Source organism: Pseudorca crassidens, chromosome 4 (assembly GCF_039906515.1).
Source record: "Pseudorca crassidens isolate mPseCra1 chromosome 4, mPseCra1.hap1, whole genome shotgun sequence".
Taxonomy (NCBI): Eukaryota; Metazoa; Chordata; class Mammalia; order Artiodactyla; family Delphinidae; genus Pseudorca; species Pseudorca crassidens.
This window is the reverse complement of record NC_090299.1, coordinates 106,477,087-106,621,265: the sequence shown is the minus strand read 5'-3', so window position 1 is coordinate 106,621,265 and position 144,179 is coordinate 106,477,087. Positions and strand designations below refer to the sequence as shown.

At 38.7% G+C, this 144,179-nt stretch overlaps 2 protein-coding genes and 1 pseudogene across 4 annotated transcripts; 1 reads left to right on the top strand and 2 right to left on the bottom strand.

The window, feature by feature from the left end:
* Positions 1 to 8,803: 8,803 nt before the first annotated feature.
* LOC137223199 (heterogeneous nuclear ribonucleoprotein K pseudogene) lies at positions 8,804 to 10,921 on the bottom strand (annotated as a pseudogene).
* A 23,705-nt stretch (positions 10,922 to 34,626) lies between these two features.
* On the top strand, positions 34,627 to 98,619 carry RASSF6 (Ras association domain family member 6). 3 transcript variants are annotated; one of them, XM_067736254.1, is made up of 11 exons: positions 34,627 to 34,839; positions 46,561 to 46,659; positions 65,888 to 65,966; positions 71,290 to 71,429; positions 78,033 to 78,130; positions 79,680 to 79,864; positions 83,042 to 83,143; positions 83,477 to 83,528; positions 94,009 to 94,127; positions 94,223 to 94,320; positions 94,418 to 94,556. In XM_067736254.1, the coding sequence occupies exons 2-11, from the start codon at positions 46,595 to 46,597 to the stop codon at positions 94,491 to 94,493; spliced, it is 1,014 nt and encodes a 337-aa protein (XP_067592355.1). In that variant the 5' UTR covers positions 34,627 to 34,839; positions 46,561 to 46,594; the 3' UTR covers positions 94,494 to 94,556. The 3 variants fall into 3 exon arrangements, with proteins under 3 accessions (XP_067592355.1, XP_067592354.1, XP_067592353.1); XM_067736253.1 differs by lacking the exons at positions 34,627 to 34,839; positions 65,888 to 65,966 and adding an exon at positions 97,656 to 98,619 and having other exon boundaries at positions 46,559 to 46,659; positions 94,418 to 94,466; XM_067736252.1 differs by lacking the exons at positions 34,627 to 34,839; positions 65,888 to 65,966 and having other exon boundaries at positions 46,559 to 46,659; positions 94,418 to 98,619.
* A 1,267-nt stretch (positions 98,620 to 99,886) lies between these two features.
* Positions 99,887 to 138,703, bottom strand: LOC137223796 (alpha-fetoprotein-like). The gene is made up of 14 exons (XM_067736256.1): positions 138,607 to 138,703; positions 137,441 to 137,492; positions 137,152 to 137,293; positions 135,610 to 135,821; positions 132,694 to 132,826; positions 129,573 to 129,670; positions 128,405 to 128,534; positions 122,685 to 122,896; positions 121,083 to 121,215; positions 119,360 to 119,457; positions 116,974 to 117,112; positions 114,316 to 114,542; positions 107,572 to 107,704; positions 99,887 to 100,706 (listed from the first exon to the last, which is right to left on the bottom strand). The coding sequence occupies exons 1-14, from the start codon at positions 138,689 to 138,691 to the stop codon at positions 100,662 to 100,664; spliced, it is 1,839 nt and encodes a 612-aa protein (XP_067592357.1). The 5' UTR covers positions 138,692 to 138,703; the 3' UTR covers positions 99,887 to 100,661.
* Between the last annotated feature and the right edge of the window lie 5,476 nt (positions 138,704 to 144,179).

The following is a 144,179-nucleotide window of genomic DNA, read 5'->3' as shown; positions in this document are numbered from 1 at the left end:
AGTACTGCAGAAACTTTGCCTCAGGCAAGTCACTTCTTCCTTCCAAGAACCCTCTGTCATCTTATGACAGTTTTCTCAATAGGTCCTTGGCCAATTAAAGAAAGCAATGTGTGAAGGTGGCTTCATTAGGTGGAAACCATATAGGAATGTGTCAGGCAGCTAGTCTCAACCTGACTCAGGTTCTGACAGGAACAGGGTGGGTAGCCATTTACAGGACCTTCTGGTCTCACCAGTAATCAGATCATTTACTGAAACACAAATTAGAGTTCCCTGAATATGCAGGTCTCAGTGCTAATCAGGAAGAGCTTTCTTCTCACCATTATGTTATTTACCAATGCAGCATCAAGTTAGAAATTGTCTTCAAATAATAGTAAAAAATAATGGCTGAAATGTAGTGAATTCTTACTATACAGTCTGTGGGCTAAGCACTTTATTACACATTCTCAAATTTTATGCTTACAGTAATGAAGTAGTACTATTTTTATGCCAGTTTTCTAGAAAAGAAAAGAGATCTTTAGAGAGGTGAAGGAATCAGCCTGAGGTCACACACCAGTTAGTGCATCTGTGCTTTGATCTGATCACAGGGAGTTCCGTTCCAGAGCCAGTACTTTTAATAACTCTTCTGCACTGTCTAAGTCAAACCCACTACCTTGATGAAATAACTCATTTTGAGTCACCTACAAGAAGTTGTGTACATGTGATACAGATGCAGCTTTTCGATGACCAGAGAAACAACCAAAATGTTATCTTTTGGACCAGGACACACTGCTATGTTTCACCAACACTTTGCCCACATTGCATGGTTTCCAATGATTGGAAACTCTTGTGTTACTTGAGCAATGCCAACTGGATATTTCATTGGTCAAAACATATTCTAACTGCATAGGACCTGTTCATGAGCCTTCTAATCTCTAAATAGGGATTATTCCTCAATACTACAACCTCTGTCATCAGCTAAACCATTAGAAATCCTAGTATCTCCTTAAGATGAAAGGCAATGATGAGGTCCAGGCATCCTAAAGTCATGTGGATGTTAGGTGGGAAGATTATGTGATAAGGCAGTCAGATTATTACACTGAAAATAATGGAATTGACCCTAGAATTTAACAGTCCTAAAACTAGGAGCCTTGTGACTGAATTGGTTGGTTGTTTTGTCATTGTGAAGGGCTTGCCTCTCAACTGATTTTTTTCATTTTTATTTATTTATTTATTTATTTTTGCGGTACGCAGGCCTCTCACTGCTGTGGCCTCTCCCACTGTGGAGCACAGGCTCCGGACGCGCAGACCCAGCGGCCATGGCTCACGGGCCCAGCCGCTCCGCGGCACGTGGGATCCTCCCGGACCGGGGCACGAACCCGCGTCCCCTGCATTGGCAGGCGGACTCTCAACCGCTGCGCCACCAGGGAAGCCTCATTTTTTTTTTTTAATTTTGAAAACAGTACATTTTATATTTGACACATATGTAGCACTTCTGCATTGGGTATATGAAGAAATTCATTAAAAAATTCCCAGCCCTTGAAAATTTTATATTTTACCCTGAAAAATAAAGAAATTATAGGAAAGATATTTAAGAAAATTTAAAACAAAATATTGGTGCAAAATGGTGATCACAACCATTGCTATATAGTTTACTTAGTCACCTATCTTGCATAGCCGGGAAATTTCTAAGTTGATGCCACTGGTGTACAGGCTCTATGTAGGATTGCTAAAGTTGTTATACATCTGAATTGGGATGGACACAAATGATGATAATCTTACTAACTTACACAGTGTTTTCTCTGTGGCAGACAATGCTTTCATTTAATCTTCCTTACAGCCCTACGCCGTAGGGGAGGAAAGTGAGGCAGTGAGGCAAAAAGAGGTGCAGCATCTGAGGTCATAGAACTTGCAAGTGGCAGAGTTGGGATTTGAACCTGGAAAATATGACTCCAGAATCTTAAATCATCACTACCATACTCTGACTCTACTCGTAAAAGCTCAGCTTTAAGCCCAAGGCAACGGCTACTCATAAGGAACCCTAGGGAGGAAGTTCGTGCTCTGGGAAGACTGCAAGAGCTACCCAAACTGAGAATGATGGAGGAAGCACAAACTAAGTGACCAGAATGACCAGCCCTCCTAGAATGGCCACTTACCAAGAGAGAGTGAGGGCAGGATGACCACCTAGGGGTGCTTCTATGTGCAAATGCCCCTCTGACCCTCAGTGTTCATGATTCGGGAGAAAAGAAGGGTATCTGGCACATGTGAACTTTCCTGAGCATTACACAGTATAAAGTGTTGCAGCAAGTCACCAATGGGGACTGAGGACAGAGAAGTCACAGGTCTCTGCTTTCCAGAAAATTACATTCTAAAGTTAAAGCTTACTGGAAGCTATTCTTGATTCTCACTTCCCTCAGGCTCTCCTCGTATTTCTGTAAGTATTTCATTTTCAAGAAATTTCTAGTATTACACAGTGGTTCCATCTTTTTCACACTGAGAAATGAGCTGACTCTCCACATTAATTAGTTAACTCCTGAAAACCAGCCAAACAAGTTATAAGAAATCCTGCGCCCTCAAGCCTTGCTCTGATTCAGACATAGCCATCAGTGAAGCTTAGGATGTGATGTGAGCTGGTTCCCAGAACTGTTGATATCCCTCAGCTGTGGACTCCGAGACCAATGTGCGGTAACGAGCTCGGGACAACTGGAGGGCTTCGTGCTGCAAAAAACAGTCTAAGCGCCACATCTACTCTGTGTGTGCCAAGTAACGCCAATTCACGAGTTGACACTGTCAACACCACTTGATACATTCACCATAAGCTGGAGGATCATTGACAAGCTGCCTCAAGTATGGTCATAGGAAAATTAGGAGGTATTCATTAACGCCAAGGCAAGGACTTTGTCTTATAACTTTGCCAAGTTAACATCGCATGAAATCGTGTATTTTGAGATTATTTTCAATGCAACATTTATCATAAATCTCCTATGAACCAAGAAATGAGTCAACTTCTTGGAATACAAAGATTAATAAGACAGTCACTTCCAGTGAAGAACTCGTAATACAGTATTAGTGGAAGCAACAAATGTCCATGATATATTAATACAACAGGAGCAAAATTTGTCCTCTTTCCTCTCTGATTTCAAATTTAAATTTGATGTTAACCTAGTCCTTGTTTATAAATAAAAATGTAATTTTGCCTTCTTGGTCTTAGATTTTGAAGAGAGCAACAAAGATCATACTGTTTTCAACTTCTAGGTGAAAACTTTCAAAAAGCTTATGGCAATGCGATAAGAACTCTTTTACTGGAAACAAAATTTCCAAGATGCAAACTGAAGCCATTCTCAAGTAAAGAAATGAATCAGTTTGGGGGAACCAAACCTGCTGATGATTCCCTGTGGGCCAGTGTAATTGCCTAATTCAGAGATAGTCTCAACAATGAAGAAGGACAACTGTTAATGGTGTTTTAAAGACCTACGTTGTCAATACACTAGCATATCCCACTTTTCCCTGCTAAGAGGATCCTGATTTGACGTTGTGCTCTCTACAATGTGACAATGTGAATTCTGCCCAGGGATGAATTATGAGAAATCTAAATCCATAATGATAATCCCATTCTTATTTGTCAGTGATTGGTTCAGGGTTTGACCTGTGATCTATTCCTGCTCAGTTAGATGACAGGGCAGTCAGCTAGGGAGTCTTCTAGATAGGACTTTTTTCCCTGATTAAATAGAGGTATATGATATACGCTGTCTTTCTATTAAGGGCATTGTCCTGTGTAGGTATGATACCTGTGCAGATATGATACTTGGAGTTTCCACAGTCATCATGGTGAAACACATTGTCAATGTGATAGGATCAGGAGAAACTTGATAACATGGTCAAGCAGCTGAGCCATTCCTAAAATCATTATTTCATGACTTCCTGTTACGTGAGATTATAATAAACAATTATTTATGCAAACAAGCAAAGTACTTTGTCCCAAACTCAAAGACAGCAAATAGGAAGGGCTGAGATTTCAAACCTAGATACAACTGACTCAAACGCCATTGGCTTGGTCGACTATGCCAGACTAAAGAAGTAAAAAAAAAAAAAAAAGCAAGAAAGTAAAAAATGGACATTAAGTATCCTGGCTCTCTCCTTTAAAGGCATACCACTAACGTGGATATTCCTGTGCCATAGCCTGGACAAGTCCCAGATCTATTCAGGAGTTGCTGCTTTCTTTGTCAAAAGTCAAGGTCAGCTATGGGGCAGCTGGTAGCAGTCTGACCAGTGGAGTTTAGCCAAATGATCCTGGACAAGACAGTTCAGTTTAAAGCTGCTTTGTGGATTCAAATCTAAATCTCAGCAGTATCAACAATTCTTAAGTTTCCAGTGTAAACAAACGCTGCCTGAATAAGCAATTCTTCTTGATTTTTAGTCGTGCATAAATTATCTTCTTTAAAAACTTTTCAGAGCAGTCAAATTCCTGAAGGTGTTCATGTGATGTCAATACTTTAACAATTTTTTTCCTGATAAAATTGTGAGTCATCTTGTACTGAAGACAGAGGTATGTATTTTTCATAAGTCAAAGTTACTGATATTTTAAGAAGGGTAGATCAGTTTGAAACACTCTTGGAGAAAGAATAACATTCTCCTATCATGGATAAAAATGACAGTGGACTCAGAAGTAAAAGCAATTCCTAGGAGAAATGCAAATCAGATCCACAATGAGGTATCGCCTCACTCCTGTTAGAAAGACCATCATCAAAAAGACAAGAGATAGGTGCTGGTGTGGATGTGGAGAAAAGGGAACCCACGTACACCGTTGGTGGGAATGTACATTGACACAGACACTATGGAAAAGAGTATGGTGATTCCTCCAAAACTTAAAAATGGAACTACCATATCGTCCAGCACTTCCACTTCTGGGTATTTACCCAAAGAAACCAAAAACACTAATTTGAAAAGATATAGGCACACAAATGTTCATTGCAGCATTATTTACAATAGCCAAGACATGGAAACAACCTAAGTGTACATCAGCAGATGAATGGATAAAGAAAATATAGTATACACACATACACACACACACACACACACACACACACACACACACACAGAGGAATGCTATTCAGCCATAAAAAAAGAAGGAAATCCTGCCATTTGTGACACCATGAATGGAGTTTGAGGGCATTATGCTGAGTGAGAAAGACAAATACTATCTGGTATCACTCACACATAGAATCTTAAAAAAAAAATTCATAGAAAAAGAGAACAAATTTGTGATTACCAGATGCAGGGCGTAAGGGGTGGTGGAATTAGATGAAGGTTATCCAAATGTACAAACTTCCAGTTAAAAGACAAATATGCCCTAAGAATGTAATGTACAACACGATGACTACAGTTTACACTGCTGTATTGTACATTTGAAAGTTGTCATGAGTGTGGTTCCTAAAAGTTCTCATCAGAAGGAAAAAAATTGTTTGTACTTATATGAGGTGACAGATGTTAACTAAACATATTGTGGTAATTATTTCAAAATATAGGTATGTCAAGTCATTATGCTGTATACCAATAAAACTGAAGGGGAAATAAAGCTATTCCTAGGAAAGAGAAAGTATTTTTATAAAAGGCTTTTTTTTTCCCCAGACCTGGGTGGTGGCGGAAAGAGAAAGGAAAATAAGCATCTGAGTGTCTGGCTGCTCAAAGTGTGGTCCAGGAACAAGCAGCAATGGCATCGCCTAAAAGAGTACTGGAAGTGCACAGGCTCAGGCCCCACCCCAGAGCTATAGGATCAGAACTTGCAAGTTAACTAGACCTCAGGTGACTCACACGCACATTACAGTTTGAGAAGCAACAGCTTAGAGCAATGATTCTCTAGCTTGGCTGCACTTTGAATTTTCTGCAGAACTTTAAAAAAACGCATGGCTGGATCCAACTCCCGGAACTTCTGATTTAATTGTTCTGGGTTACGGTTGGGGCATTGAGGTTTTTCGAAGTTCCCAAGTAATTATAATGTGCTGCCAAGCACTGATTCAGTGGGCTGACAGCGGCATTCCAGTTTGTTTGTTCTCCTCCGTGACGCTAGGAAGTGTGTAAGTCTCTCAGTTTTAAACCTGAAGTGATGAGATCCTGTGACAAAAGAATGCTTTAGGATCAGATGTAGGACATTCAATAAGAAGTCATAGAATTCTGAGTGTAGATGTGCTTTACTTTATATAATAGATCTTTCCTTATAACTTACACGTTCAATGAATCTTTATAAATAAGAATAATTTTTGTGCTCTTTACATCTATCATTCATTGTGCTAGACAATTCTTTTTTAATCATGCCATAAACTCTTACAAAGAAGGTATTATTGTCCCTCTTTCACAGATTTGGAAACTGAGGGCTCAGAGATGTTATCTTCCAAAGTCACATAAGTTATTTTCCAAAGTCACACACCTGACAAACAGTGATGTCAGGATTTAAGGAGTGGTCTTTTTGTCTCCAAAGCTGATGTTCTTTCCCTTGATCTAATTGCTTCCATATACTTAAGCACAAGTCATATTCCAAATTCATCAAGTTTGTCATTTCTGTAAATACATAAGATAAATCATTTTGAAAAGCAAAGAGCTATTTGAAGGAATCACCCTAGTTCATCTACTTTATACATTACGAGGTTTATATAGATTTTCCCAAAGGAATGTAGTCCAAGCTCCATCTTTAGCCCTCATTGGATGGGTTTTAAAACAAGTAACCAGGATTACTTCACCTCCTTTCTTCTTGCTCTCCACTGTCCCACCTCACCACTAGCTTCAATTAAAATGAAATTAAAAAGTTGCAAGCCAAAAGAAAATTACTTTGCTATTGCCATATGCATATATTCAGCTATCTAATTACTTGAGCTGATGGAAGTAAGCAAGGAATAATCAAAACTTTATTGCCCTGTATGGGTTTAGCAGGCTTTCTGTGGTGATTTTCCTAACAAGAAACTATGGAGACCCAGTAAGATGCTGCTGGAACCCTGTATTCAAACCATTTAAGAATGAAATTTACACTGCAAAGGAAATTCCTTATCACGAACACTTGGTGGGACTTTTTTTTGGAGAATTTATAGCACAATATGCCACAACACATCACTTCTTTAGTGCCAGACTGCTGGTCTCTGGGTCAAAGAACTGAGTTTACTTAAAATAAATTAGTTAACTGATAAAAATGCCCTAAGAATGGGAAGAAAAACCTCCAAAACATTCTGGACAGCCTGTACATGCCCCAACGGATAAAACAATGCCTTAGAGAGTCCATCAAATGGCTACTTCACCTGAAAATATATTGTTCCCAATACTTAGAAATTGGCGAGCACTGTGCTAAGTGCTGTATATATGCATCATTTCACTGAAAACACATAGCAGCTCTACAAAGAAGATTCTACTAATTTCATCTTACAAATGAAGGTGCGGAGACAAGGAGAGGTTAAGCGACGTGCATAAAACCATACTGCTTGTAACTGTCGACCTAAGAATTGAATGACCACAAGCTGTCTAGATCCCATGTCTTTAGCCCAATACTGCCACTTAGAGGTAAAATGGGATATCACTTCAAAGATTTAAAATGGAAAGTCCTGGACAGGCCTGACCAGCATCTATTCCCTCTGTTCCTCCTACCCAATAGATCTCTGATTTTCCTTTAAGGAAATATCTGTAGTAACCATGGAGTAATCACGCAGTAACCGTGATGTGAAAGTGGACTTATCCATTTCCACAGTTCCAGGTGACGGTCAATCAGCCTATTCTCAAACCCCTTGCAACTATGGTCAATGTACCTTAGTTCAATCTGCCTGAAGAACAGGAAATAGCATTTGATATGTAAGAAGTGCCACTTTCTACCCTGGAAATGGACAAGGAAGCCTGTCGCCCCTTCGTGACCATGCATCTCTGTGACTGTGGGGTGACGTCTGGCTGGGGATAAAGCCAGAATGAAGAAACAGAACCAAGCTCTTAACCAAAACGTGTCTGATGTGGGATCGTCCTTTGGTTTTCAGTTACAAGAGCCAATAAATCCACATTATTGTTTAAATCCCGTTGACTCAGGTTTTCTGCAACTGAAAGCTCTTCATTGATAAATAGACACCAACACTGTATATTCTGGTGTTTGAAATGACTTGAAATGAGGGATTTACTTTCTACATGCTATAGTTTTAATAAGGGCTTACTTGTGGACATCTTCCTGGGATAAAAGATATAGAATTATAACCAGACCCAAGCAGTAATCGGGGGCAGTTTGGGGGGAATTCAGCCGACCGTCTCACAGATGAATGGATAAAGAAGATGTGGTAATATATACAATGGACTACTACTCAGCCATAAAAAGAAACGAAATTAAGTTATTTGTAGTGCGGTGGATGGACCTAGAGTCTGTCATACAGAGTGAAGTAAGTCAGAAAGAGAAAAACAAATACCGTATGCTAACATATATATATGGCATCTAAAAAAAATGGTTCTGAAGAACCTAGGGGCAGGACAGGAATAAAGACGCAGATGTAGAAAATGGGCTTGAAGACAAGGGGAGGGGGAAGGGTAAGCTGGGACGAGGTGAGAGAGTGGCATGGACATATATACACTACCAAATGTAAAATAGGTAGCTAGTGGGAAGCAGCCACATAGCACAGGGAGATCAGCTCAGTGCTTTGTGACCACCTAGAGGGGTGGGATAGGGAGGGTGGGAGGGAGGGAGACGCAAGAGGGAGGGGATATGGGGATATATGTATATGTATAACTGACTCACTTTGTTATAAAGCAGAAACTAACACACCATTATAAAGCAATTATACTCCAATAAAGATGTTAAAAAAAAAGTCTTAAAAGAAATGACCACCAAAAACAGGTTCACTAAATTTATTTTAAAAATCATAAAACGTTTCTTACAAAAGAGCATTACATTCTGCACACTGCTCTGAATAGATGCCAGGGACATATGGACTATTGTTACTTTTCCTCCCTGTCCCACTCCCCCAAATGTTACAGTGGCCACAAAGCAAAGTGTTCACAATAATTACATGGGGGGATTTTTTTTTAAAACCACCAACAATGAACAGAAATTAAAATTCACTCACTCTGCTGCTGTTTCAAAATTTCATTGTTCGTTTTTGCACACCCTCCCCCAACCCCCAACCCTATTTGTAAGGAACTCAAACAGTTCACCTGGTGAACTGCAAAGATTTCGCTACACCTCAAACGCAGAGCACCTATGAAGCAGAGGAATGTTGGCTTTTTAAATAGAAGCAGATTTAAAAAAAAAAAAAAAAAAGATGCAGGACTCCTTCAGTTCTTCACTAGTCTTAGAGAAACTTTCCAGAATACTGCTTCACACTATAAAAAAGAAAAAAATATCTTGCATTAGAATCCTTCAACATCTGCATACCTCTTCACACTGTTCTGCAGCAGATACTGTGCATTCTGTATCTGGTCCTGTGTTCCTGTAATGGTAATGATCCGATCTTCGGACCCTTCTAAAGGCTCATCAATTTTGATCGAAGCTCCTGACTCATGACGGGTTTGTTTAATCCACTGACCACATTTGCCAATAATCGATCCAGCCAAATATTTGGGAATAGTTACTTTTGTAGTAATAATAGGTCCACCAAGATCACCATATGAGCCACGACCCCCTGCATAGGGATAATCATGTCCAGAGCCACCCTGTGGTTCATAAGCCATCTGTCACTCTGATGAGCTCCATGTATCTACTGCAGTGTCCCAGGTTTCATCAGCACTGAAACCAACCATGCCATCATAATGGTCTCCAGGTCTCCCTCTTCTGTCATAGGCCATTAGCTCTCCTCCTCTAAGGGGTGGTGGTGGAGGAAGAAGAAGATTCCGAGCTCTGCCACCACCCCAGCCCCCTCGTCCAGGAGGAGGTCCTCGACGAGGGCTCATATCATCATAATCTTTTCTGGATGGAGGCATGGGACGCCCACCCCAACCTGGAGGCATTCTGTCAAAACTACCTCTTGCCCACATGGGAAATCCCAAGGGACGTCCACGGCAGTCATCAAACATTGTAAAACCACCATAATCATAGGTTTCATCGTAAAAATTGGGATCATATGGCTGAGCACGTCCTTTGATGGGAGACTCTGATATAAGATCAAGGATGACCTTTATGCACTCTACAACCTTAAAAGGTTTTCCTCCGGTAAGAGCTACTCTGTCAGTGGATTGAGGACAACGTTCCTGGAAAAGCTTGATTGTTGTCTGAGTGGTCTCTTGAAGTTCTTTGATTTTAGCACCTTTGACCCCAATAATTCCTCCAGCCAGACTCTGATGAATCAACAGTCTCAACTCGGCAGTCAAAGTTGCGTCCTTTATAGTGTTGGTAATTTAAGCATTCCACAGCATCAGATTCGAGCGGGAGCTGGCTGATTGCCGTGGCTGATGGCCACTGCAGGCCCTCTTCCAAGGTAGGGATGATTTTCTTCAGAATTTCTCTAAGTGTTTCAATATCAGCACTGATACTCAGTATGTGCTCGGGGCCACTGCTGTCTGGGACTGAAACACGGGCATTGCAGTCTGTATGGAGAGCCTTAATATTCTTGCCTCCTCTTCCAACCACTGCCCCAGCATTCCTGCTCTGAAACAGAATGCGTAATTCAACCACCTCATCAGTGTTTCTAGATCTTTTAAAAGCTTGTTCCTCTTCCATATCTTCAGCAGGGTGTTTACCAAGTTCGCCACTGGTTTCGGTGTTGGGAAAGGCTTCCTCTGGCCGTTCAGTTTCCATTTTCTTGTATTAAAGGGACACACCAATCAGTTATTAAATATATCCTTGCAGGGCAGAACTGAAGTGTTCTGGGCGGGACCAACTGACACCTTAGTGCTGCAGTAGCTTGTAGGCCGCAGATAAGCGGGAAGTAGGCAAGACGTCGAGGTTAATGCAGCAGAGAAACAGAGGATAATGACACCTGCCGAGGAAAACAAGCTTTATTTTCTGAGAATTTGGAGCAAATGTTATCCGTCATAGGTACCTTTTAGTCTAAGAACAGGAAATGATGTTGAGAAATAAAACATGACTGAAAAGATTGTTTCTCATTTTGTTCAAAACCATTTCCTCTATGAACTTTTCCTCTAGGAATTCAAAGAATTACATAGATGGAGCATTACTCAGTCTCTCCACTGACCTCACTTATTGACAGTTGGGAAGTTTGGCTTCCCCATGTCAGTACCCTGACACAGGCCTTTCTACTTATTCACCTGCAGGGAGTTGACTCAGAGGAAACCTCAGAGTTTCAAAATGCCTTACAAGCAAATGGCAACACATGCACCAGCCAAACAGAAACTGGATTGTCATCTTTCCATAAGCATTTCTATGTTTCTATGATAAGTAAATAAATAAATATCACATTTATTAAAATACTTGGAAAGGAGGAAGATTGCCAAGCATTTAACAAAATTATTGTTGACCTATTACATGTCTAAAGAAAAGAATACTGAAAAATTGAGGAAATCTGGAGAGATAATACTGTGTAAATTAGAGATGTGAACCTGGAAAGCTAGATTAGGATACATCGAGTTTACCTGCAATGTTCTAGCCAAGTTAAGTTGAAATTACTAATAGGTGAAGTAAAGGAGGTGTCACACCCTCCACTGGGACACCACCGTGTTTGAACAAGCAGTGTGTGCTGCTCGTTGTGTGAGGGAGAAATCACATCTTGGGGAGGGTGTATCTCATGAAAATGGCATTCATTCAGAAGAACTTCTTTTTAAATTTGGACTTGCATTAGGTGATTTGGGGGGAGGGTTAGGAAACAGGGCTTCGCTCTGGACTGAATGTTGTCAGAAAGTGGGGCAATTCTATGGTTGGGTCTCTTATTAAATCTTACCTAGACAAAGGGATATCAAGACCGAGGCTAAAACTGTAACGAGTAAAGAAGCAGCAGGCGTGCTGATCAGCCTGCACAGCCAGATGTTTGATCATTTTTGTGGCTTAGCCCGCATTCATGATTTACTCTGTGTTCAGCTGTGGTTATGAAGTGGCCTTGTTCGTGTCTTGATCCATCAGGGTCACAGAGCAGCTTGTCTGATGTCAGTGTTCTGTGAAATTGTTTATTTCAAAAAAAGAACATGAAGATCTTGCTGGGAGTACCAGCCCAGTCCCTGGAGGTTGGGGACAGCTTTTCTCTTTCTCAAAACCATACGAGATTTTCAGCATCAAATTATATAAAGCAATTCTTCCTAATCAACAAAGAAACAGGTCCAAAAAGACTGAGAAAGAGATTTGTAAAGTTATAGTGTGAGTGAGGAGAAAATTGTTTTATCAAGTTGACAGCCACTTTCATTAGACAAGCTGATAAAATTTCTCATCTTCATCATTCAAATTCAGATAAATTTTTTAAACTTTGTCAATGCGAAGTTTCAAAATTAGCTAAATAAATTTTCTTTATGTCAAGAAGAACTGGGCAGAATTTTTAAGAGTCCACAAATACTGAGCTGGAAATATTTACAAAGCACGGGCTATACAGAAACATATTTTGATGTATGTCACAACAAACCTGCCCGACCCTTTTGAAAAGTGATTAGGCCACAGACGTCAGGAGGTATAAAAATATACATGTGTTTGGAGTTAGTAACACTGATCATAAGGCTTTATTCTTTGTAAATACTCTTTAAAAATAGAAAAATTACATGCTTAAGATGTTACCATCAAATTACTAGTGGTAATTACAGTTGTTTTTCTTTTTAAAAAAAGGTGCTGTCAAAGGCAGTACTCTTTTTTTTTAATTTTATTTATTTATTTATTTATTTTTGGCTGCGTTGGGTCTTTGTTGCTGCGCACGGGCTTTCTCTAGCTGCTGCGAGCGGGGGCTACTCTTCGTTGCAGTGCGCGGGCTTCTCATTGTGGTGGCTTCTCTCTTTGCAGAGCACGGGCTCTGGGCGCGCGGGCTTCAGTAGCTGCAGCACGCAGGCTCAGTCGTTGTGCCTCTCGGGCTGTAGAAGCGCACGGGCTTAGTTACTCCGTGGCATGTGGGATCTCCCAGACCAGGGCTCGAACCCATGTCCCCCGCATTGACAGGCGGATTCTTAACCACTGCGCCACGAGGGAAGTCCCTAATTACAATTTAATAGCATCCTAATTTCAAACAATAGGAGAAACAATAATTTTGCATCGAAGTCTCCTAGATTATCTACTAAGGCATAATTTAACTGATCATTACTGGAGGTGCTACGGCCCGTCAAAGTTGTCCTGCTTTTGAGTCCAATGGGTCTTTTATCTCCACCTTATCAGTCATCGGATATGGGTATAGGGCCCAGAAGGCTATGACCTTAGGTGAGGTCAGCTCACCTCGGCAGTTCACCTCAGCAACTGAGGCAATTTCCGAAGGGTCTGAGCTGAAGGTCATCTGCTCACAGTATTCCAGTAGTGTTACTGAGTTCAAGCTCATTCTGCTCTCCCCACGACAGGCCGATAAATCGGGAGGTGAGGTGTTGGGGCAAGGTATAGCGACTTTATTCGGAAAACCAGGAGTCCGAGAAGATGGCAGACTAGAGTCCTAGAGAACCACCTTCCCAGGGTCTGGATGCTAGTTTCTTTTATAGAACAGAGAGCGGGTTGGTGAGGAGGTAAAGTAAAAAAAGGCCATAAGTTTTGCAAATGTCTCCTGGTTTCGCCAGACTCAGGGAGGGGATGTATTAATTTCTTCTTTCCTGCAGCCATTCACAGGTGAGCTGGGTCAGGATGTTCCTTGTGAGCTGAACAAAGGTATTTTAGTTTAACATTCAGGCAGAGGGGCAGGGTTCCCTGAGACAGGCCATTATGTATGTTTATAGCTATAGTCAACATCCTTTTAGTGAGTAACTTGTAACAAAAGCGACAGAAAGCAAAGAAACAGATCTAATAGGGAATCAGATTTGTTCTTCTCTATTCCAGTAGCTAAGGTGATGAAGGAGAACCTAGGGCACAGCGCACATCCACTGCAGTCCACCCCTAGCACTGCCTGGATCTACTTCCTCACATACATACAGGGAGCAGCTTTTCTAGGATTCTGGGGATCTCTCTTCCTAAGGGAAGCTTGGGTGAGGAAATGAAATGGGAAGAACTGTGGTCCCAACCACTGCAACTGATATGGTCCCCCTCCTCCATTATCCATTGTAGATTTCCTTTCTCTTTAGCTGGCTCCTCTGCTTGTCTCAGAGGCTTCCTGGTGACATGATTTGGAAATTCGTCCTCAAAGAGCCTAAAGCCCTGATCACCATGATCTTCTCAAGGCAGGATTACTATACTGGTCTATTTGCCATCAAAACTGGGCAAGAGAGTGCCAAGTGGCACCTAAGTGGATCACCTGAGTTTGATCCACTGGTATGGGAGGCTACATAACATCATATTCAGTCAGAGTCCCATGTTCCACAGAGGAGATGAAGGAGTCAGCCCATGACCATGAGATCCGCTGGTACTTAACAGAGTGCCTGGCACTAAGGAAGCTCTTGTCATCCTCAGCAAATGTGTGAGGGAGGAAAAGGAGCCTACTATGCAGATGAAATTGCTTAGGGGTATGTGTGTGTGTGTTTTGTTTGAGCTGAAGCATAGTAGGTGCTCAGTAAATATGAATTTAAGGAACTATAAATACACAGTTTTTACATTTTGCAAAAGACATTTTGCAAAATAAGGTATTTTTAACCATTAACATTCTCCTTGCTATCCCCAAACAGCATAAGAGCAGCTAACCTCCAACCATGAAGGAAGATGACTCCATATTAAAGGATACAGATTTTTTTCTATTTCTATGATATTCCATTGTATATTTTTTTTCTATATTTCTATTGTGTTTTTCCTTTATAGGGTTTCTAACCATCCTATATTGCCACTCCAGGCTCCTATCTTCAGGCTGGAGAAAAGGCTGATTACTATTCCTCCTTTATGTGTCACAAGTGAAAAAAAATACTGTGAAAACAATAGTAGTATGGATAGGATAATTAGTTACTTTATTACTAGCTCAGGTGACAGCTCAGATAAGTCTCTTAATCTGTGACCTCTGTTATATAAAAAGCAGGCAGCTGGAGCTCAGCTCCTTTCCATTCTAACAGATGTTTGTTGACAGTTTTTTCATTTAATGGGAAGTGCATCTGTAGCCTCCACAAAAAAAAAAAAAAAAAGCATCTCAGTCTCTGCCACTAGAGGACGCCACAGCCTAAGACCTGAGATGAGGTTGCCGCTAAGGCCACTGCACTGCAGCTGCAGTGAGATATTGCATTGCATTGCAATGCATTTTTTGCTGTATTGTAGCGTAATGTATTGCATTGAATTGCATTAGATTAAGTTGTGTCATATGATATGGATTTATATGGTATTTAATTGAATTGCCTTAGAGAAACTGTTCTCTATTTGCTACTACATTTTTAAATTGATGCCTATAATTCGTGTCCATAATTGTCATTTTCTTAAATCACAGTGGCTAAATTGAAGTACAATAAAGCATAATTCATCTCAAGAAATCTTCACCAGACTCAGAAAGAGGCAGAATGTTCTAGTTGGAAGGGCGTGGGTGATCCAATCTATCTTGGAACCATTGCCTCTTCACAGCCTAGAACACTGCTTGCACACAGTAGGTTCTTAAGAACATATTTCAATGAATTAGACACAGTTCTATTCCATGTATGCTATTATTGGGGTGAACTTGGGCAAAGTAATTAATCCAGTATTTTTTAGAGTGGGTCCACTGATCAGCCATAGTTGGATCATCTGGGTGTTTATTTAAATTGTTATTTCTTAAACTACCTTAGACCTAATACTTTAGCACTCCTCTGAGTTGCTGGTGGTGGTCATGGGAAATCTGCCTTTTTAATAAGCATCCCATGTGTAATTGAAGTTTCAGGACCACTGGCTTAATCTACTTCTGGTCTCAATTCTGCTCCCCCCCCCATATTCATCTGAGGAATTAATCAATTAACTAACTCATTTCTTTGATGCAAATATGTCTATGGAGTCATCACCACTTGTAAGGGATGGAAAATGTCAGGCCTCACAGCTGCAGAAGCAGAGCACAGTCAGGGAAGAGTGAGACTTGGGCTTTCTCCTGCCCATTGCTTCTAGTACCTCCCTTGCTCAGCCACAAGCAGGAGCCCTGGATGCGAAGCAGAGGGAGCACAGGGTCCAGCAGGGATGGTGGAGGAGGGGTTTGTACACAGCCTTGAAAAAGAGAAGCAGGAAACAGTTCAATGCTCTACTGTATTCCAAAGGCTGATCCCTGACCAGCAGCAGAGCATCACTTGGGAACTTGTTAAAAAATGCAAGTTCTTGGATTTCACCAAGGACTGACTGAATCAGAAACTCTGGGACGGGCACCCAGGAGTGTAAGTTCTAATAAGTCCTCAGGTGATTCTGATGCATACTAAGTTATGCGAACCAGTGCTCTGTCTGTATGCATTGCCCCCAGGGCCAGCCGAACCTGGGGCACCTGAGTCCCTACCTGATTCCCCAGCTGAACCCTGGGCCCCTGTTGACCCACATATGCAGTGGCCTCCATGCGCAGTGGCCGGAAGGTCACACTTTTCCTTCACGGATCAAGCAGTGTTTAGCAAGACGACCCTCTTGGAAAATCTCACAGACCCTTAAATAAGTATTAATATTGGCATATTAATTCATCTGTTAATTTTATCAATCAACAAATAATTTTTAGTGTCTACTGTATTCCAGGCACCATTGTACCACTCAGATTATAGTAGGGAACTGAAGAGACGAAAAGCTCTGTCCTCCTGGAGTTTATAGTCAAGTGAAAGGAGATGAACAGTACACAATGGCAAAAGTGGAGAGCAGTAAACGCTGTGGAGTCCTCACTGCTCATCACAGCACTATTCACAGTCGCCAAGACATGGAAGCAACCTAAGTGTCCATCAGCAGATGAATGGATAAAGAAGATGTGGCACATATATACAACGGAATATTACAGTCATAAAAAGCATGAAATAATGCCATGTGCAGCAACGTGGATGGACCTAGTGATTATCACACTAAGTAAGTCATACAGAGAAAGACAATTATCATATGATATCTCTTATATGTGGAATCTAAAATATGATACAAATGGATTTATTTACAAAACAGAAACAGACTCACAGACACAGAAAACAAACCTACGGTTACCAAAGGGGAAAGTGGGGAGAGGGATAAGTGAGGAGTTTGGAATTAACAGATACATACTACTATATATAAAATAAACAACAAGGACCTACTGTACAGCACAGAGAACTATATTCAATATCTTGTAATAACCCATGGAAAAGGATCTGAAAATATACATATACATATCTATATACATATATATTTGAATCACTTTGCTGTACACCTAAAACTAACATATAGTAAATCAACTATACCTCAATAAATAAATAAATAAACTAACTTAAAAAATAAGTTCTATGGAGGAACTCAAGCAGGGAAGGGGGATGGGTGGTGCCAGGGTGGGGGTAGGCATGCAGTTTTAAGTGGGGGATCTCTATGGAGGTGACAATTCAGCATAAACTCAAGATGAGCCATGTGCATGTCTTCTCTGGGAGGGATGCATGTCAGGTAGAGGACACAGCAATTGCAAGCACCCTGAGGATGATCCAGAGGCCAGCATGGCTAGAAAAAAGAGGGTTGGGTTGCATTGGTATATCCATTTGTCAAAGGTCATCGAATGGAACATTTAAGATTTGTGCATTTCATTATACCTAAAAAGAAGGAACAATTTTGGTTTATACAGCTATATTGAACTCTAGCTAATAACGTTAATGATATGCACACAAAGGTGTCTGGGGGTAAACAAACTGATTTCTATAATTTATTTAAAATGGATCAAAACATAAGACGATGACGTAAAATGGATAGATGGAAGGATGGATACATATATAATTTCAAAAAACAAGTATAGGAAAGTGTTCATTGTTGAATCCATAGAGCGAGTATATAGTATTCACTGTAAAAGTCTTTCTACTTTTCTGTATATTTGAAATTTTTTATAATAAACTGATCAGTCCAGGTTTTCCTACCCCAGCACCGGTTCCCGTGGAGATTTCTGCTTGTGGGTTTCTGTTCCAGCAAGTTGTGATTCTCTGTACATGCCTGTTGGTCTAATCAATTTGGGGGAAGTGGTTTGATCATGACCTCACTTCTCTCACAGATCTAAGAAGAGATGCTGCATTTTCAGTCTGTTCAGCATTTTATTTGTTAGGACAGAGTGGTGACTTCCAAGCTCCTTACATGCTAGATCAGAAGCCAGAAATCTCTATTTTATTCCTTAGATTTGTGACTGAGGCCATGAAGAATAAGCCTGCTGGTGGCAGCTGAAGGACCGCCTTCATAGGCGGACTCTATGAGGCTTTGGACATGAACAGTACAATTGGGGTCTGGTGCCAGTGTGGCCGAGAGCAGGAACGTCTCTTGTGTATCTGCTGACATATGCACCACTTTGACCCTTCCCCAGTGACAGTGTTGGAAACCTCAGGATAAAATACTCAGGCTTGGGCATCCGACGCTTCACAAAGAAACCCAGCAGCAGTGGAAGTGGAGTGGCCTCAAATGGTTGTAAATAGGGGTCAAGTTGAAGAAAATGGAGAACTGAGTTGTGATCCCTAGAGAAAGCTAGAAGTCCTGAGGAGGGATATTGCCAGGACCGAGTCCTCGTGCTGTGTCGGTAGAGAACAAATGGTAGTGAAATATGAGGTTATACTTACCCCAGGTTGAGCCACATTTCACCCTCACGAGTGTTCACCTCTCCTTACAGAGGTTTCTGGGTTAAGACAAATGATTAGAGCAAAGAGAGTTAGGAACACAGCAACTCTCAGTGGCAGCAAAGAAAATGTGTTGAAGTCTGCAGTGTAACAATGCACACATAGGTCAGATAGCAACATGTGTAGAAAGGAAAACTGGTAATGTGTGTCCTGCAAGTGCAGCTTCAGTATCACTGAGCACCGGTGTCTGCAGCCTCAAGCTCTCCAGCTTTATAAAGAATGGCAAAGAAACCAGACTCAAAGTAAGAGATTGGCAGGAACAAGGGCACCCTCTGGCTATAACACTGCAATGGAAATGTGAGCCTCTGAGGTTCAGGTTCCAGGAAGCTGTACCAATAGGAGCCTGAAGTTAGGAAAGCCAACCTACTGCTTCTGATGACAGCTGATGTGGAGTTAGAGAGGTGCTGATGGGTTAGCTAATCCCTTTTTGTTCACTCAAAGCCTGGGGATACATCTTGAGTCCCAGCCTACAAGAGCTCAGCCTTCTGCAAGCAAAGGTGGCCATGGGACCTTGGTCTGGATGCAGGAAGCTAAACTGTGTGCAAAATGATGCAACGGGTTCTCAACTCCCATTCCTGCTATCTAGCTCTTTATCTTTTCCCCAGGCTTTAATTATGCTGGGGTGGGTGTCAGGGGATGGGGCCTCCGGGAAGATTGATGTGGATTGATGGTCACACGTGAAATTTGGAGGAGGAGGATGAGCTGCTCCCCAAATAACTCTCCCACTCTTCTTTCTCCCTCATGCACTGACTATTAAGAAACAACACTACGGGGCTTCCCTGGTGGCGCAGTGGTTGAGAGTCCGCCTGCCGATTTAGGGAACACGTGTTCGTGCCCCGGTCCAGGAAGATCCCACATGCCGCAGAGCGGCTGGGCCCGTGACCCATGGCCGCTGAGCCTGCGCGTCTGGAGCCTGTGCTCCGCAACGGGAGAGGCCACAACAGTGAGAGGCCCGCGTACCGTAAAAAAAAAAAAACAAAAACAAAAAACAACACTAGTCCCTAGAAAGATGCTGTCGAAATTAAAACATTCTTCCGGGGGACTTCCCTGGCGGTCCAGTGGTTAAGCCTCCGCCCTTCCAATACAGGAGGTGCGGGTTTGATCCCTGGTTGGGGAACTAAGATCCTACATGCTGCGTGACGCCGCCAAAAAAAATCCAACTTCTTCCCATTGTCTATTGCCCTTAATAGCTGCAGCATTTGAAAACTCATTAAATTCAAAGCTTTTTCAATTATATACAACACCCTAAGACATTTATACACATCTTGATACCAAGATCAGGAAAACCTTATGTGGGTGTGTTTATTCATATTTATATACGTACATAGGTGTGCATGTGTATATGCTGGAAGGGGGGAGGGGCAAAACTGGCAACTTCTTCAGGCATTAAAATAATAGCTAACACTTACACATATGCTTACTCTGTGCCAGGAACTGTTCTAAAGCCTTTGCACATTCACTCTGCTTACTCATTTAATCCTCACAACACCCATATGAAGTAGATATTACTGTTTTCATCATTATCCCTATCCTACAGATAGGGAAAAAAGGACACACAGAAGTCAAGAGTGAAGACGGGATTTGGATCCATGTTATTCGTGCTACAGGCTCTGGGCTATAGGGGCTCTCATCCTGGGGTCCATTTAAAAGGCTGGATGGGTGAGTCTTCCTAATTCTACAGTTCAATTCCACTCTTACTGCTAAAAGAGATTTTCTACAGTTGTTTCCTTGTTCAGAACTTTGCTTGCAGGAACATGTTGGGAGATTGGAACCTTTGCCTGTAGGATAGAAAATGACAGATTAGGGGAACGGAATGTCACATTTCCAGACATGTCTGGGGAAAAAAGATTTAGAACATCGAGCTTCTTTGACCTCTTCCCTCCTTCCTTTCAACCATGCCTTTTAGACATTCCTCTTCTCACTGACAGGCATCTTACATAGTCCAAGACCAAAAGAAAACACCCCACTTTCTCCCTAAACTACAGGTCTGCTGGGCAATGCAGGGACTGAGACACATTTGTCTGCCAGTAGCCCATCACAAAGGTCAAGCACAAATAAATGTTAAAGACAAGGTTGATTTGACTTACGTGATTCAAGAAATGTCTTCATCTCTGCAGCAATTATGTTATAATAATTGTAGCCATCATCTAACTAGTAGCCACTATTGGTTGGGCATTATCTTAGGCTCTCACTAATCCATAAGATAGCCCTCTATGGTTTATAGACAAGGAAACTGAGGCTTCTGCATTCTCCTTGACTGTCTTCACTCCATCTACCTTTGATTTTTCTGTCTTTTAGTTTTCCCTGCTCCAGATCTTTTGCACATGCTGTTCCGTCTAAATATAATACTCTTCCCCCAACCTCCTTTAAATTATGATACAGTTTAGAACTTATCTAAGAGTGTAATTATACATTCATTAGTGTCATTTTAAAATAATGTCTGTCTCCCACTTGATACTCTCAAGTCCATGAGAGCAGGTATTAACAGGCGCCTTTGTTCACCATCATATCATCAGAAATTAGTGCAATACCAGGGACATGATAGAGACTCAATAATAGAGGTTGCACTAATTAGTTTGCTCAAGTTGGCAGAGCTAAGAGTCAAACCTACTTCTGCCTGTGTGTGTTGCCTCCAACATATTCATGACATTTCACAAAAAGAAATCAACCTTAAATTAATAACCTAAAAAGAGGTGCCAAGTAAAAGGAGCTGGGCAAACAGTGGCACAAACACAGTTGCAAAACATAGGTCTTGGGCTGAATGACATTGCAAGGTCTTCAGCGTTTGAGTTCATGGAGACCCCCTGTCCTTTCTACCTGACTTCTCTCATAGTTACCGCTCCATCTGTCTATCTAGCAACCTGTGGCTTAGGTTCTCACCACTCTTCCTACTCTTTCCTTGTCCCAGATTAATTTCTGTTACCTTCAGCCTAAGTTTGTCACTAGATATAGATATAGATATAGATATATACATACATATACATATAGACATATATGTCTATGCTTTCGGAAAGTATTAAAATGGATACTTGAGTCACATTAGAAAACAAAAAACTTCAAATTAAAGTTTTTTTCATTGGTCACAGTCTACTTTCATTTTTCATGTAGCTCCATCCTTCCGTTATAACTCAGAACTTCAGTCTTGGAAGCATCACTTTTGAGATCTTTGCCCTCTCCTGTTTACACCTCCGTAAATAGCAATAACAGCTCCTATTAATTGAGCAACTATTATGTGAAAGACAAATGGTGCTTCACTTACCTCTCCTTATATAATATGACTGCATCTGAGGTCTCTATCAAGGTTCTCATGTCACAGATGAGGAAACTAGGGCTCCAAGAGTTTAGCTGCCCAAGGCACAAACCCAGTATGAAGCAGGACCAGAATTAAAGTCACATCTGATCACAGTGCCTCTGTTCTTTCTGCCAAACTGGGAAATGGCCAGAACATTTAACTCAATTTAAAAGAAGTAATAAGGTGGAAGCATGCACGCGGATCCCTAGGCACCACTTTCCCCTTCGCGAGTAGAGAATGGGTACAGAAACTCACCATCCTTTGCCTGATTTCATCAAACAAGCCTTCTGACAGGTCTCCAATCCTCTAGCTTTCTCCTGGCTTCAGTCTATCTTCTCCAGGATGACCCAGCCATGGAGCTGACAGGATCTTGGTGTTAGGGCCAGGTGTCAGGCCAGAGCCGCTAAGGTGGGAGAGCTGAGTTCAGGACACTGGTACACCAGAGACCTTCTGACCCCTCATAATACCAATCAGCAAAAGCTCTCCCAGAGATCACCATCTCAAAGCTAAGACCCAGCTCCACTCAACGACCAGCAGGCTCCAGTGCTGAACACCCCATGCCAAACAACTAGCAAGACAGGAACACAACCCCACCCCTTAGCAGAGAGGCTGCCTAAAATCATAATAAGTTCACAGACACACAACCAGACACGGTCCTGCCCACCAGACAGACAAGATACAGACTCATCCATTAGAACACAGGTATCAGTCCCCTCCACCAGGAAGCCTACACAACTCACTGAACAAACCTCAGCCCCTGGGGGCAGAAACAAAAAACAATGAGAACCACGAACTTGCAACCTGTGAAAAGGAGACCCCAAACACAGTAAGTTACGCAAAATGAGAAGACACAGAAATACACAGCAGATGAAGGAGCAAGGTAAAAACCCACCAGACCAAACAAATGAATTGGAAATAGGCAGTCTACCTGAAAAAGAATTCACAGTAATGATAGTAAAGATGATCCAAAATCTTGGAAATACAGTGGAGAAAATGCAAGGAATGTTTAACAAGGACCTAGAAGAACTAAAGAGCAAACAAACAATGACGAACAACACAATAAATGAAATTTAAAATTCTCTAGAAGGAATCAATAGAAGAATAACTGAGGCAGAAGCACAGGTAAGTGACCTAGAAGATAAAATAGTGGAAATAACTACTGCAGAGCAGAATAAAGAAGAAAAGAATGAAAAGAATTGAGGACGGTCTAAGAGACTTCTGGGACAACATTAAAAACACCAACATTTGAATTATAGGGGTCCCAGAGAAGAAGAGAAAAAGAAAGGGACTGAGAAAATATTTGAAGAGATGATAGTTGTAAACTTCCTAAATATGAGAAAGGAAATAGTCAATCAAGTCCAGGAAGAGCAGAGAGTCCCATACAGGATAAATCCAAGGAGAAACACACCAAGACACACATTAATCAAACTATCAAAAATTAAATACAAAGAAGAAATATTAAAAGCAGCAAGGGAAAAGCAACAAATATCATACAAGGGAATCCCATAAGGTTAACAGCTAATCTTTCAGCAGAAACTCTGCAAGCCAGAAGGGAGTGGCAGACATATTTAAAGAGATGAAAGGGAAATAGCTACAACCAAGATTACTCTACCCAGCAAGGATCTCATTAAGATTTGACGGAGAAATTAAAACCTTTACAGGCAAGCAAAAGCTAAGAGCATTCAGCACCATCAAACGAGCTTTACAACAAATGCTAAAGGAACTTTTCTAGGCAGGAAACACAACAGAAGGAAAAGACCTACAATAATAAACCCAAAACAATTGAGAAAATGGTAATAGGAACTTACATATTGATAACTACCTTAAAGGTAAATGGATTAAATACTCCAAACAAAAGATATAGACTGGCTGAATGGATCCAAAAACAAGACTCGTATATATGCTGTCTGCAAGAGACCCACTTCAGACCTAGGGTCACATACAGACTGAAAGTGAGGGAATGGAATAAGATATTCCATGCAAATGGAAATCAAAAGAAAGTTGGAGTAGCAACTCTCATTCTCATCAGACAAACTCTCATCAGAAAAAACAGACTTTAAAATAAAGACTACTACAAGAGACAAAGAAGGAGACTACATAATGATCAAGGGATTAATCCAAGAAGATATAACAATTGTAAATATTTATGCACCCAACATAGGAGTGCCTCAATTCATAAGGCAAATGCTAACAGCCATAAAAGGGGAAATCGACAGTACACAAAATAGTAGGGGACTATAACACCCCATGTTTACCAATGGAAAGATCATCCAAAATGAAAATAAATAAGGAAACACAAGCTTTAAATGACACATTAAACAAGATGGACTTAATTGATATTTATAATTGATATTTATATTCCATCCAAAAACAACAGAATACACTTTCTTCTCAAGTGCTCATGGAACATATTCCAGGATAGATCATATCTTGGGTCACAAATCAAGCCTTGGTAAATTTAAGAAAATTCAGAATTGTATCAAGTATCTTTTACAACCACAACACTCTGAGACTAGATATCAATTACAGGGGGGAAAAAAACTGTAAAAAATACAAACACATGGAGGCTAAACAATACAGTACTAAATAACCAAGAGATCACTGAAGAAATCAAAGAGGAAATCAAAAAATACTAGAGACAAATGACAATGAAAACACAGTGACCCAAAACCAAATGGAAGCAGCAAAAGCAGTTCTAAGAGGGAAGTTTATAGCAATAGAGTCCTACATCAAGAAACAAGAAAAATCTCAACTAAACAACCTAATCTTACACCTAAAGCAATTAGAGAAAGAAGAAAAGAAAAACTCTCAAAGTTAGCAGAAGGAAAGAAGTCATAAAGGTCAGATCAGAGATAAATGAAAAAGAAATGAAGGAAACAATAGCAAAGATCAATAAAACTAAAAGCTGACCTGGAAGAAATGGACAAATTCTTAGAAATGCACCACCTTCCAAGACTTAACCAGGAAGAAATGGAAAATATAAACAGACCAATCACAAGCACTGAAGTTGAAACTGTGATTAAAAATCTTCCAACAAACAAAAGCCTAGACCAGATAGCTTCACAGGCAAATTCTATCAAACATTTAGAGAAGAGCTAACACCTATCCTTCTCAAATTCTTCCAAAATATAGCAGAGGGAGGAACACTCTCAAACTCATTCTACGAGGCCACCATTTAACCAGTGGTTAAATATGAGTTGCAATGTGGAATCTGAAACCATGTCAATGAAGTTTTTATACTCTGATATAATAAAATCATCTGGTCTGTTTTAAACTTTGGATGAATCTTTTACCCGTGCAAGATTCTGTGACATTATGTATTGGTCATTTGGAAAATATTGGCTTAATGACTTATGCAGATCTTCCAAATGTTAAGACATTTCACTATATAATATCAAAAAATCACATTGTCTATATCATCATTGGCCTTATCAGAAAAGTGCTGAAGAATTGGGAAAACTCTTCCCAAGAATCACAAAAAATATACCCCAGAAAATCACAAAACATATTCAATATCATTAATCATTAGGGTAATACAAATTAAAACCACAATGAGATACCACTATATACCTAATAGAATGGCTAAAATTAAACAGACTAACCATACCCAGTGTTGATGAATATGTGAAACAATTAGGATTCACATGTGGACAGAATGGAGAGCAGGATTACAAAGGAACGTAAGGATACTTCTGAGGGTGATAGACATGGTCATTATCTTGAATGTGATGATGATTCCATGGTGGTATACATATGTCAAAACTTACTAAATTGTATGTTTTAACTATGTGCAGATTATTATGTATCAACTATACTCAGTAAAACTCAATACATGACAAAAAATCCAATTGTCCAAACTCAAAGTTAAAGAAATGTACTCAGAATATTCCCTCCTCTTAACTTTCACATTGCATATTGACAAGTAATATAAATTTCACCTATGAAATCTAGTTATGATATTATCTCCATTTTTATTGTCATCAATGAAAGAGGATTGGTGGGAAATGTCTGATGCCTGGTAGAAGCTCAATAAACCTTTGTTAAATAAGAAGATAAATCTTCGTTGGAACCTGCAACCATTCCAAGTAAATGTACGGGCTAAGTAAGATCACTGTGGTGACTATACAGATGCAGTTTGAAAACAAGCGAATTGTCTACAGGCAGTAAGGAACACATCAGTACCTGCCCGTGAGTAGGGGTGAGGGACTACAACGGGGAGGAAGGAAATGTGGGGGTGATGGAAATATTCTCCGTCTTGATTGCAGTGGTGGTTGCAGGGTGTGTACATTCGTCAAAACTCAAAACTGTACACTTAAGATGAGTGCATTGTATTAGGCATAAATTACACCTTAATAAAATTTATTTAAACAGAAAAACTAAATTATAATGCAGGAGAAACTTGGGAACTATTCCTCTACATTTCTGGGATTTTTGGCCCAACAAAAAATAAAGCAGCAAAACTATAGAATATAGATGTCAAAGCAAAGACTATGTAGCTGTGGAAATTAGTAAAAAAAAATACATAGCCTAAATGAAAAATGTTCAGATATGCTAATATTAATTCCAGATCAACACTTTATTCTAACTAATAAGCAGACACTACCCAATAATTACAGTTACTTAAGTGTTTAACCCAGTTCTGCCAAAATGCTGTGATCTATATGACGTCACAAGAATTTACCCTAAGAAGAATCCCTTAGCACAAAGAGGATATGTTCCAGGAGCTGCATATTGTGACTGTAACCAACACCAACTCAACTATATCTTGTTTTCTGAAATTATGCAAGCATCTATGCTTAGAACGTATGATGGAGTAGCCAGGGTTATTAAGGGTGGGACAGAAAGCAATTGTGCATCCTTCTAAGAAAAACAATAGTTAATAGTTTAGAACATTGTTTTTAAGTCTGTCATTATGTATGATACCTTTGAGCACCTCATATAGAGTCAGCATTAATGAAAATTGTGTTATTTGTTTGATAATCATATGTCCATGATTTCCTTGAAAATTCTTAATTTCATGTATTCTATCCAGGAATCCAATCAAATATTCCAATTTTTTGTTTAGAAATATTGTCATCGTTACAATACTGCCTTAAAAAACATCCAGGTTACAACCTGACTTTCAGCAGCATTCAACTATTGGGTTGGCCCAAAAGTTCATTTGGGATTTTTCTGTTATGTAAAGCCCGAACGAACTTTTTGGCCAACACAGTACTATACTGACGTTTCAGTACACTGATCTTAATTGCTTATAAGCTGTTATTGCATGGAATTGAAGTTTTCATACATTATTATTACTATTACTTTATTAGTTCTTTTCCAAAACTTGAAGAGAGGTCTTACATGGTATCAAAAATTCTGTGTGTTGGGGGAGAAGGAATGGAGAAACAGAATGGAATACAGATCAAATTAGCTAAATGCCATATTTATAAAAACAGCAATCACTGTCACATTCCATTGAATTTCTTTATGTTTTGTACACAATTATCAGTTTTCAAAAGCAGTACCATTTAGGGTGGGTTAATGACTACTGCTCATTTCATTTATTTAAAAATGATTCTGTATTCATTTACTGAGTACATTTGTTTATATATATTGAATATTAATCCCTTATCAGTCATATCATTTGCAAATATTTTCTCCCATTCTGTAAGTTGTCTTTTTGTTTTGTTGACAGTTTCTTTTGCTGTGCAAAAGCTTTTAAGTTTAATTAGATCTCATTTGTTTATTTTTGCTCTTATTTCCTTTAGGAGGTGGATCAAAAATATATTGCTACAATTTATGTCAGAGAGTGTTCTGCCTATGTTTTCCTCTAGGAGTTTTATAGTATCTGGTCTTACATTTAGGTTTTTATTCCATTTTGAGTTTATTTTTGTATATGGTGTTAGAGAACGTTCTAATTTCATTCTTTTACATGTATCTGTCCAGTTTTCCTTGCACAACTTATTGAAGAGACTCTCTTTTCTCCATTGTATATCCTTGCCTCCTTTGTTGTAGATTCATTGACCATAAGTGTGTTGGTTTATTTCTGGGCCCTCTATTCTCTTCCACTGATCTATGTGTCTGTTTTTGTGTTAGTACCATACTGTTTTGATTACTGTAGCTTTGGAGTATAGTCTGAAGTCAGGGAGTGTGATTCCTCCAGTTCTGTTCTTCTTTCTCAAGGTCGCTTTGGTTATTTGGGGTCTTTGTGTTTCCATACAAATTTTAAAATTAATTGTCCTGGTTATGTGGAAAATACCATTTTGATAGGGATTTTGATAGGGATTGTATTGAATCTGTAGACTGCCTCAGGTAGTATGGTCATTTTAACAATATTAATTCTTCCACTCCATGTTGGTGAGGATGTGGAGAAAAGGAAACACTTGTATATTGTTGGTGGGAAAATAAATTGGTGCAGCCACTGCATAATATAGTATAGAGGTTTCTCAAAAAACTAAAAATAGAGCTACCATATGATCCAGCAATCCTGCTGCTGGGTATATATCCAAAAACAAACCAAACCCCAAAACACTGATTCAAAAAGATACATGCACCCCAATGTTCATAGAAACATTATTTAAATTGCCAAGATACGGAAGCAACCTAAGTGTCCGTCAACAGATGAATGGAATATACAATGGAATACTACTCAGCCATAAAAAGGAATGAAGTTTTGCCATTTGCAGTAACATGGATGGACTTGAAGGGCATTATGCTAAGTGAAAGAAGTTAGACAGAGAAAGATAAGCACTGTATGATATCACATATATGGAATCTAAAAAATACAACAAACTAGTGAATATAACAAAACAGGAGCAGACTCACAGATATAGAGAAAAAATTAGTGGTTTCCATTGGGGGGAGGGGCAACATAGAGGTGGGGCAATGGGAGGTACAAACTATGGGGGTAAATTAGACTCAAGGATGTAGTGTACAACACAGGGAACATAGTCAATATTTTGTAATAACTGTAACTGGAAAATAATCTTTAAAAATGTTATTAAAATGTTATAAAGAAGTTTTTAATTTAAATAAAGAGTACATTTGTTAAAAACACATTGTGCCTTCTACTTCTTTAAATCTATCTAAACACCACTATGCCCTGTGTTTCTTTCTGTCACTGAATTTTGAAAGTACGTGTGCTTTGAAATCTCTTTTCTCCTATGGCAGAGAAGACTGAATGAAGTCCATCTAGATGTTGAAGATTTTTAGTTCCTTGAGGGCAGAGATTGTCTTATTCATCTTTGTATGACCATCTCTGCACCTGCTTGGCACAAAGTAATTTTTCTTTTTCCTTTTCTGTTTTTTGAAAAGAAAGGCAGACTGCTACATGTGTGCCTCATTCAGATGTGTCTGGAGTCTTGAAAGCATGACTGCCCTATGTTCTCCTATAAATTCACCTCGAGAGCTTGTTGGGTAATTTCAGCAGGGGAGCACAGCTACTCATATACCCTTGACCAAAGAACGGTCTGCCTGTGTAGGGGAAGGTCATCTTCCTTGACCTAGGGGAGCATGCAGCTGCAGAAAGGACATTCATGGAGGGGTGAGGGAGAAAGGGGACATCACCTAGCCAGCCAGATCAGCTCTATCAACTCTTGTGATCAGTGGGGTGACTGATGTCCCAGTCAGATCAACCTTACATTCCAGTAATTTTTCAATGTCTTACTAAGCTGAATGCTTTCCACTGGCCATTACACTATTGAAAAACAGTCCATACTGAAGATAAGAGAGAAGAAAGAAAATGCATTAGAAATGGAGATTACTTTATCACTTCTCAATTAATATAATGTTTTTCATTGTTCAAATTGTAAAAGCAGTTGTGTGGCATTTATGCCCATGATTAGGACAAACTAGAGCCTGATTCAAAAGTCAATATAAGTACAAAATATACAATAACTACAGAAGAGTGAGGCTTTTTAAAAATTCATCAACCATATAAAGGTTTTTAAATGACCTGTACATTAATAACAGCATTACTTTAATTAAATTTTTAGGGGAATTTTAGAAGGGAATTTCCCCTCCCTCATCTTATTTTTCTCAACAATTTTTTAAAAAGTCAAAGTTCTAAAGTCTTTGTTTTTATTAAAAAAGCAATTAAATGTTTCTTAATTTAAACAGGAAATGGTGGATTATTCTTCAAATTCAAGAAAAATGTTGGGATTTTTCAAAGAGAATTAATGTTGTTATTATAATTTATTAAGATCTCTATGGCAAAATTCCCAAATGTAAAATGTATTTATTTTAAGCTTTACATATTGGAAAAGTAATTTATCATGTTGCCTTATCAATGCCTGGCTTCCTTATTAAGGCAATTTCTAGTTAGGTTTTTATTGGGAGTCCCCTCATTGTTTGGAGTTCCTCTGCTTCCTTTTTTTACTTCATTCAGTCTGTAGCCTTGGTTTCCAGTGCAGCCTCAGATACCTAACAAGGTGTAGGCTATGAAACAAACTGGTATGAGTGACCCACAGCAATTGGGTCATAGTGTTACAATCAGGCAATTTGTTGTTCTCTTTGTATTTTCTTCCAGTTGCAATCAGCTCTAAATATTTTTCAGGAGTGATTTAGTGAGATGTAGAAATGACCCATTCTAATTATACACATCTCTTTTTTTCTCGTTTTCTGTGCCATTTCTATGGGTGATTGTATCCCTGCAGCAGAATTATATTAAGAACACATTGTGATGGACATATATACACTACCAAATGTAAAATAGATAGTGGGAAGCAGCCGCATAGCACAGGGAGATCAGCTCGGTGCTTTGTGACCACCTAGAGGGGTGGGATAGGGAGGGTGGGAGGGAGGGAGACGCAAGAGGGAAGAGATATGGGGATATATGTATATGTATAGCTGACTCACTTTGTTATAAAGCAGAAACTAACACACCATTGTAAAGCAATTATACTCCAATAAAGATGTTACAAATAAATAAAAATTAAAAATAGACTGGTCATGGGAGGCCTCTCCAAGGAGTAACATTTGAGGGGAAAAAAAAGAAAAAAATGGAAAGAAAGAAGCCGTGACAAGAGCAGAGCTTTCTTGGCAGAGACAATACCAAATGCAAAGGCAGTGAGGCAATAACCAGCTTGGTCTGTCCCAGGAACAAAAATCAAACCAGGACAGCAAGAGAGAGTCAGTATCAGGAGAGCAGAGAATCAGTAAGGTCAAAGATGTAGGGAGTTCAGATCTAGATTTTACCCCTGATACAGGGGACAACCGGCAGAAAGGTTTTCAGCAAAAGAGATGAAAGGTGGCATTGTGATCTGGTTTTTGTTTATAGGAGATTACACTGGCTACAGGTGGAGAATGGACTATTGTGGGACAAGAGTACAGGCAGAAAGACCAATTAGGAGGCCATTTGTAGTATCTGAGCAAGAAGTGATACTGCCTAATCTAGCAGGTAGTGGAGATGCAGAGACTAAGATACAACTTCAAGACTTGCTGGGAGTGGAAGGTTGCAAAGAAAAGAATCGAGTGACTATTAAACATTTGGCCTGAAGAAACAGATTGACATATTGAGAACAAACTAGTGGTTACTGGTAGGGAGAGGAGAAAGATAGGGGTAGGGGATTAAGAGGTACAAACTACTCTGTATAGAATAAATGAGCTACAGGCTATGTTACACAGCACAGGGAATATAGCCAATATTTTATAATAACTTTAGATGGAGTATAACCTATAAAAATTTTTAATCACTATGTTGTATACCTGAAACTAATATAATATTGTAAATCAACTATATCTCAAATATATAAATAAGTAAATAAGTGAATAAACAAATAGAACTCTGGTCTGAGTTAACAATGAACCTGCTTGTCATGTGCTAGGCTTTGGAGATAAAATAGAGCAGAAGACATAGTCCTTACCTTGTGGAATTTATAATCTATAATTATTCAATAAATCCTACTTTTTAATAACTAATAATTTTTTAAAATTAATTTAGATTTAAATATCACAGTTGTTAGCATCATAAAGTCCAGATGGCTTGAAATGTTAAATTTAATAGATAAATAATCTCTAAATAAATAAACTAGAAGAAAAATATATATATATACTTTAAGGATGGGAAAGCTTTTTAACACTGAGTTATAAGCAATAAAGAAAAATAGTAATAAATTTAATAACTAAAGTTTTAAACTTTTGTAGGTCAAAAATTACCATAAACAAAATTAAAAGGCAAATAATACTGGGAAATATAGTTACAGCATATATGACTATATGTTGAAGTGATTAATATATAAAGAGATCTTAGAAATCAATACCAAAAAAATGAACAAACAGTACAATAAACAGAAAGCAAAAATGCAGGGTCAGTCTAAATGTGGGTTCAGTCTTACAGGTAATCAATAATATACATATTTAAAATAGGATATGATTTTTTTACCTTTCAAATAGGGAAATGTTTAAAAGAAGAAAAATAATCCAAGAGTTACTCCAGGAGTATAAAATTGACACTTGAGAGAAATTCTATAAAAATGTGTATTACCTTTCATCTGGCAACTTCATTGTTTGAAATGTCTAAAAGGCATAATCGTGGTTGTGTGCAATTGCATACAAACATTTACTACAGCGTTATTTATAGTAATATAAATTTCTCAATAGGGAACTGATTAAATAAATAATAGTATATCCATGTGGTGTAATACAGTGCAGCTAGTTAAAAACATATTGCAGAAAAAAAACTGACTGACATGTGGTAAATTGTTCATAATATGTTTAATGTGATAAAAGCAGATTATAAAACAATAAGCAAATATAATAACATTTTGGTAAATATCCATAGAGAAAGTATGTCAATAAAGACATTCACCAAATTGTTCTTGGTAACTATATTTGAGAGATGGAATTGTAGGTGATTTTTTTCCTCTACATATCTGTGCTTTTTATATTTTCCACATGTGCAATTATGTATTTTTTATATTACAAAATAAAAATTACATATTTATAAAAGGTTAAGTACTCCAGAACAAATGAATCACTGAAACTAGTGAAAGGAAACCAGCTGAAAACGAGTAATCAGAATAAAGCCTTCAAGGATGCTTACAGATAAAAAAGGCAAAACAAGGTTTCTCTGATACTGATAATAAGGAAATGCAGACAATGGGAGTGGGGCATGGATTTGAACAAAGACATTCTGGAGCCTAGGAGCTGTAGACACTGCAGCTGCTGTTAGTCATCATTCAAAGGTCAGTCCATACCAGCAGTTACAAATGGGGGGTTGTAAGGTCAACATGGCCATCAAATGAATCCCCACAGGTAATACCAGGTCACACTGTCCTCATATATGAGGTTGTAGAAGGTTTGATTGTGATCCAATAAGCCAATTTGCCTGTTCAATTTATTAAAATAGCCCAAGGAATGATCAGTCTGATCATCCCTGGCCTCCACACACCACAAGTCAACTAGATAAACTGTCTGACCTTTTGAACATAGAGAATCCTTAAAGTTCTATATCAAACACGTAACCTGCAAATCTAGAGTGATGGTCAGTCTGTTAATTTGACATTTGAATACACAGGACACCAGAAATCAACTCTGCCTACTCAACTCATTGTAGGAATTATATTTAATTCCTTTTGAGGGCTCTGAGGTTTATTCTTGTAAAATAACCTTCTTTTTTTTTTTTTCATGATCAAAGTGCTTTACATAGGAAACAGGTAAAGTACTAATGATACCAAAAAGTGCACTTGTGTGAGTGTAAATAAAAGCACTATTTCCAGAACATCTGTCATCTGAGTGTCTCTGAGTTTTTGGTGCCCTTTTTTGGGGTCTGATTTTACTAATTTTAAGTAAATTTGGTAGTTTTCAAAGAGGGAGCTCTTTTTTTTTTTTTAACTGTCAGTTCCTTTATCCATTCCTTTCTTTTTAATTGAGTTATAATTGACATATAATATTATACTAGTTGCAGGTATACAACATAATGATTCAATATTTACATATATTATGAAATCATCACCATAATAAGTCTAGTTAACTAGACTTTAGTGCCTTTTTTAAAATTAAAGGTATTAAGGAAAAGCTGTCTCCAAACACAATTCACTAGGTAGTGACTAAATTACTATTCATTTCCTCTTGTATACTTTTATTACAATAGTTTTGAAATTTTGATGTCTACCAGATTCTTCTGTGAAGTTTATTTAAAACATACCTGCCATCTACCCTAGACCTACTAGATCGGAGTCTCATAGGAGCTGAGGCCCATGGGTTATGAGGGTTTCGCAAGATACTGGGTGGCTCTGGTTTGCTCTGAGTGGGAGAACCACCGCTCTGGGTGAAAAGGGTGCCAGTAAGGAAAGGAGGTGGCAAAAGAACAAGGGGGGGAAATTAAGAAATTTCTGATTAAAAGAGAAAATTTTCAAAAGAAAGACATGTGAATAATGACATTCAGTCCTAGTCGGTGTCATTTCTTAAAGACTATTTCTCTACAGACTAGAGAGGAGAGATTAGAATCCGGCCAGTTCAGAGGTTAAAGCGTTAACCAGCATGTCAATTCACTTGTCCTCAAGATGTGTGACAGGGAGCAAAGGAGAGTTCCTATCAGTGGCTCCGAAGAAAGAAAGTAAACACTCCCAACATGCACTGAGGCACAGGGAGTGGCTCAGGTTTCTAACACTTCCCTGCTGTGGCGAAAAGGAGTAATAATTAACAGTTTCTTGGGCTTGCTGTTCGTGGGAGGGGCACTGCCAGGCTCAGAGGGAGCCCCCCCCCGCCCCGGGCAGGAGTGTGTGCGCTCCTCCTCCCGCGCTTGTCTCCGACCCCAGCTCCACCTCCGGGACAGGTGAGCAAGCCCTGACTCTCCAACGACGATCAGAGTTTGGAACTGAGCAGGGAAACACACTCTCCGGAGCAGGTTCAGCTCAACAACGAAGGTAAAAATCTCCCATTCACAGTGTAGCAGGTGAAACATGGGGGTAGGGGAAAACAAAAACCCTCTAATCTACTCCCTGAGGTCAAGTTGAGGACAAGTTGTTAGAAAGCAAAATCCATAGGGAGCCAAGTTTGAAGGTGTGCATGTGTCAGAGCAGCCCGAAACCCGGACGTATTTTCCTTTTGATTTTTTCAGAACACACTTTCCTGACCAAGGTAAGCATATGGGGAGGGTGAGGGGAAGAGGGGAGGGCTTGAAGGTAAGTGTGGCCACCAAACCCTCCTCCCTTTTCTGACAAGTGTCATGAACTCAAGTTCTTCACCCGGAATTGTGGTTTGCCTGGAAAAGATACTAGACTCCTGCATTACTTCCCCCTTTCCCTCAGTACTCTTATGGTTACAAGGTTACATTCAACCAGCAGACCTGAAAGGTCTTTTTAATTGCGGTTCAGCTAAACTTTTATTATTTTCCACAAATCAACAGAGACTTCTCTCTCTCTCTCTCTCTCTCTCACACACACACACACACACACAAAATTGAAAAGGATTTCTGATATAATTTAAGACTGCCCCAAACAATGAAAGGATAATCATAATTAAATGAGAGTCCATGAGTTAAGGGTCCAATTCTGAAGCAAGAGAGCTATAGGTTCAAATCTTGGCTTTGCCACTTACTGGTTTGTCCCATAGCAAGTTACTTAACCTAGCCAAGCTTCTGTTTGCCATCTATAAAGTAAGCGTCATAACAGTATCTGCCAATAGGGCTTTGATGGGAATTAAACGCTTAGCAAGCCTTCTATAAATAGCTATACATAGTGCCTTCAATTAGCATTAAGAAATGTGCAGCTCTGCCAAAGGGTCCATGTCAAGGAGGGTGAGTGAACTAGTGAGACCAGACAGTATGGGGGTACCGCGTTGAACTGGTTTCCAGTGAGTGGGTCCAGGACACGTAAGCAGATGGCAAGTGGGCAAAGCTACTCATTCCTCTGAGTAGCAATGAAATTATCTGGCTTCTTGCCACTTTTCCAATAGAGTATGTGGTGGCAAATTCAAACTTTTTGCTACTCAATCATTTTTACTTTGGGGAAGTCTCACTTATATGAATATGTTATTTCTAACAAGAAACAATAATTTCATAATAGGAGAGAAACACTCAACCCCCTGTTGTAGAACTCATCAATTTTGAGTTTTATTTATGAGACTGCCCCTGAATAACTTTGATAAAATTAGACCATATAGTCCATGTTCTTACATTGTAGCACATATTGTATTGTTTGTATTAAAGTGATATGGACTTTTATTTGTGTTTACGGACAAGAAACATAAACGAATGATACCTGTGTTCTGCTGGTCTTTACCACTTAAATTATAGGGAAGTGAACTTATTTTATGATTCTTTAAAGGGCATTTTGGTTAATGTTGCTGATGGTTTTATTAATGTGGATGACTTTGAGGAAGGAATAAACTTAGTAGGTGTGACTAGCAAAGTATTTCCAATTATGACATTTTATCTTTTTATTTTATTAATATAAAACAGTTAAATGCTTTGCAATTGATCCTAGCTTAATATTATCATTGTTTTAATGTATTCAAATTGCAGAGTTGAAAATCTGCAATGTATGTACTGTGTTTTCATTTTGTTTGTTCGAGTTTTTTTTTTTGTTTTGCGGTGGCTTTTTGTTTTTAGAGATAGAAGGAACTTTTTTTCTTCCAGTTTTATTGAGATATAATTGACATACAGCACCGTATGAGTTTAAGGTGTACAGTGCAATGATCTGACTTACATGCATCATAAAATGATTACTACAATAAGGTTAGGGAACATTCATCATCTCACACAGATACAAAATTAAAGAAATAGAAAAACAAATTTTTACTTGTGATGAAAATTCTTAGGATTTACTTTTTAACAACTTTCATATACAACATACAGCAGTGTTAATTATATATATCATTTTGTACATTAAATCCCTGGTACTTATTTATCTTATAATTGGAAGTTTTACCTTTTGACTACCTTCATCCAATTCCCCCTCCTGCCCACCCTTATAATGGGATAGTGACTGGAGGATTGGAGATAGAATTCTAAAGCCAAGTAAACTGAACTGTACTATTATATTGTACTCTGGGGCTTGAATCAGTTTAGTGTAGTTTAACTAAAAACTTGTAAAATAATCCAATCTATTTAGAATAAATTATAGTACCAGTGTTTACTAAACAGTTTTCAAAGAGGAAATATGTCTTTATGCTGCATAAATATTGTTAGAATTTAAACAAGTTATCAATATTTGATTTTTGTATTCCTTAATAGGCATATATCTAAATAGCAAACAGTAGCCCCAACTGAGATAAATCCATTAACCATATTTGAGAATAATTTGAGATTTATTTATTTAACCACATAACCAGTTATAAATCTTCCTAAAGTCTATTTTAGTATACAAATGTTTTTCTACTATTTCTAATGCTTATAAGATTTTGTGATAAACTATTAAATGTTTTGGTCAATCAGAAGAGATAGAAGTAACCAGCAGTGATTAAGAAAATATTAAGTTTTCTGGTTACATTTAAAATAGTATAACATATATGTAATATGTCTTTTTAACATGTAATTCAAGGTTTCATAATTGATACTTGTTTTAACTTCCTAAAGTAAGATGCATCCTATACCTTTCATCAAAATAGAAATCTAGTGCTAATAGTCAATTTACTTGTACAGATTCTTCGGTTACAATGCAGACAGGGAATTTAGGGTTGTTAGAGATACATGGGCTTCATATAAAAGTTTAGATTTTTAAAAATAGTCAAGTAAAGGTCAATTGAAAATACAACCTCTGAGAAAGAACTTCTTTTGAATGTTCTCTCTTTTCACTAAAGTCTAGGGTTAGAGAGGATTGGATCTGTTGGAAAAAAATCAGTCTTTTAAAGCTATCAAGTAGAGTGATTTCATCATTTCATAACATCGTCTCAAGTACCGAACAAACCAATACTACTGCTTTCAGTAGTTGAACATGAAGGTGTCTCTCTCTTAAGGGATGAGGGTGTTATCTTAGTAGCTGAGATGGTTGAAGGACATCGCCATCATTATCCCAGAGTCTAGGAAATGGAGCTCAAGAGGAGGGCTGATTCTTTTGCAGCCAACAGATGAACAGGAAAAATTGAGCCATGGCCCCTGTGAAGTCAACCTTAGAATTTCCTCTTGGAAACCCAGATGAAGCAGAGACTCTTGAGCTGTGCCATAGAAGCAATTCCAGAAGAAGCCATCGGCAGATGGAGTAGCTCCTTCCCAGACTGAGTGGTGGCAAGATGCCTTGAGTCCTGAATGGCTTCCAACTAGCTCGCTTCTCCTACTGCTCCTGCTTTTCTCACCTCCCTGAGGGCACTCTGGGGAGAATGGAGTACAGGGCATTAGCGCCATGTAAATATACAATAGCATACTAAATGTTTGGCATTTCAAATTAGATTCCACTGGACTGACTGTGATGGTATACTCACATAGAAGCCTGGTTGTTTGATATTCATCCTGTTTATCCTGTCTTAAATTCAAGCACTGTAATACATTTTTGTTTGTATCTCAAACATTCCCTAACTGCAATCAATATCACTTAATAAAGTGATAGTGATTATAGTCCAACGCTCAACTTTTACCATCTCTGCAAATGACACACATTCCTTAGAAAAAATATGGAGCCAATTATTTCCCAGAAACCATACTTTTCTTGACTCTTTTCTTGTTTTCTAAGAATTGGATAACAATTAGAATTATAGATGTTTTGTCTTGTTTCCTTGAAGTGATGTAATTGTATACGGGTCTACTCTTCTGTACTACAAGGTTCCACGTCAGAGCTTAGAGAAAACAGATTATTTTAGAGGTAAATACATATTTGTAACTTTCCATTGCTTCTTCAGGCCAAAATAATAATTAAAACAAAACCCACCATGCATACAGCCATTAATCTTAATTCATAATTGAAATACACACTCGCTATTCTAATGTTATACTCTCTGCTCTTTTTTCTTTTTTTGGAATTTTTATGGTGTGTGTTATTAAGATATGTTCCTTGTATATGACTTAGAAAGTACATATGAAATCAAAAAGAAAATAATTATCACTCAATTTCATAGATCTCAATTTTACTGTTAATATTTTTGTACATCTCTCCACATCTTGAATATACAGATATTCATAATTTTATATATGTCTTCTCTACATACTTGCATATATACATTCACTCTAGGAGATACAAAAATGAAATGAGCAATCATCCTGTTCTAGAGGAAATCAGGTAAAATAAAATATGATTAGGGAGAGAAAGTAGTAAGTAATTAGAAAGCTGCAGATATTTTGCTACCAAAGTTCAAAGGCAGGAGAAATTCTCTTTGGCTGGAGGACCCAAGGAAATTAGCACATGTATTTTTTTTTTGGTTCATTGTAAAATCATGACCACTTTGACACTTCCTGCACGCAGGGGCCTCAGGAATCAGGAGCTGCAGATACAGATGCAGGCTACACTTCCTGGCTAGCACAGCAACAGCACAGAGAGGGAGCTCATGAAATATTTGTTGATATACAAAAGAGTGAGCCAAGTTTCCCACTTTTAAACAAGCAACCATTTAATTAATCCATGCTTGGACCAAGGAAGGTACTTTAAATGACCGGCCCTTTTGAGTTAACTGGGCTTCACCTCCCATCATCTGGCCTCATTCTGGCCAGTCCAGCAAGCCCACATCTAGGCAGGATGCCGAGCAGGAAGAGGTGAACCACTGATGCTCTCAGATGCTCTCTGTTCTCAGCGTTGCCCAGATACTGGTGCTGACTTATTCTGCTTTCTCAGGTTCCTGAACCCTGCTGCCTGCTCAGACTGATTCTATCTTCCTGGTCTTCTCTCTTCCCTGTTGAGCCTCCAAGGTCTGTTTGAGCTTAGACCTGCCTAGCACTTCTAGAACTGTTTATTTCTCCAGGATTTAATTACTTGCCTATTTAATTCCATATCTCTTGAGCTCTACTCTGTCTGGACATAATTAAAAAATAAATAGCCAAACATTAAATAAGTGATCTTATTTCATACACAATCTAAGTAATAAGCTCTGGCCCCAGGATGGGAGAGCCCTGTATGATTATCCCTCCCAGTAAAGTATATAGATTTTTAACAACTACCTTCCTCCTCAAGTCATAGTTTGTTCTGTTCTACCAAAATAATTGTGAACATTCAAAGTAAGACCCTTAGGCTTCTAGACCTGTAATTTTTCTTTTGTTAATAAATCTTTCTGCTAATCACAACCTCTGGTTATCCTCCTCTTAAGCCTTTTGAGGTAACTAGCTCAGACTCATAAATTTACCAAGTCTTTATAACTTAGAGGATATTCACAAAGTCATTACCAGATTTTAATTTGCAGTGAATCATGGTTAATGGGAATGGAAAAGGGAAACTATTGGAATTCATAGATCTATTTCTCACTTCAGCAATTAATAATAAAATGGGACTTTTACTAAATCACATTTTTACCTTTCAGGTATTTCAATTGTTTGAATATTTTGCTTAGCCAAATTTTGGATTCAGACACGGTCAATATTATCTCCTATTCAATTAGCATATACTGCTTATGAAGAAAAATTTTATCCTATTTTCATTTTTCTTTCATAATTTCCATTCAACTCTCCTTATTTCTAGGGTCAGAGAATAATGTAAGGGCTTTTGAAATTGTTTTCTTTTTAATTAATTAATTAATTTTTGGCTGCACTGGGTATTCCTTGCTGTGCACAGGCTTTCTCTAGTTGTGGTGAACAGGGGCTACTCTTTGCTGCGGTGCGCAGGCCTCTCATTACGGTGGCATCTCTTTTTTCAGAGCACGGGCTCTAGGCGCTCAGACTTCAGTAGTTGTGGCACGTGGGCTCAGTAGTTGTGGCTCACGGGCTCTAGAGCACAGGCGCAGTAGTTGTGGTGCATGGGCTTAGTTACTCCATGGCATGTGGGATCTTCCCGGACCAGGACTCGAACCCATGTCCCCTGCATTGGCGGGCGGATTCTTAGCCACCAGGGAAGTCCCAGGGCTTTTGAAATTGTTTAATCACATCTTCTGAAGCTAGCTATGATTTGCTTCAGCATAGGTCATGAGTTTGACAATATAATTACATAGCGATTTTTGCTATCTTTAATGATACATTAGCTAATTGTTTTTATGAGCACAAATAGAATGGAGCCAATCAGAAAGCCACTGCCATGATTCTTCAGCCCATCACTGTCAATTTGCACTTTGTGCTTCTTCAGTTCAAAATATCCCTGACTTCTAGTCCCAGCTAAAATAGCATATTAACTATGAGGTCAAGAAAAAGTTTTATTAATAGTAATTAGTCCTTTGGGTCACAGCTACAATTTGACATTTAGTCAGTCACTCAACAAATATTAATTAAATCCCTTCCATGTTCTAGCCAAAATTCTAAGAACTGGATGTACCCAGGTAAACAAACAAACAAACAAAAAAGCCCACAACCTAAACAGTTCATGTTGTAGTTGGGGAATACAGGCAATGTAAATAAATAAGATCCTTTCAGATACTGATGTGTACCTAGATGAAAATAATGCGATAATGACTGGCTGAGACTTGCTTAGGGAAAGCCTCTGAGAGGAGAGACCCAGGGACTGAGATCCGCATGATGGGAAACAGGCAGCCACGTGAAGGTCTGAGGTAAGGTGCTCCAAGTAGGAGGAGCAGCAAGTTCAAATCCCTGAGGCAGGAATGAGCTTAGGGAGTGACTGAAAACCAGAAAGAAGGCCAATGTATTGATAGATGAAATGTAATCAATGAGGGAAATAATGAAGGGAATGAATACTGAACAGATTGACAGGATCTTGGGGTCATCATAAGGAGGTTATATTTTATTCTAGTTCATTCTTGGAAGTCTTTGCAATGTTTTAATCATGAAATGACAAGATCTAATTTGCTCTTTGAAATTATCATCCTGGATACCATGTGGAGAATGGAATATGGGTCACGATGTGGGTGCAGGGAAACCAGTCAGGAGGCTGATGCAATAATCCAAGAGAAAGATGGTGGTGGGTTGGCTCAGAGTGGTAGCAGTGGAAACAGAAGCTTTGGAGTTACCTATTGGAGGTACCAATAGGACTTACTTTCAGATTGGAATCTAGTTATGATGAAAGAGGAGAAAATAAGACTGAGTTTCAGTTTTGGTGCCCAGTTGGGTAGATTGGAAAGAATTGTGGAGGAGGAAATTCTGGAGCATGGGAGAAAGTCAGTGATTCTGGTTTGGCCATGTTGACACTGAGATGCCTGATAGACATCCAAGTAGAGATAAAGTAGGTAGTGACATGAGTCTGGAGCTCAGCAGAGAGGCTGGGATGGAACTGGATTAGATTAACTGGAAGAAAGTATAGTTAGAGAAAAGAGGATGGCTGAGGACAGACTATTAGAACTAGCCAGCATTTTATATAAAGGAAGAAGCAGTAGAGAAGACTAAAAAGTTGAGACCTGTGAGAGCAAGGAAATAAAGTAAGGTTGTGTGATTGCTGTTTTGTCTCAAAAGTCTCCAAAAAAAGTGTATCAGAAGGAGGGGATAACCAACTCTGTCAATTGCTGCTAAGAGGCAGAGAAAATGAGGAGAGAAAATGAACCACTTGGCAAGATATAGGGTGCTGGAATGTGGAAGGAGAGGTACAGGAGAAATAAAAGTATAGAAATGAAGAATAGATGGTAAATAATTTGGATCCAGGAGGGAGAAGGTTATGTTTGGGTAGCAAGGTGACCACCTGGGGGGGGGGGTGGACCTCACTAGGGAGCATCAGTAACTCTTTTTGAGGATGATTAGAATGACAAAGTCTAGGGGCAAAACTCAGGTTTTAGAAGCAAGAGCAAAGGCTACATAACCAAACAGCCCAGACCAAATCTTGTGACTGAGTAATTGGGATTTGTTGGGCTCTTGGAGTTTGCTGTGTCTCTGTCCCAAGGGAGCCTAAAATGCCCTTGTAGCTTCTGACCTATACAGTTAATTTGCCTGGTTGGCTAAGCTTCTGTCTCTTCTGTCATGAGTCCTCCACAAAACCCCCTTCCAATGATGTGCTGTCAAAGAGGATGACATTCCCAACTAGAGGAGCACTACTCTTTGAGCAAGAGGATATGAGTAGAAAATTAGATAAGGTATAAATCAATCATGACAATACCAATGGACAGCAGAAAGCGGCATCACAGCAGTGTAGAACAGGTCATGGGGAGATTGATACGATCCCACTTGAGCAGATACTAGAACCTGCAATGATGAGGGAAAAGGAAATAGTGAGAAGAGACTTGATGACACGTAATTCCACTAGACTAGAAGGCCTGGTATTAAAGAAAGCTTCAATTTTGAGTTGGGAAATGTAGGTTTGGGTGAAACTGCAGAAAGCCTGAACGTCAGGTTAAGACACTTGGGCTATATTTGCTAAGAACGAGATCCCAAGGTTTGTGAACAAGATGATGTGATGATCAAAATGGTAAAAGCATAAAGGGAAACTAGTCAAGCATTCAGCTTGACTATTACAACTTGAATATTACATTATGCCTGTTGAGATGTGCTCATAGCTCAGTATAAGGAAAAACTATGCATCAGGATTTCGTGAGGATAGCTTTTATCTTTTTTCTTTCTTTCTTTTTTTTTTTGCTGGTATTCTCCTGAAGAAAGAAAACATAGAATGTCTTTCACACAGCTTACCCCAACCAAAATCAAAATGACCTGCTTCAGAAGGAAAAGGAGGAAATTCCTCCCCTTTTTTTAAAAAATAAAAAAAAATTGAGTTATTTGTAGTGAGGTGGATGGACCTAGAGTCTGTCGTACAGAGTGAAGTAAGTCAGAAAGAGAAAAACAAATACTGTATGCTAACACATATATATGGAATCTAAGAAAAAAAAAGGTCATGAAGAACTTAGGGGCAAGACGGGAATAAAGACACAGACCTACTAGAGAATGGACTTGAGGATATGGGGAGGGGGAAGGGTAAGCTGTGACAAAGTGAGAGGGTGGCATGGACATATGTACACTACCAAACGTAAGGTAGATAGCTAGTGGGAAGCAGCCGCATAACACAGGGAGATCAGCTCGGTGCTTTGTGACCACCTAGAGGGGTGGGATAGGGAGGGTGGGAGGGAGGGAGATTCAAGAGGGAAGAGATATGGGGACATATGTATATGTATAACTGATTCATTTTGTTATAAAGCAGAAACTAACACACCATTGTAAGGCAATTATACTCCAATAAAGGTGTTAAAAAAAATGGAACTTTTCTCTCTAGCCTACTTTTTATCCTGGCTATAGCTCCTATGATTCTATAGGCTTGAAGCAATGATAATTAAATATTCTATTTCTGCAAAATGGAATGACTAGAAAATATTATATAAAATCTCTGGTCACACCCTAATGCCATTTATATGGAGACATAAAGGAGGTTATTACTCATGTCTGACCACAGTTTCCAGAGCCTGAAGGAGACTGGAAGGATGTTACATCACACTTAATCAACCCTGCAAGTCAGAGCTTGATTTTGGCTGCCTGGTAACTTCAGGCTGTGTTTGTGAGATGGGACAGGGTTCAGTCAGTTTGAATTCAATTGCTGGAATAGAAGGAATATGTTCCCTTGCACAGAATCATACAGGAGAGAATTTCTTCTAGAAATACTCCAAAAACAGACTTACTAAACTGCCTAATCCTTCCTTGCCTTGGGCCACAGTTTCTCTAGTTTTTCAGTTTACACAGTCCATGTTCCTTTTTTCTGTACAGCACCATGGCCCTAGGATTTCTTCTCTACTTTAGCTAGCTTGTATTATCATGTTGCCCCCCAAAATTTCAATGATTGCAACATGCCTCTTTTTGGATCACATAAGCCTTTGGGAATTTAATATCTTTTTAAAGAAAATAACACCGAGCTGCTATATAAACAGAAGTTTAAAACTAAATGAATTTTTTTAACAAGTCAATTTTATTTTACAAATAAAATTTGGAAATTTTATTTACAGGTATAACAGGAAGACATGTAATTTTTTCTCAAAAATATCTAGAAATTTTACTATAAAATATAAAATCAGGAAGGCTTCAGAAACATTATTTCAACTAGACAGAATTCCTCATGGGCCTTCTCTTTTTTCCTTTTTACACTTCTCAATAAAGCGTAAGCTCTGTACCAGGAAGCAGCAGCTTCAAACACCCTAAGCCCATCTGTGCATTTATAGATGGAACAGGAGGATAACTTTTTTTGTGTGTGTGTGGTACGCGGGCCTCTCACTGTTGTGGCCTCCCCCATTGCGGAGCACAGGCTCCGGACATGCAGGCTCAGCGGCCATGGCTCACGGGCCCACTCCGCGGCCTGTAGGATCCTCCCAGACTGGGGCACAAACCCGTGTCCCCTGCATCGGCAGGCAGACTCTCAACCACTGCGCCACCAGGGAAGCCCGAGGATAACTTTTAAATCACTAAAACCTGGTAGTATCGGAACTGTGGATAAATGCAAAAATGAAGAAAATTCTTAGCATGTATTCCAAATCAAATACTAAAAACTCAGAAATAGGACTCCTTATAAAGGGAGTTATGCCAAATTCAGACATACTGGATCCCTGCATCACTGGGAGCGTGGCTAGTACAGCCGTGAACTGGGAAGTGATTATCAGCACATCTCTGGTCCAGGATTTCACTTATAAATTTGCAAATCAGTAGCATTTATCATGGGCCAACATTGCAGTTTGTTTTGTCCTTTGTTAGAAATCTTGCTCCATCCCTGTCTGCCTTTCTCTCTCCCCTTCTCTATCACACAGTTGTCAGTCTCTTGAATTGATTACCAAGGGGAAAACCATATGTCAAGCTATGTATTTCTGGCTCATCTAGTACTTCTTCATATGCCCTCTTTATCCTCTTTCTTTAGATGGTCAAAATTAAATTATATGTTCCTCTTCCTTTACTACTATTTTCCATAAATTATATGAAGAATATAATTTTCAGTTTAAAATGGGAAACTGATATCAAAAGAGAATAAAATAGATTTTTCTCAAAAGCATGTATTGAGTAATAAGAATGGAGTAAAACATCTAAACATCTTAAAGCTATATGGAGGTGGGGGAGGGGGTGGGAGGGGACGGGAAAAACAACACAGTATTACTTGTTCCCAAAACAAATTATCCTGTGAATAAACATGAAAAGCAGGTTTAGAGGATGCCATTTAGAAACCCACTCAAAGTGAGTTGTAGTTAGAACTCTGAACTTATCCTCAAAATTAATTCCCTTTGGCATAGGAAAAAAATCTTTTAAAAGAATCTTAGAACAGACAAATTTATAGAAACTCAAACCCTTTTCAAGCTGCAAAAACAATGCTGGAAAGAAAAATAAGAGGAAACCCTAAAGACATTCAGACCTTGCTTCAAATTATTTGTTCCACTACTTACTAAGTGAAATGGAAATAACACCCCTACTTTGCTGGCATGGTCTGAGGAGTAAATGAGATAACATCCATCAAATGGCCGACATTCAGAGTGTAGGATCCAGAGCAGGCACATGGTAAAAAAAAAACTCTCTTTCCTCCCGGCCCCTCCAACCCAACCCTCATGCCCATACAAAAAACACTACTTAAAAATTCTCCCCAAAATATTTTTATACAATAGGGACACAACAAATAATTTCAGTTTAAGGCAGAAACTGATTTATGAATGCATCACAGGAACATATCATTAATATTATTCTAATGTTTTAGGGTAGCCTCAGATGATCTCAGAAAGGGGGAGAAAATGACTATGATGGCTCACCAGTCCTCTTCTTGGATCTTCATCAATGAGAGGACATTCATTACCAGGTAACTGTACACCTGTATTATATGTTATTCTAGTTATCAGTTGTTTGTGGATTACACCTTTTGTGTATTACACATTTTGTCATTCTAAGCTTCAATTTTTTTTTTTTTTTTTTTTGCGGTACGGGGGCCTCTCACTGTTGTGGCCTCTCCCGTTGCGGAGCACAGGCTCCGGACACGCAGGCTCAGCAGCCATGGCTCACGGGCCCAGCCGCTCTGCGGCATGTGGGATCTTCCCGGACTGGGGCACGAACCCGTGTCCCCTGCATCGGCAGGTGGACTCTCAACCACTGCGCCACCAGGGAAGCCCCCTAAGCTTCATTTTGAAAGCTTTAACTGTATTGGAAAAACTTGGAAAATGGCATCATTACATTTTCTAATTTTTCTCATCTGCTATGAAGAGACCCCAGTGAATTAAATGTTATAAAAAATTATGAGGGCTTTGTAAAATATTTCAGAAAATATGATATAAAGAGTGCCTAAATTTGGGTCTTCCATAGGTGTTATAATAAAGTCTAAATGTGTATCAATAAAAAAAGCATGATGTATGACCCATAAGATCAATGATATGAATCATCAGTTGAGACACTGAATTAGAAATTGAATAAATACATTCCTGAAGACTGAAAAGCCATAGCCTATCGTGGAACGATCACTCATATTTCATAAATAGTGGTCTAATTTCACCAAAAGCTAGATTTCTATTTTAATAGTTGTCACAGTTCTCAGGAACAGCATTAAGTAAAGGATCCGAGGCTCCTCATAAATAATATATCCAAAGAATTAGCCTATGGGCCTAAACCAGGCTCTCCTGACCTCTCCTTCCCTCCATTGCTCCTCAGGACATACTTCATTTTTACCGTTTCCCTCTTGATGTTAGATTATGCAATAGATGGTCAGCAGCTATGGCTATTTTCTTATACGCAGCAGATAGCATCTTATGCTAGTTTAGGAATAATAGAGCAGGGATTTGAAAACTGTAAGAGTAAAGATAAGAGACGAACCTGGCTGAGCTAGAGCAGAAGCTGAAAAGGGAAAAGACACAACGGTAAGAAAAAAAACAAGTCGCCCTGGAATGTGATCCATGTCTTACAGGGAAGAGAAACAAAGCCAGATAAATGACAGAGGAAAGTCGTATAAATGATGCAGGATTGCACAATAGGAAAGCAAAAGGAATAAATATGGTCAAAAATGGAATGAAAGCCACAGCTGGAGGATAAGCATGAAATATAAGAGGCGGGAAGAAGGCAGGAAGTAAAAGATAAAGGAGTTACTTATTCATTCCTCAGATACTTACAAACTGCTTCCTAAAAGCAGTTTATACTCCTGTGGACCCTGAGTGTTCAGTAATGAATGAAACAAAACCCTTACCCTCATGGGGTTGCCTCCTAAAAGAGGGATACAGTCAAAATGTAGGATAAATGTAAAACAAGATGCACTATTAGGTGCTGAAAGATATGAAGAATAAAAATAAAGCTGGAAGGGGAGTAATGATTGCGGGGGGTAGAGAGCAGTGAGTTATGATTTCATATAAGATGGCCAAGGAAGGCCTCAGGAAGGAGGTAGCAGTAGGGAAAAGCCTGAAGGAGGGAAGCGAGTGAGCTGTGTGGGTATCTGGCTGGGAGCCTCCCAGGTCCCCTTCCAGGAAAGGGGACACCAAGTTCACAGCCCTGAGGCAGGCACACGCCTGTAAGGGTGCAGGAACCTGGTATGGGAAAGTGAAATAGGGAGGACAGTAGGAGAAGGTGAGGTCAGAGACAGAATGGGACCAGAATATGTAAGGCCTCATAGGCCACTGAGACTTCGTCTTTCCCACTTACAAGATGAGAAATCATTGAAGATTATTGAGTACACGAGTGACTGAATCTGTCTGGCTGCTGCTTTAAGAACAGACTGAAGAGGACACAAGGATAGAAGCAGAGAAACTATCGAGGAGCAGATAGTCCAGAGTAGAGATGATGGTGGCTTGGACCAAGGTGGCAGGGGTGGAGGTGGGGAAAAATGCTCAGATTCTGGGTATATTTTGAAGGAAGAAACAATAGGATTTCCTGAAGGATTAGATGTGGGTATGAGAGAAAGAGAAAGATTAAGGATGATTCCAAGGCTTTGGGTCAGGAAGAATGGAGTGAATATTTTTCTGACATTATAAAGACTACAGGAGGAGCAGGTTTGGGGTAGAAGATCGGGAGTTCAGTCCTAGACAAGTTACATTTGAGACTGACTAATGTCACCAAGGGAATAAGTGTGATAGAGAAGATTCAAGATCCAGGGTTAGAAAAGAGTGAAAGGAAAAGTAGGAAACAACAAGGCGAGCAGTAGTACATTGGATGGAAAGTGGGCAGAAGGAATGTGGACACTGAACAGAGAGGAGGGGCAGTGATAGAGTGGGTAAGTATAGAAAACACCGCTTGGGGATGTCAAGGTAGCTAAAGTGTTGCTGGGGATACAAGGAGAAGAGGGAAGTTGAGAAAATGGGAAATTGAAATGAAAGGCAGAAATTAATTTTTTAAATAAGTGCAGATGACTGATAATGAAAGTCAGAGAAAGTAACATCCATATGAAACCAGGGAAGAGAGATAGAAAGATCCTAGAGAGAAGTAAGAGATGGACATGGTAACAGGATGGACATTGTTGAGAGGACCTGAAAGATGACGGTTTGGGAAGAGAAAATGATGAAAAAAGCATGTGAGTCATCTGTAGGGGAAGCAGGAGGCAAATGAGATTCAGGATAGAGGGATGATGGAGAAGATGGGAGAGACTGTGAAGAAAAGGGAAGACGCTCACGAGAGAGTGACAGAAAGGGCAGAACAGGGTTAAGAGCCCAGCACAGCCCCAGAAGGTCCCCCTACCACAGTGCCTCCCCCCAGAGAAAATTACAGAAACATTGAACAAAGGTGTCTCCAAAGACAGTAGCCCTGGGTCTACACCAGTGTTCCTTTTTGCGTAAATGCCTTCTGTGCAGTGTAAGTTTAACCAGCCAGGAATACAAATTTACCACACTGGGAGGGAAGTTTCGAGAAGAAACCGTACACGGCATAGGAGAAGAATGTACGAACCCTTGTACGTATTTTCCTGTTATTCAACTCTGCTTGACGCAGGTCAGCCCATGGAATCCTGATTCTCACCTCCCCCCAGCCCCGCCCTCAGTGCATTGCTAAACTAATCCTGGGGCCACCTCTCAGTTGGAGGTTGCAATCTTTTCTTTTTCATCTACTTCAGCTACACAGCTGCTCTTCACCTCTTGGATTCCTGAGAAAGCAAGGTCCTTTCTCACCAAAACCTTTAGATTTACCCTTATGATCAGATTAAAAGGCACCCTAAGCAGGCACCGCATGATCCAAGTAGCAATTCACAGTCCCCTTCTGCACTCATGGGCATCTCCATGACCTCTCTTCCCCTATAAAACCTCAAGACAAAGGTCAGAGAGAAGTCCCAGTGCCCTCCCTAACTCATGTCTGCTCCAAGGGGTGGTCCTGTCCTTCCCAATCCTGCTATTGGTTCACATGTGTTTCTCTTTATTCTCAGGCCTTGAACCCTCTGTTTCTCTAGAACAGCTTTCTTCCACCTTCATGAAGCTCTTTGTTCTGTTCTTAATTGATTTATGTCGATCTCATTTGTAGCCATGAGCAGCTGATGGTAACTTCTCGTCCTGGACACCACATTCCTTTTATTCATCTGTGTAATCACAGTATGAAAATCAAGAATTTTCACTGAAATAAACACCTATTCCATACACCAGTGATTACCAGGTCAACTTTCATTTCCTTTGTAATATTTTATAGTTTCCCAATCTCAGTTTCTCACTTTTCCCATGAAATCCTCCCTGAACTGCAGTAAGATTTTAATTAGCCTGTTAATTACTTGTGTATTTGTTCTTTTAAAATATTTACTTCCTAATTACGAAAGTATCATTATTTTATAAATTATTGTATTTTATATATTTATATTATAAAAGCTGAGAAAATATAGAAACATATAGATTGAAAGAATAAAGTTATCCATAATCTTACTACTCAGAAAATGTACTATTTAATTTTGTCATATTACCCATATTCTAAGGATTTTATTTTATATAGTTGAGATCATTCTATATCTTGTTTTACACACCTGGCATTATATTACAAATATTTCCCCATACTATTAAAATAATCTTCCTAAAGATGATTTTAATGATACTATATCACTCAACAATATAGAAATGTCATAATATAATTTCTTTAATTTTGACCTTCAAGATGGCTCCAACATTTTGAATATACAAGGACTAGTTCACAGAAGTGTAATTACTGAATCAAAGTATACAAGTAAATCTAATGTTATTGTTACAAATTAGCTTTCTAAAATAGTTTGATGAGCTGTCTCTCCCACCAACAGCTTAAGGCTTCTTGCCTTGTCTTTACTGCCTCATAACAGATGCCTGGTTTCCCAAGGTAGAATGTAAGCCCCTTGAAGGTAAGACCTAAGTATCTTTTGCATCCTCTTTCCCAAGGTGAGGTACCTGGATGGCCTTGATACATGAGATGATTTTAGGTTAAACATAAATAATTGGTTTTTATTTGAACACTCTTGGAAAGCATTAGAAAAATATAACTAGCACATGAAATCTTTGATTTCACGAACATTATTTCTCAGGACAGATAAAAGCTTGCTTAGTAACCAAGTTACCAACTTGGTTGGGTTTCTGTCACTCACAACCATGGGTCCTATAACTAATGAAAACACCCATCCTGAACTACATGCTATCAGAACACTCTCACTTTCTAACGTATTATATTTATTTATTTTATTCCCCAAATAAGACTGAAAATTTAAGGGGAGAGGGTAATGTTTCATATATAATTCTGCAAATATTAATGCAATAAGTAATACATAATTGTTGAATAAATATATAAAAAGAGGAACATCAACTAGAAAAATATTAAGTGATAACAGATTATACTTGGAGTTAGCCAAACTCATAAAAGCAGTACATGAATAATTAGTTTTGAACAGCATATCCATAGCCCTCAGCCAGACTGTATCAATCACTTTCCCACAAAATAGCCTTGAAGCCAGCATTTTGTAATTTTTTAATCGCTGAAAATATTTTTATACATACATTCTAATCATTTAGAATATAAGAAGAGAAAGAAAATGAACAAAATTTGAGAACCTATGTGCATTCCCATTTTATAACTAGCCTACAATGAAATATGTTAAAATGAAACCACATATTCTGGGGGAGGCTATTTCCAAAGTGTCTGCATTTCTAGTGACCCTTATTTTGTGTCATATTTTGAACTGACTGAATTGGGCACTTGCAGTTTATCTTCTATACCACAGATACACTTTCAGACCCTAGTATCCATGTATTATTGGTATTCCAGGTGGTAAAGTAAAATAATATAGCATTTACGCAAACACTGGACTTGAAGATAGCATTCCTCAAAATGTGGTCCAGGGGCCACCTGCCTTCCGATCAAGATGCTTATTAACAGTGCAGATGCTGCGCTCCCCCTCAGAGCTAATCAGGTGATTCTGAAGTATTACTGGAGTCTAGAAACTACTGCTCAGAGGAGGAAAGGCTTAAAGTTTGAGAACTTCTGCCCACCTGAAATAAACAAAATTTCTGGAACTCAGGGAAATCTTTACAAAATAGTCACCAAAAATTATAATGATACCATTGACTACCTATGATATCCAGCTTGTCATTAACCCCTCCATTCTTTTTTTTTTTTTTTTTTTTTTTTTTTTTTGCGGTACGTGGGCCTCTCACTGCTGTGGCCTCTCCTGTTGCGGAGCACAGGCTCCGGACGCACAGGCTCAGTGGCCATGGCTCACGGGCCCAGCCGCTCCGCGGCATGTGGGATCTTCCCAGACCGGGGCACGAACCCGTGTCCCCTGCATCGGCAGGCGGACTCTCAACCACTGCGCCACCAGGGAAGCCCTCTATTCTTCATTTATTCACTTAAGTAGTTATTCAGCTCCCATTCTGTGACAAGCGTTGTTCTGGCAAGACAGAAATCACCAACTTATTTGCGATATTTATTTTCATGCACAGAAATACATGAAAATGCTGCAAATTAATAGGAAAATAGACCTTCCTTAATGAAAATTTTGCTTTCAGCAAACATATGATCCATGAAATAAGAGATATTGATTTAATATCACAGTAAGCAATATAACATTTATGTCTTACTCCTGGATAAGAATTTTCTGAGTTTAGAAACTTCCCTGACTGAAGGGTGTTGGCATAAGTTAACTCCATGCTCAAATGATTAAGATTCCAGTTGCTCTTTCCTTGCCTGGGGTTGTCACTGCTCTGTTGCTTCACGTGGTAAATATTCTAAGTGAGCTGAGTATTAAAAAAAAAAAAAAAGTGGTTCCCTATGGTTGCTTTCAAAGTGCTTTCACTTCAGGTCTTAGGCTAAAATCAGGGCATTTTAGGGGTGAGTAAATGCCAATCCTGAATTTGAAAAAAGAGTTCAAATCCAGTTCTAGAATGTAGATCAGATTTCACTCTCGGAACTTGTTAGATTTTTTTATTCTCCTAATTAGGAACCTAATACAAACCCTTGCAGGCTGCAGCTCTTCCAACAGTGGCCACAAGGCCCATGTGCATTCCTGTCCTTACTAACTCACTCTAATTAGCATGATGTAATAAATTTGAGCAAAAAGTGCATCACTCCAAACAGTTCCTTTTGCCAAGCATGTTGGCCAGTACCCTTTGCTGAAACAAAGAAAGCAGCCACCTGCACCTCTGAGCACAAACTCAGCACAAAGAGCCAGTGTTCCAGGGGCTGCGTCCTACCTGGCGGGCAGAACCAGAGGGCAGTGTTTGCCCAGGTCCCATGGCCTCGGTCTTCTCTGGATCAAAGGAACTGGCGCAAACACTGCAAGCCTCAGCATGCCCTGCAGGTAGGTGTATAAAGACAGGGCCACACTCTTCTGAAGACCTTTGGACTGTTGTCTTTAATAAAGGATAAGGGAGTCCTCCCTGACATATTTTGATAGGAGTCAGGATTTTAAAATAAGCCAGGGCAAAAAGTTTGAGACATGTGTAGGACCATCTCCTTTAAAAATGAGGAACCTTGGGCTTCCCTGGTGGCGCAGTGGTTGAGAGTCCGCCTGCCGATGCAGGGGACGCGGGTTCGTGCCCCGGTCCGGGAAGATCCCACATGCCGCGGAGCGGCTGGGCCCGTGAGCCATGGCCGCTGAGCCTGCGCGTCCGGAGCCTGTGCTCCGCAACGGGAGAGGCCACAAGAGTGAGAGGCCCGCGTATCGCTAAAAAAACAAACAAACAAACAAAAAAACCAATGAGGAATCTTTTTCTATGTGGGAGTTTTCCTTTTAAATTTATGTAAACATTCCCATTATTCATGTCTGGTGACCTAGTAAAAATTCATTTTTATTGTGAGAAATTGGATATCACAATTTTACATAAAGGTCAGTAATATCACCCCCAGACTAGTGAAAAGGGTCATTAAGCTTTATGTCAGATATTTTTCAATGAATATATATTGTTAACAGTCATTGAGCATACCAATATGACTGCTATTCACAATAAAATGTATCTACTCCACATTTACCTATTTTATCACTTTAGTCCATTAAAAAACAACAAGATCATCTGTCTGCCCAATACACACTGAAAATGTTTCAATAGAAAGTCTGATGAGGTCAAAATTCAAAGACTCCAGAAATAGATGACACAGAGTTTACTTGAATTTCTGGTCCTGTTAGCTATGCTGGTAAAAGATCTTTCCCCTCTAAATGTTGCTCAGCATTCAGTTTCCTATATTTTACTCCCTAAACAAACAATTGCTGAGAGCACACCATTAGTCAGACGCTGACTAGAAGCTGGGGTAGCAATTTTGAGCCAAAACAGACAAGAGCCCTACTCTCATGGAGGCTGGAGTCTGAAGCCACTAATCTCCAACTTGAGCCTTTATCAGAATCTCTGGAGAGCTTGGTAAAATAAAGATTGCTGGGCCCCATTCCCAGAGTTTCTGATTCAGCAGGTCTGGAGTAGAGTGAGCACTTGCACATGTAAGTTCCCAGGTGGTACAGATGCTACTGCTCTGGAAATCACAGTGAGACCACAGCTCTAAAAGCCTGGTAACAAAATGAGGTCAGTGTTCAGAAGGAAAAGAACCAAGTTCTACGAGAAAATAAGGATCTAGCCTAAGCAGGGAAGTCTAGAGATCTGAAGGTGACGCAAGCTAACAAGGTTAAGAGAGTCAGCAGGAGAGCACTCCTGACACAGGGAGCCAGCCTGACATCTTCACGGCCAGAGGGAGCACAGAGTTCCAGCCAGTGAAAGTTCCCAGAATTGTTGAGGTGCAGGACACAGGAAAAAGCATCTCTGGGGCTTCTCTGGTGGTGCAGTGGTTGAGAATCTGTCTGCTAATCCAGGGGACACGGGTTTGAGCCCTGGTCTGGGAGGATCCCACGTGCCGCAGAGCAACTAGGCCCGTGAGCCATGGCCGCTGAGCCTGCGCGTCCGGAGCCTGTGCTCCGCAACAAGAGAGGCCGCGATAGTGAGAGGCCCGCGCACCGCGATGAAGAGTGGCTCCCACTTGCCACAACTAGACAAAGCCCTCGCACAGAAACGAAGACCCAACACAGCAAAAATAAATAAATAAATTACTAAACTCCTACCCCCAACATCTTCTTAAAAAAAAAGCACCTCTGTAAAAGAGGCTAAAGAGGAAGAGAGACCAAGCAGGACTTCACCTGCTGTGATAAGGATTTGGGGGTTTTATACCAAGAGCAGTAGAGAGACATTTAAGGATGTTAACCAAAGCAGATGATATGCTTATGTATGTTCTACATACTCTGGATAGAGTGTGAAGAGTAGATGGAGGATGCCCAGAATAGAAACAAGGAGGCCGCTTAACATATTTTTTCCAATGTAAAGAGAATCAGTGGTCAAAGTCATGGCGACATTACAGAAGAGCACCATAAAAGCCCTGTAAGGAAAGCCCTGTCTGTAGTTCACGCTCACATAGATGACTCCGAGGATCACTGACCACCTGCTGTGTTTCAGACACTCTAGTAACAATCCGGATGGTCCAAGTGGCTGAAAGCCATATCAGTCTGAAAGGCTTAACAGAATAGTTTCTCCATCTCAAGGGAACAAGGGGCATCAGACGGTGATGTCAAGGTAATCATCCTCAACCAGCACAAAATTTCCCAGCTGTTCATACACAAAGCGTGTTCTTTTACCATCAGCCTGCATCTGCTCCAATCATGATGCGTGTTGTGTGACACATCTGTGTTTACTTTTTAACTGGCTTTAAAAAAAATATCTATAGGGCACGTATTAGAGAGACCTAAAAGTTTAAATCATGGAAAAATGAGAAGCAAGATCCTAAGGGAAGCTAGAAACCAACGTAATTGTTTCATTTCCTCATTTCTACACCCAGCCCCACAGCAAGTCCCATCAACTCCACCTCCAATATACAACCACTTCTCACCATCTAGTCCAAGCCACCACTATCTCTTGCCTGGACAACTATTACTGCCTCCTAATTGGGCTGCCAGCTTCCATTCCCTGTCCCCGTAATCCATCCTCCCCGAGCAGCCAGAACGTCTCTTTACAATGTCGTCACGGCGTCCTGCTTAAACCCTCCAAAGCTTCCTATTGCAGACTCCTTACCATAAGAAGTCTCTCTAAGGTCCAATGCGATCTGGCCTGGAGAACTTTTAGAACCTCATCTTGAGCCATTCTTCCCTTGTTTTTCTCCTTTAAACATGTCAAGCTTAGTGCCGCACACAAGACGTGGCACCGGCATCTCTTGCTCAGGACACTTTCTTCGACTCTGCACAGGGCTATAGCTCCTTCCCATTATTCAGGTGTCGGTTTAATATTTCAGGCCTCCTGATCACGTTCTCTAAAATGCCCTCTTTCATCTGCTGCATCACAGGATGATGTTTCATTGTTATTATGGCACTTACCCCTATGTAAAATCAACATATTTCTTTATTTGCTCTTTTGTTTTGTTTTTTTTTCTATCTTCTTCCTCCAGAAAGCAACTCCCATCACTGCACGGGCCCCATTGGTTTTAAATATTGCAGTCTCCCCAGCATCTATTACATTGTCTATTACACAGTAATCCCTCAATAAACTTTTGTTGATGATGAGTGAGTATGGGAGTATTAGCATCAAGGAACTAAATCAGGACTTTAGTATTTTGGCTTGACATATGTTACCCTTAAATACTGTTTCATACCTAGTGGCAAGGTGATTATATCAGGGCTTCTCTCCATTTTAACATACATGCAAATTTCCTGGGGATCTCGGTTAAAATACAGATTCTGATTTCTAACAAGATGCCTCCCAAGTACTCAGACAATATTTGGATTGGAGTCACCCTTGAATCCCGTGATAGAACAATGACCTCCTAAAGATGTCTACTTCCTAATCCCCTGAACCTGTAAATATTTTACATTACGTCACAAAAGGGAATTAAGGTTGCAGATGGAATTAAGGATGCTAATCCATTAGCATCCCTTAAATTTGGGAGATTATCCAGATGGGCCCAATGTTATCATAAGGGTCCTTATGTGGGAGGGTAGGAGAACTATGTGAAAAGATTCCATGTCAGAGTGATGGAGTGGGAAGGATTGTATAGCCAATGCTGGCTTTGAAGATGGAAAAGGGAGCCGGAGGCCAAAGAATGTGGGTAGACTGTGGAAAGTGGAGAAAGCAAGGAAATGTATTCTCCCCTAGAGCCTTCAGAAGAAGTACAGCCTTGCTGATACCTTGGTTATAGCCAGTGAGACCTGTAGAACTGTAAGATAATGTTTATGTTGTTTAAAGCCACTAGGTTTGTAGTAATTTGTTACAGCAGCAATAGGAAACTAGAACAAACCTCCTCCCAAAGAATGTCTGCAAGGACAGTGTTCTCTGGCCTCTTACTTCAGTAACAGAGGAGGAAAGGGCAGAAGTGTTAGCAGGCTGGTTATATGTAACTATTTTAGTTTCAGTTGGAATGTCCGCCTGTTTCAACCTGCAACCTGCCAGTTGATAGACTTCCCTTCCCCTAAAAGAAGAATATCACCATGATTCTCAGCATCCTGAGATCTAAAAGATCTCAAAAGTGTGGTCTCTGGGACTTCCCTGGTGGCGCAGTGGTTGAGAGTCCGCCTGCCAGTGCGGGGGACGCGGGTTCGTGCCCCGGTCCGGGAAGATCCCACATGCCGCGGAGCGGCTGGGCCCATGAGCCATGGCCGCTGAGCCTGCGCGTCCGGAGCCTGTGCTCTGCAACGGGAGAGGCCACGGCAGTGAGAGGCCCGCGTACCGCAGAGAATAAAAAAAAAAAAAAGTGTGGTCTCTGGACTAGCAGCACCAGAATCACCTGGGAACACGTTAAAAATGCAAATTCTCAGGACCCACACCGGACATAACTCAATAAGAAACTTTGGAGGTGCCCCTCATGATCTGTTTCAACAAGCCCTTCAGGTCGGGTTTTAGAACCATTTATCTAACATAGCACATCTACCACTGTGTTTCATATTGTCCACACATTCAGGGCACATAATTTTTCTGTAGTTTTCAAACAGCTTTTTCTTGGTCACTAAATATTTCTTTGTTCTCTCCAAAACCATCAGCTACAACAAGAAACAGACTATTCCATCAAAGTGGAGGTAGTTTCAAGTCCCTACTCTGGATTAGAATAGAATATAAAAATCAGTACTAATTTGCAAATAGTGTCAGGGCTGCGAGCCAGAGACCATACTTCTCTGTGTTTCAGGCCAGAAAAGGAGATTGTAGAGCATAGACTTCCCTCATTCTTTCTTCCCTGTCCACAAACTCCTTGGGCTGCCCTTAGGAAGTCAGCTGCATGTGATAACAGAAACCAAGGTCTGATGCGGAAGCTGCTCATTGCAGCCGCCAACTGGAATAATAGACTGTGAATTTTTAAAAAATCTTTTTCATAAAAATCTTCAGAAGCCAAACCATAGAGGGAAAGAGAGTAGATAAGTGTCTTCCTTTATCTGAGGTTGTTAGAAAACAAGCTAGTGTGTTAAAATATAAAATCTGATAGTTACGCTTATAAAGGAATTCTCTTCAAAATCAGATACCAGTTCTAAAACACATTCCTGTCTTCTTCAGAAGCACGAGCATTTTAATAAACGATACAATCCTTCTTTGCCTCTCCCTTTTTAGACCCTCTTCCATGTCTTACCAACATCTAGTGACATTGTTCTGAGTAGCTACAGCTCCTCTCTTAAACAGTGGAGTTTTCATAATCAAGAAAACATTTGGGGGGTTTTTGTTTTCTATCAAGCAACTAGCCAACAGTCACTTCAAATTTCTTTTTAATATTGCGAAAGTATACCTTAATTTTTAATCCTTTTGCTTTTATCTGAGTTCTAGGTGTTAAGGACCTGAGAGAAGTGGATAGATGTATTCATTAATAGCTCCAGGGCCATTGTTTACAGGGGTAATCTTAAAAAGATGTATACCTCGGAAAATACAAAAGTCACAAAATGGCCAAAAGCAGCCAGAGGGTGGGAGGTGAGACAAGTCTAGTTATATTACCTTACTGATTAATTACTAATGGATTTCAGGAAACTCCCAGGGCCTTTTTATTATCAATTGTCAGCACGGACAGAGACTTAGGGTCTAGAATAGAACTGCTTGGAAGAAAAAGATAAACAAATCACAGGCACCATCCTCCTAACCACCAGCAACAATTAATGATACTTGAGCAGAGTTGCTAAAGCTGTTGAAAACCCTTCCTTTTCAAAAACGGCAGCCCTTTGAAGGAAGTCGGGAGAGTTCAACAAATTCAGGGCTCCCTGATCATTTTAGGTTTTGCATTTTTGCTTCCATCGAGATAGCCCTTCCCTTCCCAGCTTCTCAGTATTCAAACTGTGGAACCCAATCCCTTCATTTGCAATGGAAATGAATAACCTACTTTGCTAACTGAAGAAAGTCTCTAAGCAAAGGTTGAAAAGCAGTCTTCTTTCCTCATCGTTTGAGCCAGGAGATGAGGCCAAAGACAAAAAGAAATGGAGCCGTAGCCACTTATGAAAGAGGGGCGGCAGGAGTTTGCAATTGTATTCCAGGATTCAAGTTGACAGTAACGAAGGATAACGTGGGTTAAGAGAATTCTGCTGCTGCTTGCAGACATCAGTAATATGGAATGATGGTTTGTCTTGGCAAAGAGCTTAATGATAAGGCTTTACTCGTTCTTTTGTCCGCATATTTCCTGGTTCCCCTTTCCAAAAACATACAGAAGTTCATATTACATGTTTATGGAAGAAAAATTATGAAAACATTATGACTGTATTATGCACTTACTATATAGAGTTTGAAAAGTATACAGAACTACAACACATAAAATAAAACATCACAACCGTAATTCCCAGAAAATGATCAATTTGCTATCTTTACATGTTAATATATTTTTTGTAAAAATAACTCTGAGTTAAGTTTTAAATTCAGTTTTTTGAACCTGACATTAAATAGTTAATCTCATTGCTAAAATGTAACATTATGAACAAAATTGGGAGGGGTGACTGTATAAAAGAGCAAGCTAGCATTTTTATTCTGCCTCAATTTCTCATCTCTTTGAAAAGACTCTTTGGAATGTTTTAGGCTCCTGCTCTTAAACATGGTAATACAAACAGCAGGATGCTGTCTCTAGTGCTGCTGTCACTATCTGGTTCCGTGGCGGCCTGGCTGGGAGCCTGAACATTTTTCAGCAAGTCTCCAAGAGGCAGAAATAACACAAACTCAGGAAGCACAGCCATGGCCAAATTTGCCTTTGGTGACTACACTGGGCTGTATTTTCCACTGAAGTTTATTTTGTGTCATGTGGCAATCTCTGAAGCTTGCGTTGGGCTACAGCATACAACGGTATTTCCGGTTTGCCTTTGTCCAAATTTTAAGAATCACTTAGTAAAGAATGAGACGGGGTTTTCTGGTTTCCAGGAAAAGGATTAGATAGCCACTGAATTATGCTGTAAATCATTACTAAAATGAGGGAGAACTCTTATTACAACTAAAATTTGACACTCATTCTGTCTGTGGATGCAGGGCATAACTCATTTCCACTCATCATGCTGTCCAATATGTCAATGCATAATACAGTTTATAAAATTAAATACAAAGTGTTTCTTCCGGCCAAATAGCGTGATAAGATTGAGGAACTCCTCTCTTGCTCAGCCCATTATTCATGACAAACGTCAGAATGTGGGTAATTCCCATCTGCTGAGCAGATGCAATTCAGACCACAAAGTGCAAAGTACAGCTAAGCATTTTACAGTCAACTCTGGATCCACTTTTACTCATTAAAACTGAGCTGGGAGCCTTACAGGAACAGGGAACCTTGAAAGGAGCAGGAACCCTGGCATCATTCCCCTACACCTGTTGCCCCCCCCCATGTTAAGTCTTTCCCTGGTTAGCACTCACCCAGGAGCTGTAATGACTAATTCTGGGTGTCCATCTGCATCTATCAGGGTCCCCTCTCTGTACTGTCAGTGCACAGTGCCAGCTTCTGTCCCGGCGAAGCTTAAGATTCTATGTGTTCGTTTAGTTAGAAGTCCAGTTTACATGGAAGCTTGCTATTCCTTCGTTTTATAAAAACACTATTCATGTTATATATTATGTGATAATGTTTTTTAAAAATCCTTAGGATATATTATGATACAGTATTTCATGTTCGAGAAAACCAAGCTCTTCTTAAAAAATCAATTTATGTATCACACGTAAAGTATTGATATACAGGCTGTTTGTACCATGCCGACTTCTTGGGTGTCCCTGTGGCTTCTAGAAAAATTTGTAAACTGAGAAGACTGGATATGGAATTCATTCCTTATCACCCACTTTATAGCTTTGTTAGGGCAGCTGAACAGCTGTCTGGTCTAGGCTGGCGGGGGACTCTTTGGAGCTGAGAGGGAAAAGTACACAGATGATTTTTTTCCTTTTTATGAGATAGGGAGGTCCATAGGTAACATTTAAGTTAAATCCTAAAAAATACATTATAATTAGCACTGACAAGTCACCATGTATATTAAATCAGTCTTCCCTTTCCTGACTAGGGACTGCCTAAATAACACTTTAGTGGTGGCCTTTGGATCTCCTAAACCAAATAATCCCTATACTTATTTTAGGTCTCTTCTAGACTTTAGATTCTTCTGTACATGAGGGACATTTGATCACCTTTCCACAGAACATAGCCTTGGCTCTCTACCCCAATACCATTGCAATTGTTCCACTCATCTTGCTGCCTCCGTGTTGCTTTGTCCTGAAATCTGTCTTCCATAAGCTCCCTAGTGGCCCTTAGAAGCATCATACCTTACACTTGCCTGCAACCTCCAGTAAGTGCCCATTGCCTGCAGGGTGAATTTTAAGCTTCTTAAAATGGTTCACAAGGTTTCTGCCTTCTTCTTCATCACTCACCATTCCCCATTTTACATGTTCTACTCTTAGAGTCCCAACTCTTTGAGCTTTTGCCACAAAAACTACAGAAATATCTAGAATGTCCTTGTTAATATTTTCTTTGCCTGGTAAGCTTCTCACACCCTTCTTGCTTAATCCTTCCCCTCCAGAGTGCACAATAGGCAGCATCTATCTCCTCAAGCTCTCACCCACCTCAGTGTACGGATGAGGCCTCTTTATTGTGATCACACAGCAAACCATTAGGACAGGTCTTCTGTTAGAGGACAAAATTTGAATCAGTCAGCGGATAAGAGATAATCAACTTGACAATAACTTCTTCAGCTCTTTGTGCCCTTAATGCCAACAAGTCGAGTTAGAATGTTGCAGGCTACACTTTATCCTCCTGTTGTATTAACCCATTGCTTCAACAGGTGCATAGACTAATCATCTCCAAAATTTCCTCTGGTAAAGTGCATACGATTAAATTGTGATGAAGTTTTAATATTTGGAATGCATACACCATTACTGCAGTTGTTCACCTGACTTCCGGATTTTCTTTTCTAGTTCCTCACTTTATTACACCGTTAACTTACCTAATTTTATCCCAACACTATTTTACTGAACTATTTTCTTCTTCCACATGCCAAAATCCTTCAAAGTTTCACTGATAGTCAGAAAGATCCTGCCTGTGGTGAGAAAAATATGGAAGATTTCTGTGGTATTTAGTTACCCTGTGTTACACATGGTTTATAGGTTGGCCAACTACCTCTGTAAAGGGTCAGATAATAAATATTTTAGGCTTTGTAGGCCATTTGGTTTGTATCACAACTACTCAACTCTGCAGTTATAGAAATAAAGCAGCTATAGACAACAGGCAAACAAAGTAGTGTGGCTGTATTCCAATAAAACTTTATCTGCAAAAGCGGGTGGCCTGGGACCACAGTTTGCTGACTCCCTGGGTCATTTGGAGACTTATTTCTGTGCAGAAAGACTTAGTCAGGTTTTTTCAGATACAGAAACATTTTCCAAGTAGCTTGTTCCCAGAGAATAATCTTTCTAATCAAACATGGTACTGAGGTAAATACTTTGAAGGATACTTGTACCGTACCTTAACATGAAGTTTTATCAGAAACAGAAGCTGAGGGAATAAGGTTATGTAAAGATTCATTTACTTTAATAACAACTCTCACAGCTCAGCATATCAGGAGTTGCATCCCAAGTGAACCGGAAATGTCCGTATGCTGCCCTGGCTCCCAATAATGAGAGCTATAAAAGTGTTCATGCTCTTTACCAGTATGTTAATTTTAAGGAACTATTCCACAGCAATGACTCCAATGAAACAAAATCCCTTGTGTGCCCAGTGATGTTTAGAACAGAAATAGTCATCAACACTAAAATTCTAAAGTAAGCCAGCTGGGAAACGGAAGAATAGCATGGAGGAATTCTGTAGAATTTTTTTATGTGGTGTTCGTGTGGAGTGTACTGATCCTTGGAAATGTGCGCATTAAAAATTACAAGTGAGAAAAGTCAAGTGGAAAGTATGTTTACCTGATCTCAAACATAAAAATCAATACACATGGAACTCTGTCATTCATGACTCATTAAATGCTTATTGAATAAGTACCCACTATGAGCACAGCTCTGCTCTAAGCACTGGGAAGACAGCAATGAATAAAATAGACCAAAATTCCTGCCCTCACGGAGCCAAGTATTCCTATGGGAGGGAGACAGGTATTGAAGATCAAAGGGATTTTAGCAATTACTATATCTGGAAGTTTAATATCATGAGATGCCTCCCCCATAAAGCAACTTATATAAGAAAGCTTTCCACCTGTTGATATGTTTGGTTTTATTTTAGGAATAAGACTTCTTCTGATCATTTCATTCAACCAGTGTTTGTTGAGTTCTTACTATGTGCCGTGCTCTCTTCCAGGCACATGAAACATAGTGTGAACGAAACATGGAAGCAAGCCTAGTCTCTTGGAGCTACAGTCTAGTGAAGGAGACAGAATATAAGATAAATAAATAAAATATATTCAAGGTTAGATGGTGACCAAGGGGCAGAGGTAAGGAGGAAAGCAGGATACGAATGTTGGGAGAAGGCAAACTTTCAGATGTCAGATGACAACTTTCAGTTGTCAAGAAGGACTCCTTGAGCAGGTGACTTTGGAGTAAATACCTAAAAAAAATGAATGCACTAACAGTGTGATGGCGTGGGAGAGGTCATTCTGGGCAGAGGGAACAACATGTATAAGGGCCCTGGGGTGAGAATGTGCCTGGAGTACTCAAGGAACATCAAGGAGGCCAGCGGCTAGAGTTCAGTGAGTGAAGGAAAGAGAAGTAGAAATGAGATGGAAGGTGTAAAAGGGATCAGATCACAACTGGCCTTTGAAGTCATTGGAAGGATATTGGCTTTTATTCTAATGATGAGAAGATATTGAAGAGCTTTGAGCAAAGGAGAGAGGTGATCAGGTTTGTTTTAAAATAACTCCTGCTGTTGAGAATAGACAACAAACACAGGGAGGCTTTTAGGAGACTGTTGCCATAACGCAGGTGAGAGAAGATAGCTTGGACCAGCAGGGTGAGTGACAGCAGCATCTTGAGCTGTGGTAGCACAAGGGGAGGATGGAGGTGTGGCAGGAACCAGCATTCCCATTGCCAGAGCCCACCTGCCACAGAGGGTGAGATGCCTAGGAGCAACAACTATTCCTGAACTGTTGCTGTATCTCCAGTGGAAAGCATAAAGTCAGGCACATACTAGGTGCTTAAATTAGGTTGATTAAATGTTGTAAAACAAAAGAGGAATGTGAAACGAAATCTGTTTTACAGCTGTCTCCTGCTACAGAACACTCTCCTCACCACTTTGTCTGCAGTCATTTTCCATTCTTTGGTTATTTATTTATTCTCTTATGAAAATATTTTAATTGTTAACAGTCAAAATAAAACTAACTCAAAATTTTATAAAACAACAACCCCGGGAAGAACTTGACAACAGAGAGGACAGTAGAAAAAAATTTAAAATCATCTCAAATCCTACCACCCACTAGAAATATTTTGATGTATATACTCCAGAATTTTTTTTTTTTTTTTGGCTGCACTACAGAGCTTGTGGGTCTTAGTTCCCTGAACAGCGATCAAACCTGGGGCCTTGGCCATGAAAGCCTGGAGTCCTAACCACTGGACAGCCAGGGAGTTTCCTTTTACTCCAGAATTTTAAACAAAGAATATTTTTAAATGTCAGTTTGTTACTGTCAGATAAAAAGAACCTATACTTACACCATGTGGAAAATAACTCCTTCCTTGTTTATCAGGAAAGTCTTTCAAAATAGCACATAAATTAGCTATTACACATTGTATATGCAAAACTATGTGTTTATATATAGGATTAACCCACTCCACCCCCCGCAGGGAAGGCAAAGCTTTCATCAGGGTTTCAAAAGATACTGTGACTTAAATGGGTTGAGAACCACTGCTTTAGATTATAAATTCAATTCAAACAGCTCTTTGCAGCCAGTCATTTCTTCATTATGGAAGATTTTGAAGGACTTTTTAAAAATCAAATTCAACTTTGAAATTATTAACACACATCTTCACTAAGGGAAAGTAACCACCTAAGACCAGATTTTATTTGTTTTACTTTGATGATTTATTTATGAATTAACACCTTCAACATTTGTTGATGTCCTAAGAAGGCTTCAGTTTTCAATGACCTATATTAAAATGACAGAATAGTAAAGATTCCATTGAACCATTTTTTCCTATCTCATATCTTTTTGAACTGAAGGCACCATTATTGCCTTCTACCATTAAAAAGCCTAAGACTGATTGTAACTGAATGTAATATTGTTTTTTTAGGGAACAACTTAATTCTTTATTGAAGACCTATAACATCTTTTATAGGAACCAGAAAAATCTGCATATTTTATATGGACAGGTAAGCCCGTCAAAGAAATGCAGTACAGTTTAATTCACAGGAGAAAAAAATCCATAAAAGTACAGAGAAGTCAGGATAAGTTGGAGTCCGTAAGGCAAAACATCTGGGAGAAGCAGGTGAATCTTTAACTTGATCAGGATTTTTCGGTTTTAGACTATATTGCAAAATCCTAGTCCTGAAACATGTGACTTTCCAAGTATTTTTTTAGAATGGGAAAACGTTTAAAACAACTTTAATGACATATTTGCTTTCTACTTTAAAAACAGAGTATGAACATCTTTTGAACAGCAATTCCATTAAAAATCTATCCTAGAAACAATTCAGCAAGCCTTTTTAAGGTTGCAACTGGCAGGCTACTGTACAAAGTGGCCTTAGATTGGTTTTTTAATGCCTCATCCTCCACAGGTCTTCCTACTCAGTCTTGTATTCTAATGAGACTCACTTCACATCTTTACAATATCTTCCTGGTCCTAGGGAACATTAGAACTTTCTACCTACGTTTCAGATCTTCAAATGTGTACAGCATTGACTTTAGGCCACCACTGTTCCAATCTGTAATTGGAACAGAAGGAAATTTATAAACCTCTCTGGCCTTTATTAGTGAGCTTAAATGATTTAGTTTGATTGGACATTTCAGTTACCTTCCCAAATGTAATTTCCTACAGAATTAGGAAATAACTAATCCCTTTATAAAGAAATGGGCCTAAATTTTTTAAATGGCCTAATTTTAAATTATTTCAATATTATCCTGTATCTTAGATCTCTCATATAGGTAACTGTAAAAATGTAAAATTTAAGAAAAGATCAAAACTTTAAGAAAATGATTTCATATTTTAATTCGGTTGTTTCCATAGAATTCATGATGTTAAGAAGTTCATTTCCTTTAGGAAAATGTTTGAATTTTGATGTGACAAGCATATAAGTTGAGGCGTGTCATTTCCTATTCTGTGAATCAGTGCTCAATCTGCAAGTCATTTGATTTTTTAGAATAAAGTGCCCTGTCTTACATAATTTTTAAAAACTGTATGAAGTAAAGTATACAGTGAGAATATCAGATTGCTTAATCTTTCCATCTTTACTCACCGTCAATAAAGTTAGAATCCCGGGCTTCCCTGGTGGCGCAGTGGTTGGGAGTCCGCCTGCCAATGCAGGGGACACGGGTTCAAGCCCTGGTCTGGGAGGATCCCACATGCTGCGGAGCAGCTAAGCCCATGCGCCACAACTACTGAGCCTGTGCTCTAGAGCCCGTGTGCCACAGCTGCTGAAGCCCATGTGCCTAGAGCCCGTGCTCTGCAACAAGAGAAGCCATCGCAATGAGAGGAACGTGCACTGCAACGAAGAGTGGCCCCTGCTCACCGCAACTAGAGAAAGCCCGTGCACAGCAACAAAAGACCCAACACAGCCTAAATAAATAAATAAATAATAAAATAAATAAATAAATAAAGTTAGAATCCGGAATTTTGCAAGTCTCTGACTTAGTTACAATGATGGGCACTGTTAAAAGGGGCAGTCCATGGAGAATAGCATGTAGCTTTCTAAATCTCTGATTAATTAACTTAATGAATATTTATTGTATACAACACAGCAGACATTGTTCTAAAAGCTAGAGACATAGCAATGAAGAAACTAGACAATGTCCTGCCTTCATGCTTGCTTACATTTTAGTAGTCAGAAAAGAAACAAAAAAGTAAACTGTGTATCCAATGGCGATAAAGACTGGAGAGGGACTTCGCTTGTGGCACAGTGGTTAAGAATCCACCTGTCAATGCAGGGGACACAGGCTCGAGCCCTGGTCTGGGAAGATCCCACATGCTGCAGAGCAACTAAGCCTGTGCGACACAACTACTGAGTTGCCTACTGCAGCTACGTGCTGCAGCTACTGAAGCCTGTGCACCTAGAGCCCGTGCTCTGCAACAAGAGAAGCCACCGCAATGAGAAGCCTGCACACCGCAACAAAGAGTAGCCCCTGCTCGCCACAACTAGAGAAAGCCCACGTGAAGCAGTGAAGACCCAATGCAGCCAAAAAAAGAAAGGCTGTGGAGAATAATAAAGCAGGGAAGAGGGCTCAGGAATCTAAGTGGATGAGGAAAGAGGAACATTTGACCAAAGACTGAAAGATGTCAGAGAGCAAACCTTGTAGAAGTCTGTGGGACACACATTCCAGGCACAGACATATCCAGCAGCCCAATAAAGGTCCTGAGCCTGGCTGGTGTAACTGAGGTACGGTGGGGAAGCCAGTGCAGCAGGAACCTTGTGGGAATGGGATAGTAGAGAACAAGGAAGCTATAGAGAGAACTGAGAAGGGGAGGGCACCAGAGCATGTAGGGTCTTATAGATCATTGTGAAGACTTCAGTTTGTACTTGGAATGAGATGGAAAGCCACTGAGGAGTTGTGATATTATCTAAAGATTCATTTTAAAAGGATCTCTCTAACGAACTTATGGTTACCGGGGGGAAGGTGGGGGAGGGATAGTTAGGGAGTTTGGGATTGACATGTACACACTGCTGTATTTTAAGTGGATAACCAACAAGGACCTACTGTACAGCACAGGGAACCTGCTCAATATTATGTAACAATCTAAATGGGAAAAGAATTTGAAAAAGAATAGATATATATATATATATGTATAGCTGAATCACTTTGCTGTACACCCGAAACTAACACAACATTGTTAACCAACTATACTCCAATATAAAATAAAAAGTTAAAAAAGTAAAAAATAAAACGATCTCTCTAGCTACTAAGAATACATAGAGGGGCAAGAGAAGAATGAGGTAGACCCCAAAGAAACTATTGTGATAACCAGGTAAACAATGACAGTGGCATAAACTAGAATTGTGGTAGTACCCATGGTGAGTATAGCCATATTGGGGATATATTTTTAAGGTAAAGCTAATGGGATTTGCTAACGTATTGGATTTTGAGAGGTTAAGTATGAAAGAAAGTTTAATGGTGACTTTAAAAATGTTGACCTGAACAACTGGAAGGATGGGGGTTCTATTTACCAAGATGGGGAAGACTGGGAAAGGAAAATAGTTACAGGAAGAAAGATCAAAAGTTAATTAGGAACGTATTAAATTCGATGTCAAGTTTGACAACTGAAGTTTAGGGGAAGGTTTGGGCTGTATATCTAAAGTTGGGAGCTATTAGTTTAGAGATGGCATATAAGGATCATTGAGATCACCAAGGGTATTGGTGTAGATCTAGAAGAGAAAAGGCCTGAAGATTGAGACAATGAGATTAGATAAGTATAAACAAGGCTTCAGGGATAATTTATTTAGTAAATTTCAAAAGGGATGATTTCTTTTTTTAAATTAAATTTATTTATTTATTTATGGCTGCACTGGGTCTTCGTTGCTGCACACGGGCTTTCTCTAGTTGCAGCGAATGGGGGCTACTCTTTGTTGCAGTGTGCAGGCTTCTCACTGTAGTGGCTTCTCTTGTGGAGCACGGGCTCTAAGTGCACAGGCTTCAGTAGTTGTGGTGCACAGGCTCAGTAGTTGTGGCTTACGGGCTCTAGAGCACAGGCTCAGTAATTGCGGCACACAGGCCTCGTTGCTCCATGGCATGTGGAGTCCTCCCGGACCAGGGCTTGAACCCGTGTCCCCTGCATTGGCAGGCGGATTCTCAACCTCTGCGCCACCAGGGAAGTCCTAGAGATGGTTTCTGAAATTAAAAAATATTCTGATATTCCTTACATGAGAAAACCTCATTTTCTGATAATAGTTGGAGTATTTCTTCTTGAAAGCAAAAGTTAGATAACCTCAGAAGAGCAGTTATTCTATGAGTTTTTTGTGTTGTTTTGTTTTGTTTTTTGCGGTACGCGGGCCTCTCACTGTTGTGGCCTCTCCCGTTGCGGAGCACAGGCTCCGGACGCGCAGGCTCAGCGGCCATGGCTCACGGGCCTAGCCGCTCCGCGGCATGTGGGATCTTCCCAGACCGGGGCACGAACCCGTGTCCCCTGCATTTGTAGGCAGACTCTCAACCACTGCGCCACCAGGGAAGCCCCCCTATGAGTTTTTGATATAAGGGATTCATTGTAGTATAATTAAGCCACGGAAAGATGTTATACATCAATAACTAAAATGTAGGCTCTGCATCATGTACTGCCCTTTCAGAGGGCAAATTATGTTTGGCTGTTAAGGACAACTGATTGGTACCTGACCTCACAGTGATCTGAAATATGAACTCAAAAGGAGGAGAAAGAGCAAAACTTTGTTTCAGGAGTGACTCCAAAGTAGGCTTGTCAGCCAAAGAAATAATAAGCAATATCATTTATTGAGCACTTTAAATACGAGGTCCTATGAATCAAGGATTGTTATGATTTCATTCTTCAGAAGAAGCAGCCCAGTTTTATAGGTGTTTGACATCTTGTCCAAGAGAACACAGCTAGAAAATGGCAGAGTCAGAGTTCAAACACAGGTCTGTCTGATTCCAGAGTCTAGAGTTTTCATTACACTCTCAAATAAGAATTGAGTCATTTATGTTTATATCTATTATGTTTTCTAATTATTGATTTTTCATAATAACAAGTAGTTATTGCATGTTAGAGTAGTTATTGGATAGTTGGAATGTTCTTTCTATATTTCCCAAATTTACTATAATAATAACACTACTTTAATAACAGACTTTTACATATATAAGAGAGCAATAGATTAGAAAATACATTCTATGGGAATGTGCTTTGGTATTAATATGTACATCCACAGGATAAGTAAGTGTTCAATCCTGTTTACTAATTTTTCTTTGCATAGAATTCCCTTCTTTTGTTATAATAGTTCCAACTTGAAAGAGATTACTCAAGTGCTATTGATTTTTTTCAAAAATATAATTTGTTGTGTATTTTACACTGTGTTTTTACATACATTATTTCACTTGTTCTGCATAAGTTTGTGAGCTAAATTTTTCCTGTTCAGAAATGAGAAAATAGCCACTAAACTGAACAATAACTGTTCTTCTGAATTCTACTTTAGCACAGTTTTTAATTCTGCTTTAATTTTACGCTAAATAGAATTAGAGAATTAAAATTCCACTTAATTGAAGAAGCAGAGTTCAGAAAATATTTTAGCATACTGTGCCCTCTGGTGGGCATGTCATTACCATTATGACTTTGCTGGTTATAGCTGTTTTCAAAAATAAAAGAATGTTTCAAAAGTAGAAATGTTTTGTAGATAAATTTAAAAGCCAAACAGTCCCACCTGGGAATTTATTTTTTATCTATTAAGATGTCTTACAGACCTCATTTCTAAATCTTCAGTTAAAACATTTGCCTTCTATAAATAATACAAAAACAGTGTTTGTGATGATTGGTTTCTCCCCTAGACTGACGATGGTAAACTAATTGTTGAAGGAATGCTGGACATTTTCTGGGGAGTAAAGCAGCCTATACAACTGAAAATACAAGATGAGAAGCAAATCCCTTCTTTCACTGTGCTGAAGTCACTAGATGTCTTTTCCAAAAGGTGAGCTACCTTTTATGATTTTAATTCCTTAGAAAATGATCTTCATATTTACCTTTTTTGTGTGCCTCAAGGATGAAAGCTCTAAAGTTTATACACAACCTCATTTAATCCCCCATCAACTCTAGGACGTTTGTGTCCAGGGCTCTGAGAGGTTAGGTAGTTTGTGCAAGATCCCCAATTACCATGTAGCAGAACTGGACTGGACCTCAGGTCTATGAGCGCCAGAGTCTGGCTCTTGACCTCTCTGCTGTATTCCTTCTCTTCTGCGAGACTGCATTCTTTCACTAGAAAAAACAAAATGTAAAGGCAAGATTTCATTAGCCCCGGTCTTATCACCAAAAAGAGGGGGATAAAATTTAAATTTCTCCTCTTCTTAGAACAAAGAGCTTTTCCTGCTTTCTGGAAAGGAGACTTAATTATGTTCCATCTGATTGCTGTGTCCTGTTAGGATCAGGACAAAGTGCATGTGAAGTACAGTAAATGCACAAAACAGTACTCTGTGTGGGTTTATGCAACTGTACCTTGAATACGTAAGTTGGGCTGAGATATATCTTTTCATTATCCTTTACAATTTTTAGAAAAATTAATAAATATTCCCAAAGAAATCACAGATATAAATATTGTTTTCTTCCTCCCTCCCTTCTCCCCTTCCTTTTTAATCCTTGACTTTCTAACACATCTCCTTTTTGCGTGTACATGGAGGTATCAAGCGTTCTCTTCATCCATCCTTCTATCCATAACTAGATGAGCTGGAGTTCTAGCAGGAGAGAGGATAGAGAGAGAGCAGCCAGGACCTTTTCCTCAATCTGACCTTTGGTCATAACCAAGGAAAATTGGGTATCACCTTGAGGGAAGCCCCACTTTTCCTTTGGGGAAAACACTGAAGTCCCACTATGATTTGCACCTTGCCAATCTTTCTCAAATGTGAGGTTCCAGCAATTCCAGCAATTTTATAATTCCCTACACATGTCATGCAGTTTCTTACTTTCCTGACTCTCTGCCTGGAAGCCTATCTGCTTCTCGACATCCATTTGCTAGACTCTTCCACCAATCCTTTAAGATTCAGGTCGGTAACACATTCTCCAGAGAGCCTTTTCTGACCCTGTAGTAGGTACCCTGACAACTTTTCTATATCCCTTTCAGAGCACGCCGTTAACTGTATTTTTATACCCCTGCCCCCACCCCCCCAGCCTGTGAGCTCCTCGAGGGTAAGGAGCATGCTTTATTCATTTTTATCCTGGTGCTCAGCAGTGTGTCGGCACAAAGAGAGGACTCAGAATTTAGTATCAAATGAACCCCACGGAATCCTGGTGGTTAAATTACCTCTGCTCTGTTGGGTAAACTGTCTCTCCATCTACCATTTCTGATTAGTCTCCCATCCAAGCTAATGAAGGGCAAAGGGTCCCGTACTTATGAATAGCAGAAGAGAAACCACAGACAGGCAGCCTGATGAAGCCCTGCATCCCTCACCTTCAGGTACTAGAAGATTGATGGGGCTGATGATTCTAAATGACAAGGAGCATCATTTAAAAGTAAAAACTACCCCTGGGCCCTGCTTTTAGGAAACTGTACAAGATATGAATTTGGCAAAATTAGCTATCATTCTTCATATTGCCTAAGAACTCATTGCAAAGTTCTCTGAGCAGCCAGCTCTTTTTGATGCATTTAAATTATTTGAATCATGAATGCTTGATTAATATGGAACACTATGGGAAGATGTCAAAGAGTTGCAGTAAGCTACCTGTATTAGCACATTAAGCTATCACGATTTTGAATGGATATCCCAAGATATTTTCTTTAATTTCTCAAATTAAAATTCAAACCCTTGGGCTTCCCTGGTGGCGCAGTGGTTGAGAGTCCGCCTGCCGATGCAGGGGACACGGGTTCATGCCCCGGTCCGGGAAGATCCCACATGCCGCGGAGCGGCTAGGCCCGTGAGCCATGGCCGCTGAGCCTGCGCGTCCGGAGCCTGTGCTCCGCAACGGGAGAGGCCACAACAGTGAGAGGCCCGCGTACCGCAAAAAAAAAAAAAATTCAAACCCTTGTTCCTAGAAACACTGAATTTGAGGATGAGTTTCAGAAGCCCAGGTAGACAAGGTATATTGATGCCTTTCCATATTCTGTGGCAGATTATAAATTAATCTCCTTATGATGTGACTTCCATAGAATCCATTTGCCTTTTCTTATTGTTTATCAGAACAGTGCTGTGAAACAAACATAAGTTATCTCCTTTAGTTTAAAGCTGAGAAAAAAAAATAATAAAGTTGAGAAAGACTACCCTAGAAAACTTAGCTTGCCCTTTACCACAGTAATGAGACTTACTGGGAGAATATTTGAAGTGCAGTGTATCCGATTTTTCTGGTGGGTAAGAATTGTCAGAAAAAGATCCTTGGTCTCTGATTCCCTAGTGGGGTGCAGAGCCACTTTGTTTCAATCCAGTCCTAGACACCCTCACTCTGGTTGCTACCGTCACTGTGTTACTCGTTTAAACTCTGAGCCTTGAATGAAATTGTGTAAGGAAATGGACTATTCCCTCACTCCCTAACAATTCTTATTGTTCTCTTTCCCACACTGGGTTTCTGTGGGCAGAACTTATACCTCTACTCTCTCAGGATCACAGATTTAATATCTCCAGTGGATGGATATGGAATGTGGAATGAAAGACGTGGAAGTTGTGTACTCAGCTGCAGGAAGGGCTGCAATCTTTTCTTTCAATTCACCGTTGGGGAGAATCATCAGTTTGTCAAGCTAGTTTGTTTTAATTATCTTTGAAATGAGTCCCACTGAATCACCTTAATGGGAGTGGTATAAGTTTAAAAGTAAATCAGTTTGAGCTGTGACCACTTGTGATCTTTTATGGAAACAATTCTACGGACAGTACTTTGATCTCTCATATCTGGTCCAAGTATTTTGTCTTGGAAATTTTTCGTAAAAACAGCTTTATTGAGGTTATGTTTGCTTGCACCAGTTTTCATTTCTGCTTTTAATTTCTTTCCAAAGTCTGCTTTGACATGCGTTGGACAAGTCATGGCAGAATGGCATAAAGAGCAAAAACTGGACAGGTGTACATTTGAATGGCATCAATAGTGTTTTTTCTTTTACAAGGTGGGTAGAGAAGTGGCCACCTTCTATGTGTCTATCAAATTTCTACCTCCTTTTTATTTTGCAGCTCATTAGAAAACCTCCCTACAGTTTAAATTTGCTAATGGTATATATCCTGAAGCTTGATCAGGGCAACGCTAACAGTCCTGTGCTTGGGCAAGTTAAACTATTTGATAGTACATGAAGTCCCAACGAGGTTTCTTTGGAAAACTTTGGGTAACTGCCTTCAAGTTTAGTCACTTGCACAGCTGTATGTGGAGACGCTTCAAATTACACAATCCAGAGCTGAAAACGGGGTGATGGGGGCGTTGTTTATTTTTGCTAAGATGGTAGGAAGGAAAATGGGCCAAACACTGACCATATTGAGGCATGTTTGTTTCTCTGTATTTGTGTGACACCACTAAGCTGAGAGAAGGTGAGGACAGGGGTGAAGTTGGGCAGGATTACCAAGAATTTATAGCACATCACTGGTCTGGTATGCTTGGGCTCTCTCATCTTCCACCATGGGAGATACCATTGGGGTGCTTTGCCTTTTTAGTTTGCATTTTTCGTTGGTATTCTGTCTTTTCCATTGCCAACACTCTTTCTATGATAATCACATCTGCCTTTTTCAATTAATCTTCTATAGATTGGGGAAAATTGATAATTTTATCTCTCATAAGAATAACTAGAAAAGGGAGCCCTCCTACACTCTTGGTGGCAATGTAAATTGGTACAGCCACCATGGAGAACATTATGGAGTTTCCTTAAAAAAATAAAAATAGAGTTACCATATTATACTGCAATCCCACTCCTGGGCATATATCCATAAAAGATTAAAACTCTAATTTGAAAAGATACATGAACCCCAATGTTCATAGCAGCACTATTTACAGTCGCCAAGACTTGGAAGCAACCTAAATGTCCATTGAAAGATGAATGGATAAAGATGATGTTGTGTATATATATATATATATATATATATATATATAATGGAATATTACTCAGCCATAAAAAAGAATTAAATAATTCCATTTGCAGCAAGATGGATGGACCTGGAGAACATCATACTGAGTGAAGTAAGTCAGACAAAGGCAAATACCACAAATATCACTTATATGCGGAATCTAAAATAAATGATACAAATGAACTTATTTACAAAACAGAAATAGACTCACAGACACAGAAAACAAACTTATGGTTACCAAAGGAGAAAAGTGGGGGAGGGATAAATTAGGAGTTTGGGATTAACAGATACACACTACTATATATAAAATAGGTAAACAACAAGGGCCTACTGTATAGCACAAGAACTATGTTCAATATCTTGTAATAACCTATAATGGAAAAGAATCTGAAAAAGGAAATATATACACATATATATATATATATATCTTAATCACTTTGCTATACACCTAAAACATTGTAAATTAACTATACTTCAATTGAAAATAAAAAAGGAAGAATAACTAGAGTCTGAGTCAGGACCAAAACAGTTCTCCTTTGAGTTAAAGTTATTGCCTAAAGTTCTTGGACTTTTAAGACATTTATTTTGACTGGCTATATTCTGTATAGTACAGCTTACTAGAAAATTAATAAACAAATATATTAGGATTATCTTATCTATGTCATAAGGCTTTTATTATGAGGCTCAAATGATATCGAAGTTGTAAAAAGACATCAAAGGAATTCAGAGATCAAGGAAGAAAAGGACCACGTTTATTCATATTTGCCACCACTAGTATGAATAAGCATTTTTTGTTGCTATTGCCACCAGTGACATTTGGGAAGAATTAATGCCACAGATTCCCTATGGGTGAATATTTTTTGTTCACAAGGAAAACAGACATTATGAAAGAGACTCTTAGTAGGACTAAGACTGGTCCCAGCTACGAGAGTGTCTATTAACCTAGAGACATCTAGGAATACCTTGGATCCCTAATGGCTCCTGACCCATCATGAAATGGATGGGGATTATGATGAGGATAACAATGAAGATGAGGATGATCACGATAGTTTTTAACACATATTGAGTGCTTACTATGTGTTGGGCACTTTTTCAAGGATTTTACACAAATTAACTCATTTAATCTTCTCAATAACCTTATCCTACCTCATACTATAATCATCCCCATTTCATAGGTGAGAACACTAATGCACAGAGAAGATAAGTAGCTTATCTAAAGCCAGAAAGAAAATAACAATAAGTGTTGGCCCAACTGGTAAAAATAAGCAGTTGCCCAGTTTTATGTATTCTGGGCATTAGAATGCATTGAAAATTGTTAGTACCCTATATAAATCATGATTGTCGGAAAAGAAGTTTCTTATACATTTTCCTCCTTTATAAATCACATTCTTTATAGTGCTCAAGGGTCTTAAAGATAGGCTTTATATCATTATATTGGAGTCACTTTACCTAAAAATGCTTTGAATACAACAGGAACTTAATGCAAGTTGGCAGAATAAACACTTTGTATCTAAACTCTCCTAAAAGCATTGTGAGATATCTGTATAAGAATGGATTCTGTATGGTGTTAGGGAGTGTGCTAATTTCTTTCTTTTACATGTAGCTGTCCAGTTTTCCCAGCACCACTTATTGCAAAGGCTGTCTTTTCTCCATTGTATATTCTTGCCTCTCTTATCAAAAATAAGGTGAACATATGTGTCCATCGACAGATGAATGGATAAAGATGTGACACATATATACAATGGAATATTACTCAGCCATAAAAAGAAACGAAATTGAGTTATTTGTAGAGAGGTGGATGGACCTAGAGTTTGTCATACAGAGTGAGGTAAGTCAGAAAGAGAAAAACAAATACTGTATGCTAACACATATATATGGAATCTTAAAAAAGGGTGGGGAGGGGTTCTGAAGAACCTAGGGGCAGGACAGGAATAAAGACACAGATGTAGAGAATGGACTTGAGGACAAGGGGAGGGGGAAGGGTAAGCTGGGACGAAGTGAGAGTGGCATGGACATATATACATTACCAAATGTAAAATAAATAGCTAGTGGGGAGCAGCTGCATAGCACAGGGAGGTCAGCTCAGTGCTTTGTGACCACCTAGAGGGGTGGGATAGGGAGAGTGAGAGGGAGTTGCAAGAGGGAGGAGATATTGTATATGTATAGCTGATTCACTTTGTTATAAAGTAGAAACTAACACACCATTGTAAAGCAATTATACCCCAATAAAGATGTTAAAAAAAAATGGATTATATTGGTTTCTACTAATTCCATTGGCACATATGTTTTACAGAATCTATATAATCTTGTGGTTCAGTGTGTAACTGAATTATCGTGTCAAAACATGCTCAAAATCAGGACAAGAATTATTTAAAATGCAAGCTGACTACTCTGGTATAAATATAATTTTAATAATATAAAAAATTGTTATAACTTAGGATGATGTGTCTACCTACAGAGGCCCACAGCATTATATTAATACTGTAAATCTGAAAACCATCCTACGCCTTTTTATGAATAGAATAATATCACTTACAAGATTTATTACTTTTCAGGGGAATGACACGCTGGGGAGAATTTGATGATCTTTACCGTATTAGTGATTTGGACAGGACTCAGATTCCAGTGTCTGGAGCAACAGATACCCAGGAAGGTCAGTATCAAAATCTTATTAATGAGGAGACTTTTTTAAACTAATACAAAGCATGAATCCTAAATGTTTTTCTGAAATTCAACATTTTATATACCGTTGCTTTTTTTTTTTTTTTTTTTTGCGGTATGCGGGCCTCTCACCATTGTGGCCTCTCCCATTGTGGAGCATAGGCTCTGGACGCGCAGGCTCAGCGGCCATGGCTCACGGGCCCAGCCGCTCCGCAGCATGTGGGATCTTCCCGGACCAGGGCACGAACCCGTGTCCCCTGCATCGGCAGGCGGACTCCCAACCACTGCGCCACCAGGGAAGCCCTACCGTTACTTATTAAACCCTTATTTTGTATTAAAAAAATATATCTTAGGAACATACTAACTTAAGTCACTACAGTGCTCATATGATGTTTAAGAACCTTACTTTGCTATATAAAAACATTATTTTTTTAATTACATGAGGTCCCTTAGATTTACTAGATTAGGGAGAACTGATGGTTTGAATAAAGTTTGTGTACATAAAATTGTTTTATATTTTCCCCAAGGATTAGGATCATTTATTATACTCAGAAGATTTCTATGCTAGACCAAGCCCTTCAGATTGAATTTTACATCTTTTGAGAAGCTGAACATTTCGGTTAATAGATATTTATATAACATTGCTTCTCAGAGGCAGATATACTGCATTCACTATATCTGATAGGGTTGTTTCAAGCATTTATTTAAAAAAGAGAAATCTACTTGAACATCAAGTGAGTTCATATCAAATTTGACAAACGAATGGAAAATGCCAGCCCCTATGACATGTGACAACAGTAATCATAATAATGATGATGTGTTAGTAATAATATTAGTATCTGTCATTTACTGAGACTCGGGCATGTTATCTTACATTTTACATGGATTTCATTTGCATGTAATATGTAGAGACCCAAGGAGAAGATGATGACTGAGGCTGGGGTGGGGTTCACATTCCCGGGATGGTGATATTACCAAACTGACTTCAGACTGAACAAGGGTATGGTGCTGGCATTATCTTCATGAATCTACCAACAACTTCCAATGTTTAGCTTAATTTTTTTCAAAGCATTCTCAGTTCAGTCCTCTCTGCTGTCTCTATAACAACTCAGATTCTGTAACAAACATGATGCTCCTTCCCGGATTCCCTTATTTTTGTCTTATGGCCTTTTGGCATCTTTTATATAAGGGTCCTTATAATTAGCCCTTTGACAACACTCATCTAAACACAAGGGAATCCCAATCTCTTGGCACCAAAGATACAATAAAAATCTATTTTTATTTAAGCACCAGTGCTAGAGAAAGATGAAGTATCACATGCTTATACTCTAATTACAATATAATTAAAATTCCAAGGTAAAATGGAAAACAAGTGTCACCAGATGGCCCTATTCTTAAAGAAGATCATTGCTATTTTCTGTTTAAAAGCATTATAGTCCATTGCATAGCTATATAATTACTAAGTATGTAATCAAATCCACCCATGATGCAAAGAGGTGAGCAGCTAAATTATATGGGCTTATAACCTTTATTCTCCCCAGATTATTTATCTTATCACAGTAGCACTCTGAAGCTTCATGCAGATGAAGAACCTGAATCCCCATTGCTCTATAGAACCATGAGTGAAGCAGCCCTGGTGAGAAAAAGGATGAAGCCTCCGACGATGGACAGAAAGGACAGACAGAAGCATAGGGCCTCTATTAACGGACACTTTTATAACCATGAAGTGAGTTCCAGTTTCATTAATGTCATTTAAAAGAATGTTGTCTATTGTGCTAACAATATCACTCAATTCAATTTTTGTGTGTGTGTGTGTGGTACGCGGGCCTCTCACTGTTGTGGCCTCTCCCATTGCGGAGCACAGGCTCCGGACGCACAGGCTCAGCGGCCATGGCTCACGGGCCCAGCCACTCCGCGGCATGTGGGATCTTCCCGGACCGGGGCACGAACCTGTGTCCCCTGCATCGGCAGGCGGACCCTCAACCACTGCGCCACCAGGGAAGCCCTCAATTCAATTTATAATTAAAAATAATAATAATGCCTTTAGATATACTACTACTATTATTATTGGGTACTCTCTATGTGTTAAGCATTAAACTGTTTTGATGGATTATCTCATTAATCACTAAAACAATCCTATGAAGCAGATACCATTATGTTCCCTACTTTACGTATGAGTTAACTGAGGTTCACAGAGGTTACACAATCCATCACCGGTCACACTGCTTTTAAGTAGCAGCTCTGAGCCCGAACCCAGCTTCTGTCTGATGCCAGAACCCAAGTTCTTAACCAACATGATCAGTGAACCCTAAGTGGCAGGCCCTGTGATACACACTGGAAATATAAAGATAACACAATTGATGCCTTTGCCAGCATGGAGCTCAGGGCTTGGGCAAAGAAACCAATACATCCACAAATGGTATTAAAATATGTAAGTGCTACAAAAGAGATTGGTTCAAAGTACATTCAAACATTAATATTTAAATAAAAGGAAAAAATCAGCTATAGGCTTGTTTATTCTGATCAATTAAATTTTCCAGGTCTTATACATAAACTCATATACATAAACCCATATCACCCACAAGTGCAATTGTAGTTTATACTATTTGCATTTTGATTTTTTTCACTTAATATGTGTTAAATATATATGTGCCTTTCTATAGTATTTATAAGACATTTAACTTGGTCGAAGGTAGGAAATACATCATGTTTTTGTAGAACTCAAATTTTTCATGTCATATACTAGGGATCATTCATCCATTCATTCAATAAATACTTAAAAAGCACTCACTCTGTGCAAGGCACCACTCTAAGCCCTTTCATACAAAATATTGACTCATTCATCATAAGCTTTTTTTCTTTAGGGCTTTCTACCTTTTATCCTTCTTTTTCATCCCTTGGGAGAGTATTCATATGTTCCTTTGGAGACTGGTATGGAGAAATCTCCCTTGTGAATTCTCTGTTCAAATTAGACATTTTTCTGGCTCAAGAACTTCCTCCTGGCCAAAAAGTAACATTGACAGTCCCCCACAGATACGCAACTACCTGGTTTCTTCTTCTCCTCAGAATTATGCTGTATGTCATCAGCACTTGTGAGGTGATTTCTGTTAAAGTAGGCTATGAAAGCCACATTATTCCAAATGAGCAGCTTCCAGATGGGATATGCGGAGCTAAGAATGAAATGGGCACTAAAGTTGGCAGCACAGCATCATAGCTGAATGCTTGGGCATTGCAGCCTGATGACCTGATTGCAAATTCTTGCTGAGCAAATAAAAAAGTACTCAACCTCTTAGCCTTCATTCCTTCATCCTTCCTTCTTTACAAGGCTGTTGATGGGATTAAGTGGAATGAGGTGAGTTCAGTACTTAGCATAAGTATCTGCACGAAGGAAGAACTCCGTTTACAGTTAGCTTTATTGATATTGATTGAAAGAGATCAAGTGGAACTAAAGATATTTCACACAAATATCATACACTGCAGTATAACAACTAGCAGAAAACAACACCCTGAAACCCAAAGCACTCTATCAATGTGTATGCAATGATGGGCATCTAGGAATTTAAGTTGATATAGTCATAAGATATGTTTTTATATCATGAAACCTCTTGATAATGCCTCCAGTACTAGAGGCTTAGATTGTGATGCAGTAGTCCCAAGGGAATGCATTCCAAGACTCCCAGTGGATACCTGAAACTAAGGATAGTACTGAATTCTATATATACTATGTTTTTTCCTATACATACATACCTATGATAAAGTTTAATGTATAAATTAGGCAAAATAAGATGTTAACAACAATATCTAATAATAAGGTAGAATATTTATAAAAATATACTGTAAAAAATGTTTTGTGAATGTGGTCTCTCTCTCCCTCCATCTCTCTCAAAATATCTTATTGCACTGTATTCACCTTTGTAAGGGTGTGAGATGATAAAACACCTGTGGTGTGATGAGATGAAGTGAGGTGAATAAGGAGGCATGGTGATGCAGCATTAGGCTACTCTTGACCTTCTGACAGTATGTCAGAAGGGGGATCATCTGCTTCAGATGATCCTGGACCATCAAGCCATGATGACGTCGATAGTTGGCTGTCAGGAGCAAACATTGTCAGTGGTTGGGGATCTTGGGCCAGATGGAGTAGGATGGTGCAAGATTTTATCATGCTACTCAGAATGGCACACAATTTAAAATGTATGAATTGTTTATTTCTGGAATTTTCCATTTAATTTTTTTCATCTCTCTCAGAATTCTATTTATTTTAAAATAGGAATAATGATCAAACAATGAGAAAAAATTTTATGGTTATATGTTTCTGATGATTTTTTTATGGTGCATTACTAATCCCCAAGAGAGATGTGTCAGACTTATCTGACCATAGAAATCTTTTACCAGGTATTATCTAAAAGGCAGACTCTTGATTAGAGAAACTTGCAGGAAATATTGTTCTAGATATTCAATTAGCAGCACTTTCACCTCAATCCTCAGTTGAGATATAGGCTGAACCATATGAAATTGCCAACACTGGACCATTTCTGACCAACCAAAAAGGAGTGATTTTATACAGTTCAAATTAAAACAATTTAGAACAATTATTCCCAACCAGGAGGGAATTTTGAAATCTTAAACTACACTGAAGAATGGTGTGACTATCTAGTGAAACTGTTTTGAACATTCTCAAATGATGTTTTACCTAACTTACTCTAGAAAAAATATAAAGCTGCTTAAAGGCATACATAGTACAGTATTCAACAAAAGCAAAGAAAGTAAAAATAAGAAAGCAAATTTTTAAACTGATGATCTTGGATTTTTTGTCCAAAGGAAGGCCAGGTTCAAAATATTGACTCTCGTTAGTTTGTCACATTAAGTCCTTAAAATTATATCAATCTTTTTTTTTCTCTTCTAGACATCAATTTTCACTCCAGCCTTTGGATCAGAAACTAAGGTCAGAATAAACAGTAATATGAGAACTGAAGAAGTAATAAAGCAAATTCTCCAAAAATTTAAGGTAATCTTTATCAGTGAACTGAGCTATAAATATCTTGTATATAATTTAACTGTAGGCACATAAATGGATTTTTCTGAAATTAAATGTTCAGTTCCAAAGAATTCTTTCCTATGTATGGTTGACCCTTGAACAAAATGGGTTTGAACTGCATGGGTCCATTTATAATATAAATGGACTGTGCCTGCGAAATTACATTATCCCCAGGGAGCGGAAAAGGTTTTATATCTGAAAGTGAAAAATGAAAGTGAAGAAACATATATAATTTGGGTCTGGTTGGCTTAGAAAACATTGACAACAAAGAATTCACATCTGTTCTTTCTTTTCCATTGACAGATTGAAAATAGTGCCCAGGATTTTGCACTTTACATTATTTTTGCAACAGGAGGTAAGAAAGCTTGGTGGTTGTTCTAACATGACTCCAGTGTGTTATCGTTTTCTGCCCATAAGAAAGGCAGAAAAGCAGTTTACCTCCTTCTGTGGAAGAACGGGAGGGAGGGAAGGAAGAAGGAAGAGAGGGGGAGTGTTTTACATTATTCGTATTTCACAATTTCAGAGGAAGACACCCTAAGAATAAGGTATCCTAGAAGAGTTTATAATACAAAAGACTTTGCTTGTTGGCCAGTCATTAAATTATCTGAATGGTGATCAAAGAGCACTGGAGAATAGGTGGAAGGTTCCCAGGAATTGTTAGGCATTTAAGTTGACCTCTGTACTTCTTTCTTTTTCACTTTCCCTTATCATTCTAGCTCTTACTAGAGTCATCATTACATATCATTTCTTCCTCATCTTTCTTAGCACAGTGTCTGACACATTGTGGGAGTGTTCTCTCTTCCTCAGTAGAGAAAAATGTGCAGAACTTTGTGGTGGAGGTAAAAGTTTAGCAGCAGGACATTGGAAAGAGTCTATATGTAGGGTGCTAGGAGCAGGGAGTGAAAGATTAGAGAAACCCTAAAGCAATACTAAAATGAAATTTTTGAAAGCCTTAAAACTGAAAAATTTTAAATGTTAAATTATAAAAATAGCTCAGGTTATAATTTAAGTATCAGAATGTTTGAGCCAGAAATTGAATAGAATAAAATAATACATTTTGATCTGGAACAATTACAAGAAAATGAAAGCTGGATTTCCAAACACATACAAAATTAAAGTCGTTATAAGTCAAAAGCTTAAATATAAGAAATATATTAAATGTTTGAAAATTCTAAGAGTGTGTGTGTGTGTGTGTGTGTGTAATCATTCTAGTTATTTTAGAAAAGAACTAAAATGTAGAAACATTGAACTGTATAAAAATGTATTGATAGAAGATACAAACATTATGAAGAAGGGTCACAATGAAAGCAACTGTAGACACATAAACAAAGTTTTAAAATTGCTTCAACTATCAACTGCTATGGAAGAAAATCACAGAGATAGGCACCACTGAAGAGGACTTGGAGCAGAAGCAGAAGGCCTAGAAGCAGACCCTGTGGTGTCTTTCTACACTGCTGCCTCTGAAAAAAGCCCAGCAAATAGTTAAAGACCCAGAGTGAGGGCAGAGAGCAGAAGCAAGAAGAACTACAATCCTGCAGCCTGTGGAACAAAAACTACATTCACAGAAAGATAGACAAGATGAAAAGGCAGAGGGTTACATACCAGATGAAGGAACAAGATAAAACCCCAGAAAAACAACTAAATGAAGTGGAGATAGGCAACCTTCCAGAAAAAGAATTCAGAATAATGGTAGTGAAGATAATCCAGGACCTCAGAAAAAGAATGGAGGCAAAGATTGAGAAGGTGCAAGAAATGTTTAACGAAGATCTAGAAGAATTAAAGAACAAACAAACAGAGATGAACAATACAATAACTGAAATGAAAACTACACTAGAAGGAATCAATAGCAGAATAACTGAGGCAGAAAAACAGATAAGTGATCTGGAAGACACAATGGTGGAATTCACTGCTGTTGAACAGAATAAAGAAAAAAGAATGAAAAGAAATGAAGAAGGCCTAAGAGACCCCTGGGACAACATTAAACCCAACAACATTCACATTATAGGGGTCCCAGAAGGAGAAGAAAGAGAGACAGGACCCGAGAAAATATTTGAAGAGATTATAGTCAAAAACTTCACTAACATGGGAAAGGAAATAGCCACCCAAGTCCAGGAAATGCAGAGAGTCCCATACAGGACAAACCCAAGGAGAAACACGTTCAGACACAGTAATCAAATTGGCAAAAAGACAAAGAAAAATTACTGAAAGCTGCAAGGGAAAAACAACAAATAACATGCAAGGGAACTCCCATAAGGTTAACAGCTGATTTCTCGGCAGAAACTCTACAAGCCAGAAGGGAGTGGTATGATATACTTAAAGTGATGAAAGGGAAGAACCTACAACCAAGATTACTCTACCCAGCAAGGATCTCATTCAGGTTTGATGAAGAAATCAAAAGCTTTACAGACAAGCAAAACCTAAGAGAATTCAGCACCACCAAACCAGCTCTAACAAATGCTAAAGGAACTTCTCTAAGTGGGAAACACAAGAGAAGAAAAGAACCTACAAAAACAAACCCAAAACAATTAAGAAAACAGTAATAAGAACATACATATTGATAATTACCTTAAATGTGAAAGGATTAAATGCTCCAACCAAAAGACACAGGCTTGCTGAATGGATACAAAAACAAGACCCATATATATACTGTCTACAAGAGACTCACTTCAGACCTAGGGACACATACTGGCTGAAAGTGAGGGGATGGAAAAAAATATCCCATGCAAATGGAAATCAAAAGAAAGCTGGAGTAGCAATACTCATATCAGATGAAATAGACTTTAAAATAAAGAATGTTGCAAGAGACAAGGAAGGACACTACATAATGATCAAGGGATCAATCCAAGAAGAAGATATAACAATTATAAATATATATGCACCCAACATAGGCGCACCTCAATACATAAGGCAACTGATAACAGCTCTAAAAGAGGAAATCGACAGTAACACAGTAATACTGGGGGACTTTAACACCTCACACCAATGGACAGATCATCCAAACAGAAAATTAATAAGGAAACACAAGCTTTAAATGACACAATAGACCACATAGATTTAATTGATATTTATAGGACATTCCACCCAAAAACAGCAGATTACACTTTCTTTTCCAGTGTGCATGGAACATTCTCCAGGATACATCACATCTTGGGTCACAAATCAAGCCTCTGTAAATTTAAGAAAACTGAAATCATACCAAGCATCTTTTCTGACCACAATACTATGAAATTAGAAATCAATTACAGGGGAAAAAATGTAAAAAACACAAACACATGGAGGGTAAACAATATGTTACTGAATAACCAAGAGATCACTAAAGAAATCAAACAGGAAATCAAAAAATACCTAGAGACAAATGACAATGAAAACACGACAATCCAAAACCTATGGGATGCAGCAAAAGCAGTTCTAATAGGGAAGTTTATAGCTATACAAGCCTACCTCAAGAAACAAGAAAAATCTCAAATAAACAATCTAACGTTACACCTAAAGGAACTAGGGAAAGAAGAACAAACAAAACCCAAAGTTAGCAGAAGGAAAGAAATAAAGATCAGAGCAGAAATAAATGAAATAGAAACAAAGAAAACAGTAGCAAAGATCAATAAAACTAAAAGCTAGTTCTTTGAGAAGATAAAAAAAATTGATAAACCATTAGCCAGACTCATCAAGAAAAGGAGGGAGAGGACTCAAATCAATAAAATTAGAAATGGAAACGGAGAAGTTGCAACTGACACTGCAGAAATACAAAGCATCCTAAGAGACTACTACAAGCAACTCTATGCCAATAAAATGGACAACCTGGAAGAAATAGAAAAATTCTTAGAAAGGTATAACCTTCCAAGACTGAACCAGGAAGAAATAGAAAATATGAACAGACCAATCACAAGTAATGAAATTGAAACTGTGATTAAAAATCTTCCAACAAACAAAAGTCTAGGACCAGATGGTTTCACAGGCGAATTCTATCAAACATTTAGAGAAGAGCTAACACCCATCCTTCTCAAACTCTTCCAAACAATTGCAGAAGAAGGAAAACCCCTAAACTCATTCTATGAGGCCACCATCACCCTGATACCAAAACCAGACAAAGATACTATAAGAAAAGAAAATTACAGACCAATATCACTGATGAATATAGACGCAAAAATCCTCAACAAAATACTAGCAAACAGTATCTAACAACACATTAAAAGGATCATACACCGTGATCAAGTGGGATTTATCCCAGAGATGCGAGGATTCTTCAATATATGCAAATCAATCAATGTGATACACCATATTAACAAATTGAAGAATAAAAACCATATGATCATCTCAATAGATGCAGAAAAGCTTTTGACAAAATTCAACACCTATTTATGATAAAATCTCTCCAGAAAGTGGGCATAGAGGGAACCTACTTCAGCATAATAAAGGCCATATATGACAAACCCACAGCAAACATCATTCTCAATGGTGAAAAACTGAAAGCATTTCCTCTAGGATCAGGAACAAGACAAGGATGTCCACTCTCACTGTTATGCAACATAGTTTTGGAAGTCCTAGCCACGGCAATCAGAGGAGAAAAAGAAATAAAAGGAATCCAAATTGGAAAACAAGAAGTAAAACTGTCACTGTTTGCAAATGACATGATATTATACATAGATAATCCTAAAGATGCCACCAGAAAACTACTAGAGCTCATCAATGAATTTGGTAAAGTAGCAGGATACAAAATTAATGCACAGAAATCTCTTGCATTCCAATACACTAATGATGAAAAATCTGAAAGAGAAATTAAGGAAACACTCCCATTTACCATTGCAACAAAAAGAATAAAATACCTATGAATAAACTTACTTAGGGAGACAAAAGACCTGTATGCAGGAAACTATAATACACTGATGAAAGAAATTAAAGATGACACCAACAGGTGGAGAGACATACCATGCTCTTGGATTGGAAGAATCAACATTGTGAAAATGACTATACTACCCAAGGCAATCTACAGATTCATTGCAATCTCTAACAAACTACCAATGGCATTTTTTACAGACCTAGAACAAAAGAATCTTAAAATTTGTATGGAGACACAAAAGACCCCGAAAAGCCAAAGCAGTCTTGAGGGAAAAAACTGGAGCTGGAGGAATCAGACTCCCTGACTTCAGACTATACTACAAAGCTACAGTAATCAAGACAATATGGTACTGGCACAAAAACAGAAATATAGATCAATGGAACAGGATAGAAATCCGAGAGATAAACCCACACACCTATGGTCAACTAATCTATGACAAAGGTGGCAAGGATATACAAAGGAGAAAAGACAGCCTCTTCAATAAGTGATGCTGGGAAAACTGGACAGCTACATGTAAAAGAATGAAAATAGAGCACTCCCTAACACCATACACAAAAATAAACCCAAAATGCATTAAAGACCTAAATGTAAGACCAGGCACTATAAAACGCTTTGAGGAAAATACATGCAGAACACTCTTTGACATAAATCACACCAAGATTTCTTTTTTTTTTTTTTTCAGTACGTGGGCCTCTCACTGTTCTGGCCTCTCCCGTTGTGGAGCACAGGCTCCAGACACGCAGGCTCAGCGGCCATGGCTCACAGGCCCAGCCGCTCTGCGGCATGTGGGATCTTCCCGGACCGGGCCACGAACCCGTGTTCCCTGCATCGGCAGGCGGACTCTCAACCACTGCGCCACCAGGGAAGCCCCCAAGATATTTTTTGATCCACCTCCTAGAGTAATGGAAATAAAAACAAAAATAAAAGTGGGACCTAATGAAACTTCAAAGGTTTTGCACAGCAAAGGAAACCATAAACAAGACGAAAAGACAACAATCAGAATGGGAGAAAATATTTGCAAATGAATCATTGGACAAAGGATTAATCTGCAAAATATATAAACAACTCATGCAGCTCAATAGTAAAAAAACAAACAACCCAATCCAAAAATGGGCAGAAGACCTAAATAGACATTTCTCCATAGAAGACATACAGGTGGCCAAGAAGCACATGAAATGCTGCTCAACATCACTAATTATTAGAGAAATGCAAATCAAAACTACAATGAGGTATCACCTCACACCAGTTAGAATGAGTATCCTCAGAAAATCTACAAACAACAAATGCTGGAGGGGGTATGGAGAAAAGGGAACATTTTTGCACTGTTGGTGGGAATGTAAATTGATATGGCCACTATGGAGAACAGTATGGAGGTTCCTTAAAGAACTAAGAATAGAATTACCATATGACCCAGCAATCCCACTACTGGGCATATACCCAGAGAAAACCACAATTCAGAAAGACACATGCAGGGCTTCCCTGGTGGCACAGTGGTTGAGAGTCCGCATGCCGATGCAGGGGACAGGGGTTCGTGCCCCGGTCCGGGAAGATCCCACATGCCGCAGAGCAGCTGGGCCCGTGAGCCATGGCCGCTGAGCCTGCGTGTCCAGATCTGTGATCCACAATGGGAGAGGCCACAGCAGTGAGAGGCCTGCATACCAAAAAAAAAAAGACACATGCACCCCAATGTTCATTGCAGCACTATTTACAATAGCCAGGTCATGGAAGCAACCTAAATGCCCATCGACAGACGAATGGATAAAGAAGGTGTGGTAAATATATACAATGGAATATTACTCAGCCATAAAAAGGAACGAAATTGGGTCATTTATAGAGACGTGGATGCATCTAGAGACTGTCATACAGAGTGAAGTAAGTCAGAAAGAGAAAAACAAATATCATATATTAACACATATATGTGGAACCTAGGAAATGGTACAGATGAACGGGTTTGCAGGGCAGAAATTGAGACACAGATGTAGAGAATAAATGTATGGACACCAAGGGGGGAAAGCAGCAGGGGGTGGGGGGTGTGATGAATTGGGAGATTGGGATTGACACATATACACTGATGTGGATAAAATGGACGACTAATAAGAAAATAAATATTTTTTTAAAAAAAAGAAAGAAAAGATACAAGCATTATGAAGAATATCAGAAAAAGATTAATACCTACAATATCAAAAAGTTCTTGCAGGGCTTCCCTGGTGGCGCAGTGGTTGAGAGTCCGCCTGCCGATGCAGGGGACACAGGTTCATGCCCCGGTCCGGGAAGATTCCACATGCCGCAGAGCGGCTGGGCCCGTGAGCCATGGCCGCTGAGCCTGCGCGTCCGGAGCCTGTGCTCCGCAACGGGAGAGGCCACAACAGTGAGAGGCCAGCGTACGGTACAAAAAATAATAATAATAATTTTTTAAAAAGTTGTTGCAAAATGATAGTGAAAAGACAATCCAATAAAAATAAAGTATGATAAAGCAATTCAAAGAATAACAAAGTAACCAGTAAATATTTTTAGGAAAGTCTTAAACTCAAGGAAATACAAATATTAAAGGAAATGCAGAAGTTAAGGAAACGTAAATTCAATCCTTAAATTCAATGTAATATTATCACCTATGTCTGGTGTGGATAAGGGTAAAAGCATATGTTCTTGCAATTCTGGTGAAGAGCTGTCTGTCTACTTTCTTAAAATTCATTCTAGCAACATTTGTTAAAATCCACAGTATACATATCCTTTAGCCCAGCAATTCCACTGGTGAGAATGTGTTTCACAAAAATAAAAGGACTACTGCCTACAGATTTATGTGGAAGGCTATTTATAATGACAAAAAGCTAAAGGCAAAGTTACCCATCATAGAGGAATGATTTAATAAGTGATTATTATGCAACCATTAAATGAAATGAGTTAGATCTATACCAGTTGAATGGAAGGAATTCTATAATATACATTTAATTACAAATGCAAGATGCCTATAAATGTATATAGTATGATCCCTTTTTTTTTTTTTTTTTTTTTTTTTTGCAGTACGCGGGCCCCTCACTGTTGTGGCCTCTCCCGTTGCGGAGCACAGGCTCCGGACGTGCAGGCTCGGTGGCCATGGCTCACGGGCCCAGCCGCTCCGCGGCACGTGGGATCTTCCCGGACCGGGGCACGAACCCGCGTCCCCTGCATCGGCAGGCGGATGCTCAACCACTGCGCCACCAGGGAAGCCCAGTATGATCCCATTTTTAAAAAAGAATTATAAATCCCTATTTATATATGTGGTTTATATGATCACATGATCAGGGAGAAAGGTATGGAAAGATAAATACCAAGCCATTAACATTGATTACTTGGTTAGGGGGTTGGGGAGATACAGAAAAGACAATGGGAAGGAGAAAAAGCACAAAAGGAAAAAACAAATTATGATTTTTAAAAATATATGTGTACAATAAAAATATCAAGTGTGATACGACCACCTTTATGTATTTTTTGTGTGTGTGCATAAAGAGATATGTGAAGGGATGGCCACAAAAAGTGAAAAGCTGCTTATCCTAGAGTTCTGGGATTCCAGGTGATTTTTACTTTCTGCCTTATTCTTCTCCTCATAATTACAGTAGTATGTATGTTGTTGAGGAATAATTCAGAATAACTGACAAATATAATTGTATATATTTAAAGTGTACAATGTGATGATTGGACATACATGTACACTGTGCAGCGATTACCAAGATCAAGATAATCAACACATCCATCAGCTTACATAGTTAACTCTTTTTCTTCTTGGGCTAAGAATGCTTAAGATCTACTCTCAGCAACTTTCAAGTGTACATTAGATCCTCAGAAATTATTCTTCTAATAACTGAAAAGTTGTACTCTTTGACCTATATAACCTCCTTTCCCCTCCCCAATACGTATGTTATTTTTAAAATCAGGGGGAAATGCTTATTTTTACTGTAAAATGTAGTTATTTCAATTTTACCTGTGAAAATTATGTTTTCTTTTAAATTGTGTCAAAATTTCTTATACATGAAATCCAGAAGTGAAGATAATCATAACTAGGACCTTTTTAGGGACCAGGAATAGAGAAAAGAATGGAGCATATAGCACTGTTTGGGTAGTAATGTGGAAAACAGATAGCTGTGTTTTTTAATACCTTTTATCTACTAAGCACATGATCTATAACAGTGTTTCTCGAATTGTAGCACCCTTCAGAATCACCTGGAGAGTTCATTTAAAACACAAATTCTCAAGCCCCTCCAGATCTGAGGACAGTCTGGGAATGCATATTTCTAATAATTATCCCAGGTGACCATGAAGCAAGGAACATTGCCCTGTGATATCAAGAATGAAGCAAATCGAGGATGCAAAACCAAGTTAATACAAGATGTAAAGGTCAGAAGAGGATTCTGGTGGGTTAATGACAGGAGCTAAATTATGGGGTTCCCCACTGCTTCAGAAAAAGAAGAGGAATTAAAGCAACGAACACTGACTCTGTGGACATAGGAATGGATGTCACTTTAATTGTGGGGAAGCTGGACTTCTGTGTTCTAGATCCTCTCTTGCCCTTTTTCCTGGGGTAGGTCCAGTCCAGAGGATGAGAACAGTTCTGACACTTGGAACTTTTAAAAGCCCAAGGAAACACATGATACTGTAGAAAGGACTCACTGGTCCACCTTTTTCCCTTCAGTCTACTTCAACAGAGCAGACAGATTATTCTTTAACCATGGAAGTCAGACCATGTCACATCTATTCTTAGATCCTCCAATGGTCTCTCTTCTGACAGTAAAGTCACAGTCTTTGTGCTGGTCCCATTACCTCTTCTCTTCATCATTTAACAACCCTCCCCTCATCTCCGTGCCAGCCACCCTGTTCCCTTGCTGCTCTTTGACGGCATTAGGCATGCACTGACCTCAGAGGTGCTCTATTTATTTACTTACCCTTTCGGCACACACTTCCCCTAAATAGCTTCATGGTTCCTCTCTCATCTCCTTCAGGTCTTTGCTTAAATGTTACATCTTCAGTGAGGCCTTCCTCCACCACTAAAATAATTGCAAACTTCTCCCCTGCACACATGTATTTACACATATGCATGCTTTCTACCCCCTCCCTTGCTTTATTTTTTCCCCTTAATACTTCTCACTATATGTGACATGTCTTATTGATGTATCTTCCTTATCATCTTCTTCTCCACTAGAGTGTAAGGTTCATGAGGGCAGTGATTTTTGTCTGCTTTTTCCGTAGTGTACCCAGTACAGAGAACAAGGCCTGGTACATAGTTGTAACTCAAAAAATATTTGAGGAAGGAAGGAGGAAAGAAAATGAATGTAAAGGCACTGTGTCCTAAAATGAAATCACAGATGTGAAACTACTTCAGCAGAAAGCTAGAAGTATTTTGTGGTGGGAGTATTTGTGACTTTTGGAAATTTGAAGTTCTGGGACTATACCAAATAGGAAGTTATTTTTTTTCTCATCTCATTATTATGGTTGAATGGATGAAGTCCATAGTTTAATGAAATAATAAAAAATACCCCTGATGTGAATAACAATTCTGAATATATTTTTAAGAAAAGCCAAGGATTGGATGTGGGGTGAGAAAGAAATGAAGAACTGAAGATAATTACAAAGTTTTGGATCTGAACTACTAGAAAGATAGAATTACATTAATGGAACTAGGAAAGATCAATAAATATTTGTTGAATGAATGAAAAATTGTAAAAAAAATTTTTAGGAGTGTTGCATAATACAAGGCATAAATGGGACTGAAGATTTGTCTGAACATCCAAACCAAAGGCAAAGTTGGCATTCTGAGATAGAAAGTCAAACCCTGAAGGATAGCAAGAGAAAGAAGTCCATTTTTAGTTCATTTAAAGGTTTTAATTTCAATTTACTTTTTTGAGTGAGTTCCTCCTGTTGTATGTTCTTTTTAGGTCTTTCAAAGTGAGCTGAAGAAGCAAAATGAATGGACAAATTATGTTTCTTTTTTTCTCTGACTGTAGTTGATTCTTATTTTCATTTGCAGAGCAGAGACGGCTAAAGAAAACAGACATTCCGCTACTGCATAGACTCCTACAGGGACCATCCGAAAAGAATGCTCGCATTTTCCTCATGGATAAAGATGCAGAAGAAATTAACAGTGATGTATGGATGCCATTGCCCTGAATCTGTCTTTGCCCTCTCCTCACTCAGCATCTCTCACACAAATGCTCTGCTTTTGTTGTTTGTTTTTCTTTCAGGTGGCTCAGTATATTAACTTTCATTTTTCTCTCCTGGAATCCATCCTTCAAAGATTAAATGAAGAAGAGAAAAGAGAGATTCAAAGAACAATAACAAAGTAAGTTAAGAGCTTGCACACTGGGTGCTTCGTTCTTTAATAGGTTCAAGGCACAAAATGTGTCCAGTTGTTAATACTCTTTTTCTCCTTATTTCAGATTCAGTACAGAAAAGGCTATCATACTGAAATGTCTCCGAAGTAAACAGGTAATAAAAACAGAGACAACAGTTTAGCAATACAGGTCACTATTGCTAAAACACTTCAACAAACTTAGAAGGGTGTTACAACTATTTGAGTGCATAAATTCTATACTTGCATTTATACAAATATATGTGAACTTGAATCTGTAGGAAATTGAATGTGGTAAAAGCTTGTCTCTCTTTAAACTGAAGAGGTTAAGTAAGGTTCACAGTTGGACTGAAGGAACTTGAATTTAGTTTCAGTAACTGGAATAAGCTCGGATACTATGTATTTCAAATAGTTTTTATAGTAAAACGCTCAATGAACTTGAATTTAAATGGCATCTTCAGATGCCATGCAGCTTAAACTTATTTTAGCTTCAACTGTCAAGAGAACTCTCATCAACTGACTCTCAGAAATGATTCAGAAGTAAAAGCTGCCAGCTCTTAAAATAAAAAATCAGCACATTGCTACCCCACCAAGGAATCTGATGGTGATGGTGTTTCACAGCTCCTTAAACTCTAGCCTTTTCATAAAATTTAGGACAATCCTTCTATGGATACGTGACTTTGGGCTATCTATAACATCAGAGCTATCTGTCCTTTGGGATGGAAAAGATTATGGACTCTGTTAAGAAATCCAAATTGTAATTTTCTCAACCTGAGCCCTTCTTTTTCCCCCCTCCCTTCTGTTCTACAGATGACTTTCAAAAGTGTTCTTAAGCTTTTCTTTTGTCAATTGAACTAGTTTTCTTTATTTTTCCAAACAAACATATCACAGAGATTTAGTGTATTTTGTTGGCTAGGCTAAGACTTGACCCATGATAACCATTTGTTGCTGAATAAATATAGAAGATAATGCAAAGCTGTGGTAGGTCGAAGTTGGGCAGGAAATCTGGAGCTCTGCCCTTTTTCTCCAAGACAACTCATTCTACAAAACAACACTCAGGGTCCATCAAGTACACTTAACCAATCTGAAAAAGCACTGAGAATGCCACAAGTATCATCTATGATTTTATTTATGAACTCTATATTAAAAGGGAGTTTTATGCAGCTCTTTTCCATTCCACTACTACTTCTATCTGCATTCCTCATAAGCATTGGATTAAACTGATTATATTACACACACTATGGGATAAGGTTGAATGTAATAAACCCAGTTGGAAGATCAATTATCAAAATATGAAACATGTTTAAGACAAAGATATTACTTCTCAGTGTAACCAAATCCTAAACCAGACGAAAGTAAAAGTGTGCTGTGAGCTTTTCAGTCCTAGGAAATCTCCTTTATTGAATAAGACATGGGCTTGCATCTTCATCCTATTATCTATCAGTTATTAAGAAAATCTCATCTCACAAAAGTAAAGCGAATGTAATGGTTAAAATTCAGTATACTTATTTAAAGTAGTGTCAAGTATCTGCCATAAACATGACAAAAGATTCATTTTAATATATTGAAAGTCTACAAAATGCATTAAAAAATACCATGCCTGGATAGAATAAATAAGACATATGGCTTGAAAAGTAAAATTGCAGAAGAGGAAATGCAAATGGCTAATAAGTATGTGAAAAAAGTTGTATCTTAATAGTGATCAGTTGTATTATTAGTCTGTGTCTAATCAGGAGACAGAAACCACACAGTCATTTAAACAGGGGAAATTTAATATAAAGAACTTAGCTGTGATGATAGAGTAACTATAAAAATGTGAAGAGAACTCCAAAGTGTACCCTAAGGCTGAGGAAGAATACCCCACAAAGGAAAAGCTTGGAGAGAGGAGCTGAGAATTCATTGGAGAAGGTGTGGTTGCAGCCCAGTGGATAGGGGAGACATCCTCTGGTTGCACAGGACACAGCAGGGCCACAGTCATAGGCCAATCAGGAACAACTCTCTGGAGTGTGGATCAGGTAGACAGGTGAGCAGAGGGACTTGGGGCTTCTCTGCAGGCACAAAGCCAGATCACAGAGTGTTGGTGTCTGGAGGTCTGCAGGAAACAAAGTCTGGGGGTAAGCTGAGGCTGAAGGGTAGGCACACAAAAAAATCAGGGGCGCTGCTGCCAGTGCTGCTAGGACTGCGGGGGCTGCAGGGCCCATCTCTGCAGGAACCTAGTACAACTCTGTGTATGCCTTGGACTGTGGCATCTTTGAGGCTGCATGGGACAAAGGTGGGGCAAGTGGCTTACCAGATGATCAGCCCCACAAGGCACTCTCTGGGAGCATGCACCAAGTTGAGAAGGTATGGAGAGTAATGATCTGAGCTAGGACACAGGCCTCTACTGGGCCTCCAGACTGTGCCACCACAAACCAAATCAAAAGCTACAAAAGGGGTTGGAGGAACACAAGATAAAGAAAGCTGCACCCTACAGGCCACTAGCACTGAAGAAACCACTCTGGGTAGAGCAGTGAAGGAAGAAAGTCAGCTTCCCAGAATCCGGAAAGACCAACTTCCTCCTACAGTGTTTCTCCAGTGCCCCCTACTGACAAAGCATGACATCATGTAAGCTGCAAAGGAAGCATATAGAAAGGCTCCCATGTACATTTTCACAGACAACAGCAAAGAGTGAATTTGGAGCAGAGACGCAATAAAATAACTGGCGTGTCAACAAAATGCAAAGCAAAGAAAAGTGAAATCCATCTATTAAAGAAGATTAAGAAATGATAATATTAAATACTCAACAAATTACAATGAGATGGGCACTTAAACTACTGGTAGAATTACAAATGAATATAACTTTCCTTGAAAGCAATTTAGTAATGAGTTCATCCTATAATTCTACTTGTAGGATCTTATATGAAAATAATCATATATACAAAGATACTATGTAAAGATGATTATTATTTATTGTGATAAAAGGAAGTAAATAGCCTAATGTTCAAAAATAGGAAAAACGATTAAGGAAGGAAAGAAACATTTACCTACAGAATGTTATGCAGCTCTTAAATTGTTTTCTAATAAATTTTAATTATAAGAGTAAATTCTCCTTATGTATCTGGACAAGAATATAGATACAATATCCAAAAGTTTATTATCCATAAGATATATAGATATATGTTTATATATGTATGTATATTATTTGTACATAAACACTACAAACCAAAAACATGTTAAATGTGGTTATGTCTGGTTTGTAGAATTATGTATGGGTGATTCATGTTTTTCATATTTTTCTACACTTGTTAAATAATCTGTAATGAACATATATTGCTTTTTCTATTTAGGAAATAGAAAATTTATGATTAAAAAGTTGCCAACAAAAGAGTAGCAAGTACATGCAAGCACAGAGTTCTACTAGATGCAAAAAAATTCAAATAAATTATGCAAGTGAGATGTTAACATCACTACCGTGGTAGTTTTAAAATATATGTATGAAGTCTTTGATACTCCTCCTCTCAAGATATGGAGCCTAATCTTCCTCACCTTGCCAATGGGCTGGACTTAGTAACTCACTTCTAAGGAACAGAGGAAAGCAGAAGTGCCAGGGTGTGGCTTTGGAGACTAGGTCATAAAAGGCACTGTGGTGTCCTCCTTGCTTGTTCTCTTGGATTGCTGACTCTGGGGGGAGCCAACTGCCACATCCAGAGTAGCCCTAGGGAAAGGCCTATATAACAGGAACTGAGACCTTCTTCCAAAAGCCCAAAAGCCAACAAGGAACTGAGGCACCCTGTCCACAGCCCACAGCCGTGGGAGTGCGCCATCGGCCAGCCCCAGTTAAGCCTTCAACGACTGCAGCCCTGGCAAACAGCTTGACTACAACCTCATGAGAGACCTGAGCCAAAAATCCCAGCTAAACCACTCCTGGATTCCTGATCCTCAGAAAATGTGTGAGGTACGAAATGTTTGTTGTAGTATGCTGCTATGATTTAGGATAATTTGTTACATCACAATAGATAACATATAATTTCTGAGACAAAAATCTGTTCACTTCAGAGTCATCTTGACATAATACAAGAATATAAACTTTTGTCACAAAACCGTTCATCCTTGTTTTAGGTGGTCCAAATATTTCACTACCAGTTACATATTAGTTCAAATTCAGTTCTAGATAATGTTATACTTATTAATGGTAGAGGACCTGTCACATTCATCTTTGTATACTTTGTTGTACTTAATATGGTGTCCTGTGTATTGGATGTGCTCAATAAAAATCAGTTGAATAAAGGACTGAATGAATTAATGAATGAATAAAAGAATGAGTGAATAAATTGTCTAAAATATTTTTTAAGTCCCCTGTATATATGCCTCCTTTTTCACAAATCTGATCTAGTAGCTAAAAACATATCGAAACTTTTCTATATAGTTTTCCCTAATATCGTGGTGTATTTTATCATCTCTTGGCAGTATGAAATATACAGTTAGGCAGTGTTACTATGGAATTTTGTTTAGGGTTGTTCAGCTTGGCTTCAAGAACTGAAGAAATCCATTTGCAAGGCAGTGGATGAGGTGGAAAAGATGGCAGATGTATTTATTATATTGAGATATCTACATGTGAAAGGAAAGGAATAGGATGCAATTCAAGAGGGCAAAACCCTCAACAGCATCCAATTTTCTTCTAAATAACAGCTGAACTATTAGACTGAGACATTTGAAATTGTCCATATTTGGCCTACAAAAGCAGCAATTTTATATTGTTGAAACTAACCACACTTAGCATTTGCCTTACATAGATCAACTCATTTAACATCCATTACACTCCTGTGAGGAAATTAATCTTTCAACCTGATTTTAAAGATGAAGAAAGTAAGCCATGGAGAGGTTGGGAGATTTGCTAAGCTCTTTAGTAGAAGACTGAGGTAGGATTTGAACTTATGGCTCCAGGACCCACACTCTTAACCACTGGAATATATGGCCTCACCCTAATTACACACCCTCAAGTGGCATCTCTCTGTCTTCATTTGTGATATAGAAATAATAGTACCTACTTCATTATACAGTTGTAGGAGTTATAGGAATAATATATTTAAAGGCTGACACGTTGCACATAAGAAGTGTGTGATAAATATTAGCTATTGTTATAGCTAAACTATAATATGTCCTCACCCAACACTGTAGCCTAGGCTTTCACTAAGTCTTACTGCCCACAACTACTTTATTCTTGTCTCAAAACCCACCCATCTGAATCACTCACCATTCGCGCTCACACTCTCCACATCTATCTGTTAAAACATGCCTGTTTTCTAGTCGTTGGCCAGGGTCACTCCTTCCATGAACTTTCCTGGTCTCTGTGGCTCTGTGTGATCTCAAACTCCTGGGTTCCACATTAGTTAGCTCTGCTCTTGTGACACTGGAAACATGAAATCTGCCCATTATTATAATTCCTTATGTGTTTATATCTTGTTTAAATTCTTTAGTGATCTGGCCATATCATATTCATATTATTCCCTGCAACACCTAGCACAGTGTATTGCATACAATAGATACTTAAATGTTTATTGAATTTAATTTGCTAGTATATATGAACATGCTGAAATTACTGGGGTAAGGAAAAACTGAAATCAAGAGCACTATAATGAGAATTAAACATTTTCTCTAACCAAAATCACTTATTTAGTAAGCACTAAAATATCACTGCTTATTTTTACTTCATTACACACGCAAAACTAAGTCGAAATGATAAGTTCTTTATGTCTTTTATGCCGGGATTTCCAGGGAAAAGACTACTATTACAAATCATCACTGAAAGCTCAAGTGAATATAAATATGTTAGGACCCCTTGGTGACAATGTCAACATCACATATCTCGGGTAAAGATGAAAGGGAATACAGTCATGTAAGTACCTTTATTGTAAAACACATTTCATTCAGTTCATCAATAATCATTTTCAGTAGTGGTACAGATAGAAACCGCAAATGGCACTTGGGGTCTTTTTCACTCCAGAAACCCAGCAGCCAGGTCCCAGTTCAATGTGGAAGCTCATTACATCCACCTGAGGTTTTGAAAGGCCCCTTGGTTTCATATTTCTGTTGCTGCTTCTGAGAAATAGAAAGCTTATGGGGAGAGAGAAGGGATGGAAGTGGGTTGTAGGAGAGTTACAATAAGTAGATTTCTCTGCTGAGTAGGAAAGGAGAGATGTAGTGTAGACTAGTTAATGTTCCTGAGTAACATTGCTAGTAGCTGAAAAATGATGTTGATTCTTCTTTTGAATATTAGACATGCATTTCATTATTCATGAAAAACAAAAAGCAGTTCTCAGCAAAGATTGTACATTGACATATGCTGGAATCATTTAGCCTCCCAAAAGAGACTGGCACTTTTTGATCAGTTTGGACCCCTAAAAAAAAGCAAATAAGCACATCTGTGAGAAAGAGAAAACAGCTAAGCAGCTCTGATCCCCAGACAGAAAATCTTTAAGACTTCCCTTTTGCATGCCTGAGATGGGTTCTAATAAGCCTGCCTCTCAAGGTCTCAGAATTTCTCACAGGCCTAGTCCCTTAGCTTAAGGACCTAATTAACTGCAATGCCTCATCCACTTTCAGGACCCCAGATTTAGAATAAATAAAAATTTGCTTCCTCCTCACAAAAATATGGCACTCTTTTGCAGGGTAAGAATGAACAATCAACGTCAGCTTCTCGCTGCATTTTAAAACAGCTCTAGGGTAATCCCATGCTAAATCACTGCATATCCAGGTATAGAAATTCAAGAGGAACAAAACCACTAAAATTGATCAGATTATCTCTACTCCCTTCATCTGTACTGGTGTAGACCTTGATATTAAGTCCAAAAGTTTTCCCCAATTTGTACCTGTATAGTCCTTATTCAAATAAAAATCATTTGTGGAAGCCCAAGTAGATAAAAGTGAAATCTTTAGCTTAGTGGAAATGGGACCCCTAGAACTCCACTGCTAAGGTATGAACACACACACATCTGATGACTCACACTCCGAAGAGTCTCTAGGACCCTGTAGAAAATGGTTAGAAGTCTAGTAATTCAGTTCTTCTTCCCACCTTCAAACAGTACCACACCTAAATTGTCTAGAAAGATTAAAATCTATTTAGGCTTGTTTATAAAAATACCTCTGGAATTTATGTATCCTTACTGCCACAGTGACCCATGACTATTTTTGTTTTGTTTTGTTTGAATGTTAATTTATTTCCTTTTTTTAATTCATGTTTTAAAATTGAATAGTTAATTTACAATGTTGTATTAGATTCAGGTGTACAGCAAAGTGATTCGAGTATATACATCTATTCTTTTTCAGATTCTTTTCCATTATAGGTTATTACAAGGCATTGAATATAGTTCCCTGTGCTATATGGTAGATCCTCGTTGTTTATTTCATACACAGTAGTGTGTATATGTTAATCTCAAACTCCTAATTTATCGCCCCCCCACCCACGCCATCCCCTCTGGTAACCATTAAGTTTGTTTTCTATGTCTGTGAGTCTATTTCTGTTTTGGAAATAAGTTCATTTATATCATTTTTTAGATTCCACATAGAAGTTGTATCATATGGTATTTGTCTTTCTGTCTGACTTACTTCACTTAGTATGATTATCTCTAGGTCCATCCATGTTGCTGCAAATGGCATTACTTCACTCTTTTTTATGGCTGAGTAATATTCCATTGTGTATGTATATCACATCATCTTTATCCATTCATCTGCCGATGGACATTTAGGTTGCTTCCATGTCTTGACTATTGTAAATAGTGCTGCTATGAACATTGGAGTGCATGTATCTTTTTGAATTAGAGTTTTCGTCTTTTCTGGATATATGCTCAGAAGCAGGATTGCTGGATCATATTAGTAGCTCTATTTTTAGTTTTTTAAGGAACCTCCATACAGTTCTCCATGGTGGCTGCACCAATTTACATTCCCACCAACAGTGTAGGAGGGTTCCCTTTTCTCCATACCCTCTCCAGCATTTATTATTTGTAGACCTTTTAATGACGGCCATTCTGACTGGTATGAGGTGATACCTCATTGTAGTTTTGATTTGCATTTCTCTAATGATTAGTGATATTGAGCATCTTTTCATGTGCCTGTTGGCCATCTGTATGTCCTCTTTGGAGAAATGTCTATTTAGGTCTTCTGCCCATTTTTTGATTGGATTGTTTGGTTTCTTGGTATTAAGCTGTATGAGCTGTTTGTATGTTTTGGAAATTAATCCCTTGTCAGTAGCATTGTTTGCAAATATCTTCTTCCAGCCTGTACGTTGTCTGTATGGGAGACTGCTAACCTGTCATCCATCTGAAGACTTTGGAATAATCATCACTAGTCTATTTCTCCAAATCCTGTGACATGCTTTTCAAACCTTTTTACATTCTAGATACTGCTGGACATAACAACTGAAGACTTTGGAATAAAATACTAGTCTATTTCTCCAAATCCTGTGACATGCTTTTCAAACCTTTTTACATTCTAGATACTGCTGGACATAACAGCTTGCCAAGATCCTTTTAAAATGGGTCACCTCTCATCTCTTTTGAAATCCCAATTCAATAAGAGTAACAATATACCGGAAAGAATAAAGCCTACTGATGCTAAAAAGAAACAAAAAAAACACCATCAATGTAAGAGCTATAATGAACTTCTGAAAAATAGTCATTGGTGTGATATTAATCAACATATAAAAATGCAGAGATAGAAGCTCAGAATAGTAACATTAAAGAAGTACCAGCAGTAAAAGACCAGAAAGTCATTGATTTCTGAGCTGCTTTGGTTCTTATCTCCTGCTCAGCCCATTTTTTTAAACTTCCTAAAGATTCCTGAAGTCACTACTATCCTTTCAATATACTAATTTTTACTTAGGTTAGCCAGAATTTGATCCTATTATTTACAACTAAAGAACCCCAACTAACATACCAGCTTAAAATATAACTGTGTAAATATATGGGTGAAATAATATTTAAATATGCAAGGGTCCCTAAAGTTTATCACCCGGGTGCCCATTCTGAAAAAATACATACATACATACCTAACTTAAGAATGTAGCCCAAAAAAACTTAAAAGAATCCAAGAAAAAAACACAAAATGGGATGTTAGAAATAGTCAATTTTACCCAGAGTTACACTTAAAAAGAAACTCTTAGTGGACAGCCATAAATCAGTCCCAGAAATAACTAAATCCAAACTGAAAGATTAAGTCAGAGGACTTTTCAAATGTTATCAAACTTTAAGTTTCAAATCTTATCAAACTTTAAGATGACAGAATATTCTATTACAAAAACTGTATGATTAAGAACCTGATATAATTTAGCAGTGTGACATATTTTAGTGGTGTGATGAAAGTAGATGCTTTATTTGTCAACATGGAAAAAGAATGGTAATTAGAAACTCTCAAAAAAGAAGGATGTACTAGGAAATCATAGTCCAGATATGTAAAGCTAAATAAATGTGGCATATTTTCTGCAGTTGATAGTAAGAAAAAAGACTTCATTTAATCTTGACACTTTTTAAGTGATCCACGATAAGTCATTGAACTATTGGTCAATCCATTCATTGTACGGCTGTAAATAATATTACAGTTAAACACACTATTGAACACTATTTAATGGCTTCCAGTTTTGGGATCAACCTATTGACAAAGCATATAAACCTTACATTTACAAAGCAGGATGAATAAACCTAGACAGTGTGGAAGTAATGGTATAGCTTTAAAAAGGAAAGCTGGCAAAGAAATCAAAAGAAGTTTAGACATGTTAATTATGTTTTGGAAAATCACTAGATGCTGATTGAAGTCGAAGGACCAAGAAATAGAGTATAACCGATAAAAGAGCTAAAACTACAAAAATACTTTACCTAAAATAAAAAATTGAGAGTCTACTGGTAGTATTGTCGAAATTAGTGTAAGTATACTATATTCTTTAAGTGACAGCAGTATTTTAAAAAACTATTAAAGTAATAATGGTAATCACTAGGAATACTAAAAGTGAAAACTTAAATTGCTTACCTTTTGGGAATGGGAAATGTACCCTGCTCTTCTGTCTGAACTCTTGCCATGTTCGTGTATTACTTATGTAATTTTCAAAACTTGTGTAATGTATCATAAGAAACTAAATACAGTATCCCAGAGTGACCTGATCCATGTGGTTACGATATCACATTGCTTAATCTGATCCTTGTTTTTTCTCCAGAAATGCATCCCAGGATTGCAGTAGCTTTGATAGTAGACCCATCAAGTTGTAAGCATAGGCCACTTAAACCAGCAAGTCTTTCCACATGAACTTGTGTTGAGTTACAACTAAAAGCAGAACTTTGCTTTTTTTATTGTTAAATTTCATGTATTATTTTCAAACCATCATTGCAACCTGCCCAAATTCCTGCTATTTCTCGTTAACTTTCTTCTATGTTATATTCTGTTGGGTGACAGATGAGTATCTCAGGCTACAATTATCATTCCCCACTGACCTGGAGGAGAGAATTTCTGGGTAGTTTTCTCCTTAAAACTGCTGAAGTCTACAATTCACATCATTATTTCATGAAATATGAAATTCCTTTTCTTTGGAAGATCCAAATTCACCTTGTATGGCTGAGTTTCTTATTTTATTCCTTCTTTTTGTTTCATTCTTATTCTTACCAACATTCCAACATTAATTTTGGTTCCCTTTTTTCTCCTTAGAATTTTCCTGCATTCTGGTTTACTTCTCAAAATATGTCTTTCATCTTGTCTAAAAATGTTTTACCCTCCCACTAGCCACAGCTAGAAAGGCAGTCTTCAAACCTGCCCACTTTCTCTTTTAACAGGCAGAACAGATTCACATAATTGACTATTCTAATCTCAGAAAAGAAAACAAAGAAAATGCATGTAGGTCCCTGGAGCAGTTAGTCTAACTTGGAACATCTACAGCCTGCTTAATTGGCTAAGCCTCTTCACTTCTGGGATTTTGGTTCCATGGAGACCCCCAAAGCCACTAGGTATTATTCCTTTGCATTACAGTCAAACCTAGATCTCTTCCACAAACATAGAGGCACAAAGACTCACTGAAATTCTTGATGATAAGATTCCAAAATATTTCGATCATATATTCCTATATTTTTTGCTAAGCCTATTCATATAAGGTTATTGCTTTTATATTCCAGTCTTACCTTTGTATTTAATGTCCCCAAAATCTTTCACTTCCTTTCATAAATAGGTTATTTTTCAATTGTTTTATTATTTTTGTTACTGTCCTTGGTTCCAACTTCTCAGTAAGTTAGATATATAAAAATATTGGGAAGGGAGGGAGGAAACAGTTTATGATTATTTACTTTCACCTTAGGAAAGTGGTCACCAAACCAGCAGCATCAGTAGCACCTGGGAACTTGTTAGAAATGCAAATAATCAGACCCCACCCTAGCTCTATTAAATCAGGAATGCTGGGGATGGAAAATATTGATTTTGTTTTAACAAGCCCTCCAAGTAACTCTGATGCACACGAATATTTCAGAATCACCTCCTTAAAATAATCATACGGAGATATATTTGGTCAAACTTTATAGATGGTGCAGAATTACATATAATAATCATTTCTATCTGAAGAAGTTCATCTAGCAAATTTTAATTAACATGATATATTCTTCAGATAGCCCCTATTTTCTCCTTTAATTTGTGGAGAAATCCTAAAAGAAAGCAGAGAGGGAAGGGGAGGGAAGGGGAAAAGTTTGGGCTTTTCAACCATTAAGTTGAAGAGCGCTGTCAGACAAAAAGTGGGGGGGAAAAAAGCACACAGAAATCTTCCTATCATGCTGTTGATGAAATAGTTCGAGCAAGAAGCATTCACGCTCACGAGCAAGAACACTTCAAGAAAATTCCTTTGGGAATTTTTAGGCACAGGCCCTTCTGCAAAAGTGTTTATCTGTGTGGATATGGGGTTGTTACTCAGGTAGAGATCTGTTTTCTGAATGTTTTACAAAAAAGTGAAAGGGCTTTAAAGTAAATAAATGGGCACTTGTGACTATATTCATTTTGTGTATCAGCTGGTCTGGGAGTCAGCAACATTTTTTTGTGAACAGCCAGATAATATTTGGAGCTTTGCAGTTCATTCAGTCTTGTCACAACTACTCAGTCTTACAACTACTCAATTCTGCTGTTGTAGAAAGTGGCCATAGACAACACGTAAATAAATGGGCAAGGCTGTGTGCCAACGCAACCTTGTTTACATAAACAGGGAGTGGAGCTGAGTTAGCCAGAGGGCTGTAGTTGGCCTACCTTTGACTACACCATAGATATATGACTTTTAACATAAGCACATGTACAGTTTAGGTGAAAAAGTAGAAAAGAGCCACTGAAGGTAATTGAGGCATTCATGAAAATTGTTACCTGTGAAAACGTTTCCCTGGGCCACTGCTAAACCTAGTCCTAACTAGGACTAATTAGCCACAGCCTGTTTTGACTGTAAAGCCTGCTATATTATATTTTATTTTTTGAATCACACGTTTGCATTCTTCTACTCGGATACTATTACCTACTATATCCTAGTTTCTGTTTCTCAAGTCATGTCCCCAGGAGAACGGTCCATCCCAGGTCCCCTCCATGAATTCACATGAATTTTCTATGCCACACAGGGATGGTAGGATTACCATGATATTCTTAGAAATTTAAGTCATACAATGTTACCATCTTATGAAAAGTCATTTGCTTGTTAACTGTATGCAATTAGATTAGTTACACAAAACAGTCTCCTGGTACTCAGTTTGGTGTGTATGCACAAAGAGACACTTTTTTCTGGTCACTGTTCTTTTCTCTCTCTATTCTTCAACCCCCTGTTCTAATGATCTGCCACTGAGAAAATGCAATCCTTTCCACCTAAACCGGTTTCCTAGTTAAGCCCCAAACTACATTTGGTGACTCTTCCTGATTATGCCCCCAGAAATTTCTAGAACGAAGCTACAGTTTGCTCTATATTTCCAAGGACACCATTTCTCTATAATGAGAAAGTCTTCAACTCATCCTTCTTCCTCCCACCCTCAGTCCTAAACATCTCAGTTCATCTGGTGTCATAACTTTGTATTTATCTTTATTCACGTCTAACATGCCTAGTTCCCTCAAATGAACACAAATATTAACATATCTTAAACCCAAATATAGTCAATTACACCGATCCACTTAAATTGTGATTTTCTCCTAATCCATTCATGATTGGCATGGAGAAAGGATTTTTTTTTTTTAAACTGTACCCTAAGAGTGCTAAGAGAATAGACAAGGAAACAGAGATACCTCTTCTTGGAGACACATTTCACTTTTCTCTGCTTGACAGCACATCTCCACCAGGTGAGCAAAATCCACAATAACTGATTGGAACTGCATCTCTGCTGCATATGGTTCCTGCTTCACAAGGTTGCTGAGAAGTCTGAATAAGAAATGAGTGGCAAAAATAAAATCACTCCCTGAGTTCTAGAAGGCCAGCTTGCAAACCTGCCTTACTTATTTAAAGCTGCACACCACCCATGCCTTTGCATAGCTCTCACTCTTAAGTATACAGGCCCTGAAAATGCCCTGATGTCTTCATAGTTTTCACAGTATCCATCTCCATCATTTATTCAACATATTTTTCTTCAAGCACATCTCATCGATATAACTATTATATTAAATTTAATTACCTTTATGTAATTATTACTAGGGTAAATATTATTTTCTATTTTTATTACATTGGGTGGTAAATAGGTTATACAATAAATTAGCTTTCCTATAATATTTTGTTATGAACAACATTTATTCTATACAACTAACTTCCCAATAAATATTACAAGTATAACACACCTGAAAGTTGAGGCCCCCTTATATGTTACTAATAATAAAACCAATACACTAATTTGAAACTTCAGTAGTTTGACAATCATCTCAGATTTCCCTCACAGAATGAGTTTCCCCACAACTATATAAACATCGGTGTTTCAACCACTTAGAATGTTTAAAATTATAACCTGGTTTCTGTCTCTCTGTTTAATAAAGTAGTATCGGGCTTCTCTGGTGGTGCAGTGGTTGAGAGTCCGCCTGCCGATGCAGGGGACACGGGTTCGTGCCCCGGTCCGGGAAGATCCCACATGCCGCGGAGCGGCTGGGCCCGTGAGCTATGGCTGCTGAGCCTGCGCGTCCGGAGCCTGTGCTCCGCAACGGGAGAGGCCACAACAGTGAGAGGCCCGCGTACCGCAAAAAAATAAAAATAAAAAAATAAAGTGTATCCCAAATCTTCCAATGTTGTCCTTTTTTTTTTTTTTTCTTTATTGGTCAAGAGAGATTTAACTACAAAGAAAACAAGCATGAAGGGTAGGGGAAATGTACATTAATCCATATTTTATTGCTTACTCAAAAACCTTCATTTACTCTTCATTTTCAAATTCACATTGATAATACCTAGTGGCCTTATTTGTACTTGAATAGGTATAAAAGAAAATATCTCAAAGCTTTAAGTAGCTATTCCTATGACACTCTAACCCAAGGGTCCGGCAAATATTTTAGCCTTTTTCAGCCAAGAGGCAAAATTGAGGATATTATATAAGTACTTATATCACAAGACAGAGAACTCCAGGCCCGCCCCACCCCTGGGGTGGGCTGCCCCAAGTGGCTGGCGGACACAGTTTGTGCCAGTTGCCATCAGCTGGAAATGATGGTGAAGAGGGACCAGCGGTGGAGAAGGGGGCGCGCGCCGCTTGTCTCACTCTGTGCCCCAGTGACACGCCCTTTTCTTCTCCCTGCACCCCGCTCTCAGCGCGGGCAGCCGGCCCAAGGCAAGGTGACTCTCTGAGTCGCTTGACTCCTGGACTGAGATGCCACCCACCCCTCTGCTGTCCGGCAGTCGTCAACAGTGAAGTCCCCACCATGCACGTGGCACCAGCGCAGGCACTGGGCAGAGCGAGCTCGGTCCCAGGCGGGGAAGGCAGGAGCGAAGCCGGGGACAGAGGCGAGGCAGACGCGGCACTCTGCAGCTCCCAGTCTTAGCTTGCTCAGGCGATGCCTGGACCTACAGAAACAGCCCTGGCCAGATGGCCGTAGCGTGCTGACACCATCTAAGCAATCAGATATTTAGCTTCACTTGGTAGCGCCCTGCACATGCCTCTGAACTTCCCATTTCAGCTCAACCCTCTCCCAGCCTCCCCCCAGCCCCCAGCCTTGAGGATAGACAGAGCTGAAACAGCAGCATGACTGAAGATAAGGAAGCACAAGCCAATTTTCTTTTCGGGAACTGCTACAGTGATGAGGTGGGTTTGAGAAGCATGTAATCACTGCATCCTCTAAGCACCAGTAAGACACAGTCAATAGAAGCTAGGAGATTTTAATTAACTCCATGTTTGCCCCTAATCCTAAGACCTGGGAATTTAGAAAAAAATCAGAGAGGGGACAAAGACATATGTACAAAAATATTCATTGTCACAATTTATGATACTTAGAAACTGAAAACAATTTTCATGCCCAGAAACAGGGACTGGTTAAGTTCATTATTGTACCCATATACTGGAATATTAAAAAGCCATTAAAATGCTGTTTTGAAGAATAATCAGTGACAAAACTGCACACATTATCATTTTTAAAGCTACATTAAAAATGATGACAACAGCCAACATCTTTTGAGTATCTTGATATTTGTTCTGTTTCAGACAATGTGCCGAAAATTTATAAATGTTACCTCGTGTAATGCTCTCTGTCACCTCCTTAATAAGGCTCTATGCCATCTCCACTTTGCATTTGTAACACTAGTTTCAACTCCTTGGGAATAATATAGATCTGGGCATATATATATATAACAAGCCAGTGAGGTGAGCCTCCCTTCCAGAAGGCATGAGGATTGAGAACTACTTTCGAGAACTCGTCCTGAGACAAGAAGTCAGGCTCACAGACTTCCGCCCATTAAGAAAGGTCTGGTCAGTGGAAGACGGGAGTAATTCAGTGGTTCCCCAGCTGGGCCTCCATTACACTCATTTCTGAGTTATATGGAATCAGGATAACTCTTTGAAAGGGGGCTGTAAGAGTGCTTTCATTAAAGTCCTGCACACCGTTAAGACACAGGCAGCACTGCCACAGCACCTGTTAAACGTGTACAATCCTGAGGTTTGGGGGAGGTATTATTTTTTCCTTACAACAAAACATAAAGCAACTTTGTCATCAATTGAAAGGGATCCAGTCTGCTGCTGAGCAGGAGACAGCAGTACCTGGAGGGCATGACTGTTCCCAGTGGCACAGGAGTGGTGCCAAGGATGCAGGAATGCCTGGAGAATTCCTGCGGAGTGGGAGAGGCAAGGGGAGTTTAATAAGCTCTCCCCTGAGGATTCTGAGGATAATTGCTGAAACTGAAATTCTGTATAAGCAGGTAGTAGTAAGAATGTGCAAAACTTGCATTATTATGTATTCAAACCATAGACTGATGGACAGAGGGCAATTGTGGGAGTGTGCACTTGTGTACAGATATGGAATTATGTATTCCTACACTATACATATATTTATAATGGGTATCTCTGCAGTGTTGGAATAAAAGTATTATGTTTTTCTTCTGTTTTCTGTATTTTCTAAATTTTCTGCAAAGACTATGTATTACTTTAATAATAAAGTAAATCAACATTTTACAAAGAAATAGAATAGTATAAGCATTCTTTTTTCTATCCAACCATTCTGTACATATTTGATCTTTTTTTAAATTATGTTTTATTATAGTTGAGATATGTACATATTCAATTTTCCAATTAGACCTAAACTTGATCCCACTTGAAGGAAAACACTGTGCTTGTTTGTGTCTCTGTATCATTCAAGTCTGTATGGTTATGTATGATGTATGGTCAAAACAGTTGATACTATCTTTGAATAATAATTATCAGTTTTTAACAAATTAATTATTCAAAGTGAGAAATACAGGCTATTTCCCATTGGAATTTTGGTGGTTTTTGCCTCAGAAAATATTCCCCCCCAGATAACAATGTTGTTCATGATGCTGAAATTCACTACCCAACCCATAAAAGCATAGGACAGCTTCAGTCCCATGTTACAGAAACTAAGCATCATGAGTACCTACACAGTGAGATTACCACATTTCCCAGCACCCACTGGGGCTTCTATGGTCTGGCCTAGGGGATTCAGCACCCCAAGTGGCCAAAGCTGGTATAGGAGGGGCACTGGTTTTACTGTGAGTTCATGCAAAATCTGGACTTCTTTTTCCTTCCAATGTCATAAAAAGTGCACAAACTTTGCAGTCAAACTTACTTTGGCTCAAGTTAGGTCCTCCACTCACTAGTCTGTGTGACGATGGGTAAGATACTTCTCTGACCCTACTCTATAAAATGAGAATTTGAACACCTACATTGCAAGGTTTTTGTGAGGACCAAAAATAATACTATATTAAAGAGCTGAGTACAGTAATTGGCATACTAAAGGCACTTAATAAATAGTGGCAAAGATAATATGAATAATTATTTCATCAAATTATGGCAATGATAATCAATAATTATAGTAATAGCACAACTTGCAACTTTCGTTTCAAATTATTGGTTGCTTCCAACCACAGTCTCCCTTCTCCCTGACTCCCACAATAAATGGTACATTGTCACAGCTTCTCACCTACTTATTCATTTATTCACTCAGCAAATAATTGATGAGCAGTTTTATAATTTCCCTGAGGGTCTGAGCTGTAGATTTAACAATAATAGAGAAACCTAGTGGAGGATGTAGGAAGGCTCCTTCATATGTACCCTTCTTCTCCTTCCTCACAAGCTCTGGAATTCCAATTGTCTTCATGGTTTGAACCCTCCCAACCCCTCTAGTCTCAGCCCCAAAAGTTCCTCTCCCCTCTCTCACCTATGCCTCAGACACACCCAACTATTCTGCTCTCTCCTCTATCCTGCTGGGTCAGCTGGTTTCTGGATGCACGTCTCCAGAGGCACCAGTAGAGGGAACACTTGTATGACCGCTGAGCTTCCAGATCAGGTGGCAGCTGCTTACCTTAAAGCACAGGGAGCTCAGCTCTGTGCTCTGTGACGACCTAGATGGGTGGGATGGGGGGGTGGAGGTGGGAGGGAGGTCCAAGAGGGAGGGGATATAGGTATACATACAGCTGATTCACTTCATTGTACAACAGAAACTAACACAACCCTGTAAAACAATTATACTACAATAAATAAACAAACAAGGAGAAACACTTTCACTGTACTGGGATAGGTAAGGGGAAAAAAGGGTCCCATTATGAGAATGCAGGTCTGGGAATGAGATTTGGAGCAGAGGTATCAGCATGTCGTGGTACCTCCCCTTGACACTCCAGATATGAAGGCTGCCTTTTCTACAACTGGGGACTCTGTGCCATTTGGAAGCTAGGCCCCCCTCCCTTACAATGACTTGCCACATACCTGTGATCTGCTTGCAGTGGGTTTATCTCTCCTGTCCACTTCCTCGCACCCACCCAGCCCACCCCCCGGATCTCTCTACCTATCAACGTAACTGCTGTTTTAAAACATTTCCCCTAATTCTATTCATTCCTTTAGTTTTAAATTTTTTAATTTACCTTTTAAAATATTAGATCCTACTTTTAATCCTCAACACCATCAAGTTGTTTCCAGCTTTTCATTTCAATGATATTAATCTTTTATCTTCATTACATTTATTCACCCTTTCATTTAAAGCACATTCTAGTCTTCATATACTATCTTAAGTCTTAACATTTCAACTCTGTATTTTTCTTAATTGGATTTTAAATTCTTTTCCTTTGAACTTCTATTCTCTTTATTTCCTCTGTCTTATTCCATGACCTCATTTCTGCCGTCTCTTTATAATCCTGCTGAATTTTGTCTTTCCCCTCCAGGAGCCCTTTCGCTTTTTTTTTTTTTTCTTTTTTGTGTGTATGTGGACTTATGCTATGATGATCAGTCAGAACTATATAGGGGTGAAAGCCATGGAGAGAACCCCTACCACTTCCCAGGAAATTGGAGAGCTTTGTCCAGCCCAGCCCTTGACTCCCAATATGTATCCTCCCAGAATATTCTAGAAATCTCTACATTAGCTATCTCTGTGTTATTGCTTTCTCCATACAGAAAACACAGTGAATTCACTAGAACACGGATGCTTCCTAATATTTCACACTGTTCATCATCTAGCCCTTACATGAAGATTTTCAAGTATTAAAAATTATCACCAGCATTATAACCCCTTGATTAGGGCACACTAACAGCTACATGTTGGTAGTTAAGTATATGTGCTTTGAGCCAGGTAGCCTGGGTACAAATTCCAGTTCAACAACTTATTTACCTGTTGCATGATCTCACTTCTTCTTGCCTTCTTAGCCTCAGTTTCCTCACAATTAAAATGGGGTAATAATATTATCTACCTCCTAAATCTGTGGTAAGGATTTGGTGAGATGACATACATAAAGGGTGCCTATCTATGCCAGAGAATTTCCTCAAGAGAAAGCAAAGCCCGAACTCTAAAAATAAAGTATTATCTTCTCACATCAGCCTGTGCTAAAGAAATAATGGCTAACTAAGTGTTACAGTGGTTTTTGGATGCTTACTGGAAAGCTTTACAGTCTAGTTTGTGATCAGCTCACCTTGGGAACTGAAGAAAGGACCTGAAGGGTCAGTTGGCTTATGAATTTTAAGTACTGTGATAAAACAGAATAAGTGACAACCTTGCGCTTGCTGACCACGGGAATGTGTTTATCCCCAAGGCAACAAAAACTTTGCCTCATTTGGCAAGATGATATTGTTGGACTAATAATATTTAGACTCTCCAAGAGCAAGTCTTAGAGTAAATAAATTAATTAGAAGTAAGCTACCAACCATTTCTAATGATCGGGGGGGAGAAGGAACTATGAGGACCAGGACCCGCTCTCTCCTGAGGACAGGATCAGGGGCACGTGAGGAGGGTGGGAGGAGTGGGTGGGCACTAAAGGGGAACTGCCCCACTGCCAGGAGGTGGAGGGCTTTTTGATGCATTGTGTTGATTCAGGGTAACCAGCATGTATATATACATATAAACAAAGATCCTTACTTTTGCTTTTCGGTTTGTAATTCCTCCTCCTGAGCTCTGCACAAGTCCTCATTAAGGTTGACGACTTGGTCACAGGATAAATGTGGAGAAATGTAAGTTCCATCTACTTGCAGATCATCAAAGCAAGGCTTCCTGAAGGCATACGAGTCATCACAGCAGTGACCCACACCAGCATTGATAGGCTCTGCCTCGTGTCTTCTGCATAAAGCTCCAAGAATTAGCTTTGCCTTCCCCAGAAAAGAATTAAAATAAGAGCCATAAGGTTTGTGGTCATTAATATTTTTTTTTATCCATAGAAAAATATTCTCAAATTCTAGTTTCCTGCTAATTTGGCCTGGATTTCACTGTCTGGGAAAGAGCAAGAGTGTCAGGTGAAACCTGGTTCTCAGCCTTGTCCTCCCTCTTCCTGTCATCCTCAAAGGTCAGTTCCCTTGGACCCGACCTCCCAATTCCTCCTCAGTGTGCAGTTTATAGACCAGTGTTGACTTGAGGCAGGAGTTTCTTATGCTCCATCAAATTCAAATCAAGTCTCAGGTCAACATGACTGCTAATTTGACCCAGATGCAAGACTGATGAATGCACTTCTAAAAAAGCTCAAATCCAATGTGTTTCTGTGTTTTATAACTGGACATCTGTAACTACCACAGAACTTGGTATATGATAAATCACCTATAAACACTTGTCGAATTAATGAAAAAGTGAATAAATGAATGGTGAAAGGAATCCCTGGATCTTATTTCAGTTGTCTCCTTCCATTTTCTTGTCTCCTTCTAGAACAGTCACCTTGCCTTGCTCCCAGGGTGTGTCTGATACTTATCCTGACGCTGTCTGCAAGGCTGCCTGTATTCCACTCTGAGTATAATGACCACACAAATTCCCTGTCACTTATGTATGTGGGGATGAAGTGACTGAAACCAGTGAGCATCAATATTTAATTTATGAATTTATTGAAGTAACCAAAGAGATCACTTAAAAACAAGGTTTTAGGAATATAAATCAAGAGTTCCCCAAGGAAGGCATGATTAGATAATAAAAATTTATAATAAAATAAAAGGAAGACAGAGCTGGATAATAAAACATTTTAAATCTGTAACCAAAACAACTATATTTTATCAGAAAAAAAAGACTAACTTAGTATAGAGGAGATGCTCTACCAAGAATATAGGACAAAGAAAGCTGTCACCAAACAAGAATTCAGTAGCGTTAAAATATACCACTTGAGAGAGACCTGGAGATGAGCATCCAGGTCCTAGAGTGATGTTCTCCATTGCTAGGAGGGAATAATTCATATCCCTGGAAGAAATATCTCTCAAGACCATCCCTGCCCTTCCTCTGATTCCATTTGCATGAATACCCATATCCTAATTCAACTTCCCAAGTAATGTGATTCAGGGAAAAGTGTAGCCTAGTTATTAGACCCAATTATTCTTGACATTGGGAAGACATTTCTCACTGTAAATGAAACCTGATATTCTGTCTAATGAAGGTAACACTTGTAAGTTTGATGTAAGATAACAGAAAATATAAATATTTGGTCTTTGACCCTGGTTCCTGACACAAAGCTCCTGGTATGCTTATAAATTGCTAAATGATAAGGGCATTAGGAGCAGCTTTTGTTCTAATGAGATGACTCTGAGTGAGCTCCTGGATGGCTCCTGGATGGGGGCTGGTCTCCAGAAAGACCAAGACATGATTAGAAGCTTGGAATTTTTAGCCCCACCCCCATGCTCCAGAGAGGGGAAAGAGGCTGGAAATACAGTTAATAATTGGTCATGTCTATGTGAGGAAGCCTCCATAAAATCCCAATAGTATGGGGTTCAGTGGGCTTTCAGGTGAGTGAACACATCCAAGCACTGAGACGGTGAGACACCCCAGCTCCACAGGAAGCTTCTGCACTTGGAACCCTCCCAGGTCTCACCCTATGTATCTCTTATCTGGCTGTTCTTCTGCATCTTTTTCATATCCTTCAATAAACTGGTAACTGTGTTTTCCTGGGTTCTGTGAAGTGCTCTATAAAATTAATTGAACCCAAGGAGGGAGTTGTGGAAACCTCCGATTTATAGCTAATCAGTCAGAAGCACAGGTGACAACTTGGACTTGTGATTGGCATCTGAAGTCAGGTGGGAGCAGTCCTGTGGAACTGAGCCCTCAACCCGTAGGATCTGATGCTATCTCCAAGCAGATAGTGTTAGAATTGAGTTAAATTGTAGGATTCCCAGTGCTTGCTTTGGGGAAAAAAAAAACCCCACACATCTTGTGTCAAAAGTGTTGTGAGTATGGTAATCGTGTGAGAGTAAAGGAGAAACACAAGAGGAAGCTGGGTGGTTTTTTCCTACACTTTTGATTAGTATGAGTTAGTCTAAAATCAGCAAAATCGCTTTTGTTGACTTGAAAATCCAGGGAATAGACCTTGGGATATGATCCAGGCAAAGGTCTGGTGAATCTGACATCCCCAGTTTTTGCAAAGTGATAGTCTTATTTATCCCTGCTGCTAATCAAAGACAATTGGCATGAACTGACCAGAAATAAATTCTCTTAAGGACAGAATTATTAGGTTCCATTGACAATTCATAGACGTGTCCACCAACGTGAGACTGATTGCTGGGGCTTGGAGTTCAGAACTTTTAACAACAGACAGACATGCAAGGATGCACTTACCGAGTTCTCCATGCAAACAAACTGTTGCTCATCATTCAGTGGGCAACATGTGGTGGCAGCAGCCGCCATGTTCTTCGTGAATATAACCAACTCCTGAGCAGATAGTTGTGGGGCTTTCTTAGTATAAAGGACTATGAGCCTGAAAGAATAATTTCCTCTTATTCCTGGCCATGGCTATGTGCCCAAAATGAAGAATTCTACAAAGTTTTCCTCAATATCTGACATTGTCTCTGATGTGGGATGAGCAAGTCATTAGATTGGGTTTAAGTCTATCCTTTTAGTTCTTGACCCAGTGGCTCAATGGCTTATTCAGTATACCTGGAATTCCCTTTCCACCTCACACATTGCTCCACTCTCATCCATCTTCTTTCTACTTATGAAGGATACTGTGATAGCTAATTTGGATGGCTGCAAAATCAGACTCATAGTAAACAGCTTCTGAAATAAATATATGCACAGGCCATTAAAGCATGTATGGTTGTCTACAACATGTAGGAATAGAAGCTACATGATCAGGAAACATGTCCTACTCTCATGGTCTCACGCCTCTAGTGGAGGAGATAGAGGAGTACACTCAGTGTAATGAGAGGAATAGAGAATGCTATAGGTGCACATAGAACGACATCTAATCCCATCCCAGGGAGGTCAGGTAGGCTTCCTAGAGGAAATGACATGTGAGCTGAGATCTGACAATAACTAAAAATGAGCCAGGTGAAGGGGAATGAAAGTAAGAAGGGAGCACTTAGAAAGTCACTGATTGTGATTTTTTTCTTAATTAGGGGGGATTGGGAATTGGAGAGAGGAGAAGGAAGAAAGCTTAACTATAGAATCAGATTTACATTGTTTTTAAGATAATTATGGTTGCTATATAAAGAATGGATTGGAGGTGGGCAAGAGAAAAAGTGAGGGAAGAAAAGTCCATGCCAGTAATTCAAGTGATGGCCTGAACTAGGAGAGTGGTAGTGGGAACTGAGGGATATGGAGAGAGATTTTAATGAGAAAGACTCTGCAGAACTGAATTTGAGGACGAAATGTCAGAATCATTTATTGCATTTATATTATAATGGAGTTAGGGGAAGAATTTAGCTACAGCATCCAAGGAAATAGTCAACCTAATCCAGTGCTTCTTAAAGTGTGACCCCTGGATTGGCAGCATCCCCTGGGTACTTGTTAGAAGTACAAATTCTCATGCCCCACCCCAGATTTACTGAATCAGAAACTCTAGGGGTGGGCTGTGTTTAACAAGTCCTCCAAGTAATTTTGATGCACTCTAAAGTTTGAGAGTCACCGGTCTAATCCTTAAGCTAGACGTTAGCAATTAAATACAACAGTAAAAAAAAATAATAAGCCAAATATTCTAAAACAAGAATAATTTTTTTGGATCCATTATTCTGGACATTTAATTTAAGCTCAATATTATGGGACACTGTATCAAACTGCACTTTTCCCCAATACTCTGCTTCTTTTTTTTTTTTTTTGAGTAGAGTTCCCTGTGCTATACAGCAGGTTCTTATTAGTTACCTATTTTATATCTGTTTCAATTTTAAGATCATTTTATCAAAACACACACACACACTAAACTGTTTGGATTTTTATTGAAATAACATCCACAAACATGTAGTGCTCTCCACCTGGTTTTGTGCATTCGGTTGTATATATATTTTTTTGAATTTTTGAATTTTATTTTATTTATTTTTTTATACAGCAGGTTCTTATTAGTTATCCATTTTATACATATTAGTGTATATATGTGTGATGAATTGGGAGATTGGGATTGACATATATATATATATACTCTGCTTCTTAATAGACTATTACAGTAAGATCTTAAAGATAACTGAAAATTGGCTTTTTTGTTTTTTTGATATCTTAATCTTTGAAATACAATGGGATTTACCAGGCTCTCTGCACACAAAGAGTTAACGTGTGCTCCCTCTGACTAAGGTGCCTATTTATCTCTACTCTTGATGGTGAAAATACTGTATTTGCTATATTGACCTGACTTGAAACTGATGAAGAAAACCTAGATTAGATCTCTGTTGCAGCCTTGACTCCAGATTGCATGCAAAGCCCCAAACTAAATGTCCAGGTGAAGGGTAGAGGGCTCCTGTGGGATTGCGGAAGGGCAGTCAGGGTCTGCCGGCTCCCTGACCTCTGGGCATTGATTGGAATCTGGAAACTGGCCTAAAAAGCAATGTAAAAGCACCCAAGGTTATGTGGACAACTGTCTTATCAAGACAAAGATAACTAGGTTAATTCTGAACTGAGTTTTTCCTTGGCCTCTGAGATTTTAAGGTTGAATATAGACTCTTAGCAACTCTCAGCAGCAGGAGTCAACAAAAACTCACGAACAACCACAAATTTGGACAATATCTTGGAAGCATACCTGTCATGGAAGTTACTATCTCCTAATTTCTCATGTAAATCACACTGATTTTTCACATGCTCATGGCTTTCACGAACCACTCTTTGAAACATCTCTTCCTGAAAAATAAAGATAATCAGTGTTTATCTATCGTTGCAACAATCTATCTTGAGGTAAGATTGCAAAACCATCTTCTGTAATAGTTTAATGTGACTGTTTTACTAAACCCAGGGTTTTATTTACTTAGTGAGTTTGGAAATGTTGAGAAAACACATTTTGCTGAAACAGGAATGGTCATGTACTTTGTGGAGAAAAAAGTGGGACAGCAAAGATTGATATTTAGTTTCCTGTGGTATGAACTCATTTATGGGCTTAAATGGCATATTTTACAAGCATAAAGCTAACCATTCATCAAGCCAAAAAGAGGTCCTTAAAAGTAATTTATAGATCTAAGTTTAATTGATCAGAATGTGTGTGTGTATGTGTGCATACTGGTTATTTTTAATAATACAGCATTTTTATGTAAACAGTACAGATATAGAGATATGGATGTAGGTATAGAAATATAGATACATATTAAGAAGTCATGGTTTAATAAAAACAAGTACCAGACTTGAACATAGTAAAGCACTCCACGAATACACGTTAAAGGGAATCACATGGAATTCTCAGAGCTAAATGAAAGTTCAAAGAATTCTTGAACAGTGCAAATAAAATTCCAGTGGGAAGATACGAGTGACCTTGCAGACTTAGCTCTTTGGTAGGAGCACTGGTTATCTTCTTAAGTAATCAGACCCAGTCCACCTGATCCTAATAAACAGTATTTGTTATAGTAAAAATTTTACCTGATTGGCAAACTGTTTGCCTGGATTTAACACTTAGCCTTGTCCTTACTGCCTGTGTGACATTGGACAAGTCACCTGAACCTTCTGAAACTCAAAACTCTCATCTACAAAATGTAGCTAGTACTTATGCCATTACCTATCTTACCAAGCTGTTGTGAGAATAAAATAGGACACTTGTTGTAAAGCTACTTTGTAAACTCTAAACATCCATGCTCCTATAAGGGGCTATTATCATAATGATGATTGTGGAGTCTACAGGTGATGCTATGAAAGGGTGCTAACCTACAAAAGACTAAGTCGCCTTCATTTAGCCTTCTCTCTGGGAACAGGAAGATGCTAGGTGTACCTGCTTGAGCTCAAACAGGACAAGAAATGCCTTCATCCTCCATCCCCACCCACTAATTAGCATAACAAAAGCCAGAACCACCTGGCTCCTGGTAAACTGTGGATAACAGATTGTCTGGTCAGAGAGTTGTAAGGCAACCGGCTTTTTCCATGTCAACTACACAACAGGAGCTGCTGACTGTGAACAGTATGATTTCTGGCCTGAGATAGGGACAGTTTCCAGGCCTGCTTGGTGGAAACCGTCAACCTTCCCCCACCCTAATAGGCTATGCTTTCATGCTACCTGCTACCATGCCAAGCAAACTTTAGAGAAGATTGCACAGAGTTGTTTTCATAAAACACAGAATCTATAAGGCAGTGACTCACACAGAAAGTTGCTGCTGTATAATGATGTGGCCTTTGGTTTAGACAGAAATCAAAGTTTTTGTGTAGTGCTTGCAATTAGAAAGAACATGCATAATCATCTTACAAAAGTACAGCACTACTAACAGCATTGGACTTTTCCCTATGTTTATAATCACTTATGAGAAACAGGTGTAAAAAAAGGAATTTACCCCATGACTATAGCATTCCAGAGGATTTTCTAATTTACAGCATTTTCCCAGTAAGTTTTGATATACTGTATCCACTCTTAAAATCACTGGAACTGCCAACTCTGGATGTCTTCTTGAATATTCATAAAGAAACCTGTAAGCACATGAAGAATATCAGAAAGTAAACACTAAATTCTGAAGCCATAGTTTTCTTTCAAAAGCCACCTATGACCATGACATTTATTCAATATTTTAACTGACTTTAGGTATTTGAAAATCTTGGGAGGCTGGCAGGGAAGTTTTATTGGCTAGATTTTGAGATAAGGAAACCAAATCAATAAAATTACGTGATTTTTCCAAAGTTACACAGTAGTGAGTGGCAGATTCAAACTTGAACCTAAAACATCCTGACAAGATTTAGTTCCTGGCTCAGGGTCTCTCCTTACTTTTACTAGAAATTCATTTCAAGTGTTTGGGTGAGAACATTTTCTTGATGACCTTTGAGGCTAGATTTTATAAATATTACAATTTTTTTGTAAGACTGTGCTGACTAGGTATTAAATAACCATCTTCCCCTGTTTCCCACATAAGCCTTCAAGCATCAGTTGTCCATAATCTGCACGTTCTTCTGGGTTACAAGAAAGAGAAATTTGGACTCTAGAATATTTTCAAAGGAATCATAGAATTGCAGAAGGGACATCTGAAGTGATCTTATCCAACTGCCTCAGTTTACAGTTGGAACCCAAAAGTCTGGGGAAATTAAGTGGCTTGAACTGCATTTCAAAGCTGATGCATGACCAAGCTAGACTGGAACTCAGGTCTCACAACTCATAGTCTAACGTAATTTCCACTAGGAAGTTGTGCCTATCGACTTTTTCAATACTAAATGCAAGTTTAGGGATAAGTGAGTTCAGGTAGTGACATTTACTTTTATAAGCCAGTGTCAAATGTAATTTCAGAAATATAGCTAAAGTCAATCTACAGAAAACTTTGAGGAAAATTCAAATTCTTATGTTTTGTTAGAATTTAGCTGCTCCAAATAATACTTCACAAAGTGACTTTGGAACTATTTCAATCACTCAGTAATGTTGTCTTAATATTATAATATATTGAAATCAGTTTGCTTTATGCCCCAAATAATTTGCACTTCTGATTGGACACCAGAGATGTTAGAACTCCATCTCTTTAATCTTGTAATGCCACACTATGGCTTTGAGAGTAGGTATTAAATTAATTAGAAGAGCTGGCCAGGCATACCAATCTGAAACCCTTACTTAGGGATGACTCTAAGTCCCTCAGAGCAAAGCCTGCACACACTTGACGCTCACTGTGTTTTTTAAAATTCGTATATTAGTTGTCAACATTTAAAAATCAAGAGACTTCCAACTTCTCTCAAAATGCAGTTGATCCAACGACCCAAAGCCTACATTCCCATATGGTTACAAGTAGCTAGAGCCAAATAGTAGCTGCAACCTTGGACTCCACAAGGCATCTCCTCTCAGCCATTTAACCATTCACTCACATCATTGGCTCGCCTCTGTCATCATTCAAGTTTGCAATCTCTCCCAAAGAATCCATAAATACAATATACCATTACTAAGATTTTACAAAAAGCCGTATTACTCTTGTAGGAAGTCATCTTGTTTGTCAGTGAATTGTTTGCATACAAACTGGTCTTCTGTAAACCTGCTAAGTGGCAGGGATGAGAGATCAGGTTTGTCATTTTCTGAGTTGATAATGCATTCCCCTCGGAATGGTTCTGGCAGTTCACAGCATGGAGTGATCTTGCTGGATGGTGTAGCCTGTTTAGAGCAGGTATAGTTCATAAGCTGGCTCTATAAACATAAAAGAGCAGTAATTTTTGATGACTTCATTCTGAACTTATTTCTTTTTATTGTTATCAGTAGAAAACCAGAGAAAAACTTGGCATCTTATATTGCTTTTTCCATGGCAAACTGCGAGACCAAAAAAGGTCATTTATAGTGACTCATTCTACTAAGAAACCTTCTCTATTTGACTTTACTGAAGTGTCACAAGTTCTTCTAACATCTCTTACAGAACTTAAAGAGAGACAGACGGTATTATTGTTTTCAAGTTTAGCCCAACAAAATACAAATGAAGAGTTTTATTACTTGCTACTGTTGTTATCGTTCTGGGATCCCAGTTTAGAAAACATTTTGTCTCTGTCATTTTCTATATACATTACTGTAATATTACTATAAAACTTACATATTTACTTATATATACACATACAAAAATAAGTACATGTGTGTATGAACAAGCTAGTCTCTATACTTAAGGAGCTCACAATCTAGTTGGAGAGTCAAGTAGTTAAACAAGAATAATAATGCATTATAAAATAAATTGTTAGAGAAATGCACGTGTTATATTTTGGAAGAAAAAAGAGAGATTGGCAATCCAGACTGGATAAAGGTCAGAGTGAAGATCTTGAATGATTTGAATCTTGAAGGACAAATAGAAGTTAGTTGGAAACAAATGGAGAGGAAAAGCATACTAGAATTATCCATCTTTATATAAAAGAGTCTTAGATGTGAAGAACATGGCGTACATGGGAAATGGTATATAGGACATTTTGAGCTCATTGGGAAAATTTAGTTGAGATTAAGATTAAGGGATCAGGAGAGAAGAAGAATGTACTGAAGATCTAGATCTGAGAGTGGTAAATTGAAGCTGCATTGTGAGGTCAGGTTGAGACCGATAAGGGAGAGTGTGTACATTAGTTAAGTGACGAGCCTGCTCTCAGTGGCTTAATAGGATCCAGCCTGTTTCTTTCTCAATAAAGTCCTATTGAGAAGGGGAGGTGTATTGCCTCTGGGCAGTAGTTCTGAGAACCAGGCTGACAGAGGCCCTGTCATCTCCAACCTGTAGATTCTAACACTGACCTCAGATTGGGTGTTTTGGACAGGAGATTTTATAGGCCAGGCCTAGAAATGACATAAATCACTTCTGACTAGGCTCCACCTAGTTGTGAGACTGGAGTAAATGTCGTTTTCCAAGAACTCTGTCTTGGAAAAGAACAGTAAATTAAATAGTCTCTTTGCAAAACTAATTACTTAAAGGAGAAAACATATATACATGGGGGGGAAAGGAGGTATAACTACATAATTGATGTTTTTAGTTATCAAATAATAATATTGTCATGTAGAACTCTATATTTCTAAATGAGAAAGTGCTAATGAAGGAGATTTTTTTAAAGGAAAATGTATATTTTAAAACCTGACAAAAATAAGTACAGTTGATTCTCATTACTCACAGTAGTTATAAACACTGAATTCATGAATATTGAATCATCTACCCTAGAGGAAATACAGAACAAGTTTTCTGCAAGTCTCTGGCCACATTTTCGTCAACAGATCAAGACATAACCTTATTTTGTGTATGTTTCTGTTTAAAAACACCTTATTTAATATAGAGTAGCCCCCCCTTACCCACAGGGGTTACATTCCAAGACCCCCAGTCAATGCCTGAAACTGCAGATAGTACCAAATCTTATATATACTATGTTTTTTCCTGTACATATATACCTATGATAAAGTTTAATTTATAAATTAGGAACAGTAAGAGGTTAACAAAAATAACTTATAATAAAATAGAGCAATTATAACAATATACTGTAATAAAAGTTATGTGAATGTGGTCTCTCTCTCTCTCTCTCAAAATACCTTATTGTACAATTTTAATGCCTTTTCCACCTTAATTAAGCACTTATCATGCACTGTGGCCAAAACTTTGGCAGTTTGAGGTGTGACAGCAAAACTAACATGAATTTCTTTTTCCTTCTTCACAATTTCACAGATAAAAGATTTGTTCTTACCATTGATCTTAGCAACCTCAGCATATGCATATGATTTTTTTTTTCTCATTCCTATTAAGTTGAGAACTTCCACCTTTCCACTTCAAGGGTACACTTTATGGCTTCTCTTTGGCAGATCCAAATTGCCAGCATCACTACTCTTGTGCACTGGGGCCATTGTTAAGTAAAGTAAGGGTGACTTGAACACAAGCACTGTGATCCCAGGACAGCCAATCTGATAACCTATATGGCTGCTAAGTCACTAATCCCCGAGAAACGCTGGACAAAGGGATGATTCACGTCCCAGATGAGATGGCACAAGATGGCACAAGATTTCATCATGCTACTCAGAATGGTGCACAATTTAAAACTTGTGAATTGTTGATTTCTGGATTTTTCTGTTTAATATTTTCAGATGAAAGTTGACTGTGATTAACTGAAACCTCAGGAAGCAAAGGGGGCAATAAGGGGGACTCCTGCATATGGGTGATTTATTCACATTGAACTCATAGCCACCAGCACTGTTCCTCATGCATGAACAAAGCTTATCTAAAATACATATTCTAAAATAGAACTACCATACGACCCAGCAATCCCACTACTGGGCATATACCCTGAGAAAACTATAATTCAAAAAGAGTCATGTACCACAATGTTCATTGCAGCTCTATTTACAATAGCCAGGACATGGAAGCAACCTAAGTGTCCATCGACAGATGAATGGATAAAGAAGATGTGGCACATATATACAATGGAATATTACTCAGTCATAAAAAGAAACGAAACTGAGTTATTTGTAGTGAGGTGGATGGACCTAGAGATTGTCATACAGGGTGAAGTAAGTCAGAAAGAGAAAAATAAATACCGTATGCTAACACATACATATGGAATCTAAAAAAAAAAAAGGTTCTGAAGAACCTAGGGGCAGGACAAGAATAAAGATGCAGACATAGAGAATGGACTTGAGGACACAGGGAGGGGGAAAGGGTAAGCTGGGACGAGGTGAGAGAGTGGCATGGACTTATATATACTACCAAATGTAAAACAGATAGCTAGTGGGAAGCAGCCGTATAGCACAGGAAGATCAGCTCGGAGATTTGTGACCACCTAGAGGGGTGGGATAGGGAGGGTGGGAGGGAGACGCAAGAGGGAGGAGATATGGGGGTATATGTTTATGTATAGCTGATTCACTTTGTTATAAAGCAGAAACTAACACACCATTGTAAAGCAATTATACTCTAATAAAATAAAATACATATTCTTTCCACAAGGCACATCACAGCTTCTAGGAACACTAGACAACACTTCAGAACTATACTCGGGCCATTGTAAAGAGCTAACTCATCAACAAAAAGCACAGAAATGCAGAAAATATGGCACTTAATAGACTGCAAAAAGAACACCTATTTACAGTATGAGAGCTACAACAAGAAGGCAGAGAGCATCACCTTGTTCTGTTCTAGCTGGAGCCATGCACATGTGGCAACTCAGATTTCCACTGCTCTGAGCATGCATAAATCTGGGAATGACCACAAAGTGCTGTGAGTATTGATTTGGGGGTCACAAATAAATTTTGGCATGTAGGTGAATTCTCAAGTATAGAATTCATGAATAATAAAGATTGACTAAAAAAATGTTTAAATAAATCCATAACAAAAGAAATGGAGAAGCTGTCACATCAGTTTGTATCTCCATCCCTCCTCCAGTTTCACAGACAAACCTGAAAACAGGTAAGTTACAGTGCTATTTAAGTTATTTCAGAGAATTCGAAAGGAAAAAAATTCTAATTCATCTTTTAGAAGTTATCATAACTGGATACCAAAACCTGATAAAATATGTGCCAAAAAAGAAAGTTCTAGATCCATTTCACATCTAAAGATAAATGCAAAATTGTGACATATATATATGGAGAGAGAGAGAGACACCATAGATATAGTAAAATGATATTGACTTGAGCAATGTAAAAATGGGTAAATATTAAGAAATCTTTTAATATAATTCTTCAATGGATAAGTCAAACAATAAAAATCAAATGATCATCCCAAGAAGACAAAAGAATATTTACTAATGTTCAGAATCCATCCTATTTAAGACAAAACAAGACAACCTCTAAAACAGAGTGAAACGTCTCAACACATAAAAGTATCTTTGTCAAGCTAATAACTCTAAACCTGTTTCCTTTATAGTCTAGAATAAGAAAGGAATGCCAGAACTACCTGAAGTTACTTTATATTGCTTATTAATACTACCTAATACAATTAAATAACTGGAGATTGTTCTAGCATTCCTGTCATAGTATAGACAATAACAGGAGCTGTTCTAGAGTTACCAGTTTGGCATGGGTATTGTTTATGTGTTAAAGGATTTTAGAGATTTTTCTTTTGTTTTGTTTTAATACCTATGGATAGGTCCCAAAGTTCCCTGTAATTTTCACCTAATCGTCATGCAGATAGGATCCTGAGAGCCTATCCTAAAGAGCCAGCACGACTTCTAAGTGTATAGGATAGTATCGTTTCCAGTATGCGTTGAGATTCTTGCCATACGGGAAGTAATCCAAGAAGCAACTTTATATTGTCTATCTCCAGGATGGAATTGGCAGTAGCAGCCACCATCTTTCGGTCAAGCACTGACCAAACAATGGCCAACTGCGATGGCTGCCAAGGGAAAGCTATGGTCCGACCCCAACTCTCTGTTCCAGCAAAGTAGACATTTGAGGACTTAGAATCTTAGGGGTTCTACTGAGTGTTCGATTCAATGATTTTTCTATTTTAACTGATATTGTTACCCACATTCCTTAATCTATGTGTAATGGGGCAAAAATTGTTGGGGGTAAGGATTTCTGCCCATAAGAGTCATAGATTCCTCACTGAAATCATGATTGTAGTCTTTATTTGTTTCTGTTTTATTTTTTATCATGATGAAAATTATTCAGTTTTCAAACTTGTAGAATGAATAGGAACATACTTGTAACTTGTGATTTACTAAAACGTTATCAGCATTTTAACAGCTACAATTTTTTTCCTTCTCTGGGATTTTGAGACTTTACATTTGGACGTGGGGCAGGTGAGTTCTATGCTGTCCATGCCCCAGCCCTTGTCCCTTGACGCCACATCTTTGCTTTTGGTGGTTTCTTCTTTCCTCCAGGCTGATAAGGCCTGAGGGTATAGTTTGCAATTCTAAGACTTTCTAGAGATTCAAAGATGAATGAAATACAATCTCAATTTGGAAGAAAATTAGCAGCCAGCTCTAAAAATTTAAGAATAAAAGAATAAAGTAGATAGAATGAGGAAGGAAGGAAGGAAGGAAGGAAGGAAGGAAGGAAAGAAGGAAAGGAGGAAGGAAGCAAGGAAGGGAGGAAAAGAAAGAAAAAAATTGTTTCATGAGAAGAGAAGAGAGACGAGGGGAGACACCATTCTGTTGGTAATATTGAGAAATGATAATTACTTTTTTAGATTCATCTATACCACCCTCACTTTTATTTAAAAAGTACAAGTATTTTAAAGAGTTTTAAGAAAAGAGAAAGTCTTACTCTGCCAAGCACACACCCTACTGTATTTCCTTCACAACAGATCTGATGCAGATTTTTAATATCCATGGCCAGTTTGGCAATTTCAGAAAAGTTAGCTTTAGGTTGTTTTTTAGTCAACAGAACCAATTCCCTGGAAAAAAAAAAAGTACATTTTAAACAGTTTTTTGAATTCAATTCTTTCTAAAATTAGTTGTAGTTCATTGAGTAACCAAAAGAATAGAAACACAGTTGCAAATGTAGGATGAAGACAGTTGTATATTATAAGTGCTTTCTTTTTCTACAGTGATAGAACCCAGAGCCATACAAAGATGTAAATCACAAAATGAAAATTATTCACTTCATAATCGTGTAAATACAGTCATTTTCATCATTCAAATTATTGCTTAAAGTAGTTGAGTTGCTTAGATAGGTAATTTGGGAATTTATCTGACCTGACTTTCCAAATAAAATTCTTTATCAGAAAGATAATAATTGTAAGAGGTTTGGTTCTCCCTTGTCCCTCTCTGTTGACAACTGAAAAACATCCCTGAAATTTTTCTAGAAATATGAAAAATGGGCTTGCCTTATAAGGAAAACTGAGCTTCCAGGCAGCCCACTGTTATCCTAAATTGGGGATGAAGGTGATATAAGGGAAGATGCATGTCTTCAGGGGTAAACTTGGGACAGAAACACAATCTGGGTCCAAGATACAGGCACACTGAGTAGCATCAAATTCTCCTCCCACCCCACACTCCTCTATCCCCACCTCAAAAAACACCACTCACTTTTTCTGTCCTACATGACATTAGAGCCAAAATATTTCTTATCTTCCAAGAGAAAAATACCTTTTGTCCTCCAGCCTTTACCATGAAGAACTACTAAGTGTGAGCATCTGAATGTACAGAAACTTTTGTGCACTGGAGAAGAGCCTAAAGGATTTGAGCTGATGGAAGAAGTTGATAGAGGAGATATCAACCCCACAGGAGATAGTGGGTAGAGAGGAGGACTGTGCAGTTTCAGGCACAGCCCAGTGTGCCCTATTGAACAGGCAAATAGCACACGTGTAGAGAAAGGAACCAGATTTGCATGGAGACATTAGCAAATGAAAGATAAATGATTTTTCAAATGAGTTTAATCAAAGAGGGTGATACAAAGCAACAAAGTCCACAAATCTAAATAGGTAACTTACACTGCTTTTGCTACTTTGTGGTTGAATTTAATCCCAATCTCACATAAGTGGTGATGCCTCAAAGATATTTCTCTAACGTATTTTCTGATGGGTTCTAGCTGTAATTAGAAAACCGTCTCATCAAAGAACTATGGTAACAACAGAAGAAGTTTATCTCATGGTTAGTAAAGAAGAGAGAAAAATAAACATCAAGTATCTCCTCAAAATTAGAAAGATTTTATTGTCTTATCTATGAGGCCAAATGTAAAAGCATAATTTGGTGAAGGTTCTGTTTTTTTGTTTTTTGTTTTTTATAAAATAGCATCTCACTTCCCCAGAGATTGTTTGTCCCAGAACTTAGACATTTGGCATATAAATGAGAACAAGAAAGTGGACAAACAAAAATCCAGGGAGCCACTAGAATAAATTTTGATAACGTCTTACAGTTGTATTTTGGTTTTATTCAAGTTACTAGCCCTGTCATCCTGAACATGTCCGCAAATGCTTATCTATGATATATGTTCCAGTTTTGCAATATATATTAATGGAGCCCCCCCCAAGAAAACATTTATATTCTTTAACCCAGAATTTTGACTTTTGACTTCTAATAAAAAGCACATGTATTTAGGTCTCTAACCAAAACTATATATTCAATTTGATCACAACAATGTACAAAATAAAACCTGTGAATGAAAAAAATGAATAAAAGGAAATATACCAAAATTGGTATTTCTGTGTGATTGGAGAATAAACAACATTTTAAAATTTCAGAAAAGCTCTATATATTCACTTAAAACATTATATTGACCATATATTATTTTAACTTGGGGTAACAACACCTTACAATGCTTTTTTTTAAGAACAAGTTAGATAATGTATACAGAGGCAATATTCAAACCACAAATCTGGCACAACGATAATAAATTATACTTTATAATTAATTATAATATAATTATTATTTTTATTCTTATTTTGTTGTATTATACTCATTTGAAATCAAATACAAACAAGCTTATCCACTTCTTCACAAGAGAGTCTGTGAAGGCTTAACTCATAAACTGCATTCTCTGATCATAGATACAAGTTTTACATGATTGGCTATGCAATTTTCTCTGGGCAAGGAGTAATAACTTCTTGAAACAGACACCCTGGAGGCAGCAAGACTGTAAACATCACAAAGTGAGGGAGAGGAGAAAAGAACTCTTAGCTAACTTAAAAGCATCTGCTTATGCTTAGTATGTGGATGGACCTAGAGACTGTCATACTGAGTGAAATAAGTCAGACAGAGAAAGACAAATATCATATGATATTGCTTATATGTGGAATCTAAAAAAAAATAGTACAAATGAACTTATTTATAAAACAGACACAGAGTCACAGATGTAGAAAATAAACTTATGGTTACCAGGGGGAAATCGGGGTTGGGGGGTAGGGATAAATAGGGAGATTGGGATTGACATATACACACTACTATATAAAAAATCGATAACTGAGAAGAACCTACTGTATAGCACAAGGAACTCAATACTCTGCAATGACCTATGTGGGAAAAGAATCTAAACAAGGGTGGATATATGTATAACTGATTCACTTTGCTGTGCAGCAGAAACTAACACAACATTGTAAATCAACTATACTCCAATAAAAAATTTTTTTAAAAATTATAGGGGCATGTTATACATTAAGGAAAAATTTCCTCTGAAAGGGTTAAGATTAAGAAAACTTTGAAACAAGTTACCTAAAAAAAACTCACCTTCATGAAAAAGTTCATTCTTCCAAAATGCCAGGTAATGAGACCTAAGTCTACACAATCACTTGTTTTTGTTGTTTTTAATAATATGAAGCCAACAGGAGGAAAAAAATGACTGTCCTGCTTAGGAATTCAGAATTGGCTTCTGAAGGAATTGGAGATGACTAGGGAAAGAAATATATATAAGTAGCTTTAATGATAATCGCTGCGATTATTGAGTACTTAGCATATGTCAGACTCTTTAGATACGTTATTTAATTTCTTACACAAGGTAGATGATGAGGAGCTCAACAGGAGAAATAGCTTTAGAGGAATAGACAAATGGGGGTTGAGAGGAATATGAGAGAAATTCTCACTGAGGAGATCAAAGAAAACAGCAAGGAAGAAGCAGCACTGCCCTTAGACTTGAGGAATTCATCAAAACGATTATCAAACTACTATTCATTTCAGCATGACCTTGGGGAAAATCCATCTGGTGTGCCTTCTAAGGATGGCTATTTTGTGTTGATATTTAGAACCTTTAATGAACATACATAAAAAGTACTTTTATCATGGAACTAATCACCGATTTATGTCTATTCAATGAAGGAGAAAAAGCCACACAGTTAAAATTAAGTGTGAGGCTAACTGTATTTTCCAAAGATGGCTATAATAACAACTTCTATCCCATGTTCTTCTTACAATGAGCTTTCGTTACAGTATATTTACTTTCCCCTTCAAACTGGTGACATTTTATTATATTTCAACCAATAGAGTAGAGCAGAAGTAACTTTTGAATCCTGATCATAAAAGGCCATGCAATTTCTGCTTCATCCACTAGAAAACTCATTCTTGAGACTTTGGCCATATGTCAGCAGTCCAGTTTCCCTGAGGCTGCCATTCTGTGAAGCAGCCCAAACCAGCCAAGGCAGAGAGATCACATGGAAAGGCCCTGAGATAATATGAGGAGAAAGAGATGTTGGACCAACCCCCAGGTACTACAGACCTTCAGAGCCCCAGCCATTGACTGCAACCCCATGAAAAATCAGTAGCCAGAAAAGCCCAGATGAGCCCTTCCTGAATTCCTGACCCACTGACACCATAAGAGTACTAAACTCATTGTTATTGTTTTGAGCCACTAAATTTTGGGGTGTTTTGTTATACAGAAATAATAACTGGAATATTAAATACTTACTATGAAGTTATATTTATGCTAGATCATGCTTCTCAAAATTGAAGGACTATAAGAATTGCCTGAGTATCTTGTTAAAATGAAGTCTTCTTTAGCAGGTCTGGAGAAAAGCTTCAGACTGTATTTCTAACAAGCTTCCAGGTGATGCATATGCTACTGGTCCATAGTCCACACTTAGCATAACAAGTCCCTAAGTAAGGGTTGACATATGAATAGCTTACCTTTATCTGGAAGCATTCAGTCTTATTGTCTTCTTGGCAACAAGACCGAACAGCTGTTTCATAGCAAGCAGACATGGTCAGAATAGTGGGTCCATACAAGAATGGATGCTTCCTAGAAGTTTCATAAATGTACCTGTAATTTGACAGATACAAAGCTATATAATTTGGAATTCAAGAACATATGCTGACACTGTTTCTTAAAAACTTAGGATTCATTTAGTTTTGTTGACCTGAAATGTCTAGAATTTCATGGTGACAGAAATAGGATAGCACTGTACTTAAATGCATCAAAAGTTCACTACAGAGAGATCACTGTAAGGTTAGACAGTGCCCATGAAGTCACCAACTGTACTTTCTGGACCAGTAAGTAAAGAAAATCAGTAATTAAAACTTTTCATTTTTATCTAAGTAGTAGGAGATAGAAAGTTCAATAGTCTAAACTGATTGTAAATGGAGAATTGTACACCTGGTGAAGGGGAGTTAAATTTAGAAGCTATTGGTGGGTGTTTACACTCATTATAGAGCCTGGGCACCAGGCCTGCCTTTCACTTATAATCATATCTCCTCACACTAGTCCACAAAGCTTACTCAAATTATTTATGCCCCACCTCCCCACACACACAAATACCCCGAAAAAGTTGACATTGCAGACAAAAACCGGCTCAATGCTCACATAAATCCACTTTCTTTTCTTGTGTTCACAGGAAGACTACTTTTCCAGCCTCTCCTGCAGTTAGGTGGGAACATATAACTGAGTTCTAATCAATGAAATATGAATAAACATGCCATACACCACTCCTAGGTTTGGCTAGTAATTACTTTGCACAGTTCCCTAGTCTCTCTCTTTCTTTTTTGCAGTAACCTTGGAAACACTTGCTCCAGATGGTATAGCTCCAAGATGGAAGGATCTTGCACTCCTGAGTTACCCCTTGAAAGAGTTCCAGAGTAGCCAATGAAGACAAAAAGCCAAAATGAAAGTATAGTTAAGTCTTTAATCATTTTGGGGATAGTATAAGCAAAAGGCTAAACTAGAGGAAATGCTGACCCCCGCCCAACCTCCACCCTCACCCCCCTTACTCTTGGAAGTTCAGTCAATAGAGTTGTTACATTTCAGCAAAGTTTCTCAAGCCCAACTTGTAAAAAAAGGAAAGCAAACTGACATTATCAAGATACAACTGCCACCCAAGATAAGGCAAAATTCCTGGTTGATAGGAAATTTCATTGGAGCCATTCAATATCTCTGCTCTCTGTTGGGTACTATGCTAAACTAAGAGTTCATTTTTGTGCTGCAGTAACTTAGTTCCCATAGAGGATTTTCAGTATGAACTAATCTAATTTCAAATCTCCAAAGGCAAAGCTGAACTTAGTATAAGGAAAAAGCTTTCTAATAATTAGAGCCATTTAAAAATAGAATGTCCCTATTGCAAGGTAACAAAGGGTCACACTTATCTTACAATGATCAAAACTGTTATTGAAAATTCCTTAGATAATCCAAAGATACAATAACTACTGTTTGGTGTATCTGTATTCTATGCTATCTTTTGATAAGACTGAAATAGCAGACTTTTCCTCTAGCTTTGATATGTTACTGTTTCTTTGGTTGAGAACTAAACAAAGTTGTTGACATAATTATGAAGCAAGTAGTTAGAAAATTATTTTTCCCTGAATATTTATGGTTGTATGCACATAAGTTAAATTAGCATATAAATAACTCCTTGATACTGACTTAATCGTAAATGTTCAAGAAGAGATTAGATTCACTGCCTGAGTATTGGTTAGATTTCATAATCTCTGAATGCTCAAACTTGATTTTACAATGCCCGAACATGATTTTATAAATCTCACCTAGAGTGGCTAGCACTTCATTTAATAGGTAGCCAAGTTCATATTACAGTTTCCCATTTGGTTGCCCCTAATGTCAGACCAGTTGGAACCGGCCCAATCCTTTATCTCTTAGTCCTTTCTCCCTAAGTGACTGGGGCCATTTAATTCCTTCCTGAAGGCTCAGTAACTTCTGGGGCAATTCTGCCCATGTATAGGTGAATTAAAAGTGTTTACGTTGTTCAACATCAAGTCACCCTGTCTGCTCATTCATTTCTGGTTTAGAGTTTCATGTCTAAAATCTGAAATCAAACCACCACCATGCCTTTTGCACTAGATCCAGCAATCAGATCTTCCCCTTTTTCCTAGTGTCTGAGTCTGTCTTGACCAGATGGCCAGAACTGCATTCCTTGAGAACTGAAGCTTTGTCCTTCTCTTGTCATTTCTACCTCTCTCTGGTTTTGGTTTCCTGCCTCTAACTTCCTCATACCTCACTCTCAAAAGATAGACTTCTGTGCTAACTAGGAAACCAAAATATGAGCTCACCTACCCATGGGCTATCATGCCATCCACTCCAGGTGGAAATTACAGAATCAGAGTTCTTGAGTAGAAAACTCATCTCTGTCCGATCCGCAAGTATTACTTATTCCTAGGTTCCCAATGACAGACTCTATCTCCATGCCTATCAGATACCCCTCCGGCTATCCCTTCGTGAACCTCCCAAATACTAGCCCATTGCCTGAGCTATTATCTGCTCTCTATTCCCAATACTCTGTTTAGTGTCCTTTGCCTACTAGACTGTATTTTTCAACATCATTTGCTACTGGTCTGACCAACCTAACCTTTGAGGAGATGGGTCTCCTCTTACAGATCCTAGTCCTTTTTAATGTTTCATGGTGCAGACATTTTCATGCCCTCTTGGGTTTACTAAGACTATGTTGTCATTGTGAGGGAAAAAAATAAATTGTAGCTCAAATTTTCATTTTACATAATCAAGCTTTGGGTACTCAGAGACTTTTATATTAAAACAAAAGATCTGTCTTCAAAATTGGAAAACACTCTTTTTCAAAGACCTGGCAAGGAAATATGACTTACTTCTCTTTCACTGGCACATGATTCTCTTTGTCCATCTCACAGATCTGCTCAGGATTTGAAATTTGGGATATATCACTGTAACCTGCAACATCCTTTTTGTATGACAGGAAGCACTTGTGTCTTGCTGAGTTATTTGTATTGCAACAGTCAGAAAACACATGTCTGTCAGCCAACCCTTGGTTATTGCAAATATGCTCTAGGAAGGTAGTCATCTGTAGGAGGAAATAGTAACTTAAGGGAAGGCACTTGTGGTCTACATTTCTAACCACAGGAAAGTTAAGGAATTATATAGAAAAGGCAACTGAGTGCTTAATGTTATACTCTGTATCCAACAGTCCCTGGACATAGCTCTTTTGAGTGAAAGCCTTTTAAAAGGTTCTTAAGTCTAAATTCCCACATGCTGGACATTGGCCAAATAGAATTTATCATTTTCTCCCTACCTATGTAAGTGCTTCATTTTCATACAGTTGAAGGTATTAAAATAAAGGTAAGCCAAAATGTCCAGGACCTAAAGAAATCAAGGTATTTTTAATAAGAATTACCCACCAAGAAACAGCTCTTAGTTTGCTTTCCTTGCTTCCTCATTGTTTTTAGTTGGTTTCCATGGGAGCTTATTTTAAAAGTTAAACTCTGAGGCAATGTGTATTCGGTGTCAAATATTCAAATAGAAATGTAATGATTCAGTTTTCAAGTATCTTTGAATGGCAGTAAATGTGTGGGATGCTGTAAACCTCAAATGACATATGCTTCCAGATTTGTGGGATAAGGGCAGAAAAAGGTCATCTTTGGAAATGGAAATAAGAAGAAATCGATATAAAATAAGTGAGGCTAGCCACTGGCAAAGGAACTTCATTTAAAGTGTGTCTCTAATTAGACTAATGATTTTTCTATGACTACTTAGAGTCTGGTAAGAAAAAAAAAAAGGTAGGTTTTAGCCCAAGAAGATGGAGTGAAAAAAATCTATAAATAAAAAAGAAAATTATTTATTTGTATTTAAATTGTTGATAGGAGAATAACTGATATAAAAATATGTAGATTATAAGAATATGTTAGTTTTTATCAAGAATTTTTCTAATCACAAGATAGACATATTTTATGAGATGATAGTAATTTTCAAGATTTTCTACTAAGTGGGAAAAAAGCCTATAATAATATTCACTTTTTTCTTCTTTTTTATATTCTCTTAGAAACTTTTAAAATCAGTACGTTAATTTCCCAGAAACCTTTATATGAGGATGTCAGACAATAATATTCTAGTGACAGAGACAGAGCAACCGACTTAAATTAACAAATTGGCATTCTAGGGTATAATTCATTCTCTTGAGCATTTAGTTCTCAGAGTCTGATCTCCCAGATATGAAATGATAAAATGTAAGTTTATAAACCTACAAAGATTATATCTTGAGTGTGACACATGTACATATTGTTGCCTTAAAATCCCTTGCCTAATTATTCAATCATCCCACTTCATAACAACATCCTTTGTTTGCAATTTAGTTTTTAAAACAACAGAGAGAAAAAGGCAGAACATGATTCACCTACCAATTGGTGACAACATTCTGAAGGTGATTCATGTGGCTTGAGGCTCTTGCACTTCTCTGCAAGATCTAGCAATTCTTTAACTATGGTTTGTACTTTTTCATAAGTCAATTTCTGAAGAAACTGTGCAACCATAATACTAGTGCTGAAACAGAACACTTGTGTGAATGCTGACGATAGAATCAAACTCTTTTCCTCCATCAATCTTGTTATATCACTGCCCTACTCCCCCCCCAAAATAATTAATATGATTTTACATTTCAAACAAAAGAATACTGATAATAAAACTCACACAGCTCTTAAGTTCTCCTCTAGATAATTCTGGCTATTAGAGTGCTGCATGGCTGAAAAAAAATGAGATTTTATTTACAGAAGAGGAAATTTTCCAAACTGAAATCCCCTTTGACAATTCAAATCTATATTTATTCATTCATAAATTTCCAGATTTATTTTTGTTTATATCATAAACCAGAACAAATTATAAGAATATATCTTTTCTTTTATTTAAACTGTATTCTGTGAATGATTTCTTTCTAGTCCAACACATCATGTAGTTGAACCGTCATTGGCTTACAAATAAGTTGCACATACCTGTATTGATACTTCTGAATTAATTAAACTTGACTCTTTGGTTATCTCTTATTAGAAGTTACTAGCACACGCAAAGAACACTAAGAAAATTAAAGCCTGGTATTAGGAACAAAAGTATAAACATTAACACTTTGCCAGGCTTAATTTGGCAAAGACAGTAACTCATACATCTTGGATTCGCTCATCATCTTCATCATCTCCACTCACCACATACACATACACATGCTCTCTATTGAAAACAGTGTCTTCCTTCTAATATCAATAGCTTCAAAAGAGCTTAGCAGCTATCTATTTAATAAAGAAACCATTATTATTTACATATGAACAAGTAAAGGCTTTGGAGATAACATTCTGAGTTCAGCTTCTAGCTCTGATACTCAATATGGCCTTGAGGAAATAACTTAAGCACTCAGAGGTTCTGTTTCTCTATCAAATGTAAATAATTTCTACTACATTGGGTGGTTGTTAGGATTAAATGAAAGCCTATGTGTGAAGCATTGAGCACAGTGCCTGGCACTTAGTAGGTACTGAATAATGTAGCTCATGGGATTATTCTTGCTACTATAAACACTATTGCTCTATCTAAAATCATTTATCCAATTTTAAATACAAGTTTGAAATATGTCATTCTCTGACCTAGAGTGGAAGTAAGGTGGAAAATGGAAAATGAGATCTTCCTGTGTGTGTTGCTTCAATATATCAATTCTCTTTCTGTATCTATTCCACAGGTTAATTTCTAGCAATCTTCAATGACTCTACTGACAGTGATGAGCACTGAGAAAGATAGCCTTTCCATGTATATGTTAACAGTCATTATGTTTCATCTCCTGGCACATGGCTGTATAGATTGTAAATAGGATTCCCTACCTGCATCTAGTAAACTTCTCTGAAGAGTCTGACATTTAATGGAGCTGAAGAAAACAAGCAAAGATATGGTTCTAACAGTCTTCATTATTTCAGATGAATCTTTATAGAGTACATTCTATCATTTGAATTGAAGAATCCTTTTATATTCTTTCCAAGTAATTGCTATTAATAATTAACGTTTTTCTGGTGAATGTTTTTCCACCTTGGCCACTATGACCCTCAAACAATTACAGAAATTCACGACAATGAAGAAATATTTTTCATAGATAGCATTCATTAAAGAATACTGGATTTTAAAATGAGTCATGTCGGGGAGGGGAGGAGCTTCAAGATGGCGGAAGAGCGAGACGCGGAGATCACCTTCCTCCCCACAGATACACCAGAAATACAGCTACACGTGGAACAACTCCTACAGAACACCTACTGAACGCTGGCAGAAGGCCACAGACCTCCCAAAAGGCAAGAAACCCCCCACGTACCTGGGTAGGGCAAAAGAAAAAAGAATAAACAGAGACAAAAGGATAGGGACGGGACCCGCACCAGTGGGAGGGAGCTGTGAAGGAGGAAAGCTTTCCACACACTAGGAAGTCCCTTCGCGGGCGGAGACTGCGGGTGGCGGAGGGGGGAAGCTTCGGCGTCTCGGAGGAGAGCACAGCAACAGGGGTGCGGGCGGGGGGGGGGGGGGGGGGAAGCGGAGAGATTCCCGCACAGAGGGTCGGTGCCGACCGGCACTTACCAGCCCGAGAGGCTTGTCTGCTCACCCGCCCGGGCGGGCGGGGCTGGGAGCTGAGGCTCGGGCTTCAGAGGTTGGAGCGCAGGGAAAGGACTGGGATTGGCGGCGTGAACACAGCCTGAAGGGGGCTAGTGCGCCACGCTAGCCGGGAGGGAGTCCGGGAAAAAGTCTGGAGCTGCCGAAGAGGCAAAAGACGTTTTCTTGCCTCTTTGTTTCCTGGTGCGCGAGGAGAGGAGATTAACAGTGCCGCTTAAAGGAGCTCCAGAGGCGGGCGCGAGCCGCGGCTATCAGCGCGGACCCCACAGACGGTCATGAGACGCTAAGGCTGCTGCCGCCACCAAGAAGCCTGTGTGCAAGCACAGGTCACTCTCCACACCTCCCCTCCCGGGAGCCTGTACAGCCCGCCACCGCCAGGGTCCCGTGATCCAGGGACAACGTTCCCGCGAGAATGCACGGTGCGCCTCAGGCTGGTGCAATGTCACGCCGGCCTCTGCTGATGCAGGCTTGCCCCGAACTCTGTACCCCTCCCTCCCCACCGGCCTAAATGAGTCAGAGCCCCTGAAGCACCTGCTCCTTTAACCCCGTCCTGTCTGAGCGAAGAACAGATGCCCTCAGGCGACCTACATGCAGAGGCGGAGCCAAACCCAGAGCTGAACCCCGGGAGCTGTGCGAAGAAAGAAGAGAAAGGGAAATCTCTCCCAGCAGCTTCAGGAAAAGCGGATTAAGTCTCCACAATCAACTTGATGGACCCTGCGTCTGTGGGATACCTGAATAGACAAGGAATCATCGCAAATTGAGGAGGTGGACTTTGGGAGCAATGATATATATATATTTTTTTCCCCTTTTTCTCTTTTTGTGAGCATGCATGTGTATGCTTCTGTGTGTGATTTTGTCTGTATAGCTTTGCTTTTACCATTTTTCCTAGGGTTCTTTCTAAAATTTTTTTTATTATTTAAAAAAATTTTTTTCTACAAAAAGAAATTTTTTTCTTAATATAATTATATTTTCTTTTACTAACTTTATTTTATTTAATTTTATTTTGTCTTCTTCTTTCTTTCTTTCCTTTTTTTTCCCCCTTTTTATTCTGAGCCGTGTGGATGACAGGCTCTTGGTGCTCCAGCCAGGAGTCTGTGCTGTGCCTCTGAGGTGGGAGAGCCAACTTCAGGACACTGGACCACAAGAGACCTCCCAGCACCACGTAATATCAAACGGCAAAAATCTCCCAGAGATCTCCATCTCAACACCAAGACCCAGCTCCACTCAATGACCAACAAGCTACAGTGCTAGACACCCTATGCCAAACAACTAGCAAGACAGGAACACGACCCCATCCATTAGCACAGAGGCTGCCTAAAATCATAATACGGCCACAGACACCCCAAACCACACCACCAGATGTGTACCTTCCCACCAGAAAGACAAGATCCAGCCTCATCCACCAGAACACAGGCACTAGTCCCCTCCACTAGGAAACCTACACAACCCACTGAACCAACCTTAGCCACTGGGAACAGACACCAAAAACAACAGGAACTACAAACCTGCAGCCTGTTGAAAAGGAGACCCCAAACACAGTAAGTTAAGCAAAATGAGAAGACACAGAAACACACAGCAGATGAAGGAGCAAAGCAAAAACCCACCAGGCCTAACAAATGAAGAGGAAATAGGCAGTCTCCCTGAAAAAGAATTCAGAATCATGATGGTAAAGACGATCCAATATCTTGGATATAGAATGGAGAAAATACAAGAAACGTTTAACAAGGACCTAGGAGAACTAAAGAGCAAACAAACAGTGATGAACAACACAATAAATGAAATTAAAAATTCTATAGAAGGGATCAATAGTAGAATAACTGAGGCAGAAAAACGGATAAGTGACCTGGAAGATAAAATAATGAAAATAACTACTGCAGAGCAGAATAAAGAAAAAGAATGAAAAGAATTGAGGACAGTCTCAGAGACTTCTGGGACAACATTAAACGCACCAACATTTGAATTATAGGGGTCCCAGAGGAAGAGAAAAAGAAGGGGACTGAGAAAATATTTGAAGAGATTATAGTTGAAAACTTCCTAAATATGGGAAAGGAAATAGTCAATCAAGTCCAGGAAGAGCAGAGAGTCCCATACAGGATAAATCCAAGGAGAAACATGCCAAGACACATATTAATCAAACTATCAAAAATTAAATACAAACAAAAAATATTAAAAGCACCAAGGGAAAAACAACAAATAACACACAAGAGAATCCCCATAAGGTTAACAGCTGATCTTTCAGCAGAAACTCTGCAAGCCAGAAGGGAGTGGCAGGACATATTTAAAGTGATGAAGGAGAAAAACCTACAACAAAGATTACTCTGCTCAGCAAGGATCTCATTAAGATTTAAAGTAGAAATTAAAACCTTTAGAGACAAGCAAAAGCTAAGAGAATTCAGCACCATCAAACCAGCTTTACAACAAATGCTAAAGGAACTTCTTTAGGCAGGAAACTCAAGAGAAGGAAAAGACCTACAATAACAAACCCAAAACAATTAAGAAAATGGTAATAGGAAAATACATATCGATAACAACCTTAAATGTAAATGGATTAAATGCTCCAAGCAAAAGACATAGATTGGCTGAATGGATGCAAAAACAAGACCCGTGTATACGCTGTCTACAAGAGACCCAATTCAGACCTAGGGACACATACAGACTGAAAATGAGGGGATGGAAAAAGATATTCCATGCAAATGGAAATCAAAAGAAAGCTGCAGTAGCAATTCTCATATCAGACAAAATAGACTTTAAAATAAAGACTATTACAAGAGGCAAGGAAGGACACTACATGATGATCAAGGGATCAATCCAAGAAGAAGATATAACAATTGTAAATATTTATGCACCCAACATAGGGGCATCTCAATACGTAAGGCAAATACTAACAGCTATAAGAGGGGAAATCGACAGTAACACAATCATAGTAGGGGACTTTAACACTCCACTTTCACCAATGGACAGATCATCCAAAATGAAAATAAATAAGGAAACACAAGCTTCAAATGATACATTAAACAAGATGGACTTGATTGATATTTATAGGACATTCCATCCAAAACCAGCAGAATACACATTCTTCTCAGGTGCTCATGGAACATTCTCCAGGATAGATTATCTTGGGTCACAAATAAAGCCTTGGTAAATTTAAGAAAATTGAAATCGTATCAAGTATCTTTTCCGACCACAATGCTATGAGACTAGATATCAATTACAGGAAATAATCTGTAAAACATACAAACACATGGAGGCTAAACAACACACTACTTAATAACCAAGAGATCACAGAAGAAATCAAAGAAGAAATCAAAAAATACCTAGAAACAAATGACAGTGAAAACACAACAAGCCAAAACCTACGGGATGCAGCAAAAGCACTTCTAAGAGGGAAGTTTATAGCAATACAATCCTACCTTAAGAAACAAGAAACATCTCAAATAAACAACCTAACCTTATACCTAAAGCAATTAGAGAAAGAAGAACAAACAGTTCCCAAAGTTAGCAGAAGGAAAGAAATCATAAAGATCAGATAAGAAACAAATGAAAAAGAAATGCAGCAAATGATAACAGATCAATAAAACTAAAAGCTGGTTCTTTGAGAAGATAAAGTTGATGAACCATTAGCCAGACTTATTAAGAAAATAAGGGAGAAGACTCAAATCAATAGAATTAGAAATGAAAAAGAAGTAACAACTGACACTGCAGAAATACAAAGGATCATGAGAGATTACTACAAGCAACTCTATGCCAATAAAATGGACAAGCTGGAAGAAATGGACAAATTCTTAGAAATGCACAACCTTCCAAGACTGAACCAGGAAGAAATAGAAAATATGATTGGACCAATCACAAGCACTGAAACTGAAACTGTGATTTAAAATCTTCCAACAAACAAAAGCCCGGACCAGATGACTTCACAGGCGAATTCTATCAAACATTTAGAGAAGAGATAACAGCTGTCCTTCTCAAACTCTTCTAAAATATAGCAGAGGGAGAAACACTCCCAAACTCATTCTACAAGGCCACCATCACCCCAATACCAAAACCAGACAAAGATGTCACAAAGAAAGAAAGCTACAGGCCAATATCACTGATGAACATAGATGCAAACATCCTCAACAGAATACTACCAAACAGAATCCAAGAGCACAATAAAAGGATCATACACCATAATCAAGTGGGGTTTATCCCAGGAATGCAAGGATTCTTCAACATATTCAAATCAATCAATGTGATGCACCATATTAACAAGTTGAAGGAGAAAAACCATAGGATCATCTCAATAGATGCAGAAAAAGCTTTTGACAAAATTCAACACCCATTTATGATAAAAACCCTGCAGAAAGTAGGCATAGAGGGAACTTCCTCAACATAATAAAGGCCATATATGACAAACCCACAGCCAACGTCGTCCTCAATGGTGAAAAACTGAAACCATTTCCACTAAGATCAGGAACAAGACAAGGTTGCCCACTCTCACCACTATTATTCAATGTAGGTTTGGAAGTTTTAGCCACAGCAATGAGAGAAGGAAAAGAAATAAAAGTAATCCAAATCAGAAAAGAAGTAAAGCTGTCACTGTTTGCAAACAACATGATACTCTACGTAGATAATCCTAAAGATGCTACCAGAAAACTACTAGAGCTAATCAATGAATTTGGTAAAGTAGCAGGATACAAAATTAATGCACAGAAATCTCTGGCATTCCTATACACTAATGGTGAAAAATCTGAAAGTGAAATTAAGAAAATACTCCCAATTACCATTGCAACAAAAAGAGTAAAATATCTAGGAATAAACCTACCTA

What these genes read in the sequence shown, in the direction of transcription:
- LOC137223796 (XM_067736256.1), bottom strand. Translation starts at nt 138,691, where the DNA reads ATGAAGACTGTTAGAACCATATCTTTGCTTGTTTTCTTCAGCTCCATT. An exon ending in CATGTGCCAGTGAAAGAGAA is followed by an intron (nt 132,827 to 135,609) that starts GTAAGTCATATT and finishes GTCAAATTACAG; the next exon opens with GTACATTTATGAAACTTCTA. An exon ending in TGGAATGCTATAGTCATGGG is followed by an intron (nt 119,458 to 121,082) that starts GTAAATTCCTTT and finishes TTTATTTTTCAG; the next exon opens with GAAGAGATGTTTCAAAGAGT.
- RASSF6 (XM_067736254.1), top strand. Translation starts at nt 46,595, where the DNA reads ATGACTATGATGGCTCACCAGTCCTCTTCTTGGATCTTCATCAATGAG. An exon ending in AGCAACAGATACCCAGGAAG is followed by an intron (nt 78,131 to 79,679) that starts GTCAGTATCAAA and finishes TATTCTCCCCAG; the next exon opens with ATTATTTATCTTATCACAGT. An exon ending in ATTCAAAGAACAATAACAAA is followed by an intron (nt 94,321 to 94,417) that starts GTAAGTTAAGAG and finishes TCCTTATTTCAG; the next exon opens with ATTCAGTACAGAAAAGGCTA.